Below are 144179 nucleotides of genomic sequence, written 5' to 3'. Positions count from 1 at the left end.
TCACGGCGTGTCATCTTAATGTTTGAGGAAAACCCGAAGGGATGCACGTTTACCACTTTGGTAAAACCCAGGATCTCGGGTATGGCGCTGACAAACCATGAAACATTTTCAGAGCGTTGACATCTGCACGTGTATATTAATGTATATAATCATGTTCATATACCCACGAAATTGTATATAACGAACAGTCGGTTATACCGAACGCACCATATTCCCTTGGCCCAGTTTCTCAAAGCGGCCTTAGCGCTACGAGTTCCGTAAGTGTGTGGCAGAGTACACCCTCGATTATCCAGTGTATCATACCAATGAGATGGGATAGGCTAGATAATCGAGCATGGGTCCGGGACTGACGATGGGCTTAGAGTGGTAATAGAGTTATTGTGAATATCTCACTTTGTATATAACAGAAGTGTTAAAGAGCGGATTTACGCTTATAACGAACGAATGAGATGCCATTACTATTGTTGGTCATGTGAAGAACCAACATTGGATATACCAAACTGTTTTTTTCTTCGACATATCTTTTTTTGCCTGAATGTAAATTTGCAAAAACAAAAATTACTTTTGAAAAGTTAATTCCAGGCAGACTTTTATTTATACAATTCACTCCACAAATCATAGTTCAGAGTGGGTGAGTTTGGTTTTAACGCCGCTTTTAACAGTATTCCAGTTATATCGCGGCGTGTCAGCTTAGTGTGGGAGGAAAGCCCGAAGTGATGCAGGTCTCAGACGTTTACCACTTCGGTGAAACCCACAAGCACGGGTTTGGTGCTGACAAACCTAGAAACATAATCGGGGCGAATCGGGATTCGAACCCACAGTCATAGGTTTCTGGCGTGCCCAAGGGACGCAACTCTGCACAACGAATCGCGGCGCCTTAGACGACTGGGCCACCCGTGCCTCCCATAGTTCAGAGACATACACTTTATACTTTGACAAAATACAAACAACAGTTTGAGAATAGTGCCAAATATTAATATTAAAATAACCCTAAAATGCCGGGCACAAAAAGTATACACCTGAAAACTGAAAACAGTCTCAGAAACATAAATATGATACCTGTATCAAATACATCACCATCGAATAACCATTTCCCTTTTGTTTCGTTAATAGCCACCATTTAGACTTAACTCTTGCATTGCTGAAAGGGATGTCGGAAGCTATAGTCGCTTCTTCCGACAAGCAGCCAGGATATTCACGCAAATACCCAGTAGTGTGACCTAAATATAACGTCCGTATCAAGTAAGTGTAAGTGTTTAGAGGGAGGTCTGTATTTCGTGTTGTTTGGTACACTTGTGTCAATTCTAGCTAGCTTCAAGTTCGCTTCAAGTTTGATTAAATAATATAGAATCATGTGTAGGACGAGAAGAATATTGCGATATGCAATATGTACAGCAAGATGATTATGCATTATTGGACTTTCATATCAATGTGTTTTAAGGCCTTAGATATGTATTTTGCTAGGTTAGACAAGAACAGTAGTAGTATTTAAGGAAGGATTTACGTTCGTATATTGAGTGTGGCATTTACGTAAATAACTAATCTCCAGCTGATTGTGAATCACATTAAGTACACCCTCCCTATCTTTTAGTTTCTATGGGGAGTCCACCTTCCATCTTCTCTCTGTCCAACTTACTCTTTTCCCTTCCCTCTCTCTCCATCTCCCCCCTCTCTCTCCATCTCCTCTCTCCATCTCCCCTCTCTCTCCATCTCCCCTCTCAATCTCCCCTCTCTCTCCATCTCCCCTCTGCCTCCATCTCCCCCTCTCTCCATCTCCTCTCTCCATCTCCCCTCTCTCTCCATCTCCTCTCTCTCTTCATCTCCTCTCTCCATCTCCCCCCTCTCTCCATCTCCTCTCTCTCTCCATCTCCCCTCTCGCTCTCCATCTCCCCTCTCGCTCTCCTCTCTCTCCTATTGTTCTATGGGGACTCTATGCTTACTTGTTCTATGGGGAGTCTATGATTACTTGTTCTATGGGGAGTCTATGATTACTTTCTCTATGGGGAGACTAGGATTACCTGTTCTATGGGGGTCTATGATTACTTGTTCTATGGGGAGTCTATGATTACATGCTCTATGGGGAGTCTATGATAACTTGATCTATGGGGAGTCTATGATTACTTGATCCAAAACAAGGATAGGTTTCTCGATATCGTCTAGAAGAAGTAAGCACTAGCAACTGAAGAGGTCATTAACGTGAGTTCTGAATCATCACTGATGCTATTACTGTTAATGTCACATTCATGAACCCTACACAGCAATCACGAGGACGCCAATATGTTTGATATATGGACGCAGTCAGTAAGAACATAATTAGTGTGGGGTATGATTTGCAATAAATTGTTTTAACCTAAATGTCACATATTTTTTAGATTCCGAAAATTAATACATTCGCCATTATTAATCATGACATACGCACGTACATGTCAAACGACAATACTCTGTCCGGCAATGTTCTCTGATGTGTTTATATATGACTATTTCATTCCGTATAAGCGCCGTGTTTTGAATAGAGAGATTAAATCGCTAACGGCGAGTATTTTTCCTTTCACATCTTTCGGTTTATGCTAATTCTGTCTGTCAAATTATCTTTCTTTCGCTGTGTTGATGACGCTGTGGGGATTACAATTGATCTCCATCGGGTTACAATAGATCCCCACCCACTTATTGATCGGGAGGTGACATCACTAGATTGTTTGGCCCAGACTCGATTATTTAAATACCGCCGTCATATAGCTGCAATATTGCTGAGTGTGGCGTAAAACAACAAATACGCAAAGTGTTAGAAAGGGGTGCAAAGTGAACAGCAGAAAATATTCCAGGGGTACATGAACATCTTCCTTTTTTGCATTACATGAAGAAATAAAATATATATAAAAAAACTATTCATTGTTTGGAATCAGAAGGTATTTCATTCATGTTAGGAAAATATTTGCATAACGTTTTCAAAGTTCGTGGCGAATTAATGTAAATGCACATGTGCTAAACACGTTTGTAATACATATGTGTAATGACTGGCCTTGAAATAATAAACTTTTTGACAAGAGCAATGTTTTACTGTACACATATGTGTTCTGGCACTGTCTTATCAACGCCATTCCCACACTAGACATGTCCGAGTGGTCATTATTCCTCGATTTATCCTTCGGCCGGTCACTCTCCTGGTAGGATTCTCCTGACATGTTTTGATGGGGGTAATTTAGTCCCCCTTAGCTACGGCAGCGTCTAAAACAAAACATCGTGAAGAAGGGGGGAGTTGGGAGGGGTCCCTGGCGACCACCTGTACAGGGTGATGACACTTATCCCCACCCCCCTCGTGTGAAAACATGTGTCCTTTCCCTGGCACCTATGGGATCTGCAGGGAATGATTTTCAATAAATGGTAGATAATTGTTTTCTTGTCTATGTCATTAGGGCTCGCGTCTCCCTTTTTCGCACCTTAAGAAAATCTCTCCCTTCCTGTCGAGACTTACGCGTCATGCTGTGGTTGTAGAATACTTGTCAGAACGGAATAACGGTTCTGCGGGGCATGTCAGATTATAACACATTTGTAACCATTTATTGACACAGCAAGGTAAATATTTATTTCGGACTAATCTCAAATCAACAGTTTTTTTTTTCTGTTTATCGATGAGGATTGTTGCATAATCATTAGTCATGATAATTACATGACTTCTTTCAATTCTTTGTGATAGCAAAATAATGGTTTCGAAAATAATAATATTCAATCATCGTGGTTTTATATAGGACTTACACGACGCTTATTTCCTGGCAATTTAATAAACGCAAGGATGTGTGAACACACAGCCTGATGTCCGTATTGATACATGTTAACGGTTTGATTGGCATTCTATAAGTTGGTGTAAATATGGAACTTACAGCTTTATGGATAACAGCAGCTGAAGATGAGTGAGTGAGTGAGTGAGTGTGGTTTTACGCCGCTTTTAGCAATATTCCAGCAATATCACGGCGGGGGAAACCAGAAATGGGCTTCACACATTGTACCCATGTCGGGAATCGAACCCGGGTCTTCGGCGTGACGAGCGAACGCTTCAACCACTAGGCTACCCGACCGCTCCCAGCTGAAGATGAAGATTCTTACACTGTTATCCATTCCAGCATGACAACGGTGTAAGAATGCTCAGCGAAGCGTCGCTGTATGCAGTACGCCAGACGTTGTTGTCCCTGAAGCTGTAAGTTTGTTTGTTTGTTTGTTTTTCTTAATACTTCTTCACATGATTGCTAAAAGACGTTATTCATATTGTACAATTGTAATGTACACTTATGGGCAATAAATCACATTATGTCATAAACACTTTCATGGATGACAAATATATGCTCATTTATGGGTTCAAAGCGGTGCAGTTTAACACATTAATGCTCTAATAATATGCGTTAAAGGCATGTGAGAGGACATTTTATTTCGCCTTCTTTATTTGTGTCAGTGGGAATTATGCTAGAGAAGAAGGTAAAATATCTTTTTAATGTCTGACACTATGCATTTACAGCGTGTATAATCATGAAAATAACTCAGGTAAAACTGGCAACGCCCAGCCTCAAGTCTTACGAGAAACACATGAACCTATAATATTAAATACTTCTAAAATATTGTTTATGCATTTATACACACAAGGTAATACCCTGCTGAATACTGGCGAATAAATGATTATTTGGTGACGCAATCAACATGGAAATCCTTTAATCAGTTCACGATTCAAGTGTTAAAAGTAAAATATTCGAAAAGTAGTTATATTAGTCTAAATACATTGATGTAATATTGAAATTGTAACATTGCATTCCTTTATCTCAGACACCGCTAGCTCTAGCTTATGGTTACAGCTTAATTTAACGTACTGTACATATACACGACATTCAACATGAACAGTAATCTGTTTTTCCTGGAGCGGTATTCATGTAAGCATTGTTTTGCTTGTTTACCAATCCAGATCGCATTTATGTAACATAAATATGTTTAAACCAATTAATGATAATAAATATGTTGTAAGATGGTTTGCATCTTGTTTAATAATGTCATACCTAATCGCACGAGGACCATGTTAAACATGTTTATACTAAGGAAAAAGCAAACTACAGGAAAGACCAAACAATCAGGACGTTGCTGATTTCGATCGGATTAACATATTTCCTGATAACGAAAGATCGGTTTTGCTTTTCTGTTTGTAGACGTTACCAACGTTAATCTTTCGAAAGACGGGTTTTCGGAATAACAGTATCAGGATTGACGAGGTTTCGCTGTGTGGCTTCTGTCGTTTTTGTTTTATCGTGTCACATGGACTGGCTCTGTCTTTGGAGTTTCAGAAACTTGTATTACGTTTGAAAATAATCATTTCCATATTCGTAAGAAATCTCTACTGAAGGGAGAGTTCATTTTACGATTCTGGTTGTATTATAATCATGTGTTTATGAATCACTATGAAATAGTCATGATACCATATTGTGACACCCGTCACAAACACATGCAAAGGCAAGTCAAATGTTCACCCAACGAAACACGGGAACATATGGTACGAGTAAAATAGGGAATTGCATCGGGCATCATGTTTATCCTTGATTCAAAGAATGGATTTAATGCTTTAACTATTCCTTCAATCACGCTCGGTGTTTAATTTCAAGTCGCACATGACAATTGTCAATAAATAAAATAATCAAATCATTTGTATATTGAATAAGCGGCATTGGCTCAGCACATGCGAACAAAACAATTCTTTCCTCAGCGACACACCTGTCTGCCTGTTAATATTTTCTAATTAACAAATGCAAATAATATTTTCAGCATTGATCAATGACAATTTGGATGGAGCGCTTTGATTAAGGAAAGTTAATAAATTCTATGAATGGAAACATCCCGCAATACTTTCCATCCCGCGTTATTGATTGACGTTAAGTATACCATATTAATGTTGACGGGAAGGCACTGTTCCCGCGTCCCAACCACATCCAAACTCGCTCTTGTGTTCTCTGGAAACCCGTCAACTCCTTGCAGAGAAAACTGATGGCCACAAGATGCCCATCTCTCCCTAAGGTTCAACCACTGTCAAGGAACCTTACCCCCACCCTCGGTCTTAATGATCACCTAAACGGAAGAAACAATGAAATAGGAGACTCAGTTTATTTTCCTAACTTAATCACCCGACAAAGAAACAGAAACCTTCAAACAAGAGGCTCCTGTCAACACTGGCAAAAGCGTTGTGTAGTGAACGGAATACCGCGTGGTTTTCTTGTCAGTGAGACCGACATTGTTACTTTCCTTCTTACTATCTGAGTTCACTTACCAATACAAATGTGGATGGAACGCGAGAACGTTTGCTTTCATTTTGTGTTTATTTGTTGTATATTTACTTTATCGGTGAAGGTCGTTATTGTAAATCCGCTTTTTGTTTGTTTCATGAAAATCTGATTCTAATAATGATATTCCTGATGACAACAACAACACCAATAATTTTAATAAAGATAATGATGATAATGATAATAATGATAACAATGATAATAATAATAATAATAATAATAATAATAATAATAATAATAATAATAATAATAATAATACAACAATAATTACGTTTTATGCATAAAAAATAAATCATTTGTCATGACACCCACCCCCACACCTGCTTTCATTTGTCATGCCCCAACTTCATCCCAACGCCCCCCCCCCCACACACACACACATCCATATTATAATAATTGTTTACGAAAGAAAACATTAAATATAACTAAATAACAACATTTTTTTAACGAAATTATTATAATTACGAATCGGTCAGCTAAAGATATTCCCAATAATTTTCATTTTTTTCAAAATTCATGAACCGATATTAATTTTAAAGATGAAAGACGAATACAAAATTAACACTGAAAATCAAAATTATGATTTAAATCATTTGTCATTTTGAATCACAAATGAAACATGAAGCGTGCTCGTCATGAATGATTCTGCAAATTCACCTGTGTAATTAAATCAAATTATTGAAATAAACTACAGGCATGTTAAAACATTATTTACAAAAGGTTTCTATCGGAACATAAACCCCTAAAGAAAGATCTTTATTCGTTTTTATCTTTTCATATTTTCATAAACTAAACGACCGAAACCATCGCATCCTCCGGACCTATTATTAATCCTGTAATGAAAAGAAACAAGAAATACGTTTTTTGCCAGATAATGCCCCTGCTTTTAACAAATGATTAAAAATCAGACCATTTTCCGCATTTTTTAAAAAAGAAATGCATTTGTAAGCCTGTTCCCGTTCAATCCTTTGTATTTTGGCAAAGATCACATAATGTTTTTTGAGTTCAGGTTTTGATACCACCTGGTCAAACTACAATTAGCGCTGGCCGGTATCCGAGCGAAGGTGATGTGAGTTGACAGGCTTTTTACCTGGCCGCGCATCCATTTACAGAATGCTTTTAACTTAAAACTAGCGATCTTTTGGCTCGCCGAACACGTCCGGGTCTATAGCGTCAACACGAGCAAATACTCGGGCCAGACTCCAAGTTGACTTTGACAGATTCTCTTTTAAGGGAATAATTGTAATCCCGTGGAGCCGGCGTTTTTTCCCTGGTGAAAAAATGAGAAATGTAAAAATATCCTATCACTGATGTCAAATTCCATAATTGGCATTAATGTTGCTATGGAAATATCCCAACAAATTATTTGCACTAAGGGAGTTTTTTGTGATGCGGATATGTTTCTTTATTTCTTTGTTTTCCGTATGAAATGCATTCTCATTATCTCTGTAGGAACGGAGGCTGAAAAATGTACATTCATCTTGTGACTCTGCATAACAATGGATGGAGCTGTACCCTTAGAACTAGTACACGAGTGAAGAAGTTTTCTTCGTGAAGGTATTTCTACCACAGCATATCTGTGTTGAGGCACTGATTATTTGAAATTCTTATTTAAAATTCAAATTTATGTCAACATAATTTTTCAATACAGGGATGACCAGTGATCACTTGATTTTGTGGGTAAAACTTTAGGACAAATTGTTTTTTCCCAGTTTATAATTCCGGAAGCTTTTTGGATTGTACCAGAGGTTATTCCTGTCAATGGACCATCCATGCTTCTCGCCAGCGCGGGAAGGAGGTTAAGTAAACTACGTTTATGACGAACACGCTTATAACGAACTGGGGATGTAACGAATTTTTTTTTGTCCCGGCCATTTGTTGTATATTTTATCAGATAAAATTGTATTTGTGTTTTACTACGCTTTTAGAGTGCAAACCATTGCGGACGAGGGACACGGAGAATCGACTATACACACTACACGCAATTTGGGATTCGAACTCGTCTTGTATATCACAGGCAAATCCCTGGTACTACTGGTCTAGCCATGGCTGTTGTTCCATGACATGTTTGGGAATTTGGGAATTTGGATATCTGACATATTTTCCTAGCCTAGTGGTTAAGGCGTTCACTCGTCACGCAGAAGACTCGGGGTTCGATTCCCGACATGGGTTCAATGTGTGAAGCCCATTTCTGGTGTCCCCCGCCTTGATATTGCTGGAATATTGTTAAAAGCGGCGTAAAACCACACTCACTCACTCCTAGAAATTAGGTAATGCCCCTCTTATGCCCCCCCCCCCCCCCCCCCCCCCCCCGCCGTGATTTTACAGGAATATTACTAAAAGCGGCATAAAACCCTATTCACTTCCTCACTGTAATACGAGGGCCCTGTCTCACAAAGCAAGCTGAGCACTGAGACTGTGTTAAGATAGAATATGTTCATAGGGAGATCGCTTTGCAAATCGCGGCCCCGCTCTATAATTAATTTATAACCCATTCTAATAATTCTTTACAACTGACATGCCTTTGCGTGTGTTTGTGACGGTGGGTAGGATACGCTCGCCTTTTCGCGAAAACTTGGTATCATGATTATTTGGCAGTAATTCATTATATTTTTGTGAAAAAATGTCAAAGAATTCTTCTTTGAGCAGGGATTTCTTATAAATATGGAAATGGTTTTGTCGCTTTTATATACGCACATAACAGTTAATATTTAAAATGAGTTACATACTGTTTCATTCAATGTTGTTATCAACACCTCACAATGTTACGGTAAGGTGCAGCGCATTGTCTGTAATCAAAGCAGACGAACTGATAATGGAAGGCTCTCTGCCTGTCCATCAACGGTACCATTGTCAGGGCACAGGAAACGACCCTATAATTGTCTGGGTGGAGTCAGGGCAAGGCACCATCTATATATCCACGCCATTAAGACGGTTCCACGACGAACCGGAAACGAATGTCCCGGCCGCCATCGATGCTTGAACCAAAGACGGGGACGTTAAAGGTGTCTGGGTATGAAACGCAAAACCTTGCTGCTCTGCTCGGCTCAGCCTGAGACGCCATTAGTAGTCGATTGTCTTTGACGAGAGATACATTTGTTCACGTGAAGTGTCCCCATATGAACATTTGTCAAAATGTCTTTAAAAGTCCATTAGAATAGCTCAGTATTTGACATGATCGTTAAGTGAGCTGTCTACAAATAATTAACCTAGGAACCAGGTGTTCTAATCGAACACGGCATTACACAGTATCAGACGGAACCTCGTCCTTTTGTTTTCTGTCGTAATCAAAGATCTAAGTTCTTTCTCTGCATGCAATGTCTGCGTTTGTAAAGCTTTCGCTCTGCGTATTGGCATAATGTTTTGTGATATACAACCCTCCGATATTTACCATGCGGATTTTCTTAATTGCATTAGGCATTTCCGTACAATACTACCGGTTAAAGGGAATGCTTTTAGGGGGTTGAGTGAGTGAGTCGGGTTTAACGCCGCTTTTAACATTATTCCAGTTATATCGCGGCGTGTCAGCTTAATGTGGGAGGAAAGCCCGAAGTGACGCAGGTCTCAGACGTTTACCACTTTGGTGAAACCCACAAGCACGGGTTTGGTGCTGACAAATCTAGAAACATAATCGGGGCGAACCGGGATTCGAACCCACAATCATAGGTTTCTGGCATGCCCAAGGGTGCCTATTATATATTTCATGATATATGCGCGAGTAAGCTCAACCGTGTCTCTGCAAAGAGGGGGATTAAACGATAAGACGAAATAAATTAATACATTTTCCTTTTATGCCCTTTTTAAGAAATGAGAAAGAATTAATATTTGGGGAAAGTGTTTTAAAAAAAAATATTGGCCCTGGCATAAACTACCATTCCGAAATGACCGAGCGTTCATTCAGTGGTAATATGTTTATATGGCTGTGCTGGAAGTAATTTGAAAAAATTATACATTTCGTCGGAATTTGTGCTGCACCTGTATTTCGTGCAAAATGGTATATGGCTGTGCCTTGTGTAAGATCGGAAATAATATAGTTCGCTGGAGTATGTGATGCACGTGCATTATGTTACGACGGTGCTTTAAGTAGATCTACAGACACAAATTCATTTCATCGGATCATGTATTGCACGTACAGTAAACTACGTTTATAACGAACACGCTTATAACGTACTGACGGATATAACGAACTTACTTTTTTGTCCCGACTATGCTGTATATATGCTTATAACGAACTACGGTTATAACGAACTAAAATTAGTGGTCCCTTTTAGTTCGTTATAACCGTAGTTTACTGTACATCTATTTTGTCATCATCATGATCATCATCATCATATTCATCATTATCATCCACTGTATGGGCGTCAGCACCGTTGTTTGTTGTATAAGGCACCAATTGCACGTATATTATAGCGTTAAAGAGACTGTAATGTTTTGCACAACAGTGATATGTTTTCAAGCAGCATACTCTCGTGGCTCGTCGTGACGATAATGTATTGACGTGGAGAAAGACGTCTATAAATTATGGCGTTAGTCATGTGCCGAATGCCACTTTGAAAGTTAACGATGTGTGCCGACTGAAGAAGCACTTCCCGGCGCCGTTTAGATGGAATAGTCCGCAGTTTTTGTCTAGAAGTGTTGCTATAATATCGAACCAAGCAGAAATAACGTTCAAGCCAATATCATGAAAATTCTTATTTTTGCAATAATAAAACCCCCCAACCCTTTTGCACATTAAGAAATACTTTGAATGACAGATAGTTCTTTTTTGTGTTACGTGTCCATTCCCGGATTGAAACCGTTAATTAACCCCGAAATCAGTACGTGAACGTATTTAGTGTGAAAACAACAAACAACCAACAAATGGTATACCATGAACAATTGTATTACAAAATAAACTAGGTTTACACATCAATATACATCACCGCACAACAACTACAATGGCAGTATGTGATAGTGTGGTTGTACAATATTCAGTGGCGGTTTAAAATGTGAGAGAAATGGAAATGACAATGATCACCTGGCCGCAACAGTAGTCAACAGTGTCAAGCTTCTGAGATAGGCCTTGGCCAGGAGTCGAGGGTGAAATGTGATCTTCACACAAAAGCTGGTCTTGATGTAATGTGAGATGAACTGTGAGATGAGGCAGGCACGCGCTCTCTCCACTTATAGTCCAACTAGCTTTTAGCACTTTCCACACAGTGCTAGACCAGTCTAGTGTCACTAAAACATCACAGAATATTCGACATGTTTCTATAGGACAAAGCTATTCCGGAAGTTTACAGACAATGCAAGCATCCAAATTTAATAACTCCCTCTCCACTGCTTGCATTAAATAGTACTATATTCCTGACAACTATTGAACTTCTACTGAATCTCAACAGAAACGGGATAATACCCTCACAATCATTGTTTGACAATAAATTACACCGCCATAAAAGACTTGGAATTGATTTCGACATCGTTATTGTCAGACGAATAAGGTTCGTATGTACGTTATTCGACATAAGAAAGCGAAATGAACGTGTACAACGTGGTGCCCCCCACTCCCCGCCGTGATATTGCTGGAATATTGCTAAAAGTGGCGTAAAACCATACTCACTCATTGACTCATTGACGCACTATAACAGCTGATGTAAATACTCCTTGACTGTCCTGTCGTTACTAGTGAGTGAGTGAGGCAGTACGCGTTATTGACGTACACCTCAACTTGCCATGCCTACCTATCGCGGCCTCGTCCACAATGATCTTCATCCAGATTTGTGTGTGAAGCCCATTTCTGGTGTCCCCCGCCGTGATAATGCTGGAATATTTCTAAAAGCGGCGTAAAATCAAACTCACTCACTCACTCACCAGATTTGCATCCTCATCTCAAACGATGTGCCCTCCTTCCGTCACCAGGATTTGGGCAATTTGTGAGTGTGCTGTTAAATGTACCGGTAAATATATTAAGTATTCGCATCACGTCTCCTTTACTTCTTCATACTGTTCGACCACCTCCGTGGTCCAATGGATCGAATATTTACCTTGAGAGCGGGTCGTCGATGGTTCGATCCCCGACCGCATCTTTCCAAAAGAAGTTAAAAGATGATACTTATTGTTACCCTGATATTGCTCCTAAAACGTACCTTGTCGTGATCAATATGCAACTTGAAACGAAACTGCTGCTGCTGCTACAACTACTCCTACTACTGTTGCTACTACTTCTACTACTGCTACCGCTGCTTCTACAACTACTACTACTTACTACTACTACCCGGGGTAGAATAGGTCTTCACCAACCCATGCTTGCCGTTTAAGGCGACTATGCTTGTCGTAAAAGGCGACTAACGGGATCTTGTGGTCAGGCTCGCCGACTTGGTTGATGCATGTCAGTTGCGTGGATCGATGTTCATGATCACTGGATTGTCTGGTCCAGACTCGATTATTTACAGACCGCTGGAATATTATGAATACACAATGCCATTTAGAAAGTGGTCAAATGTAATTTATTTTATATTTGGGATAACTCTTTCTTAGTAAAGTACAGATTCTAGTACTTTTTTTTTTTTGGTTGTGTCCCGTCCCGTCCAGGGTGAGGCACCTAATCGCCAGCACACACAGTCAGCGATCTAACCCACTCAGCCAGCGAGACTTCCACAAAAATGAAAGTCCGACAAGTGGTAGTCTAGATCACGTACTTTGAGTACCCCCCTGACAAGTGTAAATTGGCACGGCTCCCATGGCCGAAAGCTATGAATACACAATGCCATTTAGAAAGTGGTCAAATGTAACTAATGGGGATAATACTTTCTGGTGCGGCGTTAAACAACAAACAAAACAAAAACTACTACTGCTGCTGCTACTACTACTACTACTATTACTGCTGCTGCTACTACTTGTACTTCTACAAGACCGCATCCGTGGTCTCGTGGTAGAGCGTCTCCCCCGAGAGCGAAAGGTTATCATACCAAAAGACGTTAAAAGATGGTACTTGTTGTTACCCTGTCTGGCGCTCGGCATTAAGGGGCTAAAACAAGGACTGGTCGGCTTGGAGTCAGTATACTGTGTCTGAGTGGGGTATTCATGTTAAACTGCGGCATGATATCTCAGTGAGCTAGCACTATAAATCGGCATCAGTCCGGACTAGTACAAGCAGCCACACACACAGGCACACACTACTACTCCTTCTTCTTCTTCTTCTACTACTACTACTACTACTACTACTACTACTACTACTACAACTACACCTGCTACTACTACTTCTTCTACTACTACCACCACTACTACTACTACTTCTGCTACTATACTGCTACTGCTACTGCTACTACTACTACTATTATTATTACTACTACTACTATTACTTCTACTACTACAACCTCTGATACTACTACTTCTGCTACTACTGATGCTGCTTCTACTACTACTGCCACTACTACTTCTACTACTACTGTCACTTCTATTATTTCTACTACTGCTACTACTACTGCTGCTACAACTACTACTACTGCTACACCTGCTACTACTACTTCTTCTTCTTCGACTACCACCACTACTACTTATACTACTACTACTGCTGCTCCTGCTGCTACTACTTCTACTGCTACTACTACAACTACTACTACTACTACTACTACTACTTCTACTACTACTACTACAATCTCTGATACTACTACTTCTTCTACTACTAATGCTGCTGCTGCTGCTTCTACTACTGCCACTACTACTTCTACTACTACTGTCACTTCCATTATTTCTACTACTACTACTACTACTACTACTACTACTACTACTACTGCTGCTGCTGCTGCTGCTGCTTCTTCTTCTACTACTGTTACTACTACTTCTACTACTGCTGTCACTACTAATATTTCTACTGCTGCTACTTCTACTCCTTCTATTACTACTGCTACTATTACTAATACTACTACTACAACTGCTACTACTACTGCTACTACTTCTTCGGTTCCGACAAAACCATAGGGCATAGGTTTATGAATCGCTATCAAACAGTGATGCCACCAGGTGTTCGTGAAAGAACATGTTAATATTCGAATCTAGACCCATCAAACAAGAGGCTGATATTATGACCAATGTTCCATGGCATGGGGATGCGATACCACGCATTCAGCCACGTCACATAGCTTTAGGACTAGATTCATTTAGGCGACGACAAATAGAGCGCTGGGAATATATTTCTCCGAAATACAACGTGGCGGGCGGACGGCGAATAGAAAAATCCGCCTAAATTCCGGGGATTTGATTCCACTTTAAATGCAACGGGCTCTGTTGTGTTGTTTTGACATAGTAGCAATAGACAGATCTTGGCTTCAGAGCCGGGTTTCTTTAACCAATAGCAATGTTCTGATAATAGCAAAGTATGTTCTGCGAAAACACGTGCGATCATTTAAAAAGGATAATGTGCTCAAAACACTAACATGATTGATATCATGTTTGGGAAGCCACTCCGATGACGAAAATGAAGGAGTATTATATTGAGACAGGAGATCTTGCGTAAACTGTCTATGGTAATATGGATATGTTTCATAAGTTCACCATGCGCCTTGAGGAAGACGGTATATTTATACGCATATTAGATATAAGTGATTATACTTCCTATGTAGTGTCGGGATGGTGGTGCTTGGTGTACACAGCTGCTGTGTGGAAGATGAGGATGGAATGTGCTGATGCTGCTGCTGATGATGTTGTTTTAAATGTGCTCCAACCCCCTTGTTTCGAGCCCGAAGATATCTCTGTATAAAGTCCATTCTTAATCATATAACCTCGTCTCGAAACTCAATATATTTTTCTCTCAAGACGATCATTTCATTCGTATCTTAGTGTCTCATAAGAAAACATTAATATTCGAAAACTCCCAAACACGTCTACATTACTGTCAATATCTTCAGTTTCAAGAAAGAAGAGATTCTCTGTGCCTCTCCCTATCATACACAGCCTTGCAAAAGAAAGTATACACTTGAAAACTGATTTGAGCGAAAACTTAAGTACGTTATCGAAACGTGACTAGGCTGAAAACAGTCGCCGAAACATTGCAAACTTAGGGTCCAAAACACAACTGCAGTTTACATCAAAAGCCTCTGTATAATATTAATATTTTGGCAATTCAGAGAATATAATGTAGTCAGTGCGTATGTTCCTTCGTTTAAAAATATTAATTAGAAAAAGCCATGACTTATTTGTTTGGTTTGTTTGAAAGATGGGTCAAGGTTTGACAGACTAAGTATAATTATCGATAATAAACTGCACACAATTAACGGGTTTCCTTGCCGTAATATCCACCTCACCCCACCCTTTCTCTTTCATGTTAAAGCCATCTAGTTTCTTGCTGTGTCGAGTCATTTATAACATGTCGGAGATACGCACACTGACAGGAACCATCACATCTAAAAACATCCAACTTCAAATTACACTCAAATGAATTATTGGTCTCGCTTAAATTTAAACAGGGAGGGGGGTATGTTTTGTTACAGTGTATAACCCAGCAGGTTTGAGTGAAATTTAGCGAATTCTTCAAGCAAGGGGGCGGCTGGTGATCACAGCCTTGATGAGCACCCAAGCTATACCACTTGTCAGACACGATACGACACCCCCTAGTTGATAGACAACATGGATGTATTAGGAGTGTGTTAATCTGTCTGTAAATTAGCACGACTATTTGGAATGTAGCTGAACGTTCTGGGGGTTCCATGGTTTTCATTACAAGGGGGTGCAATGCAGGCTGATAGGGCCGCTCTGACATCCCGTGTCTGATTGAGGAGTACACATGCTGTTAAACTCTCATCCCCATCTTTAAACTACGTAGGTATCAGTTTGAACAATTCTTGTATTAACGACAATCGTAAGGCTGAAAGACTAACTCCAATATCATATTTACCTGGGTATGCCTTGTCAACTTCTTGTTCATGGATATTAAAGATTTGTGTTTGTTTTGCAGTATGTATATATTTGTAATCACTGTGAAAGTTGTATGAAAATTAGTAGTGGTCATTTTGGATGGATGTTTGCTTGAACACATGACTGTGCTGACAGTGAGTTTTTTTGTTATCAAAAGCAGCAGGTTCCACACATAGACATATGTAGTAAAGGTCCACAAATATATATATATATATATATATATGTCGTAAGGTTCCACACATACATGGAGATTTGTAATAATGCTCCACCCGTACATGGAGATTTTTTACATAATGTTCCACCCGTACATGGACATTTGTAATAGTGTTCCACCCGTACATGGACATGTGTAATAGTGTTCCACCCGTACATGGTTATTTGTAATAATGTTCCTCCCGTACTTGGACATTTGTAATAATGATCCTCCCGTACATGGACATTTGTAATAGTGTTCCACCCGTACATGGACATTTGTAATAATGCTCCACACGTACGTGGACATTTGTAATATTGTTCCACACATACATGGACATTTGTAATAATGTTCCACCCGTACATGGACATTTTTAATAAAGTTCCACACATACATGGACATTTGTAATAATGTTCCACCCGTACATGGACATTTGTAATAATGTTCCACATATACATGGACATTTGTAATAAAGTTCCACACATACATGGACATTTGTAATAGTGTTCCACCCGTACATGGACATTTGTAATAATGTTCCACACATACATTGACATTTGTAATAAAGTTCCACACATACATGGACATTTGTAATAATGTTCCACCCGTACATGGATATTTGTAACAATGTTCCACCCGTACATAGGCATTTGTAATAATGTTCCTCCCGCACATGGACAGTTGTTGTTATGTAGGCCAATAGGGAAGGCATAGTAACCATTACATTTGACTTGTAAACCAAATCTTACTTAATTCACTCGATAAACAATACTTTAAAGAGAACAAGTAAAATGTATTTAAAAAAGAAATTACACTTGAAAATAGGATTTGACCGAAACATTACAAATATTATCTAAACGTTAATTGTCTGAAAACAGTCGCCGAAACACTTCAAACTTGCAAACAACTACGATGCACGTTTCAAATAGATCACCATCGACCGTGGTGTACTCTTTCCTTTGCCCTGCAGTTCATTTGAGCACCGGTTTTCGAGAAATAAGGAAATGAGGCCGTAATGTATGTTAAATAAAACCATCTCGCCGTGGCTGCCACATTGACCAACAATGGCACTGTGTACTGAATGCATCGTCTTAAACATATGCAAGGAAGGAAAACACATTGTCGAACTTCCTGCACTCGTGGGGCTAATAATTAATTATAGAAGTTTGAAAATATGATGACAAGATTTATTGACAATAAAATGTTATGATAAGGTTACACCATGCAACAAATGATATTGTAATTAGTTTCAAATGTTCATCTGTAAAAGCTTTATACAAAAACTAAATATTTGTAAATTGTACAAATAGAGAAGAAAGTAACATACAGCCTTGGCAAACACCACTCGGGAGAAACGCAAAATTCAAATCAGGTACACCAGCAAGGTTTTGACTTGACTCACAGCTCGTACTGAAATACAGAAACAGAAAAAAGATACTATATTCAATACGACACATACAAGCATAACGATACCTTAAACGAACGCATGCAACATGCCGGATTCGTCATATTCGTCAAACATATTTGCAAATACGACATTGTATGATCTATGACTGTATGTTTGTAAATATGTTCAAAGAATCAATTGTAAATACCTTTTATCAAACATGGATGTCTAATTTAAATGCAAGTAGCAGATATTATGTGTATAGATCATTCAAATCCTTACTGGAGCCTGAACAATATCTAAGTGTTCTTTGAAATTTAAATCTTCGTTCAACATTCACGCGTTTTCGTATGGGACTGAGTGATATTAGAGTAAATACCGGAAGAAGACAAAATACGTTAAAATCTATGCGTTGTGTGCATTTAGTGATATGGGTGTTGAGGACGAAATCCATGTACTTTTCATCTGTGAGTTTTACCAAGATATCCGAAAACGTTTTATACCCGCTAAATACCTTAAACAGCAATGTACCACATCCCTTATACCACTTATGTCTAATCAATCTTCTGATGTAATCTACAGCCTGGCTCAATTTCTCCATCAAGCCCTCAATATTCGTCAAGAACTTGTAAATACAAATATCTCTTAGAAAGTACATATGTTGAAAGTATGTATACATTGTATGTGTTTATATATAGGCCGGAGGCCTTTCATACAAGAAACTTCTTGTCTTGTCTTGTCTTGACTGATTTAAAATGATGCTCTACCATAATGCAAATACGTGAACAAATGGTCCTAAAGAGCGGTGACTATTGGCGTTCTTTTTACTGTTGAAATTGTATTGCAATTGCTGAAAAGCCATTGCGATACTGTTGTAATTTGTACAACTACTGTAGTAGTATTGCGATACCTTGATTGGTACCTTAGTCTTCATTTGGCATTGTTAGACCCTAACCTTACACCTACTCATAGATTGGATAGTGGATAGAGCGCCTGTCCGGAGAGCGGAGGGTCGGTGGTTCGATTCCTGATCGCATCATACCACAAGACGTTAAAAGATGGGATTTGCTGTTGCCCTGTCTGGCGCTAGGAATGTAGGGGATGATGAAACAAGGACTGGTCGGCTCCAGTCATAGATTGAGTGGGTTTTCCGTGTTTAACTGTGGCATAGTATCATTTACGTGTTTTGCTTTGAAGCTGTCAGGGAATCGAACCATCGACCTTCTACTCTCCAGGCAGATTCTCTTCACTACACCACGGAGGCGGTCACCTAAAAATGATCCAATATCTCGCTCACGGGAAATTGTTTAATGGTGGTGGTTCCAAATATGGATTTTCATATTTACAACAAAATCATTTGAAAGTTCCATTTGAATTCGTTATATCGAACTATCGGTTATATCGAACACATGTTTAGTCACAATAAGAACTTGCAATACTGGTCAAAATGGTCTCTTCGGAGATGTACCAAACCAATATCAATACCGTTGATGCGAGTTCGTTACATCCGGAATTGTGGTGTGTTTTCCTATTCGACAAAAATTCGCTACAGCCCGTTAAACCCATAAAATGACCAATACAGAATCTGTGTGGTCGGTAAACCAGTTGTGAGCCTCCCAAGGCCTCCGAGTTTTGATGAACACATCCAGGGCGCCATACCGATTCTGTGGCAGACTCCGAAACACCCAGCATGTCGTCATCAAGTCGCGTCCCCCAAACCCCCGTAAAACCCCAGGGTGGAGAATATGATGGCGGATCTGTTGCCCCCCGGCAATATAAACACGCACCCTCCCTCCTTCAAACTCCTCCATCGTCAACGTATCCGTTGTAGGAGGGTCCAGGGTCGCGAGTTTCAGTTTGCACAACAATATTGTCTCAAATTGTTTCTTCTGACACATCCCAGAACTGGATAATACCGCGCACAAATATAAACCTGGTTAATATCTAGGTCTAATGCAGCTGAAACGTTTCAAGGGAGAACTCTTTATGGTGGAGAATAAATGAAGTTTAAAGCCGCGTCAATGACCGCTCCCCGGCGATTGGAGCTCTTTTAAAGAGGAGGAAGATTAAGAAACATATGTTATGTAGAGTACCCGCGGTGTTATCATCTGAAGCGATTATACCCACGGCCTTAATGCGCTTTTCTGGTAAGGTGAAAAGTTAAAATACGAATATATTGTGAGTTCCATCAAAGAAACAGTTTTGTTACTTAAACTACAGTATTATATAGACTGAAATGAGAAACCTGACTCGTGTTCAATTTTATATAAATACATATTTTTATATTGATATTGTAATTATTATTTTATGAAATGGAGACTTATTGCATATGTATGTAAATTGTAGTCGTAGATAATGAAAAAGAAAGATTTGAGGTTAAGTAACGTGCGGTCTACTGCCTGTGTATTTTGCCACTTTCTAAAATCGATTCTAGTTATACGCATCTTTAAGACACTGTACAAATAGCGAAATAACATGTCTCTTAACAGCAATAACATATCTACAATATAACGACCAGTGAGCCATAACCAGAAATTTGAAAGGCGTTGTATAATGTATAATAGATAAACGAATAATTTATATTCAAGGTAAATATACATTGAAGATAAAAAAAACAACCAAATGAAAAACGCATTAATGTACCACTGGATTTAGATTATCTAAGTTATTTACACACTCAACGGACACATTGTGGGTGTGTTAACACAACAATGACACTAAGAGTCTATGTATTTACACGGAAACATCTGAATGCTTGTCCGCCGAAGGTCTATCCCAAATAAACAAACATTAATAAACACACACGTGTCAGTAAAAGAGAAAAAAACAACTGATAATGATAAACATGCAGGGAATCCGGTAATTGGAAATAAGAGTAATCGAATTAAGAACTGTATTTAGATCAACGTTGATTTGCGAAGTATAGTCAGCTTCAGCAGCAAAAATGTACTTATCTCCGCATATCGCTGTTATTTCTGTTATCGGTGCGATCCAGTGCTTATCTCAAACTGACCACAGCTCTCTATCCGAGAATAGAGCTTGTATTGGAAATAAGGATTACAGTGAGTGTTTATTTTCAGTCAGGCTATCTATGATACATAATTAATTCGTGGTTTTCATTTCGATAACATCTTTTCAAACGACCATTTTAATGCTAACCCAGAGCATCGGTATTCAAGATATTTATGTTCTCGTTCGCGTTTTGTTTTCATTTTTGCGATTACGTTAATACGCCGTTAAGTCGTTGGAAATCAACAAGCAATATATATAATCTACACAAATTGACTTAATTATCTAGATATTTCCTTTAACGTTCTTCTCCTCTATGAATTAATCCAGTCATTTAAACTGCCGGAGAAAAGAGAGTATACACCCATGGTTGATGGAAGCTAAAATGAAACAAATGAGAAATGTTTATTCGGTGGTAATGTATTTGATACGGGTATCATAGTTGTGTTTTGGGCCTTAAATTTGCAGTGTTTCAGCAGCTGCTTTCAGCCTAGTTTTGATAACATTTGTAATGTTTTGGTCGAATCCAATGTTTAAGCGTATGATGTCTTTTCCCCTGCATTTTGGCTGTCCTTGTTTCTTTCGTGTTAATAATACATACATGCTGACAAATCTAAAAATTAATTTCTGGCGGAATACAAAAAATGAATGAAAGAACAAAAGGTAAAGAAACTGTATCTGTGTAATCGCGTGGACAGGATTGCACAGAAAAAATAGCTATATTGACGGATACATTTAGTCCACATCTTCATCTTCTTACATGCTCATTTGGGCGCCTTGGGGAATATTAAAATCATTCGTTTGAAATATGGACAGGCAGATACATGTTGTAAAATTTTATAAAGTTAAAAATCATTCAGTGATTAGAAGAACCAAGCGCACTTCAAAACCAGGCATAGCGGTAAGGGCACTTATTGGACCACAGGAAATATCATTTTTTTTAAATGCGGAAACTTTAAAATATTGGTTTGAAAATGGAAATGTCAAATTTTCGAAAAGCGGGAATTTGAAACTACTGTTTTAAACAATAACGGAATTTGTTTTTTCCATCTCTTGCAGGTTTTGGACATTATCAAGAACACAAGAATAGTTCAGATTTAAATAAGTGAAAAGTGTGTTTTTTTAACTTTCAAAACAGTTGAAAGCAGATAGGTGAACCATGTCTTGAGAAAATCAACTTGATTTGCTCACATACATTCTGAAATCTTCACAATCAGCCTTTTTGACATATAAAAATATAATTATAAGTCCCAAACATTTAAATGCATTGTGTGGAAATGGGGAAGGTCTAGTTGTCATCCATATGAACACATTGGATAGGATTTGTCATGGTTTGTGTGACTATTACACTGAATATCCCGTTGTCTAAAAAACCTCATACTTTGTTCTTAAGTGAATCAGCACAAAAGATACCAAAGGTGCAAACGCGTCACTGACTGCTTAACACGGGGATTTCATGTAAATCTTGAATGAAGGTAATACATTAAATGACAGACAACACTCACCTACCACATAGTTCTACGAATAAGCTATTTCATAAAATGTAATCGACATTACATGTTTATAGATACCGTTGTCTTTGATTCTATAACGGTGAGCCCACTTCAACAAAGAATACCCTCTCCACATAGGTGCGGTTTATTCTCGACATTAATTAATAGAAAATCCCTGAAGATTTCAAGAACGGATGTTTCCGACCATACCAGCATGGTGGCGAAGGGGATCTGATACATAGTTGTCGTTGCCATGGTTACCCGTGTTTGCCGGGAATAAGATTTATCTGAGAAAAAAATAATTCTATAAAGTGATGGTTTTGATGTCTCTCAGATTAGTCGTGGAGCTCGCGACATGACGAAGTGTTCGAGACAACGCTTTCATCAATGTATGGGTATGTCGCTTTTATCAACAGCGCTAGTTCTACAGATACCGTCTCGAGTTAGATTTCAGCGTTCTATATGCGAGAAAAGATGCAAGAAGTGGATAAGCATCTCCGCGCATTCATCTTGCCTATCAGCAGCTAAGGCGCGTCTTGTCTTACAGTGCTATCTTCATATGCTAGTCTTAGTTGCCTTCTCCACGGTGCTTGGCCGGCGACTTTCAAAAGGTCTTAATATCGTATGTTCATATTGGGGCAATTCTCTTAGAAATGAGATTATTTGAGGCTTTAATTAGCTTTTTGATATTTCGCGGACGGAGATATGCGCTCTGCACCTGTTTATAATTTAGACGGAGAGTTTTTCCCATGGTGCGAGTTGGAAAGAAACCAGGCTTATTTGATCCTATTTTGACATTTTGTTTGTTGATGCCTAATCCACCATCAGGGACAGTCGGTGCTGTGATGTGTTACTACATGGAGTCGATCTTCACTGTCAAACGTCGCCCATTGGGATGATGATGGTGGTGGTGGTGGTGGTGGTGATGATGATGATGATGATGATGATGATGAACATATTTATATCATTTTTAGGAAAGTATGTTGTTAATGAATTATCATGTGTATTATCAACTGTATTATTACCGTAAATTCAGTTTCTTTTTCATTGGTTATTTAATGGTTTGTAATTCTAGTATTATTATCATTATTATTGTTATTATTTCTGTAGTAAAGTCTTAGGCATGTCCATCAGTTAATGAACTACTACTGCTGCTACTCAGTTAATGAACCACTACTGCTGCTACTGTTGCTTGTACTACTACTACTACTACTACTACTACTATTGTTATTGTTACCATTGTAATAATTGGTTTATGAACCCCCGTTACTACTGCTACTACTACTACTACAACTACTACTACTACAATTACTACTACTATTGCTATTGTTACCAGTGTAATAATTGGTTTATGAACCCACGTTACTTTTTCAGAGGACACTGGCAGTGCGTTCTGAGTCAAACATCAACCATATCAGTCATTTAAAATCAAACCTGGTACTAATGTGTTTCGTTTCAATATATGTCGGTGCTAGGTTAATGTAGTTCATGAAGACATTGTTTTTTCGTGAGGGCTATAAACCAGTAAGCCACCGTCCCCCTGCCTGCAGTCACACCAGCTGCGTCGAAACAACAGTTAGTAACAAAACCATGGCATGCACGGTGTACGTATAGGACTAAGTCCAAAAAACAATTACATATACATAAATAACGAAACCCGATTACTTACAGATGTAACAGTAAAGACAGGGCACGTATATAATAACGAATTTAAAATCAACAACATATCGGGTAAACAATCGTCTAAAATATGAAAACAAACACAAGCGTGTTGGAAGAATCGTTGTAATTAACTTTTATTAATCCAATCAATTAAAATAAACACAATTGCAATCAAATGTAAACTTTCAATGAATAAACGATTAAAGGACGTACCAACCCACTGCGAATATATTTTAAGAAAACAAGCCATCATAGTGCAAATATAGATGATTCATATCAACAAAAAGCATAGAAATTATTTTAAAAGAAAAGTCTAAAATATGTAACGGTATACGCACAGTGGTAGTGATAAACTAGCTTACTATGCAATAATACTACACGACATTTACACTTGAGCAGTAGTGGAACTAAACACATCCAAGTTTTTATTTCGCGGTACTGCCACTGTTATTACGAGAACAATTGAGTTATTCATATCAAATGTCGCAATATCATAATCTACAGTATTATCTATTCAAATGAGCGTGTTGATTACGTCGAATGTATGTCAAAGCAATATCTGAAATCACACGTGCAATACATTTTGTAAATTGTACAGTTTGGACACAGCTGTTGAAATGCTAAAAATAAGCGTCCTCAGACCGCTGTGGTGTTTGAATTAATTCATGAAAAATAAGATAGCAGAAACTACAGGGAGTGTAGTACTCGTTGGACAATTTGATATGACTTAAACACGTTGATTAGTAGCCCGACCCCCACGAGATTCCTGTGCAATTAAAACACATGTTGCCTTACCCCAGCCAAGGAAATCAGAATATATTAGAGCAGTTGGCTGAGCGTGCTGTTTTGCGTTATTATATGCCATCATACGGTCACGCGCTGGAATTGATATTTGAAATTAAAAATAAATTAGATTCTGAGTTTGTCTCTTCCTTCTGCCAGCATGATTTTATCGTTCGATTTTAATTTAGAAACTCTCAAGACGAGAATTTATTATTTTTGTTAACAGTTTGATTTATTATCTGCCCTCTCGCTATACATTAGTGTCTTAATGATTCAATCGTGTTTTATTTAGAACATAGCTTTTGATTATATGTTTTAACAAAGTGCAGATGTTACATCTACAACATTTTATGACTTTATGAAGTTTCCCAAATTCGATACGGTAAATTTGATAAGTTTCACCAGCTGTTGAAGTAACCAAATGAAATTAATGCTCTACAGAATACCTGGACAGTTACAATATGTTGTCACCAAGCTGTCTCACTTTATATTAATGCTATTTGCTGACCACTGTGTTCATTTGAAAGTGCCTCCACACGAGCCTGAGAGTCACACTGGGATAAAGTCTTACGTTTTAACGAAAACAGTGTGAAGTAAATCAGTGATCGGTTGGTTGTTTTATAAGCATGCTGTTTGTTCAAGCAGAATAATATCTTCCTAAAATAATTTGTCTTATTTGAATATTATATTTGTTTATTGTTATCATGTGTTATCAACAAATATTTAAAACAAAATACAGTTTATATATTTAATGAAATTTCAAGGTTAATGTTAACCAGAGTTTTAACTGGTCGCAGTTTCATTCTTTGATCTTTTGCCGACAACAGATTTGAAGGACACCTGTTTCGTGTGGCACACATACACTTGATAACATATTTATCACATTCCAAGATGTGTGTGGTATGTCAATGGCACGAGTTTATGTTGCCAATTTGTATTATAATATTCATGTTTTATCGATATTATATGATATGTTTTCTGCTACGTCTAGACCATGTAATCACATATGACAGAAATGTTATAGTTTTAGAATACCATCACACCTGAAAGTTGTCTTGTATTTAAATACCAGAAGGATTTACAGGCAATGTTACAATCGGTTTAGAAATTAACACATCACTGGAAAGTGCATTATGAGTTTGGCGCTGACAAAGGACATTTATAATTATTTTGTGCACTAAATTATTTCCTCTATATTATAAGGCAACATACATTGATATTAGTCAATGCCATTCTGTTTCATACAGTATACAATTTATATGGTATGGAACATTGTTTTGATGCTTTGTTGTCATGGTAACTTACAGGTGATACAGTATTACTACCACCCTCAGCACCCCCCCACCCCCACCCCCTCATTTCCCAAACCTTCTTACCATTCCGTCACATTCTCTCTCTCTCTCTCGTCGATATCTATGAATATACTTATATGCTATTTTTGAGTGTAAACATATTATCTAATATATGTCAGATATGTTATTTATGTTGGGAAATATACAAGAACATATATTTCATAATTGAATAAAATCAACTGCAACTACCTCCATAGAGCTGGAATATTGCTGAGTTCGACGTTAAAAAACAAACAAACAACACATGTATTCCTACCACATTCATATCACTGCTTCTTCTAATTCATTTCTACGTATGCTTCGATCACATTAATAATATTTCATCATGTGTGAACTTGTATAATTTCATGCCTACTGACCTGAGACAATATTCAATTTCAATAGTAATAAATACTCAAAATAGAAAACGTTTTAGATAATCAGATTATTGCGATTAGGGAGCGCTAACACGTAACGATTTGTGGTCAAGTTTTATCTTTCGAATTATATACACAAAGATTTCGATCATACAACACAGGTATATTCTATTATCAGAAATTCCATATGCTGTCAACAACTAATAGCATTTCCATGGATAATCAAATCATACATAATATACGCGATATGGGACTAAATAAATATTTGAAATAATCATAAGTCAATATCCTTGACAAAGCAGTAATTTCCATGTTTTACCTGATGTTGGACATATATATGCACATACTTATATATACTTCAATCATGAGCATATATCCCAGATATATGTCAGATTTGTTGATATATTTTAAGAATATTAAATATTGCTTTACTCGGTATAATGATTTATCAGATTCACGGTAGCGGATGAAGGAACTTCTGTCAGTAACAAACCTAGATACATGTGTTTCTCGAGTAATTAATTACTCGTTCTTTTCAGATTTACGAAGTGAGGAGTTTTAGTAAAAGCCATTTGCCGATACGCAAATGAACATCTATCATGGAAAAGATAAATCTCTTTGAAGGAAAAAAATCTAAACACTGAAATCTATTAGCAAGTCCTGCCACACGCATCTCAAAGTCCTTAATGACATTTTAGTGAATAGATCCAGATCAGATACAGACAACCGCGAATTACTAAAACGACGAATTGTGAATATTCACGGGAAAAAATATGTTTATTTTGTACGTTCGCGTGTTTTATCGCTCATCAGCCGACATTATACGCCCACAAATGATACAATTTAATGAACAAAACATCGGATTTAGCAAGGGACGCTAGTGGAGCATTTAAGCGTTGGCTAATGAAGTTTGAAGTCAACAAATTGTATCTTATCAGTAAACATGTGTTCGCTAGTTTGTAATTGAAGCCTAGCCGGGGGGCCTTTGAATTTCGCCATGTGACCTCGGAACGGCAGTATAAAATTGATATTTATAACAAGGTGTTCATTGTATACATCATGATTGATGGTGCGAGAGTTTCACGGTGAAATATTGGTGTATAGAAAGTTGGAGGATAATGTTATCTTGCTTCATTATTTAAATATATTCATCTGAGATTTTGGTGAAATGTGTTAAAATGATTTCAATCAAATGATCACACATTTTAGTTTAATTTGCATGGTTGAAATAAATGTTGTTGCTTGATAATTTATTTTTTAAAAGGACGAACAATGAGTTCATGATGATTTGTACAATTGAATGAATTTACACCGTGACACAATGTTGATTAGCGACAAGGATGCGCACGTACGTGACATCAGCATGACAAATGAAAACAATGTCACACACGGAAACATTTGCATAAATCTTACCTGTAATTATCGATTAATCCTGATCACCATTAATTTCACCTGTTCGACTTAAAAGTTAATCCGTTAATTAAGGTGTTATGGATTAGTCCGCTCTACGGTTGGTGTTAATCCGTCAATATTAAGTTTGAAATAACGCAGTTATGAAATTGCATGAATGGAAATAGCCTTGTTCCACCAACGTTGTCTTAAGTTTGAATGAGGATGGAGGCATTTGCCAGACTTTTATTTGTCATTCAGGTTTGAGATTCTCTCCCGGGGTGGCGCGTTATGCCACGGCCTTGTTCCTCTCTGGGTACCATCAGAAACTATGCGCCGTCGCTTATTTCTTTAACAACTTCTCAGCAGCGTCGCCCCAGGTCTTGCGTCCATGCGGCGGAACGCTATGATGTGTCAACTCCAGACAGGGTTTGAGCGATTCTCACTGCTTGCTAAAATTACAACGGACTTGGTAATATTTGGTCGAAACCAGCTCTCTAATCATTGAGAGACAAGGTAATCTTGCCGGGCATTGAATCTCTGAGAAATAAAACGTCTTTTATCCATTTCATTGATTTTATGTTATAAGCAGACATTTTAATTACCGCAGACAATAGGAAGGGAATGGGATTCGTTTGCTCTGCCATTTTCCCGCCTTTTCTTATAATGTCGTCTGCTTCGCCAAACGGAAAGTTTTTTGCTTAGAGGAATCAAAGGACAGTTCTGGTTGTGTTGATAGGTTACGTTCTGTCAGGAATTTAGCGATAACTTTCAGAAAATAAATAAATATGGCCCTAGAATCGGGATAAGTGAATCGGAAAGAGCCCCGGGGATAGATTGCAATGCCTCGCTGGCTGAACCTGTTGTCACGTACCCTTATCACTGATAAAAAAATATTTCGTGGATCACGTGATTAGTCCACGTGACACTAACTAGCTGAATTCTTATTTTTATCAACAGAATGCTTTGTGCTTTGGGTTTCGACTGATGTTTTTAAATACTTGCAGTTAATCTTTTCAAATTGAGTTTTCTGGATTTCACCCAATTACTAAGCACTTCACAGGAAATGCATCGCCAAATGTAACGTGATTTGAATGTGTTTCAAACACAACGCAAACAGATGTCTTTTGATAGCATTCCCCGTTATGAACCAAATTGGTAGCGAAAATTGAAAGAAAAGAATTTGAACATGACTTGATTAAAATATTTTTATTCAATTAAAATTTGATATTAATGACATATTCAACATTGTATTGGATATACATACTTTTCGATGTGTTCATTGTAAATATGAACAAGGAATGTGCTGTGAGGGAGAGTACGGTGGGTGGGGGTTGTTGGGTGTGTCCGCACCCTCTTACACGCCTCCATCGTCACAAATACACGCAACGTGCTCTCTCACGTCAAACATATATCTGTGTGAAACACAAATTTCGTTGTCAGAATTCCCAATTTAAATTTAAGTTAAATTACTTATAGAGTTAACTTCCCCTGCTTTGCACTCAAATATAATTCACATATGTATTTATTTGTTTGTGGTTTGACGCCGCACTCAGCAATATTCAAGGTATATGACGCAGCCTAAGTTATCATGAAGCATTTGGACCGACGTGTAGTACAAACGTTTCAAACACTGACACACAGTGTATCTACAATGCGAAACATATTTTAATCTACAAAAGCAATTTAGTGATAAACCAGCATATTTCATTTTGATAATGGGTTCACCCTTTAACAAAAGATATGCATTCCTTGATATAGAATTTCACGGCTATCAAGGGCAATCCCCCAATGTGTACAAAGAGGTCACTGTATTTAATAGTCTAATTCCATACTATCGGCATTAACACTTTTCGTGACAGACCGACAGGTCGGTAGGCAGTACGCACACAAATAGCTGTTATTCTGTAACAAGAAATCAGACATCTAGTTCCTCGACTCTACACATATCTTCTTTCCAACGAATTCACAGATGAAATTTCGTTTCAGGCATACCTGTCACAGATTTTGGGTCAACCGGGCCGAAGACGACACCCGATTGCTCCGATTTGAATGACGTCTGCCACAAAGTGATTCATTTTCCGTTTCTTCTCAGTTCGCTCATTTATCACTCTGTCACCCGTCCTCACTGCGACTGTTACAAGCTCCTTACACCCGAGTAGTCACCCGGATCGGGTTTCTTACACCTGGCCGATATTTGCTTCGTTTCATTCACAGATCCAACTTTTAAATCTACACTTAAGCGCCATGTTGAACACCTAACCTGCCCTTCGTGAGGAAATCTTTTCATGTCTTTAAGTTGGGCTAAAGCTTTGAGGTTTAGATAGGAGACGAAATGTGATAGAAAATGGGATCTTTTAAAGGGATTTAGAGCCGAAGCCAAAAATTATACTCCGCTTTAACAGATCATGATGGCCGTTATTGAAATATTTTGTGGAAAGATTTGATACCCGCGAATGCTCGTATTGGTTTCATCTGGTCCAGCAGTGATAAGATCTCACTTTCCCAGCCACCTATGAAGCGGCAATACGCGATAAAAAGATGACAGTAAATCAACATGGAGTTACTATAATGCTGGATGTTTTTTAACCGCCGATAACTTTAAACTTTCAAATGGTACGCTAAGTCGCCGATTTCTATTAGTAACGAACAAGAGGGTAATTTAAAAGAAATGTCAATTGTTTTAGTTTTATTAGATAAGATAAGATAATATTTTATTTGCGTGTCACGTAGTATAAAAAACATACATTCAAAGTACATGACAAAATATAAAATATACCACCCGGCCAGTTGGCCTATGAGACACGAGAGATAAAAAATAACTCAGTTTTATGTAAAGAGATTATACTAGTATCGTTTAGTGAGATACAAATGCAAAATATATACGAACATGTGGTAACAGAACTATTTTATAAGTACTTATTTGAAAAGGTCCCATTGTTAATATCTTTTGTAACTGTTGAGGAATCCTTTAAGGAAGAATACCATTAAAACTGAATATATTTAGACTTTTATAAACATGTGGTTAAATCCTATAAGGAAGAATAACAATTACTCATGGATCAGAAGTGCACTATTAACAATGCAAGTTGAAATGTTCTTCTTTTATACATAGCAGTAACAACTGCGGCTAGGGGAATAGCTAGACTATCATTCTGCATAACATATATAAATTGGTCTTCTGGGGTTAAACTTCTTAGACAAGTATGTATTGGCGGAAACAAATGAGAATAGTCATATCATATTTATAGCCACCGATTTGTGATTTGGATTGAGTGCTGTGGAATATCTATGGGCACTTTTCAAAGTAAGGACACACGGAGCTAAGAGGTAACGACTTTCCTTATCTATCTGTCCACGATATTTAAAAGGAGCTGCCGTAGTGGCCATCATCCCATGATGACATGTGGTCCATGAACATCGAAATGTCTAGGACTCGCCCAAGACGTTGCAGTTTGCAATAAAGCTGTTGGAATGTGTGAGAGTGTGTATGTGTGTGCGTGGTGTGTATGTGTGTTTGTGTGTGTATATATGTATGTAATCGTGGTGCGTGTTTATGGACATGTGTATACCGAGTTGTGTTTATTGGTTTATTATGAACAGTGTTTTGTTTATTGACTGTGTGTTGTTTTGCGGCACAGACAACAACATTCCAGTTGATATATATCACGTAATTAGTCGAATATCGACTCCATTGTTGAAAAGGTATTGATGAGGTATTGATGAGTCATTCATATCCCCAGCCAACAAAACTTGGTCAACTGAACTGAACTGAAGTCACCATCTTAGATATATACTACTGTAAAGAAGTTAGAGATCAGCCGATGCTATCATATTGCTACACTTAATGTATTTTGGTGTGTCATGGTATGACAGACTAGGTATAGCAATATTAAAGAATCGGGTATTCTCCGGCAGCTTTTGAGTATATATATATATATATATATATATATATATATATATATATATATATATATATATATATATATATATATATATATATGTATATATATATATATATATATATATCCACATACACAGAAGATACATATTGCATGTAATTTTTCAAATAATATATGACATATTGTTAAAATCAGGAACAATTCCGTTACTGAATGAGGTGGAGCGTCCTTATAAACCTCTTTTGGCTGAGTGAATATGACTTTACGCCGCATCAGCAATCATGCAGCTAATCGCTGCGAGACATATCAATATATCTAACATATATACATTTGTACATCGTTTGGAGCCTCGTGACAAATCAGTAAGAACACGAGGTTTTCTTCTTAAACCTGTTAATTCAGCATTACTTGCGCAATCAGATTGAAACAGACGTTATTCCATTGTGAGGTCAGAAAAAGAGATCTTCGATGGTCGGCAGAACTCTCCCGACATATAACCTGTTAATATGAAAAAATATTCAGGCTTAATGTCGACGCGTGAGGACCCGGGGTAGAACAGGTCTTCAGCAACCCATGCTTGACGTTAAAGGCGACTATGCTTGTCGTAACAGTCGACCAACGGGATCGGGTGGTCAGGCTCGCTGACTTGGTTGATGCATGCCATCGTATCTCAATTGCGTGGATCGATGCTCATGATGTTAATCACTGGATTGTCTCGTCCAGATTCGATTCGATTATTCGACCGCCGTCATTTAGCTGGAATATTGCTGAGTGTGGCGATAAAAAACAAACAAACAAACAGGCTTAAAGTCATTGTTCAATTGGTCAAGTGAATAGCTTGCGGCGATTTATTTGGTTGTTAATATTTTTAAATAATTGTTTTTCGCAGAGACATTATTTGAGATGTCACTATAGATCCCGGATGATCTATGTATGTAACCTATGTGCACATGTGTGTATGGTAGAAGTAAAGTCATGAATGGATTTGTTTTACATATTTACATTTTGTAGGTTTATATTTACCCGAGGCTCAAATTTGAGTCGCACCTTTCATATGAGACAATACCAAGGTATTTAAACAATAATCAAAGTCATGTAGCCCTGCCGATCAAGACAATTTCAGGATCCACACCGAATGCCGAATGTACCCACCATACCGACATATTTTAACGGATTACCTTATCAACATACTAAATGGTATTTTCAGAACGCTCCCTGTAAATTGACACCATTCTGATGCGGGTGTGTTCTATCCAGTAATCTCTTCAGGACGATCAACTGCTCTCAGTCAGTCTGACTAAATTGGATATCGAGTGTTACTTCTTCGAAACAACTTGTCAAGTAGAAGCCTAATGTCTGTAAACGAACACCTTGTGTCCAGTGCCCAGCCTTAACCGGAGTAGAAAATTGTCAAGAATGGACTTCAAGTCGACGGCATTGCAGCCTAGCAGGAGGGCCCTAAGCTGGTTCTACTAGGGGACGAGCTTGTGGACGCGGTAATTCTACATAGTAAGCGAAGGCCGTTTATCTGAAGGAATCTGACCCAGTCTTCGCAATTCTAGCCGGAATAAAAGATTGCTTTGCGACTCTATTTGTTCGGGTTTAAGAGCACCCTACAGACCAACACTAGGTCTTTCAGCAGCACAATGGAACGTTTTGGGGGAGGTGATAATGACTGCTTTGTCACTGATCTGGGTTTAACACCTTTGGCAAAGTCATGGGTCAGTGCGCGCGGACCGTTTGAAAGATCCAATCAGCGGCCATTTTGGATAATATTATCCTCTGCAGTTGCCTCCCTTGGATGTTCATCTATTCTGTTTTGTTGTGTTTTGTGTCAAATATGATTGTGTTGTATCTGTAAAATAAAAAAGTTTGTGAAAGTTGCATGAATCTCAGTGAACTTTTCGCAATATACACAGGAAAATGCACAAAATGCTGAGTGTGCTTGTTTTCCGGGCAAAAAAAAGTATACACATGGAAAATGGATTTGACCCAAACATTACAAATGTTATCAAGTTACAAGGTGAAAACAGTCGCTGAAACATTGCAAAGTTAATGTCCAAAAATAACTCTGACCTCCGTAACAAAAACATCCGCATCTCATAACCTTTTCTTGTCTGTTTCATTTTAGTCACCATTAAGCATGGGTGTATTCATTTTTTGCCTGGCAGTTTACTTTTAAACAAAATATGACCGTGAATCAACAATGATTAGTGTGCCACAAAAGACATCAACATATCAAAGTCAACGTTCGACTCAATATAAACACGGATGTAACGAAATATCTTAACGTAAACCTCGTAAATTCGTTACAACGATGTTTTAATGCATCTTACATGACATTCAACTCCAGATGACCGCTTAGAAACTTTCGATATATCCATTCTTCGTTATTCACTCATACAGTGAGGTTAAACTCTTCACCTTGGACTCAAATTGAGTCGTTTAAGTCGATTATTCTCTGAAAATGAAACCACACAATTCTCAACACAAGTAGACGAGCCCGCTTCAGAACCCGCGATTGACAGTAACTACCCCCCATCCATCCACCCCCACACCCAACACACACAATATAACTTATTATACTGTACGGTTGGACCCTGACCAACATGTATATAATACCACATGATAACACATGTGCATATTTCCTTGACACATGATACTCCACACCAAAGTGAAAAAAACCCAAGTTCGTCAAACTACTTATATCTACCCTTGTGTAAGAAAAATCAAGGAAAACCATTTTACTTCATAATAGGTATATTTGGTTAAATCAAACCGTAAATATTTTGGTTAAATAACCAGGGATAAAAATACACTTCCCCCAATCAATTTGCAAAAACTTTCACATCTTCAGGGAGACAGTGAAATAGAACTATGTTCTTTTTCTTTAGAAATGATTTGAAAAACACAGCTACACAGTTGTGTCGAAAGTATATATATATGTATACTATTAATTTTTTTAAATGATTATATACATATTCATGTTTTTCGTCCATCAACACATAAACACCCGCTTTAAATTTGACGATATTAAACAGAAATTATCAGCGACCGATTCAGATGTACTTCGTCTCTTTCAGACGAATGTAATACACCTCTACCCGGTTCTGATGAAGTTAAAGCGGGTAGGGGGTACCGGGTAGATTAAAAATGTGAATACAAGCCTCAAGTACCCGACGAATCGAGCAGACTGCTCAGTATGGTGGGGGTATTGAGAACGGCGCCATGAAAAAAACTCGCTGTCATTTTCCCTGTTTGAGAGTAGTTTCGTTGTGATTTTTAAACGGAGAGCAAACGGACGGAGAACTGATACCCTTACACCCGTGCCGTCTGCCTTGGGTGATTGTTTCGGGGGGCCAAGTCACTGCCTCCCTGGGGGGATGCCGACTGCGTTATGACACTATCCCCCTTAGATATATGAGGAATACCTCTAGAAAATCGCCATCCCGCCGAGCCAAGACCTATCATATTAAACGCATTTACGGAGAGAAACATTGTTCGCGAATCATCACTTGTTTTGCGAATTTAGTAAAAGGACAACTTTTGACATGGCTTTGGAAGCATGCGGTGCGATCTATATAACCTCTTTAATAAGAATAAAAGTAACTATAATCGGTTTTACGGGTCACGGAGTTCATTCTTCAGTGTTGCCAGCGAGCCCTACTGTTTGGGGATCGCATGTCGTCATTTTCTGATGATGGTAGAGGGGGTTGCCCCATTATAAACGCTGTGTCGCCAGACCCACGGGAGACTGCCATTAAACCTACGTGACAGCCCGCAAAGTACGTACACAAATACCTAACCAGTCTCATATTTCATACCCTGTTTTTTGAAGTGTTAGACTGATGAAGTTCGCTATGAATTATGAAATCGCAATGAATAGCGTTGTTTGGAATAGGTCGCGCGGTGCGATTAAATCCATCTAACTGTGCAAGGTGATGTATTATTCATAGTATAATATTATGGCGTGATTTGTAGCGACTATTTCCACCACTAATAATATAAGATTGTGTTTAATGCCATTTCGCGGGCTTTCTAAAGGTCAAAATAATGCCTGCCATTAGTTTTCGAGTAAACGGTCACGTGTCTATGTTTATTGATAAACAGGACTATCACCACATACTTGACACAAAAATAATATAATCGTTCGTGTGTAATTGATTTTTTTTTATCAAGATTACATTTTGTTGGAAGAAGTCAATTTCAGCAGGTGTCCCTCCAAGTGAACAAATTTCCATATATTTCTAGTTAATGTTACGTACACACATCAAAAAGTTACCAAAACACGAACATTAAATCAAAATTATCTAAAACCGTACTTCTGTTTATGTTTTCATTTTAAAAGCTTGCATCCTATACTTTAATCTTTTCAAATAAACTAATTTAAAGGGTGCTAAACATCATATAAATGTGACGCACTTTCATAACTTGTTTTCAAAAACAAATTTACATTTGTACAAAAAGCTATGATGGCGGGTGTTTTTCATTGATAAATCTTATCTGAGATTAAGCACAATTGTGTAATCGGGAGTATGTGATTCGCTACCTGTTGAGTACTTGTAAAGAACTGCGTTTGCATCAAATCTCGCGCGAATTTCCGAGATACGGAAATCAAAACCCGCTGCGACCCATCCCGGGACCTGTGCGCGCACACCACGTGACTCCATGGAAACCGACGAACTCATCTACAGGGCTGCTGTATCTTTAGGGCTAATCTAAGAGCTGAGATTTACAACTCAGCAGTGCGCACGTGCGATATCTTGCACGTGACGGGGCGTCCATGATGCCGATGTCGATTTTAATACATTGTAAATATCTTTCAGAGATACAGATTTCAAAGAGCTACTTTTGGAATAGTTTCTCTGAGCACCGAAGAAGGCGTTTGAGAAATGCCATAATCGCGATTTTTTTCAGGATATATTCGCCAACTGATTACCAGTTTTATCCGATATTGATCATATTTTAATTTTATCAACCTTCAATCGGTATCCATATTGAACACAACACTACATTATTTTGTTGAACTGTAAATGTACATATTTCTTATATTTTCTGCATGGCATTTTCATGCCCCAAAACGCTGATCAGCATGGCATTCTAAAATATTAATCCATATTTCCCTTCACAAAATGTAATAATAATCTGAGACTTATATAGAGTCTAGCTGGTTGATTTAAAATGGAACAGAACAAATCCTATCTGAACAAGTGATTAGTGTCCGGGCTTTTGTATGTAATAAATGGAAATATTTCACTTTGGGTTCTGTCATTGATACGTTGTGTTAAGATCAACTTCTATCTTAAGGAGACAGGCGAACTATAGACTAAATAATTCATACATCTTACCCTGTAATAAACCCAATTATTTCTCTTCCCAATTTCTCCAGTTAACGAAATCTTGGCTATCAGTAGATCTCTGTCAAAGCCGACCGGATAATTATTTCCGTTGATTAGTACAACGCTATCGAGGCTTTTAAACAGCTGAAGATGAACGCGGAAGAAAGGAATGGTATTTGATACTTTAATGAACATATTTACTGATTTTCCTAATCCATTGGCGAACAGTTTTTTTCAAGGTACACGCATTAAACTCAAGAACTATCCCACGGTGTTTCAAAGCACAAGGTTTTTACTACAGAACCGGGCCAAGCCGTAGCGTTCTGGTTAATTACAGTTATTAGCAAAACCTGGAAGCTAATTACGGTTCGATCCGGAACGAAATAGTCCGAGAGATTGCGTTGTAAATAAAGACGGGAAAACAAAAGCGGACAAGGAATATTCGACGACGTTGGTAATTGCACTGCGGCAGCGGTCCATCTGATTGAGCCGCCTTCGGCATAGTCGGAAATGAATCTCCCTCCGCGTCAAATACTAAATCAAGACAACTCATTTCTAGTGGTCCGTTTCGTCAGTTGGACTTCAGCAGAATTATCTTGTTCTGTCCGGCTAAGGATTTAATGACAGACAACGACGTGAAATGATCGAAAAGACGAACGGAGAATTAAGCAAACGAGAGAGGAACGATTTGTTTGTGTTGATCGCACGTGCACTCATGACAAACAGAGTAATTTATTAATTACACATTTCTCCAATATGCGGGAGAAGTTGTTTTCGTTACGTCATTACACTTTTTGTCGAAAAAAGAGTCATTATCTGGTTATCATGTAATGTTATGGTTGTAAATTTAATTAGGATTTGTTTGTTAACAAAATAAAAGGCTATCCTGTTGGTTCTTATAGGGGTAATGAGATGTTGTGATACTTCCGAAGCAAGCCCGTCAACATAAATCGTCTCAAAACTTTAAACGGGAAACTAGTGAGTGAGTGAGTATTGTTTTACGCCGCTTTTAGCAATATTCCAACAATATCACGGCGGGGCACACCAGAAATGGGCATCACACATTGTACCCATGTCGGGAATCGAACCCGGGTCTTCGGCGTGACGAGCGAACGCTTTAACTACTAGGCTACCCGACCGCCCCTTAAGCGGGAAACTAGAGGGAGCTAACTATTGTATAATACAGATAGATGTTGGTCAGTCAACTATATACGTGTGTTGTGTTTTTCCACTAAATTTTTTCAAACAATCATAATGTTGTGTAATTCAAATATTCTTTGTCTTATTATTTACTAATAATAGTGTTATTCATCTAAATATAGTGTTATTCAACTTCACTTCGCGCTATTAAGAATAAATATTTAATAATTGAACTATATATTATGTTATTTAACTAAAAGAGATTTTGCAATAGTGTTACTAGACATTGTGTTATTAAACTTGATATTATGTTATTGCACTTAATATTGTTGCCAGACACTGTGCTATTGAACTTTATACACATGTATTGTGTTACTCAACTAGATATTGTGTTATTCAACTATACATTGCGTTCTTCAACTAGATGCACTAAATATTGTTCCTAGATATTATGCTATTCAACAAGATGTTCTTTTATTGTCCAAAACATTGTTACTATATATTGTGTTAATCAACTAGATGTTCTTTTATTGTCCAAAACATTCTTACTAGATATTGTGTCAGTCAACTAGATGTTCTTTTATTGTCCAAAAAATTCTTACTATATATTGTGTTATTCAACTAGATGTTCTTTTATTGTCCACAACATTCTTACTATATATTGTGTTATTCAACTAGATGTTTTTATTGTCCAAACATTGTTACTAGATATTGTTTTAATCAACTTTAAAATTCAAATGTTACAAACTTAACACAAGCAACAGTTTCTGATTTGAAATTGCTGTGTTTAAAAAGTCAAATCCAAAAAACAGTGAACAAAGAAACAGATACTATAGATAAACACTACACTGAAGTAGTAACCTGTGCTTTTTTTCTATCCTATTTCAGCATTGCAATAGTATACATGAAATAAAAAAACTTCATTGACATTTTTGTCAGTTGACGTTTAACCAAATGTGCTTGTTTTCTAAGATACTGGATATCGTTTGCTGAAATACTGGATCTCAAGATATAACTTTTACTATAGTCCTGCACCATGACCGTGGAATATATTTATTTTATGAAAAAATAATAATCTAGAAATGCATACAAAAGCAAGTCTAGCCAGCTCAAGCTAGCTCTATTCCACAGTCTCTGAAATCAGCATAGGGAATTTTTTTATTTTTAGAGTCAAGAAGGATATTGTGTAATATAAGATTTCAGAGACTAAATGTTAGTCTACTTTTACTACTGCCAGTGTTGTTGATAGCTTTATCACTGCAACATAAATGTTCAGGCAACAAACACTTTTTTATGCAAACTGTGTGAGTTGAGTTGCGAGTGCTGCTGGTAGGACAGGGCATGCTTACTCTTTCGCGAACACCTGGTGTCATCACTGATTATCAGTGATCCATTCATATAATTGTCATCGCTATTTTACCCAATGGAACCTGTTTCGGTGGATAACCGAGACTGGTTATTCTCTGGCGTTGATGTTTTATATTTTGTTCTTTGTATCAAACAAGAGAAGTATAATCAAATCTATCTGATGAAACAGTATTGCAGAGCCGTACCTGATACGCCTACAGACACCCGTTCAGGCGGAACAACAAAAGACGTGGGCACCGATTTCTTCTTCCATGGATTGGTATACAGCCGATGTATAAGTCTGTATTAAAGTGGAATTTCAGTTTGTCATTGAGGAGTTGGTCTTTTCGAAAGGCCGATGTAAAATGAGAATTCAATTTAACATTTCATGTCACATTTAAATGGCACCGGAACCAGGGGAACAATCGACTTATGAATACATCTCGAATGTCTCACGGAGTAGACTATACAAATTGCAGTTTAAGGTCAATTTTGTGAAATCAGACATGAAAGGATTTCATCTCAAAATTTATTTTATTTCTGGGCAAATTTTAAATATTCTCTAAGAAGTACATTCAACATGTACTTTTCCACAGAAGGGCGAACTTGACATATATGGATTGATTGATGAAAAATGTGAAGTTCAGTTTGATAGAAATGTCTTGATAATCCGTGAATATACTTATCTAAAGAAGTAACGGAACTGTGGTATTGGTAAGCGTGTGTCATCGCTGATTTTCAGTGATCCATTCATACAATTTTTACTTCTTATTTGCTTTTTACGCCAAATGGAATCTGTTTCGGCGGATAAGCGAGACCGGTTGATGTTTTTCTCATATTTGCAATTAAATGGTGTATACCCCAAAACAAAAAAAAACAATACAAAAACCGAAACAAACCCAGAGAATACTCGACAATGAAGTGATATAGTGCACTTATCAGTTACACATCGTAAAACGCTTTGAACCGAGTTTATTATGATTGTGCAAAGGGTTTTAGCGCATTTATTTACAGTGAATTTTTTTGTGTTGACCTAAAGCATTTCAGCTAAACACAGAGGTATACATTGTTCCGTCAGTACGCCTATGAACTCCCAGTATATGCGGGGTATCAGTTTATGCAAACAACAGGCATACAACGTTGACAGTAGCCAGTGATATAACTGACCATTTTCCTTTCCTTTCCACATATTTTTCAGATCGTATAATTAAACTCATAACTTTGAATTTGTACAAGAAAAAATACGTTCTTGTTATACATTCTTCAGTATTCAGTACGTTTTGTATTGTTGTTAGTATTGTTGTGTATGTATTCAGATAAATAATAGCTACAAAACTATTTCCATATTCGTAAGAAAGCTCTGCTAAAAGAAGAGTTGATTGTACGATTCCAACTATGTCATGAGCATGTGTTTACGAATCACATCAATAAGGATACTATGGCTTCAGTGCTTAAAACTCAAACACCTGAGCGCTGTTTGAGGAATTCGTTCACACGGTGTTAACAGGCATTCCCCTTGAACCGAGGTACATCTCAAGTGCTTCCAGCGAACGCTACGCTGTGGGAACTAGCCAGGAACACGATCAGAAAATTAAACTCGTTGACAATAATTCTGAGAAAGTCTCCATGTTTTACGATCCATCCCCGCCTTCCCCTCCCCGTCAAGCTCCTTCCATGCGGGGGCAATGCGAAGCCACTTCGAAATCTCGGCGCCGGCCAGATAAAGTCTCGGGGAACCAACTCTCGCCCCGCCGAGATGTGAAGGTACCCCCCTCGAAGCTAGGTCTCCTAGGTCTATTAATCTATGAGTTATATAGGGGTGATGCAGAAACATGATACAAACTTTAACTACTTAGGGAGCCCTTTTTACTGTCATGGAGTATTTAAGTAGGCATTTCATATTTCGTCATACTCTCGTGGAATGAGCTGAAATCTCGTGAGATATGGCGGTGGTAATACGTGCTGACACTTTCATCACTCTCGTTCTGAACATTCGTGGATTTCGTTGAGTGCACCGAAAACTTATGTTTGCTAGTTTAGTTTACGAGGGGCAGCAAATTACCCACCAACTCGATGTGTGGGAAGACAAGCCTGGGGATGATACATCTTCGCGAACCAAGGGATGGTCAAAGGAGTACATACTAATTATATTTGTTATGCTATTGTTAAACTATGATTGTTTCCTCAACAACCACCCGACTACAGACATAGATATTGCTTCCAACACATAGTTTAATGATAATCCGTTTGATCTTTAGAACAGTGTTTTGAAATGTTGATTATTTTAATAAATAAAACGACGCTCATAAGTTAAGCATGTTTTAATTTTAAAAGTGTCTTTCAAACTAAATGTACCAATGACAAACATGTTTAGACCATTTGCAAACAGAGTTCAATCGTTTCTAAAGAAAACCGTCAAAATCCTTTCCATGTTCATGAGAAATCACTGCTGCTTGTTTGTTTGTTGTTTAACGCCGCACTCAGTAATATTCCAGCTGTATGACAGCGGTCTGTAAATAATAGTCTGGACCAGACAATCGAGTGATTGACATCCAGAGTCGATTGTATGGTTCCGATTTTATCATGCATGAGTATATGTTAGTGAATCACTATGAAATCGTGGTGATGCCAAGAAATGCACCGTTTAGCGTTCGATAGATTGCTGCTTAAAGCTGATTCCCACTCAGGTGTAGGTATAGCACCACCGGTACCTAGAACTGCACACTTACTGCATATCTATATACACTTACTGTATTTCCCAATGCATTTTCTCAATATATATATTTCTCCATTGCGTTATTTCTTAATATATCTTGAAATAAATTTCAAAACTTCAATTAATCAAAAATACTCATTTTCTATTAGAAACATTGTCATTAAACATTCAATCGTAGAACTGCGAAACATTTCTCACCGCCATGTATAACATTATAGAGTGCCCATTATCAGTCAAGGCGTGTTAAAACTCAGACACCTGCTCATCGTAATAGGTTGGTACGTTATTCACTTTTAGATTGATACATATTATACTCCGTGACTTAGTGGTTAGGTGGTGGTTGAAAGTTTTGACTCACATTTGCTAGCACTGCCAATCTGGCCGAGCCAAGTTCCCTTTACAAGAGAAACCTTAAAAATATTAGTTCCTGACACCAAAGAGCAATTGTCAACCCTAAAACGACTCACAGTCGTTTTAATCACATTCGCCATATCCTTATACAACCCCGAGTATTGTCAGCGGGTGAGTTGTTCATTGGCTTATGGGTATATGGGTTCACTAAAAGAAGAATTCCTGCAATGCAAAACAATTACGGATTCATTTCAATTTGTAAATTCCGCTGTCACTTTTAACACCAAATTGAATTTGACGGTTTTAATCCTGTTTGGAAATTTTTGATTACAATTGTAAAATATGGCAGATGGGACAGGACGAAAAATAATTTTCATTGACGAAAAGAGTATTGACGCAGTATGCACGACTTCTCACATTACTAAATCCCTGGAAAGCATTTGCTACAAAGTGAGAAAGGGCAATGTCAGATTTGACTAATCGGTTTTGTATTTAAACTGTTGAAAAGTGTGATGGAAAACCTAATATAAAGCCTGCTTCTCCCAACTCACCTATTCTTCAATCAAATGAAACCAAATTGCTCTATTGTTGTTCATCCTTTTGTTAGAAGATCATGCTCACTCGATCGTCTTTCACAGCAAGAATTAGCGCCAGGTCACGTGGCCATTTGCTGCGGGGTTGTCACATGATAGCTCCACACGCGCGACGAGAAGTCTGCTAGGTAAACAAAGCAGAGATAATGAAAGGTATCACAAAACTGAAACTAAATTTAGTTTTGGGTATCATGTGTTAAGATAAACACCACCACAACAGGGACAGTTTATTCCTATTTTAATCTTCTGAAAAATAAATATGCCTTTTACTTTGATGCATTGAGACTGAGCGTTTGTGCGTATCATTTGACTGAACTGTATCTATTCGTAGAAATATAGGAAGAGGGTACAATCTTGAATTGTTTGTTTCCTTTTCTGATGAATTTTTTTTTTGTAATGAATGCTTTTCATCCAGGTTAAGGACAGGTCAGGTTGACTTTGTGAGCGTCAGGGAACTGGGGAAAATATTGTCATGAATTGTCTGCGAAAATATTTTTGATATGTTTTCTGCTGCAGGCGAAGCAAAAAGATCTTTATGATCCCCTTAAACCCCTTATGATCAACTGCTAAGAATATTTTTATTTATGATATGGGGGCAAGAATAAATTTGTATCTAGTATAACTGCAAATTTTTTTAACACGTTTGTCATATCCGAGATTTGTCAACCAACCAGAACTAGATCGGAATTTAAAGGCAACGTGATGATGATAATGATGATGCGATGGTGATGATGATGGTGATGATGATGATGATAATGATGATAATTGTGAGGTGAAGGTGGTGATGACAAGGAATATGATGATAAATGTCAGTGATTGTGATGTGTGAGCATTCAGGACCAAAAACAAGGGTGATAACGATAATGACTCCGCTGCTGTTGCTGTTCATGGCGACTGGAAAGATGATGGATGATGATGATGATGATGATGATGATGATGATGATGATGATGCGATGGTGATGGTGATGGTGATGGTGATGGTGGTGAAGATGTCAATGAAGTTTGCACATTAAACACACAATGGGGATGATGATGATGATGATGATGATGATGTGGTGGTGATGTTGGTGATGGTGGTGATGGTGATGGTGATGGTGCTGCTGCTGATGGTGATGTTAAAGACGTATGCACATTAAACACAATAGGAATGATAATGATGAAGAGGACAAGGTGGAATCTATGAACATATCGATGACGATCATCGCGAAAGACGACACGGTGATGATATAAATGATAATCATGATGGCGGGCTGGTAATAATTGGTGATGATGATGATGATGTGTGGGTGCAAATACAATAAATCACCAAGTACCGAACTGCGTCACCCAATCTTCTCAATTTATCCAAAACAACAATAACACACCCTTAAAGCATGTGATATATGACTTCCTAAACCTGACCATTCATTCATCAATTATAAACAATTAAACTGAGTTCGAAGTTTTTAAACTTCGCATTTTAAATCGAGCGTCGCGCGACTAGTCACGTGTACTAATGACTTCCCCAGATTAAGGTTCAGACGTCCTACTTTGAACAAACATCCCGAAGGCGGATATTTGTAACATGACTCGAAACCAACACGAAACAATTATCTTCAGCGTAACGAATCTTGAATAATGAATGGGTAGCATCGTTTGTATTCCTCAAATATCACTCGACATGTTCGACTCGTGGCGGGTCTCGCGTCGTTCACACTGCGCATGCGTCGTCTCGAATTTAAGAATGTGTAAAGATTGACAAACTTGTTTATGTTTGAAATAACTACTACCTTGAAGACCTCAATTAGTAATCAGATCAATGTAGCAGCAGAAAGACATTTTTATGTAATTTGCGTAAGATGGGGAGCAGACTGTGACAAGATGAAGGCCGGTTCTTTAGACGTATCCTGGATACAGAATAGGAAGAGAGTTAACAGAAACGGTTAACCGTTATCACATTGCACCCTTTCATACACACATAATGGCCAGTCTGTGTATGTCATGCGATAAAACAATGTACGCATACATCTCAACAAGAAACTGCCAAATAGCTACTTCATATTTAAAATCAAAGACTACATGCACAAATAAGCAAGAAAATAGTTTGGTAAAATTTGTTTTGGTAGAAGCACTGAAAGCAAACTGACCTTGACCTTGACCTTATATATCCTCAGTTCCATCATAGTGGAAATATCATGAAAGTCATCGCAAGATAGGATAATTTTAATATAGGGCCGTGTGAATGAAGACCTGTCGCACTGGAAGCTTATTTCCTCTAAAAGAAGAAAATAATCAGGAAAGACGTCGTAGATATTCGTCGAGTCTATACACCATTCCTGGCCATATTGATATGGGCAGATAACTCTAATAGTTCCTGCCTTATGAGAAGACCCCTGGAGTGGATGTACATAAATTTGCAGGATATCTTTACCGTGCCTCCCCATTTCTCAGTACATATGTTGCTGAGATCTTCGGTTGATAATGAAAGAGATTTAACCTTGCCAACGAGTTCAGAATTGACACAGATATTTAAACACATTCCAAAAATGAGTGGAAGGATATATGTGTTAGGCTTTGAAGTTTATTTTTCTAATTTCAATCTGATTCATTTATATTTTCATCAATGGCATTTCCATAAGGTGATGTCCACTTCGTATGGAGTGACGCATGTTTGGAAATCGACAAATGCCACATTTCTACATATTGCGACTTTTCATTTAAGCTTAGTGTCATTGACGAAAACTATCACGTTCTGAATTCGAATAAACGGACTGGAAAACAATAGTTAAATAAGTTAATTAAATTCATTTATTCAATATAAAACTCTGTGGTGGAAGAACCAAAAGATGAAGCACATCAGATAATAAAATAAACAATAAATGACATAATAATGAGATCAATTGACTTTGAATAGACACGTAAAAATCAACTGTCCGTGACTTGGGAAGTTCATCATTTTTTATAAATGATGATAATATTACGTTATTAGCACATCACATATCAACGCCACAATGGAACTATACAATAGCTGACATAATTGTTTCCAATTCAGAGATGAAGATTAACTATGAACTAGCCATCTGTCGATAATGGTCGTTTTGACTTTCAGTCCTATTTATCTCCATACTTTTCCAACATTTTCCCATCATGAACTCCGACATTTTATATCCCAGAGTAGCGTTTTCAAATACCCGATGCCAACTTTGATTGTTGCACCCTGTCGTTTCAAAGTGCAGGACCACTATCTGCCTATAAAATCAAAGCGTGCGACGTCAAAATTTTGCATACTGGCAGAATTTGGGGCCCAAATATGGGTAATAAAACCCCACAGTCCGAACCGAACAGCTCGTTAGCCGCATAAACTCACCAGGAGAGTGAACGCTTTAGCTTACAGCATGGAAGGTATGGTGGAGCTTTATTACTGTTTCGAGATCAGGGGAGCTATTGAAAGGCTCGAGCACAATGAAGTAACGGTGGAAAAATATGGAGAAAATATCACTTAAATTGGTCTTCTCTATTTTATGTGACAATCATGTGAGAATATATCATTGCATTTACAGATTGACGTCAACCATACGCTTTCTTTTGTGTGTCGAATTTATGTCTTTGTGTTTTGTTTGAAAACGTGACGGTTCAGAAATTGAAAGAATCTAAAATCCGACATTTAACATGCCTGTTATGTGTAAGACATACAGACGTCTTTTTATAGAATGTATAAACATTGTAATGATTAAAATGCATTATTTTTAATAGATTTGGGTTATGATATGAATCCCGAGTATGAACTATGACAACAAATACGTTATTCATGTTTCAAAAAAGAAATGTCGTATAATAACAATTTGTGTCAAAAGATAAAAATATATACGTAATTTATTCTCTCTCAAAAGGCGGTTGAAATATGTAAAGGTATAAAAAATTGACGTGGCAACCTAGTGAAATCGACTTGTGAAAGGTTTAAGGCATTTTTAGCTTTGCCCGAAAACCAAATTGAAAAAAAACGAAAAAAAAATTAATTGAAATAATGAACCAAAGTTCAAAATTAATAAGCAATGACCCCAATTCCCTGTAATCAGATTTACAATCATACAGTTCCCCCTCCAGCTCTTGAGATGCAGGTGCGTGTCCGAGCCAAAAAAAATTCACAGCGACTGAAGAATTTGACAAATTTCTGAGCCACCACGCCCCTTCATCTTTGCCTCGGGGGGACGGGATGGGAAATTTGAGGGTATAGCGCGGATTGTGAGCGATTAAAACTCACATAGCGGATGGTTCTAGATTGTTTTCCAAAGGACATAATGCTGTGATTGACATGTCGATTGTTGTGAATTGTTTTGAAATCCGTACCACGCGGACTGAAATAAACACCACAGTTAGCCGAGTGCCTATTAGAGGTGATTGATGTTAATGAAATTAGACAATATAATTAGCGAAAATATTTTGTTGGAAATTGCGTCGTGTACATTAAATCGTCGAGAGTAAATTTGAAGTAATCAGGTTTGGTACAGATAAAAGCAGAAAGCTATTGTCGTTTCGACATGCTACATACAAAATAATATGGTGCGTGTTTTTCTGGAATGTGTTTTGTGTTTAAAAACAGTAATTATGTTCATGCGACGGTTCGAGAAGTCATATAACCTTGTGGAATAATGTTCTGGAGGTAAATATTTACGGATCTCGTGAAGTCCAAGGTGCTTCGATTATTAGTTTAAAGCAGAGCATTTTTACTTTAGATTTGAAACCTGAAACTTTGTTCCGAAACACACGTCCTACATCATTGCCATGAAACATATGTAGTTTACCGAACAAAAAGTAAGTATATCTACCTTTTATATAAGACACACATTAAGAAGGAAGTGTATTGTGTAATAAACTATTTTATAGACTACATGTATATGTTAGTGTGCAGCAACACATGCAACAGTTGGACGATGCCTAGACGTTATTTCATGGTTAATGATGCTTTTCGTCAACAGGCAGCAACAATTTATCATTGTAAATTAGGAAGCACAGTTACTCGTGCTCACCATTTATGAAAAATAGCCAGTAAGTGTTCTTTAACAAGATCGTGGCCAAGAATAATGTTAATCATGCATCCCTGTACGTATACTTATGCACATACTTACTCACATATTTATTCACATACTTATTCATAAACTTATTCACATACTTATTCACATACTTATTCACATACTTATTCATAAACTCATTCACATACTTATTCACATACTTATTCACATACCTATTCAAATACCTATTCACATACCTATTCACAATTCTTATTTAATCACTGACATATATGCAGTCTCCAAAGGGTGTTTCGATACACGAAATATTGTATGTTAGCAGATGCACATTTGCTGCTTTGGTGAAGAACCCCTGTCGGTGGATTACATTGTCCGGCTGATGTCAACTCAACGCTTGACCACTCCGAGACTGCTGGTCAGTGACCCCACATTACCATCGATGTGAGACTTCCTCATGACACTCGTCATGTTGCAGACACTCAATACTGAATTTGTCATGCGAAATTCAAATACAATAATATCATGACGAATGACATGTGATATATCTTTTGAGTGTGTTAGGGTAGATGCAAGAAAACCCAATTTTCCATCTTTTATACCTTGTCAGGAAGAGTAATTTTATTTTCGAGGGATTATTTGTGTCCCCGAATGTACATTATATGCCTGGGACATCCCTCGATCGTCATCATAGCAAACAGATCGTCGAGGTCATCACGGAAGAAGCATCATAGCGACCTGATCATCTCCAGGCCATCGCATGAGTATCACCAGATCGTCATCAGATTATTACAAGACCACCACAAGAGTATCACCAGATCATCATCAGATCATAACAAGACCACCGCACGACTGTCACCAGAACATTGCTAGAATAATACCAGGTACAACTAGACCATCAGACCATCATTAGATCATCACTAGAACATTACCAGAGTATCACTAGAACATTACCAGATCATCAAAAGAACATTACCAGATCATCATCATCAGGTTATAATTTGGTATCCTGTTTATAACAGCCAGAAATGTTTTATTTGTCTGAAATACGTTTCATTAAAAGGACTACAATATATTACCGCCATACATATAATAGATTTCTACCATCGTGAGTTCATGACGACAGGCACATATCGACGTCAAAGGTAAATTAAAGTTACACTGAGTTTAAACGGTACAATTAATAGACACAAACATTCTCATTTGGCAGAAATAACAACTAAATGCATTGCACGTTACTGCCAGTCCTATATTAAGGAACATTTCAGAAATAGGACTAAACAACTACTTTTGCCCAAACCGATTAACAACGGTTATGCAATATGAGTCAATGTGTCTATGATTTAGTTCAACTGAATCCATGTATACTATTTATAAGCTATACATCTATAAATACTTTATTTGTCTTTTCTGCATCCCCATCTCAACCCAGGTATTGGCAAACCATTTGTGACATAACTACAAATCGGAGCAATGTATTCACGTTAGTGCATAGTCTGTTGAGGTGCTTTGGGCGACGAACATGCTTGTTTTTCTTATTTGTTTCAGACAATGATAACTGTTTATCCATCACATTAATCCTTTCAGTCGTAGCCTTTAAATCGAGTAGATGCCCAGATTAACTACATAACTTTGAATGCGACAATCGAGTCCAATAAAGCGCTATAGTGTAAGACGTTAGCCCGTATCAACAAGATCAAACGAATCGTGTTCGATAATATAAGGGTACACGATAACCGGCTGGAGAACACTCGAAAACACAAATTAAATGGTACTCTATCGTTATTTACGAAACGCAGTTCTAATGCAGGGTCACAAGGCGAACTAATCATCACAGAATTGAATCCTTTCACTACAAATTCGAGACTAACGTTTCGGCGTTTTTTTGAAGTCGGCGTTCAAACGATGATAGAGCGCACCTTGATGAACCTTGACCGGTGGTCACTGTGGTATTGTAAGCTCGTCCATCTTTGACCACTGGACCAAATGTCATATTACCCCATCGTTCGACGTCCCCTATTTTCCAAATTAGTTCTTTCATTGGATTAAACTATTAGCCGTTAACGCCAACATACCCTGAGGCTTCATGGCCAACGAACGTCATTTTCTCCTCCCCTGTTACCTGCCGTCGGATTATGTCGCCTATATTGAAAGTTTACGACTTGTAAGAAGCTGTGAGAATGGTGTGAAATTTCTACAAATAAAGACATAAAACTAAATGTTTTTGTAATTCTCAGCTGAAAATGAGGTGTAGAGTTTTGGTTTAATGTATTTACGGGTGCCCTCAAGCTTGGATGTGTATGCTTCTAGTTGGTTTCTTGGACTGGGGCGCACTAATTTTACAGTCTCCTCGCGGGGGAGGTTGTAACTTGGGTGTCGGTTTTAATGCTCATTTTTCCTTTTCATGGCATGGATTTAAATGAGGTGACACTTTAAATCCTTTACATCTATAATGTATTACCCATTTCTATGAATATTGGAAGTAATAGTGTGACATAAAAAAATATTCTTTCAGAAGAAGACATTTGAAATAATTGCATTTTTGACACGCATGTTTATTTTTTACATATTTACTTACGCCAGGCACCGTGTGTGGTCAATGGTAAGAATATATGATGGTGTGCATATTCTTCTGATGTAACGGGCTGATTGATGCTTGTAAAATCCTATTAGCAATCTTAACTGCCTATAAATCTTTCATATAGGTATATTCCACAGGACTCTTCATGGCGCAAAACACTTACCCAGGAAAATCTCCTTGGGAAAGTCTTTAAAACTGACTAAGAAAAGACTTCATAGTCTATTGTTGTTTTATGTCCGTAATTAGGATGTCATGGGCCTATAGTACACTGTATATACACTGTTGGATAAGAGCTATATGCCATATGCTACATAAACTGTCGAGCAAAATAAATTATCTTTGATGTTTGATGGTGGCTGAAAATGAACAAACATGACAAGGTTATTCGATGGTGATGTATTTGATACGGGTATCGTACTTGTGTAGTGTTTCGGCGACTGTTTTCAACCTTGTAACGCTTTGATAACGTTTGGCCTAATCCAAGTTTCCAGTATCTACTTTCGTATATATGTTGCCGGTTATAGTTATACAGTAACGTACGGTTATAACGAACTCAACGGGACTACTAGTTTTAGTTCGTTATAACCGTAGTTCGTTATAAGTACATATACAGCATGACTACAGCAAGTAGTCGGGACCAAACAGTAAGTTCGTTATATCCGTCAGTTCGTTATAAGCGTGTTCGTTATAACCGTAGTTTACTGTAGTTATAGTTATGCGTGATATACATGGCCATGTTTCTTCATATTAGTGCATCATAACTTTTCAACAAAGACTGGCAATAATATATATTTGGTTGTACACACTATTCATATGGTATATGCTTCATTTTCAACTGGGAAAAAAAAGGATACACAAGCAGAAAATGATACTCATCTTCATCACTGTTAAGGGTACAATGTGAACAAGTACTCGTCTTCATTGGCATATCAGTGTATCCTCTAACTTCACGTAACAGCTCATGTGAAAAACATCTACAGTTTCATTTCATAAAAATCAATATAATGTGTCTTTTTATATTTATAATGGTTTTTAATGCAAAATTCAGTAGAAATCGAATGCAAAGTATGCTTACTTGAGACATTCCCCACAAAAATAGTTTTCAAGTCTTGAAAACGTCTCGTCTCATCGTGACTAATAGGTATATGTTTTAATATTTTAAATTTCTTTTCCTAAAACATATTCTTCGCATCAAACATCCATTAACACAATATATCTGAAAATACATACCATGTATCTCCTATTTGATCATATCTTCTGACAACATATACAATTTCAGTCTTAATTAATGAATTTTTAAATGAAGGCTGCTTTACTCATTGACGTGATCCCTTCTCTGCATCAGGGACATGTGCTGTCTATCTCTGGCACGCCATTGAGCGTTTGCACCGAGGACAAGTACACGAGATGGCGATAAGTCACCATACAGATTAAAGCTCCGCAGGCTTCACGTTTCGACGACATCAGGAAGCATATTCAAATAATTGTTGACTTGAAAAAACTATATGTCTAATTTCCGTATCGCCCAAATGGCTATATAAACCATACGATCCGGAAATAGAATACGGGCATAAATGTCAAACCTTTTGCGCCAAGGAACATTTATCTCAGTTCTGCACAGATTAACACAGAAACACGAGCCAAAGATGCTGCATGATATCTCGAAGACATCATTGATAAATAATAAAGTACATGTGTGTGTAAACACTTGGAAGAAACTAAACCACAAACTTTCCCATATTTTCATTAATAATAAACAGCCAGCCGAAGGCAGTATACACCAAATTTGATGGTGGCTAAGAATGAAAGAAACAAGAAATGGTCATTCAATGGTGATGTATTTGAAGGGGTATCACAGTTGTGTTTAGGACCTTATATTTGCAGTGTTTCGGAGCCTGTTTTCATCCTTGTAATGTTTGATAACGTTTGTGTTTTTTGGTCGAATCCGATTTTCAAGTGTATACTTTCTTTGCACTGCAATTTTACATCGCGTTGTTGTCTGTATTTTTAGAAAAACCTATAAATTGTATGGATCTCATTTTGAGAAATGTCTACGATACCGCCAGTACCCAGAGGGTCCAGTTACATTGTATGTTTCACCAGGTGGTGTTACATGGTGCCCCCAAAAACCAGAAGAAACAATTGAAAGGGTATGTGATCAAACAACATACCATATATATCCTGCCCCACCGGTCACAGAGAAAAAACTACGAATGGTGCTGACAAACCCACAGGTATGGTGCTGACAAACCAAGGATCATAACGGGGGAATTCGAACCCAAGGTTAGTGGACGTCATGTATAAATTTGGGTCGTGCTAATGATATCATATACCCGAAGTTTGTGAAGATTTAAGAAATATAATTGAACATATATTTTTTGTTTTCAAAATAGGACATGTGAGAAATAAATAAACCTTCTAGTAAATACATTTATGAAGTATGAAAGTTTGATTTATATGTAAGCTCGTACACAGGCTCATGAATTCAAAATTGAAAGGAAAATCATAATTCCTAGAAGTTATAAAACAATATATTTACATCGGAGTTACTATAAAAGTTACCTACAAAAAACCCTGCAAAAACAGTCGATTGTACGATTCCAACTATATCACGAGCATGTGTTTATGAATCACAATCAAATGATGATGCCGGGTGTAGGCGAGAAGGTGATCATATCCTGCCCCACCGGTCATAAACACATGCTAAGGCAAGTCAATTGTAAACATAACAATAATTTCAGCCAACACCATGTAATACAGATACGTATTAAACTTGCATGAGAATTGAATAGCGTCATGCCTGTGTGACATTAATGTTGTTTCCTCTCATCTATGTGCAACGAAAAGAACGTGAAAACGCAAATAACCTTTCAATTTTTAGGGACATGTGTGTCTCTCACCATTACCTGGTGCGCTAATTATATATTTGATTTATTGGTGTAATCTTCGTTAACATACACTCTAAGTCAAGTCAGTATAACATATTCATTTCTTTACCTTTTATGTATTTAAAACTTTATAACACCTTGACACTAATTCGCATGTATACTAACACCACTCACTCACCTATTGATAACTGATAATGTAATACTAGTATATCTACCTGACCGATATACTGCTATGCGAGGATTGGGAAATTACCCAATACATTGCCAAATGATATAACGTTCCAAACTATCAATTAAAAAACAAGCTAAGTAGCGCTACTGTGTTTTGCACATTATTGCAATCAATTAAGCTGTTAACCTTTATGATATACGTACAACACAATTCCTTAATCATTTCCTGAGCGACTAATTGCTATATATGCCCACTGACCTCTAACTAATATCAATATAATTAAAATGACCACAGTATTAAACACAATTACTGCGGTATATGAAAATGTCAAGTATTTTCCTTCAAGGCAAAAATGTACAAATATATCAGTATATTCACCCCTGCATAATGACGTCTCCGAACGGCGACCATCATAAAGTGTTTAAGTAGGCGAGTGACAATGACTGCTTTATTCACGTTGTTTGTAGTGACCCCAATAACTTTCTCCTAAGTGTCAAGTGCCAGAGATCTGGACAGTGGTCACCATTGTCCACTGATCGATCTCGTTTGTGGTCTGAAAACGGGCTTTTTCGCATCTACATCATTGTGAGTAAGTGCTGAAAGGCATTTATGCATACATAATGCAATTACTGATGGGGTTTGATGTGGGCACTGCATTATACAGGAGTTGATTCCGTAGAACAATGAATTGTGCATTGTGGGGGTGATATTGATTGGCATGTCAATGTTATGTAATTACATTATTCAGTTAGTATTTACGTAACACGATACCCGTCCTTTGTGGGATCAATATTCTCTTTTTAGGTTTTTTTTTGTTTAACGCCGAATTCAGCATTATTCCAGCCACGTGACAACGGTCTGTACACAATCGAATCTGGACCAGACAATCCAGTGACTAATACCATCAGCATCGATCTATGCATTTGGGATATGATGACATGTATCAACCAAGTCAGTGAACCTCACCACCTGATCCCATTAGTCGCCTCTTATGACAAGCCTGTGTTGCTGAAGATCAATTCCCTCCCGGATCTGGACAGGGGTATACTGTAAAATAACCTGGGAGCTAGTTGCCAGTAAAAGTACCACACATGAAAACATTCATGCCGTTACTACGCTACGCCCGTATCTACGATCTGAACATTATGGGTACGTGAGATACCATGTTTTACTGTACAAAACCAGTGAAAGTGGTTTACTAATAAAAAATCTTATAAGATTCCTGAATTGAAAGACATGTTCCGTGTGTGTCTGTGGACTATGTATTGAGAAACAAGGCGTAATGATGTTGTCGGTGGTGATGATGCAGACGCCACAATGATACATTTGGTCAATGATACATGGTCAAAAAGACACAGAAGTATATCAAAAGCCTAAGAAACATCATCAAAGGATATTTGCAACCTAACAGTAAATATCACCTGGTTACTATGCAGAATCTATTAGTTCTGTGTTGCGGCACAGCAAGCTGCATCGAGCATTTTACAAAACTAAAGAAGCGGATACAGTAAACTACGGTTATAACGAACACGCTTATAACGAACTGACGGATATAACGAACTTTTTTTTTGGTCCCGACTACTTGCTGTAGTCATGCTGTATATGTACTTATAACGAACTACGGTTATAACGAACTAAAACTAGTAGTCCCTCTGAATTCGTTATAACCGTACGTTACTGTATATGTATTACGCCGGAGTCGAGAGTGACACTTTCGACAGTCTGAAAAAGAAACACTTCAGTCGATTTATCATTTGACTTTTATTTCAGGCTCCTTCTGGTGTTATGCAAAATGCGTGGGCTTTATTCATGCGCATATGAATCAGAATGTCTGCTCTGATTGGCAAAGTGAAAATAAAGGTAATTTGGCCAAGAGGTTTAACTTAAGCTTCAGGTATATCGATGATCTGTTATGGCTCAATAACCACCAAAAGGACATTCCCTTCCACTGATTTACCCACCTGAAGTAGAAATAAAGGACCGCTTCATCTCGTATTAAGATCTCTGCATACAGATTCAGAGGGACATACTACTCCTCACAAGACTGTATGACAAGAAGGATGACTTCAATTTTCCAATAGTTAACATTCCCTTTTCGTCGAGCAATATTCCCACAGTTCCCGCACATGGCGTCCACGTTTCATATTTTTAGGTATACTCGACTATGGTCCTTCAACCAAAATTTCAAAGAACGTCATCCGACTCTTGATAAGAAGTTGTTTAATTAAGGTTACACCATTCAAGGCCCCAGTAAAGCTTTCAAACAGTGTTATGGTAGACACGTGGAGGATATTCCAAATTGTACGCTAATGTGACAAAAATGATGTCCATACAATTCCCTATTTTGAATTGTATCATATGTTCCCGTATCTTTTCGCGTGAACAATTGACTTGCCGTTGTATGTGTTTGTGACGGGTACCACCGGTAGGTCAGAATATGAACACCTGTATCATCACTATTTGATAGTGATACATAGACATATGCTCATGATATGGTAGGAAACGTAATATCGACGCTGTATTTTGCAGAGATATTTGAACGTGGAAACGGTTTTACCGTTTGTATTTCACAGGTAGTCGCGAATAAATGTGTTATTAATTTATATACCATAGATTATTGGTTATTTTGCTGGATTTGATTATGTAAAGCAAAGCTGTTCTTCCTTGGGTAAAAAGAATAACCAAAACAAATTGCAATTTAATATAACATTACTTAGATATAATATATATCTTTATTTTCTTTACAAAGTACTTTGCATGACATAAGGACAATACAATCACACATGTCGACAACATGAATAGAGAAAAAGCACGAAGAAACAAATTTTGCTTTTCACTATCATCATATGTTACACTAAGTAATTGCTGATACACGTTTAGATGTTGGACAAAAGCAACTGATGCCCCCGGTCGTTGTAGCAATGAATAAAACGACTTCAACACTCCCGTGGGCGTTAAATTATATCAGGGGAGGTAATTAAGGTATACAAAGATTGTCATCAAGTTCTATTGTGTTCAGTCTTCTGTACACAGACATCGCGAACCATTGTACACAAGCCGTCAGTAATAACGTGATCAGATATAGCTTTATTGTCATAACACACCGCCTTTCATAGTTACAAAATCACGTTTATAAGATCCAAGTATATTTTGTATTATATACTGGTTCATTTTGGTATTAAGATACTAGCGTAATTGCTTATTTCGTCTTGTCAAATTGGGATTATAGTTTCCATATTTGCCAACGTGTGGCTGATAACAGGGATGGGGTTGACAGATACAATCTGGCGCCTTTGAGCAGCAAGGATGGGCAGGAAGGAATAGAAGATGAGAGTGATAAAAATAGACAAATACTTAGTCAATTCCATTAGCGTCTGTATCTGTTTAATAATAGCAGTTTTCTTTGCCAATGATTTGAGAGATTTGATGTCAGGATATGCGTAAGATGTGTTTTCTAAACGAAACGTAATCAATATTGACGAAAGCGAGTTGAGACCCAGTGATTATGATAATAATGCATCTACAACTTTAGTTATTGATTCTTGGAAATTTTAATAAATTCCACCGGATAGAAAATATCAATACTTGAAAAGATAAATCTGGATCTTGAACCTAAATTTAAAGAGTGAGTGAGTTGTGTGTAACGCCGCTTTTAACAGTATTCCAGTCATATCACGGCGTTAAATTTAAAGAAATCACCAACATAAACACGACACAATAGATTAAACTAACGTTTATATATTTTTGATTAATCACGTCCATATATGTTCTTTTAATAATTAAAGTCAAATTTATAGAATGGATTCAATATTTTGCTTTTATAAATCTACTGTATATGTTTTAGGGTTAAAACATATTCTTGTTTACAGTTATAAATACGAATTCCGTAATCGGTTGCAAAAGCGCATACCAAAGGCTTTTAATTAATTCTAATTGTTGTCTTACATGATTTAGAATTAAAGATTCAGTTCAAAGCCACAGGGAGGGACAAGACACCAAGTACATTATCGTTAGATAAATTCTACCTTGAAGTGAAGGCCTATCCTTGGGTCGTTACCTGAAGTCGCCCATTGTTATACGGTCAATATAGATCAAAGCGGCACTTCAAAGAAACAGCATGCATACCTGAACAGGTAGATAACTAGAAAATAATAATACACCACCTTTGTCCTGTCGACTGACCGCATATAAAACTAAGTATTTTATACAATTAAAATGTCGTTTTGCAAAAAACATTAGATTAACCGTAACAAGTGCTTTTCAATCTAAACATATGCTGAATTAAGTGATAGGTTTATAAATATTTTCCTTACGCCCAGTCCTAATCACCATGATTAGGGATCGTCTGAAGTAGGATTAGGTCGGATAAAGGTAGGAATTATTATCTAACACAAATTTACAAGTGTTAAAAGAAAACAGATTTTATTGATAGTTTATGTAATTAAAGCAAGACACTGTTCTGTAGTTGATGTACCGCTGATCAAAATGTTGAATAATATTATCACTTGAAACAAATATGTAACAACGATACTCTGGTTATGTAGATTATATATTAAATAGACTTCATAATGTCGTCATTCATCAACTTAAATTCTTTACTTCGTATTTCAGATTTCGATGGTCGTTATACTACGATTGCTAATATCGCCATTGATATGATTCATGCGTGTCGTGACATGTTGCAGACAACCACTTGTGTTTTTGCAAGTACATTTCCATCGATAAGCACAATCCCGATGCACTTTTTGGACACCGGGTGTTCTATTTGTCAAATGAAAGCTTCTGGTAAATATTACCTGGGTACATCCACCGGTACCTATAGTTTGATAATATTACTTCCAACGTCGTTTGTCTATGAATCTACTTTACATGATTCCTAAATGAGTGAGTGAATGAGTGAGTATGGTTTTACGCCGCTTTTAGAAATATTCCAATAAAATCACGACGGGAGACACCAGATATGGGCTGCATATGTCCATGTCGGGATTCGAACCCGGGTCTTAGGCCTGACGGGCGAACGCTTTAACCACTAAGCTACCCCACCCAACCGAAGTGTTGAACATCTGAGTCCCGCATCCTCTAGTAGATACAAGACAGTAGTAGATCGGTGGTTCCATCCCCTGCAGCGCCGTACCAAAATACATTAAAAGCTGGTACTTGTTGTTACCCTGACTGGCGATCGTCATTAAGGGAGATAAAACACGGAAGGGTAGACTCGAAGTCAGTATGCTGTTCTTGTTTGTTTTCTTTGTTTGTTGTTTAAAGCCACACTCAGCAATATTCCAGTTATATGATGGTGGTCTGTAATTGATCGAGTCTTGACCAAACAGTCCAGTGATTGGCATCATAAGCATCGATCCACGCTATTGGGATACGATGACATGCATCAACCAAGTCAGCGAGCCTGACCCCCGATCCCGTTAGTCGCCTCTTATGACAAGCATGGATTGCTGAAGACCAATTCTATCCCGCTTCTTCACAGGTCCGATATACCGAGTGGGACCGGTATTCATGTTAAAACTGCGGCATGGTATCTCAGTGGGCCAGCACTATAAAACCGACATTTGTCCGGACTATTGCAAGCAGCCGCGCACACACACACACACGTGCATGCACGTCGCTGTATAAGTGAAATAATCTTGGACGCGTCGTTAAACCCGTTTCACCTCACCCCGACTAAGACCTGCATCACTTTGAGCGTTTCTCCAGGCTGACATTACAATATATAACTGCAATCCTTCCAAGCGGCTATGACCGCCTCCGTGGTCTAATGGTAGAGCGTCCGCCCGGAGAGCGGAGGCTCCGGGGTTCGATCCCCAGCTGCGTCATACCAAAAGACGTTAAAAGATAGTACTTGTTGTTACCCCCGTCTGGCGCTCGGCATTAAGGGGCTAAAACAAGGACTGGTCGGCTCGGAGTCAGTATACTGTGTCTGAGTAGGGGTATTCATGTTAAACTGCGGCATGGTATCTCAGTGTGCTAGCACTATAAATCGGCATCAGTCCGGATTAGTACAAGCAGCCACACACACACATACACGTGCATGCACGTCGCTATATCAGTGCCATAATCTTGGACGCGACGTTAAACCCCATTTTACCTCACCTCACCTCCAAGCGGCTATAAACCTATATACTACCCACAACAACTGAACCAAAACTAATCAAGTCAAAGGAAACCTATATTATAATACTTACGGTAATTATACATAACTATGACGAACGATTGAAACAATTGTACGGTAAAACATGGATCACAGAGTTTGGCCCCCCACTCTCGCCCCCACCCCCGCAGGTCCCCCGACACAATAACACAACCCCGTGAAGAAATAACACAACGGTAGCTGGGGTTATATATCAATCAATAATCTCATAACGGTTGTAAACTTGTCAACGCTGATTACAAGATTGACAATAAAGCCCGCGTCACGCGAAGAATTCGAGAAATGTGATGCACATTAAACCAGTTTATTCGATTAAAGGTGGTACTTATATTAAGTATCCTGTTGGTAAATGTTTACACACACAATAAAACAAACACGAAGTGCGGCGTGCATGTCTTCTAATCACGCTTAGTCGTAAAAAGGTGTGACTTTCATTACGTTGATATTGATAAACTATTTTGCGTCAAATCACTTCTCATTCGTATCGATCAAGCTTGTAAACAAAATTTGAGATCTCTTTATCAAAGAGAAGAATATTTTATAACCCAAAAGCGTCAATGGGCGAAGGTGCTAAAAATGTCGTTAATCTCAAGTAAATGGCCTATTAAACAACACCTTCAGAAATACGCGGTCAAAATTAATGCTAACTGAAGGTGTATAAGATTTGGAAAATGAAAATAGAACTTAAATATGTAGTCGAAAAAAAACCTTAAAACATAAAAGTTTCACTTCTCTCATTCCCAGCCTTAGGGATACAGTAACGCGAATTTTCCTTTGTATAACGACTCTTAAACCATGTTTCATATTTGTAGTAATCTAAACATTGCTCGACATTAATCAATTAAAAATAGGCTGCAGGAAAATAGAGTTTTCATTGTATCTCTCACATGTAAATTCACAGGCCACGGTGTGTCGCGCGTCTCCTGATCTATCTGTTATGTAATAGGGTGGCCATTTACGACCGCTTCAATTGGAGTCGTGCTCTCCACAACACCGTATAGACGCCGTTTGAAATGATAACTCAGGTGAACCAATTCGCAAACTGTGTTGTGGAGCTTTGATGAATAACATTTATGATAAAAATGTCTTTCTTTAGACTCTACGCCTACCCTTACTGATAAGAGTGAGTGAGTGAGTTGTGTTTAACGCCGCTTTTAACAGTATTCCAGTTATATTGCGGCGTGTCAGCTTAATTAAGAGGAAAGCCCGAAGTGATGCAGGTCTCAGACGTTTACCACTTCGGTGACACCCACGAGCACGGGTATGATGCTGACAAACCTAGAAACATGATCGGTGCGAACCGGGATTCGAACAAACAATTATAGGTTTCTGGGGAGCCCAAGGGACGTAACTCTGCACAGCGAATTGCGGCATCTTAGACGACAGGGCCACCCGTCCCACTTTTCTGATAAGAGGGACGATGCATTTGTAAACAAAGTAATATATTTTTCAAACTTTTTTGCGAGGTATGATTATGAGCATTGTTTCGGAATATATAATGTAGGTGGACTAGGACTAGTACGGGGAGAAGATCCGGGGTAGGATAGGTCTTCAGCAATTCATGCTTGTCGTAAAAGGTGACACAGCTTGTCGTAAGAGGCGACTAACGTGATCGGGTGGTCAGGCTCGCTGACTTGGTTGATGCATGTCATCGTATCCCAAAAGTGTAAATCAATGTTCATAATGTCAGTCACTGGATTGTCTGATGCAGACTCGAATATTTACAGACCGCCGTCATATAGCTGGAATATTGCTGAGTGCGGCGTTAACCAACCAAAATTTATCAATACCACTTCAGAATATATCATAAAAATATGTCCATATATGAAAAGAAATCTACCATGAAATTACGAATGTAAGTGAGTGAGTAAGTTGGGTTTTCTAAAACTTCTAAACTAATACTACTATTATCTCTAATTCATGTACACAAGCGCCGTGATATTGCTTGAATTTTGTTGAAAGAGACATTAAACCAAACTCACTCACTCAACTGTATATCAAGAAGCGGCATGTTGATAACGAGCTGTCCTTTAATATTTTCTCCTAGGATTGAAAATTCAATATGGTATGAAAAAGACATATCCTTATATTTCGTTACGCGTTTGTCAATTACATCCGTTCAACATTTGGAGCAACGACAAAGGAATGTATCATTTAATTATTTCAGCATAGTTTTCGCTACCGTTGGAAGGAGAAACTTTTAAGCATCTCCCAACATTGTTTCCCCAGTACTGTGTAAATAAAGGCAGAAATAAGAAAACATGTATATGTTGAGGCTAGAGTTATTCGTCTCAACGGGACAAGCGGGACAAAATAACAGTATAGAAGTTTTTGGATTTTGAGAGAAATTTACTGCGTTGATATTTCCACGTAAAGGTGGTTTGGAATGTATGCCTTCTACTTGACATTCAGTGTATCGTGTGATATCTATGACAATATCTTACAAATACACCGTCTATTGTTTCCTTCTCGGTGGGGGAGAATTAAGAAAGTGTCAAGAATCAATGAAATACCGTTAGGCACAGAACCGACCCCTAGTATGTTGGCATCTTAGCTATGATAAAATACAAACGCAAATACACCTGAAAAAGTCTGTTTGTTCAATGGCTATTGAAATCTGGCAAAAGAGGGGACCCTGGCGAGCCTTGACCCAAAGGCTCGGCCCACAATCTACTCCCAGAAAATCTAATACGAGTTACCTGCCGTGAGCCCGCTAGGGGGCGCCCGGTAACGGCTCGCGCGCACTGCACGTGCCTCATTGTAGCGCGCGCTTAAGACCCGTATGTCAATACGGATAAGGACAGATCAAAGAACGATAGTCCGCGAACTGCGATCCTGCAGAGAAATAAACGAAGTCCGTACGGATAGACCCAGCGAGGGCCGAAGATGCAGAAGAGAAGAAGAATATTTGATGAACGTTGCTGTCGGTGGTACCGACGGCTGCGCACGCTGAGTCGGCGCAGCTGCTGATGTTTACAAGACTGACTTGAAACGAGTGGAGGATACATCATACCCAACAAAACGACGCGCGTTCTTCTTGTTTAGAAACACATCTAGAGTGGCCGGTTTTTATCGCCTGCCTTGTATCAGGGTGTAAGACGACAAGCATCAACGCTTAAACAGCTGTCATCGAAACTGTGAGACGCGTTTATCCATGAGCTTGATTTATTCGGTTTTTATACAAGTTAGTATCATTTGCGTGTTTTGTTCGTTAATCGGAGAACAACGCTTGTTTAGAGAGAGAGGAGCGAGGTGTTTGTCATTGATATACCGCGGTATTTTAATCGGGATAGCTTTTGTCGTTAAACTGGTGCACCGTCTCGATTGCGCTCTGAGGAAGCTCCGTATCTTTTTCAGGGTCTGAAGACATTTACCGAGTATTTGTGTTAAAGGCGTTACGGGAAAAAGAGTCAACACGCCACGGCGATAGCTATGACCTGAAACCAATTATTGTTACATTCGAACACCGTTAGACCGTCCTAGTATATCCACATTCGTCATAAGGGAAATAACCCTGAAACATGTTCGTCTCGGCGATTTTCACCGTAAACGGACCTAAAACGATAACTATCGTATGCTCTAAGATTCAAATAAAAGTTACTGATACATGTAAACTTCTGTACTCGTAGGTATCTTTGTCGGAAGAGGAGACTCAATGAACCGCGATCATGCTCACTGACTAGGTCGATTGAGCGTCATCGTAAACGACAACGTGGGATGTTTGTTATAATATCAACCACTGATTTGTCTGATCCAGACTCGAATATCTTATTACCCGCAGTCATATAGGTGGCATGTTAGTAAGAGATACGTAAAACGACAAACAATTATGATAATTCGTGACAATGCATTAACGAAGTATAACCCAAATGTGACAGAACCAGAAAAGACTGAATAAACGAGTGTATCTTTATACGCAAAAAAATCAAAATGAGTGAGTGAATGTTGTTTAATGCCACAGTCCGCAGGATTCCAACTTTTTCAGAGGTATATTTAAAAAGACAGATCGAGACAAACGTGTGACCGAAATCATGAGCAACCTTTTCGTGATGTGGGAACGATGACACGCAACTATTCACAGATCCAGAAAATGTAGACTTGGGGCCTGTTCTCCACTCACGACCCGTGAAGATCCGGGGTAGAATAAGTCTTCAGCAACCTATGCTTGCCGTAAAAGAGGACTATGCTTGTCGTAAAAGGCGTCTAAAGGGATCGGGTGGTCAGGCTAGCTGACTTATTTAATGCATGTCATCGGTCCCAATTGCGTGGATCGATGCCCATGATGTCAATCACTGGATTGTCTGGTGCAGACTCGATTATTTACAGACTGCCGTCATGTAGCTGGAATATTGCTGAGTGCGGCGTTAAACAACAAACAAACAAATCTTTACTCACAATGCCCACATAAGAAAAATAATTAAATTTATGGCTTACTTTTCAAAACATTTACATTAACACATATTTACAAGCATAAGTTTACCCACTACTGCTTGCACGCACACTGATGAGGATCTTCCCAAATGCGTCTTTGTTACAAGCAAGTGTTGATTTGGTACATCCTCTCAATATAATGAGATAGATATTCCTTTACAAAAAGCGTAATCTAACGAGTCATTCAGTTTTCGTCCCTCATGCCACACTGCTGATCTTTTTATGTGAAGCCCTCGGTTAAACTAGCCTTTTTGTAACATTTCGTTCCCATGAAGTCGTTTGATAAAACCTACATTGTCAGGTTTTATGGTTCAAATTACCACGATACGGTAATTACCCAGGAGTCCTTTATACAGAACGGATGTGGGCCTGTGCGCACCGGAAATGAATCCCCAGACGCTTCATTGGGCATGTCTATAGCCTGAAGGCACTTCCGGTTGGACCAATGGCGGCATTTTTGCTCAAAGAAAGTCAAGGCTGTGAATTTTCAGGATCGATTTCGGTTTTTAAGGAAGGTTTTCACACACAATTTATCCGTTTATCAACCAGATTCTCAGTGTAATGAGAACACGGCGCTGCTCGTCCTGCTCCATCCATGTGGAAACTTGTCGGGGGCCTTCCTGCCCAACATGGCGACTCTAACTGGAACCGATCGCACGACTAATGTGGCCCTACGGCGCCCGCGGACTTGAGTAAATGGAGTCACGAACGTCCGCTGAACGATTTCACGAAGCGGTAACTTCAGTGGGACCTGGTGAAGTAAGTGGTTCGCAGAAGCCTGCTTCAATTTCAATTGTCGCGTCTGAGAGGTAATCATGACACGATTGAGATGATTCTTGTAGACAATATTGAGATTAAGTACACTTGTGTCTTGTAGACGGCTACGAGTCTTGTGTCTGAAGACAGTCTTGAGATGCACTACGTGTATGTAAACAAGACGAGGAATTTAAAATTTGTACACAATTACTTAATTAAATCTGTCTCGTGTCTTATGGCAACCATTTGATAGGTCAAGTGTCTTTAGACAATCTTGAGATGAATCGAGTGTCTGCAGACAATCATTTGATAGTTCTAGTGTCTGTACACAGTCATTTGATAGGTCTCGGTCAAGTGTCTGTAGACAATCTTGAGATGAATCGAGTGTCTGCAGACAATCATGTGACAGGTCAGTAGACAATCTCTAGTGTCTGTGGACACTGAGAAGATCCACCTGGTGTCTATGGACACCAGTAGATGATCATCAGATATTTATGGTTTATTGGAAACGATCATTAGATAAGTCTTGTTCGTAATAAACAGTTTCTAGTGGCTGAATGTTTTTTAACACCGCTTTGACCATTACTTCCGCTATGTCACATCGTGTCAGCTTGAAGTGGGGAGACGGGTGTAAGTGATACCTAATCTGGAATTGGAACTTTGGTTCTGTAACTTCTTTAAGTGGCATTTAGAAGTATGTAATATGAACGATGAAGATAGTTCTATGGAAACAACTTCTGTATTTCTATGAATGGGAGGTTTCCATGCAGATACTATTCTCGTTATCAAGCACGTTTCCAGAGCGATACGTCGCATTCATTGACATAAAGACGCTGTACATCCACAGCACTATCTCCCTTGTGTACGATCTGTAGACCCTGACGCGGCAGATTTGCAACGCCGTGGACCACTGGGCCATCGGTGTCCGATGTCTACAAGAACATGTGTCATGATTGTCTGGGGCCATCGGTGTCCGATGTCTACCAGAACATGTTTCATGATTGTCTTGGGGCCATTGGTTACCAATGTCTACAAGAGCATCTTTCATAATTTCTTGGGGCCATCGATGTCCGATATCTACAAGAACATGCCCTAGAACATGGTTCTCCGAAGCCAACGTTTCTCTCTGCAGTCTACAAGAACAATTCCTATGTTATTATTGTCTGGAGCCGCTGGGTTCCACTGTCCACTAGACCCAGACCAGTCTCATGATTGTCTGCGGCCGCTTGGTTCGACTGTCTACTAGAGACAGTCCAGTCTAATGGTTGTCTGCGGCCACTGGGTTCCACTGTCCACTAGACCCAGTCAAGTCTCATGATTGTCTGGGGCCGCTGGGTTCCACTGTCTACAAGAGCATATATCATACTTATCGCTTGGTCTTTGTTTACCGGTGTCTACAAGAACATGTCCTGTCTAATGATTGTCAGGGGCAACCGGTTTCCACTGTCTGCTAGAACATTTACTATCTCATGAGTGTCAGGGGCATTCCTCTGACACAAAGTAACACGCTTTGGATAGAACTGTTGAAAGGAGTAATAAAACAACATACTTAATCTTGCAGGAAGTTATAAGATTGTTATGCCTAAGATTATCATGAGTTGAATACTATATCTTGTTGACAATCATAAGTTGTATGTGGTTCATTATAAATAATCACAAGTTGAGTTCTTTGTCTTGTAGACAATCATTATTTGAGAATTATTTGTTGCAGACAATCACAAGTTGAGTATTATGTTTAGTTGAGTATTGTCTCTTGAAGACACTCGTTAGTTGAGTTTAGTGTCTTGTAGACAATCATTAGTTGAGAATTGTGTCTTATATATAAACACTAGCTGAGCATTGTGTCTTGAAGACAGTATTTTATAGTTGACTATTGTGTCTGCAGACAGTCACAATTTGAGTATTATTTGTAGAAAACTATTAGTTGAGAACAGTGTCTTGTGGACATTCAAGAGTTGATTATTGTGTCTTGTAAACAATCACGAGTATAGTTCTGAGTCTTACAGACTATCACCAATTAAGTATTGTGTTTGTAGAAAACATTTTATAAAGAAACGGGTCTTGTAGAAAATTACGATTTGAGTGGTGTGTCTTGAAGGCAATAATTTAGAATTGAGTATTGTCTTTTGAAGACAATCATTAGTTGAGTTTAGTGTCTTGTAGTCGATCATTAGTTGAGAATTGTGTCTTACATATAAACACTAGCTGAGAATTGTGTCTTGAAAACAATATTTTATAGTTGAGTACTGTGTCTTGTAGACAATATTTTATAGTTGAGTACTGTGTCTGCAGACAATCGAGAGTGTTGTTCCCAGACATTAATCATTACATCAGGAGCGCATTGTGTCCAGAAGACCCAGCCGCGATATGGGTTCTGTTTCACGAAATTAAGCGCCAGATAAGTTCTGCCTCTTCCAGACAACAAAGCGGTTGGTGTGTTCCGTGTGTCCCAGACAATCATGAGATAATCTTCCTGTCACCGTGACAGCCGTGAGATGACTCTCACGAATCAACGATGATTGATGTCAGTGATAGTCCGGAGAATACTTCTAATTAGTTCAGTTCATGCGCGTGCCTTTTTTTATGTCACTCTGTTGGGCGTGGCTCAGTTAATTTTTCAATACATGTGTTTTTGTGTTATTATCTCTTCATGGCGTCTCGGAAACATGGTAAGGTGAAAGTGATAGGATCAACGGTTGACACATATCTGGGTTACATGTATCTTAAGTGGAATATGACTACGTCAGTAAGTAGGGCCGAGCGCCACCTGTGCTGGGCGAATCAGCGGATCCTGGCACGACTACGATACGTAACTCGTAGACTACGCCAGTCATAGACCTTTAGAACTTTTGAGTTATTGAAGGGGTATGGTTTTACGCCGCTTCTATAAATAAAATTTATACGAAATTTTACGAATAGCAAAACCAGGAAGAGTGAGTGAGTGTCGTTTTACGCCGCTTTTAGCAACATTCCAGCAATATCACGGCGGGGGACACCAGAAATGGGCTTCACACATTGTACCCATGTTGGGAATCGAACTCGGGTCTTCGGCGTGACGAGCGAACGCTTAAACCACTAGGCTACCCGACCGCCCCAAAACCCAGGAAGAGGCTTTGTCAAAAGCAAATATGAGCGCAAATTAGTGTGATAAAAGTTTAACGCCTTTTTAAGTAACATCCACATAAGATCACGCTTGGGGTCACCGGCTATGGGTTTCACACATTTTACCCAGGCCTTGGTGCGACAGGCGAACGCTTTAACCACTTGGCTACCCCAAAGCCCCTTCTAATTTTAGTGAATCTTAAGAGGCATGGCCACAAACGTAGTAGGGGACAGAAACGTCCATGGACGGAAGTAGCAGAATACAAAGATTAAAAAAACCTTGCTAAACTAACAGGATTATTTTACTGGCATATGGGGCGGTCGGGAAGCCTAGTGGTTATAACGTTCGCTCGTCACGCAGAAGACCCGGGTTCGATTCCCGACATGGGTACAATGTGTGAAGCCCATTTCTGGTGTACCCCGCCGTGATATTGCTGGAATTATGCTAAAAGCGGCGTAAAACGACACTCACTCACTGGTATAGTTTACTGGCATCCATTAACACGGTTGCTAATCTATATTCAATAACCGTGTTTGTAGGGTTTATGCCCATGCAGGTACGTGTTTGATTCCAAACGAAAGTAAATTCAAACCTACCCACCAACCCACCCCAACTAAACTCACTACCACGATTAACAATTGTTACCTTGTCACAACGGATTAACACTAACTCTCTGATAATTATGATGTTTGAATGTACGATCATTAGCAGCCGTGGTTAGCTCCCTTACTGAGGTCGACGAGACTATCGGTTTGGTATTTCACTAACATAAATCCAGCATTCCACACATTTAAACTAAATCAAAACAGGTATTGACAAAACAATATCAACCGATGCCACTAGATTAGCAGAAGGGCCCCCATCTGCCTTGGTTTTGCTGTAATTTAAGACACGGTGCTGTTGGAAGCCTGAATCAACAACATTGAAGACCCTGCCTGAAAACCCTACCTCCCCCAAGTCAAATGCTCACGACCCACAGGTGTCGACAAACAATAACTTCTGTATAATGACCCCTCCCTCGCCTCTTCCCCTCCTCCCTCCCATGCATGTAGAGACATAATTTAATCCCTTTAGAACAATATGCCATATGTCTCACCTTTGACCTCAGGAATGTATTTGGTGCCTTACCAAAATATCGTAATTGAAGAAAGGCAGGATAAACAGGCAAATAAATGGGCGTGGCACGACAGTTGTAATTAGGAGAACACGGGGACATTAATTGTACTCCGGGTTGTCATCTCCTGCCACGTGGCTTAGCCCTGAGGGTGGGGCCTGTCGGAATGACCCTCGCTCTGATGACCATATGTTGGTCTCGGTCAATATTTTGGTCATTATTTGATGGTTTCGTAAATTAATCCCCGCTCACCACGACAGCGAGCGTTGGTCAGTGCCCTATGATGATAAGGCGTGCGGCGGGATTTTAAATCCGAAATAATGGACATGGAAAGGGGTGTGTCCTTTGTGAAATAACAAACACTCTTCTGGTGGACAAATTATTAGTGTAGGGATTCACACGTTGTTTCGTCGCATTGTCACTGCGGTGGGGATAGCTGAAATCCTCAAAATTCAGAATTCAGTTTACAGCTCTGTAATTCAAATTAATTGTTGGAGACAAGACGTCTTAGAGTTAAACCTTAAGGGACATTGAAGGGGCTTGTTAATGACACTTCGGGTGATTTATAACGGGCATCATGCATCTCTCTAGTATTAGCCGTTTTAAACGTTTCCAAAGCGCGGACGTGGGAGAGGACAACAAAGATGGCGTCACCAAACAGCAGGCCAATATAACAAAACCACTAAAGCTGTTTGTTTACCAACTTATATTTATATTTAAAGAAGAATAAAAACAATGATCTTCAGTAAAGTGTGAACAATACTATTGGCCCTTTTATGAGTAGAAAACTTGATATGTTCTTGATTTAAATACGATTACGAAAAGTTTAAGAATTATTAAGGAATTAATGTCGAATATGTCAGTCTTTAAACTTATTTTACGATATCTCTGCGGACTCGAACCAAGCAGGATGGGCAGCAGCCCACAATTTTGAGAAAATACTATTCATAATTCAGCCCGAACTCCATAAGCAGCGGCTGATTATTGTTCAAACTTGATTTAATATTTAGGTGATTCCTGCACGATGAGAGTCATGTACTTCTTCGGTTTTGAGTGTTTAAAAATCAATAAAATAACCCAGTGGCGTGTATGCAGATACTTTCTTTTTTTTTGACAACCGCATTGCTTTTTCTGTTTGGTATTTTACATCATGTTAGATTATCTATAGCTACTTGAATATGCCACAATTAGTAAAATATTGAATGTATTGCAATTATCCATTTTTAAGACAAAATCGCAATGTAAAGTAACAATACGAGGCCCAATATACAATACACACCCTTCCAACAGGACAAAGATCAATACTTGTTTAAACTAGGCCACACGGTATTGAGTATCACATTTAAAAGAGTAATTTATCATGGGAGGAAATGCACCCGTTTCGTTTCAGTCAGCTTGTGTGATTTTACAATTACCCTGACATTACAACTAATGGCGCTGTTTAAAGCGAAGCGTGTTAAAAGGCGGACAGGAACAAAATGGCGGCCGTTTGCGGATTATGTCTAACAGCATAGCTCGTGTATACTAAAACGAACGCCGGTCCTTTTAACATGAATGTCATTATTCATATCGGTCACTTAGTTTACAAATGAGTTATTTCTTTCAAACCATTTCTTTGTGTATTAACAGTACTAGCTATCGCTTTTAATCATCTTTTAACGTTGGTGAACTCAACAATGAACAGTTATACATTCATGCATGGTTGTTGTAGAGTGGGTGGGTGGGTTTCGGGTGAGTGTATGAGTGAGCGAGTGAGAGGGTGAGTTGGGCTTAAGGCAGATTGAACGGTATCTACGGATGTATGGTTTATTTACGTACACCCTGATCAACACAGGTCCGATACATTTTCCTTTTTATTTTAGCAACGAGTATGGTCCTGATAAATGAAGGATCGATTCGTTGATACGAACCAACGAGAAGCGGATCCTTCCGCATCTATGGGGCGCAACCCTATACATTTAATTACGTCGCCTTAGAGAAGAAAAAGATCGTTTTGTCAAAGTGTCACATATTTTAGGCTCATGAAACAGTACACAGGCCTATGTGATACACAAAACGGCACATATACTTTGTTTGTTTGTTTTGTTTGTTGTTTAACGCCGCACCCAGTTATATTCCAGCTATATGACGGCGGTCTGATAATAATCGAGTCTGGACCAGATAATCCAGTGACTGACGTCATGAGCTTCGATCCAAGCAATTGGGATACGATGACATGCATGAACCAAGTCAGTGAGCCTGACCACCCGGTCCCGTTAGTCGCCTCTTACGACAAACGTGGGTTGCTGAAGACCAATTCACAATAAAAAAATTGTTCAGTTAAAAATTCTTCCAAACATGGAGGGGTAGGTTGAAAGACATTCGCTCATCACGTCGGAGTACAGGGTTCGATTCCCGCTCGTGTACTATGTTTGAAGCCAATTCTCTGGCTTATTGTTGTGACGCAGCTGGAATATTGCAAATCCATTCTCACTTACTCACTCCAGAATGGTAAAAAGGATGCTTTAGACTTGGTGAAACGTGACTATATTGAGGTAAAGTATTCACTCAAACACTATTCACAATATAACGTTATATCGAGGAAACAAGGGGTGCCGTCACAGCTTATAATACGATAGCCATTTCAGAAAGCGGGGTGCCTCGTGTGAGCACTTTGTTTGCCACAACAATTCCTGGTGTACTTGTTTCATCTAGCAATTCATTACAGCCAAGCCCAGCACGACAGAGACAAACATTACTTCCTACCGTTAAAACCAAGTAAGAAAAATTACCACAAAACGTTGCTTAATTTAACATAATGACCATCACACGCTGACGGGGTAGAGCCATGCGTTCATTATGTCGGCGTCGCAATCTTGCTTCTAAACGAAAGTAGCAACTGTTTTCAGTGTTTGGAGACAACCAATCAGAATCAATAGAGAAAATAAGCAAACAAACTGCCCACTGCTGGCAGACGTGGCGACATGCTACTCTGAGTATTTTGTGCACGGAAGCAATTGTCCATGGTTCGTCAGCTCCGTAATGGCGAGACGCCGGTGTCATTGTTGTCTGTTGTATCTGGTGAAACCATGAGAAAGGTTCCACGGTACGATTATGTACCTATTCCGTTCCATAATCTAATACAAGATGAGATGGGCCGCCTCTGTGGTCTTGTGGTAGAGCGTCCACCCGGAGACGGGAAGGTCCGGGGTTCGATTCCCGGCCGCGTCATACCAAAAGACGTTAAAAGATGGTACTTGTTGTTATCCTGTCTGGCGCTCGGCATTAAGGGGCTAAAACAGGTACTGGTCGCGGTCAGTATACTATGTCTGAGTGGGGTATTCATGTTAAACTGCGGCATGGTATCTCAGTGAGCTAGCTCAAAAATTCGGCATCAGTCCAGAGTAGTACAAGCAGCCACACAAACACACACACGTACATGCACGTCGCTATATGAGTGCAGTAATCTTGGACGCGACGTTAAACTCCATTTCACTTCACCTCACCTCACCAGATGAGATATGATAAGGACCATGTTCACTGGATCTGATACATTTGAGAAATGAGTGAGTGAGTATGTTTTTTTGCCGCTTTTAGCAATATTCCAGCAATGTCACAGCAGAAATATACTTCAAACATTGTACCCATGTGGGAACTCGAACCTGGGTCTTCAGCGTGACGAGCGAACGCTTCAGCCACTTGGCTACCCTACCGCCCCAATTTGAGAAATGAGCAAAGCTTGTAGACATTATTAGGAATATTTCTGAAGTGTTGACATGAAAGGATTTATACGTTCTTCATTTTCAAAGCTATGTTTAAAAATGCCAAATGTAACGGTAAAGCTTAAAAAGTGCTAAACATATTGATTTTAGAGGAGACAGTTCCCATTTTATAATAGCGGAAAACAAAGCAAGTCTTTGACCAAAGCTGTTTTCAGGAGACGTTGGTAAAGTTTGTTTGTTTGTTGTTGAAATCCGCATTCTGCAATATTACAGCTATATGACAGCGGCCTGTAACCAATCTTCACCAGACAATCCCCTGATTGATATAATAAGCATCGATCTACGCAATTGGTGAGGTGGGGTGAAATGGAGTTTAACGTCGCGTTCAAGATTATTGCACTTATATAGCGACGTGCATGCACGTGTGTGTGTGTGTGTGTGTGTGTGTGTGTACCATCTTTTAACGTCTTTTGGTATGACGCACCGGGGATCGAACCCCGATCCTTCCGCTCTCTGGGTGGACGCTCTAGCACTAGGCCACGGAGGCGGTCCTCCGGTCCAAATCAGCGAGCCTAACCACACGATCCCGTTGATCGCCTCAAACGACAAGCATGGTCGCCTCTTTCGACAAGCATAGGGTGCAGAAAACCATTTTTAACCCGGTCCTCTAAGGCGCCACAATTCGCCGTGTACGAGCTGCGTCCCTTTGGCGTGAAAGAAACTCTGGGTTCGAATCCCGATTCGGCCTGTATGTTTCTAGATTTGACAGCTCAATACCAGTGCATAAGACAAAACTCACTCATACTAACCAGTAAAACAGTCGACTCTGGTCAACACAAATGCATTGATACTAAATAACAGGCCTCCAACACATGTAATATGATATCTCATTTACGCATCGTTCTTGAAGCACTGTCCCTGTGTCTTCATCAGCAAGATTGGCACCTTGATTCCAGGTCTCCACGTCAAACAGTGGCATGTATAATTGAATTCCAAGAAGACGGTTTATTAATACCCATACTAGGAAAACCCTGCTTTTTCTTCCATTGTTGTGACGGTTAATAACTTGACTGCGGTGATTAAACGGATTGTTTACATCCTGATTGGCCCGCGAAACAAGGTACTATAGATACAATAACCACAGGGGAGACAAATTAGTGTAGGTGTTCTCGCCGCTAGGGGGCGCGGTTTGGGGAAATGTGTCGCAGCGCCGCTTCATTCTCGCAATCTCGCTCTGGGCAGATCTCGTTTCGCGAGAAAAGGATACGAGAAGTCATCAACGCGAGCTTTGATGAGAATTTACGATATGAAGTAACATTCGCCGGCAAAGGGTATTATATGATTACCAAGGTAGTGTGATTAGGACACCAGCAAGCATAAAATTGTCGTTTAGATGGCGATCGGGACGGTGTACAATGGCAGCCCATGGGGCTAATATGAAAAATGTCAACATCTGATTAACTCATTACACGAATGCTGTTGACGTGTAGCGTAGACGCGGCGCGAACAGGAAATGGAATCGGGGCCCTTGTCAAATAGGCGAATTAAGATGGATGCAGATCGGGATAGAGTGTTCTATAAGGTCGCGCGAGAGCAATACTGAGGTAAAGGAACACAACAGAAAGACAATAAGTCCTGTTCTAAAGAGATCAGCGTATGAGAAATTAGCACTGCGGCGAATTGACGGATCTTCGTCGCGGCGAAACTCGGTTTAATACCTGATTTCCTCCTTGATATTATCGCCCGACTTTGAACGGGGCGAATTTCCGCTTCTCAGTGTGGTATTGGCCCTTGTGGTGATGCCCCTTTCACAGTTCTCTCATTTAGTTTCCCCATCTCTGAAATTCTTCTAATTGGCGTTGTAATGTGATTTTCGCTTCATTTTGTCAAAGCTGTGCTTGATATACGAGAATTTTTCAACTTCATTTCGTTCCATTAGGTGGTGGAAATTGTGGACGTAGACCAATAAGTTAAATTTATTCAGGGTATGGATTAACAATCACATTGCATTAACGCGGTTAAATTGTTGTCAAGCTTGAGGGAAGGCCTTATTTATGAACGTCATTGACTGCGGTGCTGGTGTTGGTTATTAAACAACCTCATGATTCATTTTCGCTGACTGGGATTACAAGACGGACTGGAAGCGATTCAAATTTGCAAGTCGGTGCCAAGCCAAGACTCACCATCGATGTAAACCGACTTTAATGCCGATTTCACCTCGGGTGATGTGAGTTGAAATGGGGTTTAACGTCGCGTCCAAGATTATTGCACTTATATAGCGACGTGCATGCACGTGTATGTGTGTGTGTGTGTGTGGCTGCTTGTACTAGTCCGGGCTGATGCCGATTTATAGTGCTAGCCCACTGAGATACCATGCCGCAGTTTAACATGAATACCCCGCTCAGACACAGTATACTGACTCCGAGCCGACCAGTCCTTGTTTTAGTCCATTAATGCCGAGCGCCAGACAGGGTAACAACAAGTACCATCTTTAAACGTCTTTTGGTATGACGCGGCCGGGGATCGAACCCCGGACCTTCCGCTCTCGAGGGGGACGCTCTACCACTAGACCACGGAGGCGGTCGATTTCACCTCAACTCCTTCAATAATTTTATATATTGTTCGTGATAACCTATCTGTCATCACCGTGTTACTCCACCTGTTCTCGCTGTGTATTTCTTATCATGAGTAGCACAACCTGAGGTCTACAGTAATAAAGTTTTATTCTGTTCTGAAGTCGAGACGGTTGCTGAAGGCTGTTCATGATACGGCCGTTCTGTAGCATCAACTGAAAGCAACGTTTAGGCCATGCTCATCAGATCAGAGGAACGGTATTAGATTACAGACGTCTTGACATGGAACACGAATGTGGGCTGTTCTGTAGGCCGGAGATTCGAACCCGTAATCAAGGAGTTAAGAGTCGGTGATTTCCATATAGTACACCATGCTTGCATCCTATCGAGAACTGCTGTTTTATGAGGACACCTGCTGTGGCTGAACTGGTCTCGCAGCTTGCACGCGTGGCCGCCGTGGCGCATTTTACCCGACACTGATAACGGTTCTTGAGAATGTGTGCTGTCTCCGAGGAGGTGGCTTCTGTTTACCGTTATATAATACTACACGTGTGAACATCCACGAATTTGATATCAAGGTTGACATGCAAACAATCGTTTAATAAAGAATAACATTGAAATCATGGGAAAGTGAATACTCTTTCCCGACTTGTCGTTTATTTTATTTCCTCGTGACTGATGAGAAAAACAATGAGTTTTAGAATACGGCGTTTGAGACAGAACCATTTTTTTAACCCTAGAGAAGAGGCAAAACGTGGTACCCTTCTCAACGCTGTCAAACCCATGCGTTCAGAAACAGAGTTAAATCTTGAAACAAGCTTGAACTCTCATCAGTTAAACTGACTTTCTGACAATTTTGCCTTAAATTTCCGGAACCCTGACGCGCAAGTTCCCTCTCATCGCCCGGCACGTGCAGGTGCGAGCACTCAGTCCGTGCACAGCAGGTGTTATGTTCTGACGTAGAGCCAGGGGCGGATAACTCCTGCTACCCCCGTGGCGGGGCGCGGTATTTTAGCTGCAGGCTCAGCATGTTCTTCTGACTAAAGCGTTTGACGGCAAGGTAATCCCAGCACCGTTGCTTAGCGTGTTTGTGTTTCTTCCCTTCTCTGTGTTGTGAACGGCCTCAGCGTTCCATGGCCGTATAATAAACCACCCTTGGCTGAGATTGTGTCCCGACGGCTCATCCTATGAGATCTATTTAAATTCAGGTTTTGAAAAGACGGAGTTAGATTATTAAATTATACGATCCGCTTCCATTTGCTACCTCGCCCCCTATGCCACTTGCCGTTCACACTTTTATAGACCACCTGACTCGCGCGCAACGTAACCTTCTCGCATCTTACACTATATCCGTGTTATTTCCCTACTCGCGTTAAACCGACATATGGTTTAAAGCTCTTATCTGTTTGGGGATCCTGCGGTTTTAATACTTCTGATTAATTTTCCAATGTAAATTAGAAATGTCTTTTCTACTTGAATTTTAACCCTTTCATCCTTTAAGCTTATTTCGTTAATGCGTATAATTGAATGCATTTTGTTTAAAGTCGTTCAACATATGCTCTCATCGCGAAACCATTCTACAGTGATGTTTGGTAATGCTACTCAAAATGAATAATAGCTTTCGTTCGATTGATATTAATCGAATATTAATATAATGAAGCTCTTAAATTAGGTGAAACAAAAATCCGATCCGATATTTGCCCACCTGTCAACGTTTCCCGTAAAATAACGTAATGTATATACAATATTTATGTTACGTGTACACAATAGCATCTAAATCTCATAATATCCCATGTACTTTGCTGAAAAGATCAGACATTATAAAATGAGTATATACTTACCATATGAATACAAATGATACGTACATTTATACACATTGGTGTTTTTTTTCCACATTCCTTCCTCTCACGTTGAAATTCATCGAGTGCATTTTCCTGTCAGCGAATGACCCCGTCTTGTGATCAACCAAATGTACCATGTTTTTATTCGTTAAATAAACGCACACATTGAATGTGGGTGCTTACTTAACATCATTGACTGGTTTAATGTCTCCGAAACAACAGCGCTGATCCGAGTTTAACCTGGATGATCACCTGTTTCCCAGTAAATTAATATTTACATCCTAGCTTCCACTCATCTGGAGCGTATTTAAGAGGGTTAAATAAACACTGCGCATGATCAAATCTTGTGTTGCACGTGCTTCGGTTACAGGGTAATTCGTCAGAGGTCAAGGTGACATAACGCTGACACGATGTCCTCACAAAATAAACCCTCCTAACAAGGGGAGATAATTGACACCGGATGGGATAATGACGGTTTACTTACACCTGCCGGTACCGAAATCGTAAATCAACAAAAGCGACACCTTGTGATAAATATACAGACGCCCGCTGGGGTCACGTGCAGCTGGGGGTTATGGGATTGATGACGTAATTGATATCCGCCGAATATACCGGAACTTCCCGAACTCGACTCGATTGTGTTTTTGGTTACATGACGAAAATACAGTACCACCCATGAGTTGTGTGGTTTCCAAACATGTCACCCTCTATATCGATGTTTGTGTGGGGGGCTCGAACATGTTGGATGGATGGGGTTTGTTAGACTGGGGAAGAATGCCTTGAATGATGAGGGGGGGGGGGGGGGGGGGGGGGGGGGGGTGCTAGGAAGGGGTTCATGAGGAGGATGTAAGTAGTCTAACACCTCGTCTCTGAAATGAACTATTTTACAGAAATATACACTTGTTAATTTATAGTTCTAAAATATAATTAAAAGGATCCCAGAGACTCTCTTCATTTTCAGATACAGAAATGATCTATAATAAAAAGGATTCCAGATACTCTGTATTTACAGATACAGCAGTGATCTATAAAAAAAAGCATCCCAGAGACTCTCTATATTTTCAGATACAGCAGTTATCTAGAGTTGCCAAATATATTAGACTTGCATGGGCTGTATTGGATATGTTTGTTTCAGGTCTGTATGGCAGGGTCGGGATGTATGGGATATGGGTGTACGAATCAGCTGGGAGTGAGGGATGGCAGGTGGTAAGTGAATAAAAACCTATGATGTAATAACTGGTTTGTTTGTTAGCATGTTGTTTAACATTTCGGATTATTCCAGCTACATGACGGTTGTTGATGTGATAAATGGTTTGTTTGGTTGGTGAATTGTAGAGTGAGTTAGGGAGCTGGTGAATAAATAGACGAAAAGGTGGGTGATTGAGTGCCTCTGGATGAATGGTCGGAAAAGTGAGTGAGTAAGTGAGTAAGTGAGTGAGTGAGTGTATGAGACATTGAGGGGCTGTCAGTGTCAGTCCATTAATGGTTGAATGGGTGGATGAGTGATCGAGTGAGTGAGTGAGTGATTGGGTGAGTCCGTGGGTGAGTCCGTCAGTGTTCAAATCACTTTGTGTTCACTAATACTGCCACCAGTTGATGGGATGAGGTGAAATAGAGTTGAATGACGCGGCCGGGATCGAACCCCGTACCTTCCCCTCGCTGACAGACGCTCTACCATTTGATTCACGGAGGAGAATAGATACATCGCATGTTATGATGTCAGTGAATTTGACCATGCGAGTACTTACTGAGCTCGAATTATGTTCAGCTCGTTATGTCAATTATGTACAAACACTTGCCACTTTTCTTGATATAAATAAAATTGTTTCAGACATTGTTGACAGTATGTAAAATGCATTTTACATATCACAGAAACGAAAACACATATTCATCCATGCATCTTTATGTTTCTTTGTTTGTTCTCAAACGCCGCAATGAGAATATTTCAGCTATTGACCGAGGTTTGGACCATCCATTCCAGTGGTTGACATTATGAGCATCGATCTATGCAGTCGGGGTACGATGACGATGATGTTAGCATCTTCAATGAAATGTTAATTGCAGTAACAGTACATAGGATACACTTATGTATATCTACTGACTGCAATTGTAAGCAATAAACAATAACAAATAAATAAGATATAATGTTACCTACGCGGATTATTGTTTACGATCTCTGGTCATAAGAAGCGACAGCTAGTCCAGTAGGAAGTGCATCACCAACGCTTTCTCAAGCCGGGTTCGATTCCCCTAACGACACTGTGTAGCTGAATTGATGGTGCTCTCTACCCACTGTTTTCACTATACAACTAAAGGCTGTGCAACCACATTTACGAACACTTCCAAAAAAATTCAATGTTAGCAATTTGTGAATGTTTTCTTCTCTCAGGGGAGAATCGATTGTTGTCAAATCCACCTTAATCCCTATGTATCAGACGTGGGAGAATAGCGTCCGTCTTCCCACACCCTACCGTCATCGCAGACCACCGGTGATTATGTAAAACCATCAGGGGCGGGGACCCAGGCAAAGGTGGCAATAGCTGTTTTCTATCCGGGGGATCAAATTCACCAGAACCATTTGTCACGGGGATTATATATGGGAGGGCCCAGGTGTGAGCCGAAAGACGAGCGGGATAAAACAATCGACATAAGCCACTCTCAACGCACAGCTTTGTTAACGGACTGAAATTGTAAATGTGTCTTTTGTTAAATGTGTTTCTATGCGGGATAATTACATTGCTCCACAAAACGGTTTCGTCTGAATAATTGCAGTGTTGAGGGAGGGGTAGAACTGGACACGTCCGGGGTGCTTCAGGTTACACATCATTTCCACATTCAGTGATACAAGGATGAGGGTGAGCATAGATCACGTTTCAGATGTTTATGCGGGTTAGTTTGTTACACTCTTATTCCTCGAAGTATCGATGCGTGGTTTTGTTCTGAGCTTTGTTTGGTGTGTAAACAGAAGTTATGTACATTGGGTCTGTATATTGTACTGTGAAATAATTAAAATAGCCTTTCATGTTTGTTTGTATGTCTTGTTTATTTATTTGTTTGTTGATTGGTTAACGCCGCACTTTAATGAGTGCGCATTAAATAACAAACAAATAAAACCGGTGGTCGATGGTTTGAACGTCAATCGGCGCGTAGGGGCACAATGACGTGCGACCCGTGAAGATCCGGGGTAGAATAGGTCTTCAGCAACCCATGCTTGCCGTAAAAGACCACTGTGCTTGTCGTAAGAGGCGACAAACAGGATCGGGCGGTCAGGCTCACTGACGTGGTTGATGCGTGTCATCGTATCCCAATTGCGTGGCTCGGTGCTCATCATGTCAAATACTAGATTGTTTGGTCCAGACTCGCTTATTTACAGACCGCCGTGATAAAGCTAGAATATTACCGAGTGTGGTGTTAAACAACAAACAAACAAACAAAGGATGACATGCAGCAGCTGAAAGTGGACCATATGGACTGTTGAACATATTTCGTTGTGTCACGGAAGCACAAATCGACGCAGATCGTACATGCTTCCCCATTCGGTCCGTGGCTGGTGCTGGCAAACCCTTATCCCGAATCTAAGAATAAAACACAAGATTCCGATTGCTGACACATCTAGATCGGACCGGAATCGACCCACGATGTGTCAGCGCCAGTTGTGAGGGTTTCACCAAAATGATAAACGACCTTGACACTTGGCAGGTTGGCGCAATGATATAACCGAAACACTGTTAAAAGCTGGACTATTTCGCATGTCACTTTTACACAGGCACAGCTATTTGTTGATAGCGCCCATCCAATCGGCAACATCACAATAAAATTTCATGTTGACGCATGAAATTGAAAGTATTTTCATTTTACCGTGAATGACGTCGTTATCTTGCAAACTGTAAACTTGGACCTTCCCCCCAGTAAGAATAACATTAAAATAAAAAATAAATTCTTATAAACCAAAAAACATATTTCAAAATAATTAACACCCTTACTATAACAAAAATACAAATATTTCGGAAATGCAGTTTTCGCTTACCTAAGTTAGCAATAAACATATTAACGCCACGATAGTCTACATAATTAGACAAGGCGCACGTGCCCAAACATTCCCTCGTGACAGAGCCTTTAAAGAGTGATTTATGAATTCCATTTAGTGTATATTTGCACAATAAACGAAATTACCAGTTTTACTTTCATGACAAGGGACAAAGACGAGGCAGGTGACTAGCTTCAAATGTTAACGCCCAGTTCGTATTAAGATCATATCGTAAACCAAAAATGACGTTTCACGCCTGACATGGGACAGTGATGCCATTGGCTCGACCCCGTTTGGTAGCATACACAACGATGTCTTATTCTTCGTTTTTCTTGAACGATTTAAAGCTCTGTCCTTTTCCAAAGAACCACTACTGAGCGACAAACGAGTGCCTTTACCTCGACTTGTTCACAACGCTTGTTTTATTGAGCGCGTTCGTCGAGCGGCGCGCCGAAACGTCACGGAATAGCGTCAGTGAATACGACGTCAGACGGCGTGACGAATTTGCCTCACTGCGCCGGTGAACGCGACACTGACCCCACTGTTGGCAGGCGCCAGTCGGGGACATATCGCTGCCGCGCACCACGCTTGATGGCGCAGCCAACATGCCTTGAAATCTGTATTCTTTGTAACGTAAAAAAACCGCCAGAACCACGATATGAAATAGGGGTGGAGGGTGTGATTGCCTGGTGGTTGAATGGCATATGGATTAATGAGGGATGTTTATGGGCGGGGGCATGAAGTGGAGTACCTATCATGTTTAACACAGGTGATTTGGTGTTTGCTGTATTTCTTAGATGCATGCTGCATGTATATTGACCGCTCACTGTCTGGTTGGCATATAGTTTAATGCTTCATATGATTGCTTCATCTGCTTGTTTCGGACAAAAAGACGTTATCTTGGGATGACAGGGTTTCTAGACTGAGAGTATCACTATTAAGATGTAATTGGCATGAAGAAAATCAGTAGTAGATGTGGCAACGGTAATAGCCGAAGTAACAAAAGCAGTAGATGTGGCAACGGTAATAGCCGAAGTAACAAAAGCAGCAGATGTGGCAACGGTAATAGCCGGAGGAACAAAAGCAGAAGTAGATGTGACAACGGTAATAGCCGGGTGAGCAAAAGCAGAAGTAGATGTGACAATGGTAATAGCCGGAGGAACAAAAGCAGAAGTAGATGTGACAACGGTAATAGCCTGAGGAACAAAAGCAAAAGTAGATGTGACAACGGTAATAGCCGGAGGAACAAAAGCAGAAGTAGATGTGGCAACGGTAATAGCCGGAGGAGCAAAAGCAGAAGTAGATGTGGCAACGGTAATAGCCGGAGGGGCAAAAGCAGAAGTAGATGTGTCAATGGTAATAGCCGAAGGAACAAAAGCAGAAGTAGATGTGGCAACGGTAATAGCAGGAGGAGCAAAAGCAGAAGTAGATGTGGCAATGGTAATAGCCGAAGGAACAAAAGCAGAAGTAGATGTGGCAACGGTAATAGCCGGAGGAGCAAAAGCAGAAGTAGATGTGTCAATGGTAATAGCCGAAGGAACAAAAGCAGAAGTAGATGTGGCAATGGTAATAGCCGAAGGAACAAAAGCAGAAGTAGGGACATTTGCTGTACGTCACCTTAAACAAACTGCTTACTACATCACTGTGGTTGGTGTACCAGAATGAACCTCCGTGAAGATCCGGGTAGAATAGGTCTTCAGCAACCCATGCTTGTCGTAAGAGGCGACTAACGGGATCGGGTGGTCAGGCTCGCTGACTTGGTTGATGCATGTCATCGTACCCCAGTTGCGTGGATCGATGCTCATGATGTCAATCACTGGATCGTCCGGTCCAGACTCGATTATTTTACGGACCGCCGTCATATAGCTGGAATATTGCTGAGTGCGGCGTTAAACAACAAACCAAAACCAAAATCCGATCCATGTGAGGGGTGTAAATGCGGCACTTCGTACGACTGAGCCAATCGTCAAGATAGTGCGAGAAACATGTATTGTGTTATACCCTACTCCCGGTCTGGTTTCTCTTGTTGAAATTGATTACGCCTATCAATTTCAATTACATTATGCTGGTTTGCAACAACAGGACCTCAACAGTAATCTGATACAGCTAGTGACGTGTAGGCTGAACTTCGAACCGTGGAAATACATCTGCACGTGCACGCTCGTGCTAATCATGCTTGTTGATGCCGTCACATGACAAGGTCGTGAAGACGCGAGGCGCATAATAGGCGGGTGCTGCTCTTACTCAGTATATTTTGAGTATATTTGTTTGATTTATTCGAAATATACTACTCAAAAGAAGTTAAAGAAGTATAATCATATGAAAGAATTGGTTGTTCTGTAAGTTTTTTTTGTAATCCTCACGCTTTCATTAGTGTGCGGACAACACATTTGTTCATGGTGCCGGCCTGGACCACCCTTCGGGGGCCCCACGAACGAAACCGTAGGGATGGTATAAGAACGACTTGCACGTGCAATTCGTGTTTTCTGTTCTTAAATGTCATTGCAATCACTCCAAGAAAAGGGGCACGTGTTGATTAGACAATAGTTACGTCACGTTTTCAACATACGACGGATGCAATTTACATATTGTTTTTTTAAACCCTGACGTCAAAAAACCGGTTGAAAAGTGTAACAATAAAACTCTATTTTAGCTATTTTCAGCAGGTTGAAGAACACATAGAGCAAGACCATCTTTGTGTGACATTGTTTTCTACCGCCGACATATAGCTGTAATTTTGCTGAGTGCGACGTTAAACAACAACAAAACAAATACAAACAATATAATAATGTGCACATTTATAATGAGCCAAACCCACACCCTTAAGCATGCGCAAAGCGTTTCATTATTACCCGGTCAAAAGCGACACTCGATTTTCATTCTCAGCTCCCTGCGAAACATACGACCCAAGTCGCCTGAAAAAGGTATTCACTGGGTAAGAACGCATCCTCACTCATCCGGGTTACTATATTTCCATTCTAGCTTCATAAATACCCTGGACCCATACAGTCGCTACCACTCTGGCGTGGCAGAAACTTCTGAGTGGGTTCGAATCACTGTGTCGCTGTATGACTGAAATAATGCCGATGGGACGTTACATTTTAACTCACTCACTCAAATCAAGGTTCAACTGAATATATTTCTAGGTTTGTCAGCACAATACCCGTGCTCACCAAGGTGGTCACCAAAGTGGTCAACGCCCAAGGCCTGTAACTGAATCACTTCGGGCTTCCCTTCACATAACTGAAATATTGTTCATAGCCCAATATACCCAAAACTCACTCACTAATTCAATCAATTCCATTTGTTCCTTTTTGGCTTCTTCGAATGGCACGACACTAGAAATCGCAATCGAATCAATTTACTTTTATATAATTATGTGCTGAGTTAAATCTATGAGCAATGAAGCTGGTGCGTCACCTCTAAAACTGATAGCAATTAATTCTAGAATAACATCTATCATAATAGAATGGATATTATCACCCTGGGTACTCGAGGATGGTAAAAACAATGATTTATGATATACGCTTTTGCTGAGATCAGACCGGAAAGTTTGCCTGATTTCACTTAATAACCTCATTAAAAAAATACGAAATACAAACCACGAATAACTTCGCGATCTACCAACTCTTTGATGGAAATCTCAAAGTGCCATTTGTTGATGTCGTCCTATGTCCATAACAGAGGCTGTCACTTCATATGACGATCGCTAAATAGGAATAAAAGTGATATAAATTCAGTTATCTGTCTGAACGTCAGCCCATCCTTGTACGCTGTGGTTTGATGAAATGTCTCACTTGGGTAAGTCTGAAAAGGATAAACTGTTTATTTCTGCTTGGCTGAAACGGAAACCAATAACATATTTGATTTGTTTGCTTGAAGGGGCGTCCTCGACACAAAACAGTAAATTCTTTTTCAGAGACAGGGTTCGAGGTTGGAAATAAAATCTTTTCATATTAATAGGCACGAACCACTGACACTTGACTAATGTGAAGAAGGTGAATATAAAGTTTGGACTCAGCGCTCAGATCCAGATGATAGCATCGGGGTGGTGATACTCAATTTCATTCAAATTTTGGTAATTTTGCAATGAAAACCTCCCCCGCTGTGCGAAATAAGTTTCAGTAAAATTGTGGGGCGGCCTCGTTATAATTTGAAAGAATATTGTTCACGGTCGTGTACATTTATCAAACGTACGCTACAATCCTCCCTTGTCTCCGTTCTCCATGCTCAGCATACTGTTGGCTTCAAACACGCGAGGATGACAGCATCGCCGGTGTTCGTTTTTATTGATAATTCCACAATTTGTAATGAACTTAATCACGCTGTGTGATCTTGAAACGAAATTGCGTTTTATTGGTATTAATCTACACAAGATTTGAGAAGAAGCTGTCTGACCGTTTATTTTAACTCTTTGATAAGGCCCATCGTATCTATAAACTTGACAGAGAGAATCGGTTTATGGGCTGATCATTGCACTAAATTTCGTCATTAGGATTAGGTGGAAGTAAGGAATGGTATACAGTGTATATTTCGATGGCTTTGCACTCAGATAAAGTGAAACTTGTTATGGCATATGACGGACCGCGAAATGAAATTCCCCGATAAAAATAATAGCGTGACAAGACATTGCTTGGGTTCTGATAATCTTCAGCGTGACACTGAATCATAACAGTACACGTTAGTGCAGAGCCATATTAGAAATCATTCGTACTAATAGAATTTCCTAAATCTACGACCGCCTCCGTGGTCTAGTGGTAGAGCGTTCCCTCGTAGAGCGGAAGGGCGGGGTTCGATCAAAAATACAAAAAACAACCGCGAAAAGTACTTGTTGTTACCCTGCCTGGCACTCGGCGTTAAACAAACACAGGTCGATTCGGTGTCAGTATGCAGTGTCTGAGTGGGGTATTCATATTAAACTGCGGCATGGTATCTCAGTGGGCTAGCACTATAAATTAGTCCGGACTTGTACAAGCAGCCACACACCCACACGCTTTATAAGTGCAATACTCTTGGTCGCTACGTTAAACTTCATTCCACCTAACCTAAATCTATGATGAAGTTAAAATAAACTGATCGCCAAAAGAAACTTTACCATAGTTTTAAACCACCTTGGTTTAAGATCCACACGGGAAGTAAAATATATTGAAAAGATCAATATCTCAACGAAATCAACATTAGAATGACAGTCAAACAGCATCCGGAACGGCATGCCAGTTTCCCGAACTGAGGTGGGGTAGCAAAAACAAGCTTTAAACATAATGGACAAAGGTCACACACATCTAAAATCACACATCAATGACACGTCACATTGAAAGCCTGTATGAACACCCTCTGTCAAAAGACACGAAAAAACTCTCCGGCGCACCCCTCCACCATACAGCACGATCTCCTGAAAGCAACATGCCGCCGTTTGTTTCCCCCCTTAGGCGGTAAACACGCTGTCTTCCATTACCTCTGAACAGATACAGCCGGCTTTCATCAGTGAAGATGACCCTCTGCCATTTAAGTTGCAATCAGCGACGTACCGTCCGGGACTATCTCAATCTCTGAAGACGATGTTGGGCTGTCAATAACTGTCTTCTGTAAGGTCTCTAAGCCCCAATTTCTTGAGCCCTGAGTGGCAAGGTAACTGTCTGTCGACTAACCACATGACGTCACTGTCAGGAATCGATTTCGGAGATGCAAAGTACGCAAGTACCGGTCTTCATTGGGCGTAGTTACCCTGGGTCAGCCTGTCCCTGGTCTGACTCATGTCTGTCCGGTCTGACTGGAACGTTGCATCAGGTTAGTTACAGCAACACAGGAGCGACCAAACGTTGTAGAAATGTAGGCACGGCTGGTTCCCATCCGATTCATACGCAGGGCCCGCTCGCGTTGTTCGTTGTCAGTCATGGCATTTCTGTGGTATTTGTCTTGTCAGTGTGAGTGTCTGACATGCCATCCGTTTCATTTATATACCTTTATTGCACGTGTAGTTTCGGCTGTCTAAGCGGCAGGTGTTTTTCACTTTTTCGCATGTTCTGCCCTGAAAAAAAGTTAAAGTTGCGCCATTCATTTAGCAGACGGTGGGAAGGAAACAATATTTTATTTATAGCCAATCAGATCGCTAGTTTCTTTTCAGTGCGGGGCATGTCAAGGCCAAGGTCGTCTATGGCGGACAGGGCACGGCAAAGGGCTTTTTGTGACGAATAAAAGAACGTTAACCTATTATACCACCAGGTTTATGTGTCGCGGAAAGATTGACGATGGGAGGGCTTGCAGGTGCCACCGATTGAAGGCGTTTTGGCGCGTGGTATTTGTGTATACGGTCCAATAAACAAACAATAGGTACGTTAACAGTACAAATTCTTAGCAGGGATGATGACTTGGAATGGAAAAAAACACGGTATTTTGAGCTTCTGAAGAAGCTAGCTCCAAAGGTACGGCTATGATTTTCTTCATCTATGTGTCATTGTGTAGCAAAAAGCATTGGTGTGACATGAGTATATAGTTTTATAGGGGTATATACTGTGGACATTGTTGAATTCGTCCTCGAACGAACTGGGACAGTTGGCCTCGTTACATCCCTTTCTTTTATAAGTAGTAGTATACTGACACTGGGTGTGACCATATATTTTGTAGCTGCTATTATTTTCGTTACAAGCCCCTGTGGTCACATACACACAGACACACGTGGATTTGATTGTGTAGCAAAATGTATTATTACTCGCCCACTGAAGATAATACTGTTTAATAACAATACTGTAGTAGTACACAGTGTTTAACCAAAGCGCGTGCTCATGTACTGCAGTCACTGGCAAATAATGAAGTCTTCTAACAGCCGTCAGCTTACTCATTCACATTGCGTGTTGAGATGATAGATCACTGGAAGGGAATCATGCATATTCGATGACCCAAACACCACTGTTGTTAGGCTGACGTCACATGGCATTTTTTCTCCGGTGTACCATGAAACAATTTTTCACAAATTATGTCATGGGGTTTTGTGACGTATTTGTAAACGTTTGGCCGTTCCACAAAGTGATAGCAGATCAACGGCAATCATAAGTCCATGTTAAAGTGTGGTGTTATGATCACCTTAGCGCTGCCATAGCCTTTTGGAACGGACCACTGAATTATATACGTAGGCCGTTGGTTTTGAATTAAAGTGTTTAACGTTAGGTGTTTGTAGTATGATTCTGTTATACTCATCTGGATTATGCTGTGGGTCGCGTAGATGTCTGCCTATTTACATACGGCAGCGAAATGTTAAAAAGTTGTATACGGCATATAACAAGTACGATACTAAACCAGTTGCCGTGTAATACCATTTTGTTTTGTAGTTGTTTTACGCGGGGGCTCGTTTAGTATTTTATATTTAGGTAAATACACTTCCGTGTATAACGACTACATATGTGACGTTTCAGTCATAAAAAGGGGAATATGTCCGGTTTATTAAAAATGAAAAACATAATAATTAAATAACACCTGAAGTCTGACCCCCAAACAATATCACTGGTATCAACGATCTTACTCTATCAACACTTTGAGTCGAAATGATGGTTCCGTTTGGGATGTGTTGCTGTAGGGATGAAAAATGACGTTGGAATATATTTGTGTAATATTCCAACCTTGTCTAGTGTAGACCAACATTCACAAACGCCACTTCTAACGTCTGCTGATACATCTTTACACAAACGTGTAACCCTCTCCCAAAAGCTGGAACATTTCAGAACACTTTATTTTTCAGTTTCCCATTTCAAGTTTTCCAAGAGCTCTTCACATCGTATTAACCCGCAGGACAAAAACGTGTAAGGAGCTTAACGACGAAGTGTGATCCCGATATTTGGTTATTTGTTAAACTTTCGCTTCATCATCCACACAAGTCCCGCGGTTATGGTATTGAGTGTTGAAACAGCTAACTTCAAAAATAAATGTTTCCAGGAAATTTTGAAAAATCAAAATTTTTATCTTCAATTGACCCTCTTCAAACTCGCTTTATACAATTCGCCTTCGATCTGTTCGTCATCATATCATAACCAGACAGGACGCTTTTACTCGAGAGGGTGTCGGGAATTGTGACGGCCCATTGGTAAAATCTGGAAGTGGGAAAAGGCCGCACTTCTGATACAGGCTGCCTAAGGTCCAGATTGGTTTTTGTTCTTGAAATTAGTCCAATTTGAGGATTTCAAGGCATTGAATTAGCCTGAGAAAAAAGGGGGCGAGAGAAAATGCCTCCATGACACCGTGCCACCGAAGCCATTATTTCAGTTTGAGGGCGCAATGAAAGCAATGTCTCGCCGAGAATTGGCCCGTCGAGATTGGTCTCAATGCCAAGAACTTTTGGTAATTGAAGATTTTTTCATACCAGATGTAGTTTGGTGTGTAGTGTTTGCATTCTTGTTCTTCGCTGCTCACTATAGGGGAATTGTCCCCCTTGAATCACTCGTTACAATAAAAGGCGGTATTAGCAAAGTGCAAAAACCCTCGGTACCGTTTTTTAGTCCATTGTTTCTGGCGTTCTCTATTTGGGCCTTGCGGCCAAACGCATTCGCACGTTTGGGTTCATTTGTTAACTGAAGAGGTCCTCGTCCAATTGATTGTAAAATGACAGTCTTAAGTGCCTTATGATCATAGAATTGTAAAAAATAGAAACATTTCACCGACGCGGTTCCAAAATTATTCTTCTGTTTCAATTAGAACTATGATGGTTAGATAGTGCTAGCCATAACTAAATATTTCATAGCCTGCATTGATTAGCTTAATTTCTAATCATTGAGGAAAATCATATCTTCCGACCCTTGTCACTGTACAAATCCTTATTCTAGGTTTCATAATTGTGTCAATTAAGACCGAATTAATCGTTTTATACCTTAAATTGAAAAATTATCGGGATTTGTAAGTGCTTTGGACTGCATTTCTAAGAAATTGTAACATTTAATTGGAATGCTAATTGTGACAGTAAACCTAATCAACGCACGAGCAAGGAGGGGGACTTTTAAAGAAAGGCGCGGGAAAAGTACTCTGACGTAATCACAATAAGGTAATTATCCTGATGTGAAAATACTGGTTTTCTTTAGAAATACATTTCTCGTACTGTTAGGGCAATTGGAACCCCGAATGCGCACATTCTTCGTCCTCAAAACATTATACACAGTAAAGGTTATTGTCAAGGACGATTTACGGGGCGACAACAAAGTAAGAAAGTTTTGTAAAGTTTGAGAAAGTACTGTGAAAGAGTGAATTTATGTGGGTCTATATATTCACCCATCCATCATCTATCAGTCAATCCACCATCCATCGTTCCTCTGTCTGTTTTCCTTCCAATCTTCTATCCCGTATTCAACTTGACCATGCAACTCGTCTGTGAGATTTGTCGTATTACCAAACTACAAAACTACTAGTAAAATGAAAATCGAATGGTTCGTTGTGTGTCGTCCGTCCTGAAGATGCCGATCTTTGTGCTGGTTTTAATATCTAATGGTTATGGAAAGGGGTTTGCGCTTTTATTTTCATATATGATGACTACGGTTCAAAACAGCATTTAGGTATTCTCTATATTTATTCATTATATCAACTATCGTCTTATTTCAATCACTGTGGGTTTGAGCGCCTCCGTGGTCTAGTGGTAGACGGTTCGCCCAGGCCGCGTCATACCAAAAGACGTTAAAATATGGTACTCTTTGTTACCCTGCCTGGCTCTTAGAATTAAGGCACTAAAACACGGACTGGTCGGCTCGGAGTCAGTATACTGTGTCTGAGTGAGGTATTCATGTTAAACTGCAGTATGGTATCTCAGTGGGCATTATAAAATCTAAAATTAGTCCGGACGTGTACAAGCAGCCACACACAGTGATATCACTGATATACTGCTCAGACCGGTGTTAAACCCCAACTCACTCACTCACTCTCCTCAGCATGTACAGCGTAGATTCTCAGCCGTCGGAGCTGTGGTTTAGTCCAGTGGTTGAAGATTAACTAAACTCAGCGATGTCCCGGTTCGATTCCTAAAGAAGGAATAATACGTCATTGGGTGAGTTAACTGCCACCATTAGCATCGATCACAGTTTAATTTCTTACTGGGGGCACGGGTGACCGAGTCGTCTGAAGCGCCGCTATTCGCTGTGCGGAGTTGCGTCCCTTAGGCACGCCAGAAACCTATGATTGTGGGTTCGAATCCCGGTTCGCCCCAATTATGTTTCTAGGTTTGTCAGCACCATACCCGTGCTCGTGGGTTTCACCGAAGTGGTAAACGTCTGAGACCTGCATCACTTAGGGCTTTCCTCCAACATTAAGCTGACACGCCGTGATATGACTGGAATTCTGTTAAAAGCGGCGTTAAACCCAACTCACTCACTCACTCTCTCACTAATTTCTAACTTTCATTGGCAATATATTAATGTTTATATAAGCTACAGTCGCAATTGTCTTATAACAGATACTGATACTGGAATACATTTATCCTGATACATTTCAAAGTACCATGTATAGCACGTGCATTTCATGCAAAGTGTCATTTTATTTCGCATAAATTAACGTTGAGACGACGTGATAGTACATTTCTCATGTGTGTGTGGAGGTTTGTGTGTGGAGGTGAGTGTGTGGTGCGTGAGAGAGGGGGGGGGGGGGGGGGGGGGGGGGCGTGGTGAAAGCTACCAGATCTGTTCAAATGTGCTCTTCAACACTAAACGTAGAGTTGACTTTAATATGTTTCAAAATGGCTGATGATGGAGGTTTACATAGAGTGTTTTATTTCTTAGTTGGACATCAGCATCCTTTGGACACAAACTCAATTTTCATAAGAGTGCTATACATTTAGCTACAGTTTAAGCATTTGGCGAAAAGTTCGTCTCCAGCTTTGACTTTTACCCTCATTGAGTTACTCTTCTGTGCTTGATCTTGTAATATTTAGATCCAACATTATATTATAAGTGAGCGCAAGAAAAAAGAATCAACTTTATTCTTTGACAGTTCCAGTCAGCCCTCAGCCCGTCCTTTTTTTGTTATGTAAAGTATAAAATATTAAAAAATTGAAAAAAATTGCAATGTGGCTATTACTGTGCACTGGTATACGTGTTAAAGTGGAGTGAGTGAATGAGTATGGTTTTATGCCGCCTTTAGCAATATTCCAGCAATATCACGGCGGGGGATCCCAGAAATGGGCTTCACACATTGTGCTCATGTCGGGAATCGAACCCGGGACTGCGGTGTGACGAGCGCACGCTTGAACCACGAGGCTACCCGACCGCCCCGTTAAAGTGTGGTTCCAAAGTTGATTACCACCACTCAAAACATATTTTTATTATGTGTAATTGGTCACTGACTAAAAATGAAGTCCAACCGTTCCAGTTTGGGGAAATTAATCATGCATGCACCACCTCGGCCCTTTCTTATCGTTCTACTGAGTAAACTGACATCATATTTTTTTGTGTTCTGTCAGGTTGGTAATTCATATCAATTCAATTATTGTCTGATTTCAGTAAGGGTCCATTTATTCTTTTTATTTAAAATTTTAAATCACTAAAATGGGTTTCGCGAATTGTTTCTGTTCCCCTTTTCCTTGATGACGGGATGAAGGAAAATTCCAGTTCAGTCTTATTCCAGTAAAATACCGCACAGCCTTCTTGTTATATTGGATTGGTTGGTTGGTTTGTTGTTTAATGCCGCACTCAGCAGTATTCCAGCTATATGACGGCGGTCTGTAAATAATCGAGTCTGGACCAGACAATCCAGTGATTAATATCATGAGCATCGATCCACGCAATTGGGATCGATGACATGCATCAACCAAGTCAATGAGCCTGACCACCCGATCCCGTTAGTCGCCTCTTACGACAAGCATAGTCGCCTTTTACGGCAAGCATGGGTTGCTGAAGACCTATTCTACCCCGGATCTTCACGGGTCCGTTATATTGGAGCATGGCTGGCTCAGTCGTCTTAGGCGCTGCATTTCGCAGTAATAGTTGTGCTACTTAGGCGCGCCATAATCCTGTGACTGTGGATGGGACTCCTAGACCAGGCAAGGTTCTCACCATCTCCAAACAAAGTGGTCGTGGTATAACAGATGGTTTCTCAAAGCAACGTTAAATCAAACGTTCATACTCACTCTCGTCTTATCTTTCTGTACAGGCAGTCTACACGTCAGTGTTGTTTCATTTTGCAATTTGTTTCTTATTATTTAGAATTTCCTAAATCTATGACCGCCTCCGTGGTCTAGTGGTAGAGCGTCCGGAGTTCGATTCCCGGCAGCGTCCTAACAAAAGACGTTTAAAGATAGTACTTATTGTTACCCTGGCGCTCAGAATAAAGGGGGCTAAAATAAGTACTGGTTGGCTCGGAGTCAGTATACTGTGTCTGAGTGGGGTATTCACGTTAAACTGCGGCATGGTATCTCAGTTAGCTAGCACTATAAAATCGGCATTAGTGCGGACTGGCACAAGCAGCCACACTCCCACCCCACCCCCCCCACCCACACACACACACACACACACACGCGCGCACACACACACACACACACACACACACACACGCTCGTGCATGCACGTCGCTGTACAAACGCGACGCTAAACCCTATTTCACCTCACCTCATCAATTTGTTTAATTATTAAAAACGTCATCAGTTCATTCGTCCTTAAACACTCACGTTTTTATAAATTTGTTTTTCCGTTTGTTGTTCAACGACGCACTTTGCAATAATCCAGAAATATGACGGCGGTCTGAAAATAATCGAATCTGGACCAGACAATCCAGTGAGCATCGGTCCACGCAGTTGGTATACGATGACTGACCACTCGATCCATCAAGTCGCCTTTTACGACAAGCACTGGTTTCTAGGGACCTATATTCTTACCCGGTGGACCCCGGGCTTAAGTGGATATGGTTATCCTTTAACCTTCTCTATGACTGCACTCTGAGTGTTAACTTCAAATTTAACGAGCAAGGTCACAGCCAGGACAATGACAATGAAGGATAATATAATGTATATATTGATCTGTTTTTGTTCACATTCATATCGGTATATACAGAAACAGGAAGATACACTAATATACCATACCATTTAAGACTATGTCCTCACTGTTGGCAGAATGAGAAAATGTACACAGAAGATACATTCATGTTTTGCTTGTATGTGAGACCTCTATTAGAAAAAAAGATTATTAGTAAATACATCAGAAATGATAGTAAACATATTCATAAATATTATGAACATGCAACAGACACAAACGATAAATGATATCTGAATCTACCTATTTAATATGTGCAAACAATAAGGAATATGTTCATACCACTAAATTTACCTATTTTCAAAGGATTCTACATATGACATGTGTCTATGCGATATGTGTGTATATGTCGATGCATCTATCTATCCATCTATCTATCTATCTATCTATCTATCCTCGGGGAAATCCTCGCTAAAAACTAAGAGACATTTACGATGAGTGAGTGAGTTAAATTTAACGTCACATCGGCAATATCTCAGCCATATCGTGACGAGTATTTAAGATGAAGATATTGAACTGGTTAAATGTTGGTTGGATATCAATTCTCGATTGGGTAAATATAACAATAACTGCTTAATTTGGCAAACAGAGGCCTGGGCTGCCCAGTGGTCTTTTCACTGTACAGAGTTGCGTCCCTTAGTCGCGACACAATCCGCAGATCGTTAGTTCGAATCACATTCGAAATGACTATACTAAGACGTGACCTGCATGGAATTGGGCTTTTCGTCCACATCAAGCTGACTTTACGTGATGTAACTGACATACTTTTTAAGCGGCGTAAAACCCAACTCACTCACTCATTGACAGGTGTTTGTATTTATACACGTATAAATAAATATCTCTTTGGGACTTTTACAAGTATAAATGTCAACGCCAATTGTAATTTAATAAATAAAGAAACATATCTTCTTGCTACGATGTCTGTGTAGTAGCTTCTCTCATTCTGCAGTGCATCTACTTCATCAACATAACACGCATTTCACACATTCTCACAGGATCCTGCCACTTCTAAGGGACGTAACTCTACACGGCGAATGTCGACGGTTTAGACGACAGTCCCGCTTGTTAATTCTATCAACGTCAAACGTTCTGATTAGATCATTCAGGAAACCGAGGCATTCACTTCATTTTAACTGCCGGGATAACGAAAGTTTACACCCATGTTTGATGGTGGCTAAAATGTAACAAACAAGAAATGGTTATTCGATGATGATGTATTTGATACTGGTATCAAAGGCGATGTTACATGCATCATATCAGTGAGTATCTCGCAGCATGGTGACGTGCACTTGACGTCTTAAGGAACATGGGGTTCGCTTTATTTCACTGAACACAGTAATAAGTATGAATTTTCAAGTGTAATCTTTCGTTTGCCCGGCTGTTTATTTTTTTCCATCTAGAAATCATATACTCTGCAAAAAAATAGAAACAAAAAAGTAATTTTAGATGTATATTTTATCTATCATATAAATTAATCAACGAATGGTAATCGATTTATCAAAACTGCCAAACATCATTGGCACAGGTTCTATATGGCACACATGGAACAGTAGATTTTCAAGGTGAAGATCATCCATTCTCATTATCTTGTATGGCACCATTAGAGTTCAAAACTGACGCCATCGGCGTCCCATGGAAGCAGTCAGATCCTGAATTGCGTCCTGGGGAATGTTCACCCACTCTGCCTGCAGTGCTTGTGTCAACTGTCGGAGGTTCTGTGTTTGATGCTGACGTGCTCGCAGTCATTGATCCAGTTCATCCCATCAATGTTCGATTGGATTTAAATCTGAAGACCTGGATGGCCATGACAGGACCTGGATGTTGTGATTCCTGAACAAGGACAATCTCATTAAAATCAGATCTTAGTTCTCGCTATCGCTAAACAAAGATCTGAGGACATCCCATTACGGTTCACGTCAGAACGACCTTTCATCCGACCAATCAAAGTGTCGCTTACCAGATCATGTAAGTGACAGTCGGACTGTGTTTTCTGATCATGCAACCTCGAAAAAGTTAACACGGGGTATTCCGAACGACAGTTACGGCTCGTATGACTGAGTCCGTCAAAATTATCGTCTATCTATCGCTTCCGTGGGATAAACATTTGGACGGAGGGGGCGTTGTACAGTATGTGGGAAGAACGACCATACAATCGCAAACATATATAAGATATTCCGGAATGGTTTTTTTAGTTTTCAAAATTTAATCGAGAACTGTGTCAACATATTTTTCAAGCGTAGTCTGAAATGGAAAAAGAAAGCTGCTTTCGAATTGGCTGATGTCGACTTCTTGTTAGTTGTTTCAGTGGTCGGTCAAGGTTCGCGAAAGATCGTTCTGACGTGACCCGTAATGGGATGTCCTCAGATCTTGGCTTAGCGATAGCGAGAACTTAGATCTGATTTTGATGAGATTGGAACAAGGATGTTGTCAGTCTTGCAGACTGAAGTGTTGCATAATGGGAAGGACGTGTGACCGAAGAATCCCATTCGCGTAACGTTGTGCCGTTAAATTTCCCAGAACTTGCAGTGTAGAAGATGGCTACCCGCATCATCACGCTACCACTACCAAATCTGTCCACTTCCAAAAGACAGTTCCGTGCATAATGTTCCCCGCGACGCCTGTAAACAAGACGTCTACCATCAGCACGGCGAAGCAAAAATAAGACGCTAAATCAAACTTGTCTCCATCGCAGTTGTGGCCATACTTTGTGACCTTGACACCATTGACGTCGCAGCCGACGATACAGGTCCGGCAAAATGACACCTCGAAGTGGTCGTCTAGCGCGAATACCTTCATCGCCTAAACGGTTCCTCGCTGTCTGGTCCTGGTTTTGCCGTAGTCGTAGAGGTGTCCGTGGTGGGTCTTTCACGTAAGTGACGTAGCCGTATGAATCTGTCCTGTGCTCTAGTTGTGATACGTGGTCAACCGGATCTGGGATCACGTTTTGTCCCGTGTGTCTGATAACGGTTCCACGGTAATTAAAGAAGTGGTTTCCCATAAATTGTGTCTACTTTGTCATCCGTCAACTTCTCAGTAACGCCCATCAGACAAGTTTCCACAGTCTTGTAATGGTGCTTGGTGCTACGTGGGAAAATCTGGCTACAGCTGAAGATGATTCTCCTGTTTGCAGTCAGCCGATGGCGTTGTTGCGTTGGGCTTCCGTCAGTAATGGCCTGTTTTCGTTGTTCACTTGTTGTAAGATTGTGAAGTCATGCAAATAAAAATCTAACGTTTTCATACCCCAACAAGTCAAACTGCACGTGCATGTCATGTTGGTGTGTTTCGGCACCAGGCTCTCACGTGGCTGTGTTTTTGCGATTTTTCCATCTATTCACCAAATTTCAGCAGTACCCTATTCTTTCCACACAAATCAGTCCCAATCCTTACACAAATGACCGATTCAGTCCGAGCCGACCAGTCCTTGTTTAAGCCCCTTAATGCCGAGCGCCAGACAGGGTAACAACAAGCACAATCTTTTAACGTCTTTTGATATGAGACGGTCGGGGATCGAACCCCGGACCTTCCGCTCTCCGGGCGGACGCTCTACCACTAGACCACGGAGGCGGTCCACGTGAGACTTAGATGAGAATGTTGTTGCAGAGTTTGACAATGCCGACGGAATGTCAGCATCTCTGACGACGTTGTCCTTTGTTCATGGTATCAACCACAAACGTCACTGATCTGAATATATGCAGGCCGCCGTGTTATAGCTGGGGCATTGCTGACTGTGGCATAAAACAACAGTCACTCGTTAACCATAATGTCCCTTGGCTTGTCAGCACCTTACCATATTGATGTGTTTTACCAAACTTGCAATATCTACCGACATCGTCACGTGTAATTTTCAGCTCCCATTATAGTGAGTGAGTATGATTTTACGCCGCTTTTAGCAATCTTCCAGCAATATCACGGCGGGGGACACCAGAAGTTGGCTTCACACCTTGTACCCATGTCGGGAATCGAACCCGGGTCTTCGACGTGACGAGCGAACGCTTTAACCACTAGGCTAAGGGTATAGTGCTGACAAACCTAGAAACATAATCGGTGCGAACCGGGATTCGAACCCACAATCACAGGTTTCTGGCGTGCCCAAGGGACGCAACTCTGCACACCGAATCGCGGCGCCTTCGACGACTGGGCCACCCGTGCCCCCAGAATGCATTTGAAATTGGGTCTTTGAAATGCCAGTATACCTATCAATAAATGTTCATTATTGATATTGAATAACCGGATTCTTTGTTGAATATGAATACAATCGGCTATTGCGTTAGTGTTCGTGGATGTTTTTGCATCACAGTCAGCGTTCTATTCACAAAAATCAAGAATCAACATATGTTGATAATGGGTTTTAGACTGGTCGATGCGACCTGCATACATGCATTAATTCTTGATAACTAAGTATAACTAACATAACGACAAGTCACTTTTCGTAGGGTCTTATCTTTCACTGTTTGTATTTGTTTGAGAGTCACAAATGTTTGCGCATGGTCAATCAAAGGGGCACAACTCTTTATTGGCACAAGGGATTTGTGGCAGTACGAGTAGCGTCCCTTCTCTGTTTTCGATCGATTCAGGTGATTGTGTTGTCTTCAGACAATACAGACGTGCACAAAGTGAGCTAGTTCGTCATGCAAACCCTGAAACAAGTATATCCAATACAGCCAAGTCTATAATAGCTGGCAGGTATATATTACTGCAATTTCAGTTTCCGAAAATGACTCGAGTTCTTTTCATTATATTTTATTAAAATAATTTAGCAACTGTTTTTTTTCTGTAAACTATTTTATATTTTTGAGACTAGAAGTGAGTCTAAGGGTGAGGCCACCAGAGTGAGTGAGTGAGTGTAGATTTACGGCGCTTTTAGCAATATTCCAGCGGGGGACACCAGAATTGGGCTTCACACATTGTACCTATGTCGGGAACCGAATCCGGGTCTTTGGCGTGACGAGCGAACGCTTTAACCACAAGGCTACCCGACCGCTCCTCAGCCATCAGAAACTATATGCATACACCTAATTACAGGTAGAAGGACACACACAAGAACGATAAAATGTCAGCTGAAGACCCGGGTGCGATTCCCCTATGATGTGTGAAGCCTATTTCTGGTGTTTTAACCCGTGATATTGCTGAAATATTACAGAATGCGGCGTAAAACCACACTCACTCTCTCTAAAGTGGAAATAAATAACTTCAAACACTTCTCTCCTCTATGAAGCTGACATCAATATGTGAGACGTCGTTATGAACTCTGCTTTGTGGGGAGGTAATTAACTCTACCTGTCTTCCTCATCAAGCACTCTCTGCCCATCATGTTGTTATGATATTCTCTTTTTGTTGTTATTATTTTATCACTCATGTATGCAAATTGTTGTTGTTAATCCCCCGTCTACCATATGTTATTTTGTACCATGTTCATTATTTATCCTTGCTTGACATCAGTATCTATGCCGAATTGTCGCTATTACAGTTTAATAAAGAAGTTGTTCGTATCTGTTTTACACTGCTGCATGGTATCTAACTCTTGAAAACTGGCACTACTCCGCACCGATACAAGCACCCACGCACACGTACACACACACAAACGCGCGCGCGCGCTCACACGCACACACACAAACGCACAATAACACAAAGGTATGTCACACACACTCGCGCGCGCGCACCTATACACACAGACACATGCGCACACATATACGCGCACACACATATACGCACACACACATGTACTCGCTCACACACATAAACACACGCACACACATACAAAGACACATGCGCACACATATACGCACACATACATATACACGCACACACATATACACTCACACACACATAACACACACACACAGAAAGACACACACAGAGACACGCACACCTACACACACACACACACACACGCATACACACAAATAAGTGAGTGAGTTGGGTTTTACGCCGCTTAAAATGTATGTCAATTATATCACAGAATGTCAGCTTCATGTTGAAGAAAAGCCCAAATTCCCTGCATGTCACGTCTTAGTATAGTCATTTCGAATATGATTCGAACTAACGATCTGCGGATTGTGTCAAGCCTAAGGGACGCAACTCTGTACAGTGAAATTACGCGCCTTAGACCACTGGAAATAAGCACGGGTCTCCCTGTCATTTTCTTACACAATGTATGAATTTAGGTCGTTCGTTAAAAACAAACTGACGAACTAACAACAGACCGGCAATGTGTAAAACACATATAGCAAGCATGAAGTGACACAGACAATTGTAGACAAAATTAGGAATGCATGGATCCCACCCCAGTTACCCATAAATTTTCCATGTTCCCCAAGACTTTTAACAGACCTCGCGCAAATGGGCCACGGCGCCTTGGCGAAATCTTGCATCTGAATGAGTTCTTTCACGCTACGCATCTGTTTTATGCATGGACTGTCATTGCAGCGATAGTCTATCGTCTTTATGTTTCACGTCATCAATATGTATCAGGTAAAGTTTAACCATGTGTTGTCAACAACTGCTGCAACCGTGCACTGCAAAGAAACGGCGCAGTGTGTGCAGGGGAAATCTGGGTGAGTACTTCTGATGTTTTTTTATTGTTTTATCTGAACATCAAGCAGAAATTTATCAATATTAAAAGTTGTGAATATATGAAATGAATGACTAACCATAATGTGTCTGAAAATTCTGATATAATTACTTGGAAGAACATTGTTTATAGCGTCAACGTGGGCTTTTAACTGCTTGAATGTGTTAGTTTGCAAACGCTTTGAACAGTATTTCATGTGTCAACGTCGTGAGGGGGCACGGGTGGCCCAGTCGTCTATCTGCCTCAATTCGCTGACAGAGTTGCGTCCCATGGGAACGCCAGAAACCTATGATTGTGGGTTCGAATCCCTGTTTGTCTTGATAATGTGTCAAGGTTTGTCAGCACCATACCCGTACTTGTGGATTTAACCAAAGTGGTAATTGTCTGAGACCTGCATCACTTTAGGCTTTCCTCCCACATTAAGCTGACACGCCGTGATATAACTGGAATACAGTAAACTACGGTTATAACGAACACGCTTATAACGAACTGACGGATATAACGAACCTTCTTTTTTGGTCCCGACTATTTGCTGTAGTTATGCTGTATATATACTTATAACGAACTACGGTTATAACGAACTAAAATTAGTAGTCACCTTGAGTTCGTTATAACCGTACTTTACTGTACCGTTAAACATGGCGTTAAACCGTACTCATTTGGGAAGAATGGTCAGCGACGCCTATCGTAGATGTTTACTACTTTGGTGAATCGAATCCGGCTGACAAAGCAAAGATTCTTGAATTCGAACCTAGGAACAAATGGTCATCGGACGGTTAACAGACAAGGGCCAGTGGATGCAAAAACAACAAAACTGAACAATATATTTAATTCAAATGAGAATGAAATATATGAGGTCGGTAAGACTACGGAAATAAGATTCGCCATTCGATGCACAGTGCTTCGTTATTGAGATGGGACCGCCTCCATGGTCTTGTGGTAGAGCGTCCGCCAGAAGAGCGGAAGGTCTGGGGTTCGATCCCCGGCCGCGTCATACCAGAAGACGTTAAAATATGGTACTTGTTGTTACCCTGTCTGCCGCTCGGGGCTAAAACAAGGACTGGTCGTCTCTGAGTCAGTATACTGTGTCTGAGTGGGGTATTCATGTTAAACTGCGGCATGGTTTTGCAGTGGACTAGCACTATAAGTTCGGCATCAGTCCGGACTAATACGGCTAGTAGCTATATAAGTGCAAAATTGAACGCGACGTTAAACCGCATTTCACCTCATCCTTGCGATGAGGTTAGCCTCGTGGTTAAAGCGTTCGCTCGTCACGCCGAAGGTCCAGGTTCGAATGGTACGATTCCGGGGTAGAATAGGTCTTCAGTAACCCATACTTGCCGTAAGGCGACTATGCTTGTCGTAAAAGGCGACAAACGGGATCGGGTGGTCAGGCTCGCTGACTTGGTTGATGCATGTCATCGATCCCAATTGCGTGGATCGATGCTCATGATATCAATCACTGGATTGTCTGGTCCAGACTCGATTATTTACAGACCGCCGTCATATAGCTGGAATATTGCTGAGTGAGGCGTTAAACAACAAACCAACCAACCAATCAACGAATGGTACAACGTATGAAGCCCACTCTGGTGTCCCTTACCTTGATATCGCTGGAATATAGGTGAGAGTGACGTATAATCCCCTTATTTAGTCGGGCGGTAAGGTAGCCTGGTAGCTTAGGCTCGACACGCCGAAAATCCGGGTTCGATTCCCCACATGGGTACAATGTGTGGATTCCATTTCTGATGTGCCCCGTCGTAATATTGCTGGAAGTTTTCTAAATGCAAAGTCAAGTCAATTGTTCACCTAAAAAGACATTATCATTCCATTTTGTTTCTTAAATCCTGTTTGTGAATATCGGCGCCTTATACCTCTGTGCCACCCTCTGAAATGATGTTCCTTAGTGTAGCATGGAACCACGTGTTGAAACCTGATCAGATCGTCCTGACTGGGCGCCACCATTTTGGGTGAAGCAAACGCAAGTGATACGAGAGGTGAAATCTCATTGGTCCATATAAGAGAGGCTTAGAGGGGACATAACTGGTAATAGCCACTGGTGGCGCTACGATCGAACCTAGTAATCCCAGCCTAGTTCGGCCAGGGTGGAAACTGGACTTTAAAAAGTCAGTAAACTCTCTTGCCTCGGGAAGATGACTGCGTAATGAACCAGCCCTATATGCCCTAAATTATGATTCACGTTTCACAGATTCACGGGTCTCATGATCATGTACCCAACAATGGCAGATAACTCTAAATCCAGTACAAAAACTATTACGGCACTTTCTACCGCCGTTACATTTACCAACACACAATATGCTCTCAAAACATTATTACTTCAAGTTTTTTCCCTATTTCAGGTTATTATGCAGTCTTTGAACTTCGTGCTCTGTATGTCCGTCTTATACGCTGGTAAGTGCATGTTCATGTCCCTAACAATTAATAAATAAGTATATATAGTTTGCCTTTTGTTTGTTGTTTAACGCCGCACTCACTCAGCAATATCCCAGCTATATGACGGCGGTTTGTAATTGTTTCAGTCTGCTTCATGCTTCAACCAAGTCAGCGAACCTGACCACCCGATCCCGTAAGTCGCCTCTTACGACAAGCATAGTCGCCTTTTGCGGCATGCATGGGTTGCTGAAGACCTATTCTACCCCGGATCTTCACATATGTAGGATATATTGAATATATGTCTGCATCATTGAAACTATTCCGAGTAATTAAAACGCTCTCTCTCACTCACTCACTCACTCACTCACTCACTGAAGCATCATCCCAAACAAGGCTTTGTTGGAAATCAACTAGGACCTCAAGGAAATCTTCTCTTATCTCAAAGTCCTCAATCAGTCAGCTTCAACGTTATTCCATCTTCTTTGTGTTCCGAGCACTTTTTGTGCGATATTCAGTGTTACTGTGTCTGAGCCGTGATCTCATATTTATGTGTTTGCTGTGTTCACGGAATGCATTATGCCCATCGACGCATCGTAAAAGAGAAATTGATTCCTGCCGATCTTGTCAAAACAGCTGAAGCGGCACTTTCAACAAACTTGCAAAAATATTTTCCCATTGTGTATAAATCCTTGTATTGTGTAACCTTATATTCTACCAGTGATGATTCCATTGAGAATACAATGTTGATTGATGGGCAACGGCAGATTCACAGAAGCCCTCATGCATAAAAATGGCTTATTATACGAACACTCAAATTTCTGCTATGCTCATAAAATAATCATCCTTGGGTTTTCGTATCAGACGGAATAAGGTATTTACTGGCGATAAAGCGGTGGATATATACGTGGGCGTTTCACAGTTTGATTGATTTTGGTTTTACGCCTCGGTCAGCAATATTAAAGCAATATTAAAGCAATATTACGACGGGGGACAGCAGAAGTGGGCGTCACACATTGTACCCATGTGGGCAATCGCACCAGGGCCTTCGGCGTGACGAGGTAACTCTTTCACAACTTGGCTACCCCCGCTCCGATAAGTTCTGAGCATCAAATAGAAGGAAATGTGCTTCAGTGACATCTTTTGTTGTGGACTTGTTTGATGCATGTCATCGATCTCAAGTGCGTGGATAGATGATCATGGTATTAATCACTGGATTGTCTGGTCCAGACTCGATTATATACAGACCGCCGTCATATAGCTGGAATATTGCTGAGTGCGGCGTTAAACAACAAACCAACCAGCAACCCTGATAAAAATAGAGTCTAGCTTCCCAACGCATATCCCAAAACCCGAACAATAAGCGAGACGCAGCGTCTTTGTTCATTATTCATTGTGGTAGAGTTCATAAATATGTGATGCCTGCAATAGATCACTATATAAAGATTTGCAGAAACATGTAGGTACGCAAGCTGTTATACTGTTTGGTTTGACATTTCCCATGCGTATTTATACAAAAGGAGAAAGTTCGAAATCAATTGAGTTCCTGGTGCGTATTATACGCAAATACGTACGCAGGTTATCTAGAGTTTGGTGTCCGTACTGATCTTTCAATAAAATACCGGGGATGTTTAGCCAACGAAAACTATCGCTGTATTGGACTATGTCGGTCTGTAAATAATCGATTCTGGACCAGACAATCCAGTGATTAACATCACGAGCATCACGAGTAAACATTCATTAACGTCCCCCCCTTCAGTGAGATGTTTGAGTGAGTGAGTGAGTGGGTGAGTTGGGTTTAACGCCGCTTTGAACAGAATTCCAGTTATATCACGGCGTGTCAGCTTAATGTGGGAGGAAAACCCGAAGTGATGCAGGTTTCAGACGTTTACCTGTTTGGTGAAACCCACGAACCCGGGTATGGTGCTGACAAACCTAGAAACATAATCGGGGCAAACCGGGATTCGAACCCTCAATCATAGGTTTCTGTCGTGCCCAAGGGACGCAACTCTGCACAGTGAATCGCGGCGCCTTAGACGACTGGGCCACCCGTGCCCCCCGCTGAGATGTTTGAGGTGGCGAGGAATCGTAGTCATAAAAGCGCTCTAGCCATGGGTTCGATTCCCCACATGGGTGCAATGTGTAAAGCCCATATCTGGTGTCCCCCGCCGTGGTGTTCCTGGAATATTCTCTAAAGCGGCGTAAAACTATAGTCACACTAATGCATGGGTTCACACTGGGGAACAGGTTTGGGAAGCGGACGTAAAATATTCACATACATATTTGATAAAAAAATATCCAGTCGATTTTTTCATTTTTGGAGGCCGGTGGCCTGGCATGTCAGTTGCTCGGCAACGAGAAGGTCTGGAGTTGGTAGACCAGTTTACTTAGTCTCTCCGCTTTGATTCGTGTTTACACATGCGATAATTATCGGGGGGACATCATTCATAATTTCACACCGTTTTAGCAACATTCTAGCAATATCACGGCGGGGGACACCAGAAAGAGGCTTCGAAAATTGTACCCATGTGAGGATTCGAACCTGGGCCTTCGGCGTGACGAGCGAATGCTTTAACCACAAGACTATCCCACCGCGCTAATTAGAACGCTAGAAAGGTGTAGTGTGATACACTGAGGCACTAATTAGTGAAAAGGACAGGTGCTTATCGACAAATTCTGGATAAAACAAACGGAAAGACGAAAAAGAACCGAAACTGCGGTATAAACTAGCATATGCACTACATTCTACATATACGATAGAAGCGGGGTTAGGGTTGCAAACTGGATGGTTTCGTTTGTGTAATTTAAATTTAAATTATAGGCCACAAAGATGAATTAAAGCTTTATTTCAAATTTGTCATCATGTCCCGTCGTGTATTTCGGCCCATATTGAGGGTAGACTAGATCCCCAGCAAAATGCCTGTCTTAAGATGCGATTGAAATGAATCGGGTGGTCAGGGTCGGCGACTTAATTTGTGGGATGATGCTCATGATATCAACCACTGGTTTGTCTTGCCCACATTTGATTATTTGCAGACCGCTGCCATATTGCTGGAATTTTGCAGCGTACGACGTAACATAACACGATCAGACCAAATGTCCTTGAATGAAAACCGAACACCCCCACCCCAACTAAAATTTTAGTTATTCAGAAACAAAGGCATTTTTACCGTTATTGCATATTTTAAAATAATATTTTGTGATTTTAGTAAAAGACAAAGATATACTCTTAAAAAAAAAAGAAACGAAAAACCAGGTTTGTGTGAGGTAGGAACATACATTTATACCAGGAACCGTACAAGGTATTGAGCCAAAATGTTGTGGAAAGAACACATGGTGCTTGTAGTCATCTCGGTCACATACATAGGAAAAGTCCAAGGTGAAGGTCAGTTAGCATCCATAACGCGTATGTCCCCCGTTGGAATCGATAGCGGCCTGACATCTCCTGCCCATGGAAGAGACGAGTATGCGAATCACATCCTGGAGAACGGTAGCCCACTTGGCCTCCAACGTAAAAGCCAACTGCTACAACGTCTGGGGTTGTGCTTGACGTCGGCATGGCCGTCTATCCAATTCATCCCACAGGTGCTCTATTGGGTTTAAATCCGGGGATCTTGAGCGCCAGGGGAGAACATTAATGTTGTGGATGTGTATTAAGGCTCTTGTGATCCGTGCTGTGCGTTGTCTTGCTGGAATACACCGTTGCCGTTGGCTGCAATTGGGAGGACGTGTGGTAGGAGAATTGCGTTGATGTATCGTTGAGCCGTGAGATTGCCCTGGATATGGACCAAACCTGTCCTGCCATGTTGAGATATAGCCGGCAACATCATAACGCTACCCCCACCAAACCTGTCCACTTCCTGTACACAGTTTCCGGCGTAACATTCTACAAGGCGTCTGTAGACCCGTGCTCCTCCATCCCCCTCGACGGAGGAGAAATCTTTATTCGTCGCTGAACCAGACGTCTCTCCATCGCAGTTGAGGCCATGTCCTGTGTTGACGACACCAATGCAGTCGTTGTTGACGATGTTGTGAACTCAATATGACGCGTCGAACAGGATGTCTTGCTCGTAGACCTGCTGCTCTTAAACGGTCGGAGATTCTGCGCAGTCCGGGTATTTGGGATGCGGTTGTGGTGGCTGTAGTCGTCCTTTCACGTAGGTGGCACAGTCGTATGTAGCGATCTTGGGCGGGGGTGGTTACTCTTGGTCATCCCGACCTTGGCCGATCACGTGTTGACCCATGCTGATGAAACCGATCCCATAGCCTTGTGATGGTGCTGGGCGCTACATTGAAAACGCTACATCTGATCGAGATTCCCCTGCCTGCAAGCGGCCTATGACGTTATTTTATTGCACTTCTGTTAATCTTGGCATATTATTATTAAAAACCCTGCACTTTAATACCGTTTATAGTGCTGCTGCACGTGCAGTACGTGCAGCTCCATGTCCCTTTTGTTAATGCACTGGGTGCGTTTTTCCGAATCGTACGTGTTTCCCGACTAATGGTTTGCATGCCCTTGTTTGTCACCGACACTATAACACATTAAACCTCTTCATTTTGCACCTTTGGTCCGCTTATTTTGCTTTTATGGCCAAAAACATTCGTATTGGGTATTTCTTTTTTTGAAGAGTATATATTCACAAAAAAGAATTGTCGTCTCACAGATGAAGTATGCTGCTCTGGAACAACCAGCATCTTTGACAGATAATCCTGTCTATTTCTTTGTACAGACTACTCGTCATTAGAATGTATCCCCATCACCCATCACTAGTCGTGAGAGGCCTCTAAATTGGGAACCCTTAGGGATTCCGGGTTAGAATAGGTCCCCAGCAACCCATGCTGGTCGGTGGAGGGAACTTGATGGATCGGGCTGTCATTTCCACGTACCTGACGTAGTGGGTAGCTGTTAAAGATATTAATTACTCGATTGTCTGGTCCAGCTACCGTTATTTACTGGCCGCCGTCATATAGCTGGAATGTTGCTGATGTCGGCGTCAAACCAACACACATACTTTCCATGACATCTTTCTATACATGTCGTCAGTATTACCGTACACTTTCTTGATGACAAGTCCCATTGTCTTTTCAGAACGTGCTGTGTGTGTTACTTACGGGAAGCTCTACACACTGTACAATGACTCGCATACCTGGAATGAGGTGTACGAAGTTTGCAAACATGAACGTCAGCGGATGGTGACGTTCCAAACAGACAAAGAAATGGCTGTTTTTGAAACGTTTGTGCAGAAATGGAGACACGAAAGCGTGTTGTAAGTTGTATTCGAAAATACTTTATTAGCTAAAATCATTAAATCCTATACTTGTCGACTAAACCCGTGAAGATCCGTGTAGAGAATAGGTCTTCAGCAACCAATGCTTGTCGTAAGAGGCGACTAACGGGGCCTGGTGGTCAGGCTCGCTGACTTCGTCGTCGTATCATCGTATCCCAACTGTGTAGATTGATGCTCATGATATCAATCACTGGTATATTTACAGACTGCCCTCATATAGCTGGAATATTGTTGAGTACGGCATTAAACAACAAACAAACAATACTTGCTTACTTAGATGATCAGGAAGTCATATTAGCTGCTTGTCTGACATCGTGACGATGACCTCGAACGTGGATTACTATGTTCAATCTAGACTCGACTATTGACCGGCCACCGTGATATAGTGGAGGGTGGCGTACATGAAGTTGATGAATGCGGTGACAACGAAGTAGATTTGGAAACCGATGTCGTACAGAAGTGCAATATGTTTGGTAATCGGTCAGATTTGGTGAAGGAGGATCAAGTTTGAATGGTTCCACATATTGATGTGTCACTGAATCTGGTTGCAGTGCCCAGCCGTTATCATCTATCCCGTTCTTAGATTCTATGTTGGTGATATTGGTCTCCTTGGTATACAAAATGTAAAGGACACATCCACAAAAAATGCACCTGACCCCGTATGGTCTGACTGGGAATCGACGGGGTACGCTGTTCCGGCTAGGTTTCCAGACCTTTACCCTGTTGAACTTGTGAATAATTGTTTTGCCTTTGCATGTGTTTGTGACACATGTGACCGGTGGGGCGGGATACGCTCTTATTTTCGCGAACACCTGGTGTCATCACTATTTCATAGTGAATCATAAACGATGATATGGTCGGAATCATACAATGGATATTATTCATTCGACTGTCGAAAAGGTTTTGTCGGTTTTATTCACATGCTTATTTTCTACTGCCACAATCCCTACAACCAGCTGAATTTACAAATTTGCAAATCCCATATTCACCCAGATTGTGCCTTTTGTCAGCACCATGCCTGTGGTCGTGGTCATAGTGGTAATCGTCTAAGACCTGCATCCCTTGAGGAGTCAATGCCCACATCAATGCTGACCTGCTTTTATATACTGACGGCCAAAAGAGACTTTACCACTTTGAATACGTAATGGCAAAAATGAAAAAAAAACCGTTCAAACTTAATCAATGCATAACACATCGTCAAAACACAACAATGCTCTGTATTTCTGTAGAAAATGCGAAAAAGTGAAAAACACATGCCCTTGGACAACCGACACTACACGAGGAATAAGGGTAAAAAAAGATATGGACGGCATGTCAGACACTCACACTTATAAAAAAGACATCACAGAAATGCCACGACTGACACCCCAACAACGCGAGTGGGCCATGGGTATGATACAGATGGGAGCCACCCTTGCCTACATTGCTGGAGGTTTTGGTTGCTCCCGTGTTGCTTAAACTAACCTGGTGCAACGTTACAGACAGACTAAGTGTCCTTCATCAACATGACAACGCCAGACCCCATACAGCCCGAATCGTCCACAACTTCCTTGCAGCCAACAACGTCAACGTGTTGCCGTGGCCTGTACGCTCACAAGACATGTCGCCCATAGAACACCTCTGGGATGTCATGGATCGTCGTGTTCGACAACGACCACATCCTCCAGCCAACCGAGAGGAACTGATCCAGGCCATCCAAGAAGAACGGCGATGTATCACACGTGACGTCATCTGGCGACATACTTTTTCCGTGCGCCGGAAAGTTTTACCGTTACTTGTAGCGGGGGTGGTCATACACGCTATGTGACATGTCATTGAACTTAAACCATTTTAGATTTTAGATGTGTGTGCCCTTTACGGTGTAAGCTTGTTTGTGCTTCCTCGCCTCAATTCTGGAAACTGTCTTGCCAATATCGGATGCTTTATGACTGTCATTTTGCATGCTGATTTCTTTGAAATTTTGATCTTTTCAATACATTGTACACCCATCTTTTGTGGCTTTTAAACTTGGGTGATTTTAAAACTATGGTTAAGTTTTTTCAGGCCGTATATAACTGAATTACTTTTCAAAGCTATGTTAAACCACATTGACTCACCCACAAAATAACCTCCTTTTGAAGAGTATAGAACCTGATTAGAAATAAACTGACGTCCAAAAGAAACTTTACCAACTGAAAATATGAATTTCAGACAAAGTATAATTTTTTTTTCGATGATGTCTATCAAAAACATATAACCTAAATACAACAATAGTGTATACAGAAAATGATAATCGTCTGTTACATGTTTGCGAGATAACAGCGAAAAAGTGAAAAACACGTGCACCACGGACAACTGCAAATGCACGTGCGGGTTAGGGTATAAAACGATATGCAACGGCAAGTCAGACAAAACACAAAGGAAATGCCACGACTCACAGTCGAACAACAAGAACGAGCCTTGGGTATGGTACAGATGGGAGCCACCCACGCCCATATTGCACGAACCTTCGGTTGCTCCCGTGTTGCCGTTACCAACTTGATGCAATGTTACAGACAGACATGGCGGACCGCTGACAGGCCAAGAACAGGCAGACCCAGGGTGACCACGCCTCATGATGACCGGTACTTGCGTACCTTGCACCTCCGAAATCGCTTCCTGACAGTGACGTCATCGGCGCAAAGGGTTAGTCGGCAGACAGTGACCAGGAGACTCAGGGCTCATGGAATCAGGACTTTTAGACCATACAGAGGACAGCTATTGACAGCGCAACATCGTCGTCTGCGATTGAGATGGGCCGGGACTGTACGACGTTGGCAACGACGTGACTGGCAGAGGGTTGTCTTCACTGACGAAAGTCGATTCTGTATGTTTAGGGCTGATGGAAGACAACGTGTTTACCGCCGAAGGGGTGAACGAACGGCGGCGTGTTGCGTGCAGGAGGTCGTACCATATGGTGGAGGGAGTGTCATGGTGTGGGGATGGATCTGTGGGCAGGAGAGGACACCGCTGGTCATCGTTGGCGGAAACTTGACAGCTCAACGTTACATGGATAACATCGTCCAGTTGTCCTACCATTTCTCCAACAGTAACCACGTGGTTAGCATGACAACGCTAGAACCCATACAGCCAGAATTGTCACTAACTTCCTCGCAGCCAATAACGTCAACGATCTGACCTGCAGGCGCACGCTCACCCGACATGTCCCCCACAGAACGCCTCTGGGACTTGGTGGATCGTCGTGTTCGACAACGACCACACTCTCCAGCCAACCGGATTGAACTGATCTTGGCCCTCTAGGAAGAATGGCGTCAAATCCCACGTGACCTCATCAGACGACTGACTTTTTCTGTGCGTCGAAGAGTTTAGCGTGCATTGAGGCATTTGGTGGTCACACACGCTACTAATGACTTCTTATTGAACGTGAGCGATTGTTTATGTACTCTGCCTATTGTCCATGATTCTGAAAGCTCGAGTTTTGTACTAAATCCAACTTTGGGGGGGCTCTGACGTCATTCTCGGTCGCGGTATGATTGTCATTTTCAGTGTTGATTATGTTGATATATTGATCTTCTCAATACACTTTACTTCATGCATGTATGTTTTGTTGTTTTTGAGCAAGAGTGATTTCAAACTCTGGTAAGGTTTCTTTTGGACGTCAGTTTATAAGAGGTATCAATTTGCCATCAAATATCTTAAACTTAACTTAAACTTCACCTGCCTGTTCCACCTCCTAATGCTCTGTCCTTCTTGCAGGGCGTCTGGCGTCTGGATTGGACTCCACCGCCAAAGGACAACCGACAAGCCTGTATGGTCTGACTGTACCGATTTGGACATGGGCTTGGACATTTTGAAATCCATGGAATTAAACTTTGAAGATAGTAAAAATTGCGTTCAGTATAATCTGAGTGGGGTTTACAGTCCGATGCCGTGTGCCCAGCCGTATGCCACCATGTGTGAAGAGGAGATCCGTACGTACCTTTACTAATGAAACTTTATATGGAGATGAGCTGAAATGGGAGTTAACGTCGCTCGAAAGATCATTGCACTCATATATCGACAACCATGCGCGCGCGCGCGCGCGTGTGTGTGTGTGTGTGTGTGTGTGTGTGTGTGTGTGTGTGTGTGTGTCTGATCCCGCCTTATACCGGGTTTAGAGTGCTTTCCCACAGATATATCATGCCGCAGTTTAACATGAACACCCCACACAGACACAGCACACTGACTGCGAGCCAACTATTCCTTGTTTTATCCCCTTTACGTCTAGCGCCAGGCAGGGTAACAACAAGCATCATATCTTAATGTCATTTGGTTTTACGCGACTAGGGATCGAAGCACCGAATTCCTGCCGTCTGAGCAGAAGCCCTGTCCACTATATCACAGAGGCGGTCTGCTATATAAGGAACACAAAATGTTTCACATATAACGGATTTAAATAACTCAAATATTTGAAATAAACACCAACCTCTCTGGCTCATGATGTCAGTGGTTGTTTGCTTCTAATAGAGAAGGGGGATCGGGTGGTCCAGTCGTCTAAGGCGCCGCGATTCGCTATGCAGAAACCTATGATAGTGGGTTCGAATCCCGGTTCGCCCTGATTATTTTCTCGGTTTGTCAACACCATACCCGTGCTCGTGGGTTTCTTCGAAGTTGTAAACGTCTGAGACCTGCATCACTTCGGCCTTTCCTCACACATTAAGCTGACACGCCGTGATATAACTGTAATACTGTCAAAAGCGGCGTTAAACCCAACTCGCTCACTCATGATCACTCTTATAGAGAAACATGCATTCTTTACAGATGGGTGTTGGTTCACTGAAGAACAGAATGTTGAGATTTCGAATTTACAAGAAGATTCCAATTCCTCTCTTGATGTCGGAACGTGTAAGAAAAGCTGTCTGGACAAGCACACCGGGGATGGTCTTTGTGTTGCAGTTGGCTACAATGGCTCTAACTGCAGGATTTATATGGGAAGTGACATCTCTATCAACCATTCACTTCAGTTTCAAGGGAATAATCAATCGACCGTCTTTGTCAAACAATGCCATAATGGTAAGTCACTCTGGTGTGGCTATGTAATGAATACTTGTCTTACCAAAGGCGTGTTTTTTCTGTCTTAACGAATGTCTTGTACACATATAGGTTTGGTAACATAGACATCGTGTATGTTATATTTTAGGTACAGTCTCAAAGAAAATGGTCACTGTCGCTGAGAATAAAAAAAAATTTGGAAACGTTTCCTGTAAAATGATCGATGGACCAAGGCAAGAAAAAGATGAATTGACAACTCGGATCACAGTAAGTACTTCTACAGCGTTAGGTAGGTCTACGACGTCACCCGATGGATCGACAACAATGTCAGGTGAAACAACAGCAACAGGTCTAACTTCAACAGTGTCATATGGATCCTCTACAAAGTTACATGTAAGAGCAACATTAGATGGATCCAAAACAACATCCAGCGAATTTGCACAAACATCGGGTGAATCGGCAGCTTTGTCAGATGGAACTTCATTAACAGAAGGTGGCTCTACAATGACACCCGCAGGATTAATATCATCACCAGGTGGAGCTACAGTAGATAGATCAATAGCTACCCCAGTTGAAAGAACAACACCGTCACTTCTGTCAACAACAAACCCAGTTGAAACTACAAGTAAATTGCCAACAACGTTACATCAAACGAAAAGGTTAGGTGAATCCACAACAGCATCCGATGGATCGGCAACAACGTCAGTTGAATTGACAACACTGTCAAATGAAACGACATCACCAGCAGGTGGATATGCAAAGGCATCCGATGGATTAGTAGCAGCGACAGGTGGAACTTCAGCTACGTCAGGTGGATCGTCAACAACGTCAGTTGAATCGACAACACTGTTAGACGGAACTACATCACCAACAGGTGGATCTGCAAAGGGATCCGATGAATTAGAAGCAGCGACAGGTGGAACTTCAGCACCATCGACTCTTTTATCAACGACAGAAAGTGGCGAAACTACAACAACGCGAATTGGCTCGACAACAACGATAGTTGGAACAACGTCAGGTGGAAGTACTCCGACGTCAAATGGAACGCCTACAGATGATAAACCAACAACGTTAGTTGGATCCACAGTGACGCCAGATAAAACTACATCAATGTCAGATGGAACAACAACAGTGTCAGACCTAAGTTCGCCAGGTGAAAGTACTATAACGTCAAATGGAACGCCAACAGATGATAAACCAACAACGTTAGTTGGATCCACAGTGAAGCCAGATAAAACTACATCAATGTCAGATGGAACAACAACAGTGTCAGGTCTAAGCTCGACAACGTCAGGTGGAAGTTCTACAACGTCAAATGGAACGCCTACAAATGATAAACCAACAACGTTAGTTGGATCCACAGCGACGCCAGATGTAAGTACCACAACACCAGTTGGATCGACAACGACAGTTGAAATAACGTCAGGTGGATCTACAACCTTGCCAGGCCTAAGCTCGACAACGTCAGGTGGAAGCACTACAACGTCAAATGGAACGCCTACAGATGATAAACCAACAACGTTAGTTGGATCCACAGTGACGCCAGATAAAACTACATCAATGTCAGATGGAACAACAACAGTGTTAGACCTAAGTTCGCCAGATGGAAGTACTATAACGTCAAATGGAACGCCAACAGATGATATACCAACAACGTTAGTTGGATCCACAACGACGCCAGATAAAAATACAACAACGCCAGTTGCATCGACAACAACGACAGATAAAATAACGTCAGGTGGATCTACAACACCGTCAGGCCTAAGTTTGACAACGCCAGGTGGAAGTTCTACAACGTCAAATGGAACGCCAAAAGATGATAAACCAACAACGTTAGTTGGATCCACAGTGACGCCAGATAAAACTTCATCAATGTCAGATGGAACTACAACAGTGTCAGGTCTAAGCTCGACAACGCCAAGTGGAAGTACTGCATCCTCAAATGGAACGCCTACAGATGATAAACCAACATCGTTAGTTGGATCCACAGCGACGCCAGTTGTAAGTACCACAACGCCAGTTGGATCGACAACGAGAGTTGAAATAACGTCACGTGGATCTACAACAGTGCCAGGCCTAAGCTCGACAACGCCAGGTGGAAGTTCTACAACGCCAAATGGAACGCCTACAGATGATAAAACAACAACGTTAGTTGGATCCACAGCGACGCCAGATGTAAGTACCACAACGCCAGTTGGATCGACAAGGACAGTTGAAATAACGTCAGGTGGATCTACAACAGTGCCAGGCCTAAGCTCGACAACGCCAGGTGGAAGCACTACAACGTCAAATGGAACGCTTACAGATGATAAACCAACAACGTTAGTTGGATCCACAGTGACGCCAGATAAAACTACATCAATGTCAGATGGAACAACAACAGTGTCAGACCTAAGTTCGCCAGATGAAAGTACTATAACGTCAAATGGAACGCCTACAGATGATATACCAACAACGTTAGTTGGATCGACAACAACGCCAGATGAAAATATCACAACGCCAGGTGGATCGACAATAACGACAGTTGAAATAACGTCAGGTGGATCTACAACAGTGCCAGGCCTAAGTTTGACAACGCCAGGTGTAAGTTCTACAACGTCAAAAGGAACGCCAACAGAAGATATACCAACAACGTTAGTTGGATCCACCACGACGAAAGATGAAAATACAAAAACGCCATTTGCATCGACAACAAAAACAGATGAAATAACGTCAGGTGGATCTACAGCACCGTCAGGTCTAAGTTCGTCAACGCCAGGTGGAAGTATTACAACGTCAAATCGAACGCCAACAGATGATATACCAACAACGTTAGTTGGATCCACAACGACGCCAGATGAAAATACCACAACGCCAGTAGGATCGACAATAACGACAGTTGAAATAACGTCAGGTGGATCTACAACAGTGCCAGGCCTAAGCTCGACAACGGCAGGTGAAAGTACTATAACGTCAAATCGAACGCCAGCAGATGATAAACCAACAACGTTAGTTGGATCCACAGTGACGCCAGATAAAACTACATCAATGTCAGATGGAACAACAACAGTGTCAGACTTAAGCTCGCCAGGTGAAAGTATTATAATGTCAAATGGAACGCCAACAGAAGATAAACCAACAACGTTAGTTGGATCCACAGTGAAGCCAGATAAAACTACATCAATGTCAGATGGAACAACAACAGTGTCAGGTCTAAACTCGACAACGCCAGGTGGAAGTACTATAACGTCAAATGGAACGCCTACAAATGATAAACCAACAACGTTAGTTGGATCCACAGTGACGCCAGATGTAAGTACCACAACACCAGTTGGATCGACAACAACAGTTGAAATAACGTCAGGTGGATCTACAACAGTGCCAGGCCTAAGCTCGACAACGTCAGGTGGAAGCACTACAACGTCAAATGGAACGCCTACAGATGATAAACCAACAACGTTAGTTGGATCCACAGTGACGCCAGATAAAACTACATCAATGTCAGATGAAACAACAACAGTGTTAGACCTAAGTTCGCCAGATGGAAGTACTATAACGTCAAATGGAACGCCAACAGATGATATACCAACAACGTTAGTTGGATCCACAACGACGCCAGATGAAAATACAACAACGCCAGTTGCATCGACAACAACGACAGATGAAATAACGTCAGGTGGATCTACAACACCGTCAGGCCTAAGTTTGACAACGCCAGGTGGAAGTTCTACAACGTCAAATGGAACGCCAACAGATGATAAACCAACAACGTTAGTTGGATCCACAGTGACGCCAGATAAAACTACATCAATGTCAGATGGAACAACAACAGTGTCAGACCTAAGTTCGCCAGGTGAAAGTATTATAACGTCAAATGGAACGCCAACAGAAGATAAACCAACAATAATAGTTGGATCCACAGTGAAGCCAGATAAAACTACATCAATGTCAGATGGAACAACAACAGTGTCAGGTCTAAACTCGACAACGCCAGGTGGAAGTTCTACAACGTCAAATGGAACGCCTACAGATGATAAACCAACAACGTTAGTTGGATCCACAGTGAAGCCAGATAAAACTACATCAATGTCAGATGGAACAACAACAGTGTCAGGTCTAAACTCGACAACGCCAGGTGGAAGCACTACAACGTCAAATGGAACGCCAACAGATGATAAACCAACAACGTTAGTTGGATCCATAGTGACGCCAGATAAAACTACATCAATGTCAGATGGAACAACAACAGTGTCAGGTCTAAGCTCAACAACGCCAGGTGGAAGTACTACAACGTCAAATCGAACGCCAGCAGATGATAAACCAACAACGTTAGTTGGATCCACAGTGATGCCAGATAAAACTACATCAATGTCAGATGGAACAACAACAGTGTCAGACTTAAGTTCGCCAGGTGAAAGTATTATAATTTCAAATGGAACGCCAACAGAAGATAAACCAACAACGTTAGTTGGATCCACAGTGAAGCCAGATAAAACTACATCAATGTCAGATGGAACAACAACAGTGTCAGGTTTAAGCTCGACAACGCCAGGTGGAAGTACCACAACGTCAAATGGAACGCCTACAAATGATAAACCAACAACGTTAGTTGGATCCACAGTGACGCCAGATGTAAGTACCACAACACCAGTTGGATCGACAAGGACAGTTGAAATAACGTCAGGTGGATCTACAACAGTGCCAGGCCTAAGCTCGACAACGTCAGGTGGAAGCACTACAACGTCAAATGGAACGCCTACAGATGATAAACCAACAACGTTAGTTGGATCCACAGTGACGCCAGATAAAACTACATCAATGTCAGATGAAACAACAACAGTGTCAGGTCTAAGCTCGACAACGCCAGGTGGAAGTACTACAACGTCAAATCGAACGCCAGCAGATGATAAACCAACAACGTTAGTTGGATCCACAGTGACGCCAGATAAAACTACATCAATGTCAGATGGAACAACAACAGTGTCAGACCTAAGTTCGCCAGGTGAAAGTATTATAATTTCAAATGGAACGCCAACAGAAGATAAACCAACAACGTTAGTTGGATCCACAGTGAAGCCAGATAAAACTACATCAATGTCAGATGGAACAACAACAGTGTCAGGTTTAAGCTCGACAACGCCAGGGGGAAATACTACAACGTCAAATGGAACGCCTACAAATGATAAAACAACAACGTTAGTTGGATCCACAGTGACGCCAGATGTAAGTACCACAACACCAGTTGGATCGACAAGGACAGTTGAAATAACGTCAGGTGGATCTACAACAGTGCCAGGCCTAAGCTTGACAACGCCAGGTGGAAGCACTACAACGTCAAATGGAACGCCCACAGATGATAAACCAACAACGTTAGTTGGATACACAGTGACGCCAGATAAAACTACATCAATGTCAGATGGAACTACAACAGTGTCAGACCTAAGTTCGCCAGATGAAAGTACTATAACGTCAAATGGAACGCCAACAGATGATATACCAACAACGTTAGTTGGATCCACAACGACGCCAGATGAAAATACCACAACGCCAGTTGGATCGACAACGACAGTTGAAATAACGTCAGGTGGATCTACAACACCGTCAGGTCGAAGTTTGTCAACGCCAGGTGGAAGTTCTACAACGTCAAATGGAACGCCTACAGATGATAAAACAACAACGTTAGTTGGATCCACAACGACGCAAGATGAAAATACAACGCCAGGTGGATCGACAATAACGACAGTTGAAATAACGTCAGGTGGATCTACAACAGTGCCAGGCCTAAACTCGACAACGCCAGGTGAAAGTACTATAACGTCAAATGGAACGCCAGCAGATGATAAACCAACAACGTTAGATGGATCCACAGTGAAGCCAGATAAAACTACATCAATGTCAGATGGAACAACAACAGTGTCAGGTCTAAGCTTGACAACGCCAGGTGGAAGTTCTACAACGTCAAATGGAACGCCTACAGATGATAAAACAACAACGTTAGTTGGATCCACAGTGACGCCAGATGTAAGTACCACAACGCCAGTTGGATCGACAAGGACAGTTGAAATAACGTCAGGTGGATCTACAACAGTGCCAGGCCTAAGCTCGACAACAACGGCAGGTGGAAGCACTACAACGTCAAATGGAACGCCTACAGATGATAAACCAACAACGTTAGTTGGATCCACAACGACGCCAGATGAAAATACCACAACGACAGTTGCATCGACAACAACGACAGATGAAATAACGTCAGGTGGATCTACAACACCGTCAGGTCTAAGTTCGTCAACGCCAGGTAGAAGTATTACAACGTCAAATCGAACGCCAACAGATGATATACCAACAACGTTAGTTGGATCCACAACGACGCCAGATGAAAAAAACACAACGCCAGTAGGATCGACAATAACGACAGTTGAAATAACGTCACGTGGATCTACAACAGTGCCAGGCCTAAGCTCGACAACGGCAGGTGGAAGTTCTACAACGTCAAATGGAACGCCAACAGATTATATACCAACAACGTTAATTGGATCCACAGTGACGCCAGATAAAACTACATCAATGTCAGATGGAACTACAACAGTGTCAGGCCTAAGTTCGACAACGCCAGGTGGAAGTCCTACAACGTCAAATGGAACGCCAACAGATGATAAACCAACAACGTTAGTTGGATCCACAGTGACGCCAGATAAAACTACATCAATGTCAGATGGAACTACAACAGTGTCAGGCCTAATTTCGACAACGCCAGGTGGAAGGACTACAACGTCAAATGGAACGCCTACAGATGATAGAACAACAATGTTAGTTGGATCCACAGCGACGCCAGATGAAAGTACCACTACGCCACTGGAATCGACAACAACGACATATGAAATAACGTCAGGTGGATCTACAACAGTGTCAGGTCTAAGCTCGACAACGCCAAGTAGAAGTACTATAACGTCAAATGGAACGCCAACAGATGATAAACCAACAACGTTAGTTGGATCCACAGTGACGCCAGATAAAACTACATCAATGTCAGATGGAACTACAACAGTGTCAGGCCTAATTTCGAAAACGCCAGGTGGAAGTACTACAATGTCAAATGGAACGCCTACAGATGATAGAACAACAATGTTAGTTGGATCCACAGCGACGCCAGATGAAAGTATCACAACGCCACTGGGATCGACAACAACGACATATGAAATAACGTCAGGTGGATCTACAACAGTGTCAGGTCTAAGCTCGACAACGCCAAGTAGAAGTACTATAACGTCAAATGGAACGCCAACAGTTGATATACGAACGACTTTAGTTGGATCGAAAGCGACAACGTCACGTGTCTCACCAGGAACAGGTGTAATTACAACGTTACCCGATGGATCGGCAACAGCACCAGGAGAAACAACAGCAACAGGTCTAACTTTAGTTACGTCAAATGGATCACCGACGTCAAATGTAACATCAACTTTAGATAGATCTGCATCGACGTCAGTTGGAACAACATCACCGGCATATAGACCAGCAGTTTCCACAACGTCAGGTGGAACTACAACAACGTCAGGTGTCTCAACAAAAACAACGTTAGTTAAAAGTGTAACTGTATTAGATGCAACTACATCGACGTCAGATACAGGTATAACATCGTTAGGTGGAGCGACAACAACGCCAGATGGAACGACAACGACGTCAGGTCTAAGTTCGGCAATGCCAGATGGAAATACTACAACATCAGTTGGAACTACAGCTCTCACGTTCGAAGTTTTCAACACATCTGCCACAGCAGGTAAGTAGAGCAATGTTTGTAAAACATAAAGCATTCAGTCTCACTGGATTCGGGAAGTATTTCATTCATACCTTTACAGCTCCAGTTTCAGAGCTCCATGAGAGCATGTGTGACAGGCCAACAAGACGTGTCGCGTATTGCGATGTCCAGCGTCACAAAGTATGGAGCCTCAGTGCTGCCATTCGCATGAAGGGCTACTGGGCAGTCGGCTTAGCCTCCAGACGGAACTGGGTTTATTTTAATGTAGTTTGATTACAGGACAGTTCCCACTGTATTCCGCGATTTTTACAGAAATGCCCAGTCAGTGCATAAATATACGTATATGTAGAAATCACATGTTTTGCAAAACTCGTGCAGATTATGATATTTATCTGCCTAAGAATTCGTGAAAAATACACTGCAGAATCTTAACATGCGAGTCGAAAACTGGTTTACTAATATTTATTTCGCTTTGAACTGAAGCTTTGTATTATTGCGTACCGAATGCATGTGTGTATGTTAACACTTGTGATCTTCAGATTGACTTCAATAAGCTATTCTAGCAGTGATACGTTTACCTTAAACATACCTGCCACAAGAGAAACAGGTGCAAAACAAAAACTTTACTAAAATTAAGGTTGTAGAATTGTGTGCAGAATTATCAAAATTTGGTTGCAGATTTTTTTTAAATTGACGGCAGAATATCCATTTTCTGCCGCGGAATACAGCGGGAACCGATAGGACAACTGACGCATCAGGATCCTCTATGCTACTGCTGCCAATAGTCGCATTTTTGCCGTGGGTACGGGTGGCCTAGCCGTCTGTCGTGCCGCAACTCACTGTGAGGAGCTGCGCTCTTAGGCTGGGATGAAACGTGGCAGATCTGAATTACTTAAAACTCTGCAGGGAGATCAAACCCCTTGTGGTTTATTCTCCCTGCAGTGTTTTACTGTACGACACACAACTCCCACTCGTCGTTTATTTCTTAAATAACCCATGGCCTGGCAACACCCGTGATGTTTACGTTCACCAAGTGGCAGTCATCTACGATCAAAACCATTTCAGTCATTTCCCTCACATTCAGATGACATGTGTATATCTCTTAAAAAATATTGCATTTCGTTTTTCCCTCCAGATGCGACCAAAATAGCTACCAACACATGTGCGTGTATCTGTGCTGCATTCCGACCTAGCGTAACGTCTGTGGCTGAAATTGAAAGGATGGTCAAAGAACTACTTATTGATCGCATGACGCTCTCGCTCTACAAGCGCGCGAAAATATCTGCAAAAGATGACCGCCAGTCTGCAAACTCAATCGGAAAGGCGGGGGTCATATTTATTGTTTTCTTACTGGTCGTAGTTGTCCTTTCAGATTGTGTCAATGTCATTGATAGACACTGTCGAGGACGAAGTAGAAAACGCTGGTCATTTAACTATGCTTGACTGTAGGAGCATTACTGTATTCAAGAAGGATGTCCTCACGAGAAGCACAGAGACACTCTCATGGTCGCTTGAACATTAAGTAGAGGGGAATGTCCGAGTAACTTCTCCATTCCTTAAAAATAATGGAGCAGAGGCCCCGCAGGGACCGACGCCCATTATTTTTAAGGAATGGAGAGTTACGGGGATATTCCCCTACTTAAAACTCATCCCTACTTTTACACTTTGACAAAATATTATGTAGGTGAAAATATTTGAAAAATTCAAATACTGCTTCAACATAATGTACAGTTGACAAGTAACTCTCCATTCCTGAAAAATAATGGAGCGTTCAAACAATAGAATGACGTCACAGATGTGTTTTAACAACCAGATATAACCTTATAACCTTACGGTCTTTACGTGTTGCTTTTTAACAATTGTGGCAATGGAGTTTTAAAGATCATATTGAACCTCTCCTTTTCTTTGAAAGTTTGATATATTGGTGTCATATAGGGCTGAATGTGGACCCGAGTTATTTTGGAAGTTATTAACTTGTTTGCAATTAGAATGTAACCATATTCAAAATCTCAGATTCACATGCAACTAAGCATGTGTTTGGTCTCTCTATTCAAGTGACATGTCGGCTATTTCCTTTCCCTATTAGAGAATGGTTCGCAGTAGTTCAAAATGGAAGTGAAATGTGATAAGTGTTTCCGTCTACGTTCAAACTTCTAAGTTTGTCCTTGATTTGTGGACGTAATAACCTAGCCACAGCAAGTTCTTTTTTCCAATATGTATATATATATATATATATATATATATATATATATATATAGATCATGCACGGACTGCAGTAGCAACCCGTCCAGTGATTTCCTCGTGTCTGGTGAACAGTTTCAGCTCTCTGTGTCAGTATATTTACTGTAACTATGTTCGGGCGATGTTGAACTGAACCCTGGACCAATCAGACAATAACATCTTGATAAAACTTAGGCTGACATCATTGAGGAACTTAGAAACATGTAAACAGATATAAAGCAGGACATCACTCGATTAAAAGATGACCTTAAACACGTCCAAGGAAAAATAAAGAAAGCAACTGACAATAGTGTTGAACTAAAAAATTCTATTTCACGAATGAAAGAACAACAACGTAATACACAACTGGATGTGGACTATGTACACGAGCAACTACACCAACAGGGTTTAACACATAGAGAAGAAATAAGTGCAATCGAGAACAGGGTTGAGAGACTAGACATTTGTAGTCAGCGGGATAATGTCATCTTGCATAGTGTGCCCGAGGATGGCGATGAATCATTCGGATCATGTGGAAACAAAGAACTGAAAGTTTTAAACTCTGTATGTGAGAAAGGCGAGAGCGCAATTCAACCGAACGATATTCTCCGATCGCATGGACTTGGAGGAGCTACAGCAATGGAACCGATACCTATCATATGTGCGTTCTGGGAAACTAAGGTAAAGATTTGGGCCTTAAAGAAGAGAGAACAATTAAAAGCTAAGCAAATTGGAATATCAAACGACCCTACTACACCACAGCGGAATAAACTGAAATCTCTAGCTGGAGATGGGAAGAGGGGTTAGTACAAAAATGGGAACCTTATAGTTGTGGATATGCCCCCTAACCAAGACTCCGCGTTTGCCAATAACGGACACAACTCTTCAGAACGACAAGACAGGGATCTGCTCATCCATAGGGATACGGCCGGGCCCGACTTACATCACCGTTGGTGGACATTAAACCTGTAAACATTGACATGAAATGTTTCAGGTCTGCACAATAAGATGAAAGATGAAAAAGATAATACTGATTTTTCCCTTCCAGGATATAAATGTTTTCACGTACCCGGTATTAAGCTATCACAGTTATGACGCGCCTCGGTAGGTATAATATGGTTTATAAGAGATAACATTTCAAAATATATCAAATGTGTCCGGTAGTTTGAAAATGTTATTTTCACACTGTTTGACAATAATTTGTTCTCATGTGAAAAACATGTATTGTGTATCTTTACATATGTTCAGCCAAAAGGATCAAGATGGTATGACGATAAGCGTTCGAAAAATGGAATTGACCTCGTCTTAGATTCTTATATTGATTTTACAGCTAACTTGCCATCTGTTGAAACTATACTTTGTGACGATTTAAATGCTAGAACTGGACGACTTGATGATTATACTGATGATAATTTCAGACATTTAACAGATAATGATGATTTAATAACGGAACTAGTATCAGATGGTTTCGACAGACCTAGGTTCTCCTCTGACAAGCAAACTAACAAATTTGGAAAATCTGTAATTGGTGTGTGTCGATTATTGAATTTGCGTCCTCCAGTCTAGACTAGGTAAATTCTCATATCTGCCACCAGATGTCTGTTTCAAAATTTTTGATGTAAAATTGTTACCAATTTTGACATATGCATCGGAAGTTTGGGGATTCCATGCATCACCTGACATTGAAAATGTGCACAGTAAATTCTGTAAATTGACTTTGGGTTTGAGTAGAAACACACCAAATAGCTTTGTAAAATCTGTCTTGATGAGAAACTCCGTCAAAGTGTCACATTATTTAAAAATTATAAAATTTTGGCTTCGACTATTGATACAAGATAATAATTTGATTTTGAAAAAAACATATAGTTTTCAATATAAAAGGGCAGAGAATGGCAACGCTTGCTGGGCACTCAAGGTTAAATCATTGCTGTTTTCTTACGGATTTGCAGAGGTATGGCTGCAACAGGGTGTTGGTAGATCTGACTTATTCTTACATCAGTTTAGGTAAAGGAGCGTAGACATTGAAAATCAAGTGTTGCACAATAATTGTGAATCGTGTTCTAAGCTTGAATTGTTCTCTGCAGTAAGGGATAATTTTCATATAATAACTGGATTCGATTAATTGATGTAACACTATTTCGAATTAATATCTTGAATTTTCTCGGATCCAATCATCGTCTTATGGTTGAAGCAGGCAGATATCATAATATACCAAGACATGAACGTTTCTGTCCCCTCTGTGTTGTAAGTGCTATCGAAGATGAGTTCCACTTTTGTAGTGTGTGTCCGTTCTATCTTGATCTGCGGCCTAATCTCATACCCAATTATTATCACATGTTTCCAAGTCGTGAGAAAATGTTCTTATTATTCAGCTCTACTAATCAAAGTATTTGCAACAATTTAGCAAAATATGTATTTCTTGCTGGTAAGAAACGTAATTCCATTTTCAAGGGAATACCTGTGTCATATAATTAACTCCAATATTAACAGTTTGAACACTGCATTGTAGATCTTACAATTCAGCGCTCCGTCACATTTGTATGCCATCATGCTCTGCACGTGTATAATGGGCCGGTGGCCTCATTACCTGAATAAAAGCATCAATCAATTATTGAATTTGCACATTCTAAATGGTCGATGTGACACTGACAAAGAAAAAGGCGATGACATTTGTTGGACATAATGCATGCAGTGTAAATGATTATGTCACTGGATCATGCTGGTTATTTGAGAAAGTTCTGTACTAAAATTATGTCAAGAAGTGAATCAGAACATCCACCTATAGCATTTAATCTGTCTTCGAATATTGATTTATCAGAGATTACAAAAAAGGTCCGTCAGTTGACCAAAGGACTAGTAGTACTAAGTATTCATGGAATGAGGATAAGAGGTATATATTCATTGAAATGTTAGCAACGCTCAATGAAGAATTGGAGGATGCAGTACACATAGCATTAACAGACATTGATCACGGGATTAAGCTAATCAGTTATCTCATTGCGATCAGTTGATTGTATGAAGCGTTGTGTAAGACCATTTTCAGGTTTAAAGATTGGTTTGATGTTTAATGTGAATGTTTTGAAAAACAGAGATATCATCATCTCAATGTATTTCGTATATATAAAGACAATATGTCTCTTCAGCACTATCATGCTGCAAGAAATAAGTATAAAGTTGTATGTAGGAATGCTACAAGTTCTTTCGAGATTAAACGTCAATCTGAATTGATAGATTCAATAAGGGATTCCAAAACATTTTGGCACACAGTTCAAGCTGTATAAGGTACTACAAAGGATAAAAACAACATAAATGCAGAGACTTGGTACGAGTATTTTAAAGACCTGTTCAGTATTGCAGAGCCAGACATTTCTACTTTTTGTGAGGAGATGCACACACCTTGAAAACTGAAAGTGTACTATCAGATGAATATACTGGTACTAATTGGGTTAAGTCTGTCACTGATGATTTATTTAATGCCCCTATCACCAGTGAGGAAATACAAGAGAATATTCGTACGTTGAAGTGTAATAAAGCAGCTGCACAGATTATGTAATTAGTGAAATGTTTCAATGTTCAAATAATAACCATATTATAACTTGTATTGTTCAATTCTCTATATGATAAAGGTATTTTTTCCTTCGGAATAGTCAAAAGCAATCGTTGTTCCATTGCATAAAAAGGGTGATAAGGATAATGTTGATGACTATCGGGGAATATCTGTACTGAGTTGTTTTGGGAAATTATATGCCATGATTCTTAATGGCAGATTAACGTTTTTGTCAGATGCAATGAGAAACATCTATGAAGAACAGGATTTAGAGCTGGATATTCCACAATGGACGATGTTTTTTTTTTACAGGCTTTAATTACAAAACATCTCAATAAGGGGAGGTAGATTATACGCTTTCGATAAGGCATTTGATTTCGTTCAAAGAAAACAACTCTGGCACTTATTTTGTAAACATGGGTGGGCATCAAAGATGGGAAAATCATTTGAAGCCATTTACGAATAAGTTAAAGCTTGTGTTCAAACAAATGGCAATAATCTTACAAGTATGTTTGATTGCCCTTTGGGAGTGCGTCAGGGTTGTGTACTAAGCCCATTCTTGTTTTTCGTCATAAATGAACTTGTTCTTGAAATTAACTCAAAATCTAAAAATGTCATACAATTATATCCCGATCTAATATAAATATTCCTTTTTGCTTTTTGCTGACGATTCGGTAATTGGTCTTCAATGTCAAATCAATATTTTGGAAAATTATTGTGACAAGTGTTCACTGTCCGTTAATCTAAATAAAACTAAAGTTCTTATCTTTAAAAGCGGTGGGAAATGATCAAAATTAGAGAAATGGATATACAAAGATCCATATATAGAGGTAGTTTCATCTTATACTTACCTTGGAATATTGTTTACTTGGACTTTGAGTTGGAATAAATATCTAAAATCTACATCTGTTAAAGCTAAGAAAGTGTTGATGTCAATCCTACAAAGTTTGCCCTGTAGTGTATACTTTCAACATTTTTATACAAAGATAATGCCAATTTTACTTTGGATAAGAAATATGGGGTTATGGAAAATATGAGTCTACAGAAAAAGTCCTCTTTATACATGTAAACGAGTAATTGGGGTTGGATCTCAACCGAAATTGTTTCGATTTGGTAAAAAACATAACTTAAATCTTATTCAATGTCGCAGGAACTTTTGTTGTTCAGTATATTTTTGCTTAAGAGCTGTATAAAGTATTTGTTAAACCTAACGACTTTTCCATCCACGCAATACCCAGTAAAAGCCAATAATATGCGATACAATCTCACTCACGCAATAACAATAATTGGGCAATACATATCAAAATCACCCTTTTCGGTTAAGGCCTTGGATTCGCATGGATGGAGATGTTGGATATGTCAAGATGTTCATGTCATTATTCATTATTTAAAGATCTATATAGGTATATTTCAAAGGTCTAACAATATATGTTCACCTTGTAACCTTAATGTTGTTCAAATTGAGTATTTTATTCTTGTGTGTAAACTCTATCTTCAATTAACAAGTATATTCCAAAGAAGTTTACATCTTATCCAAATATCAATTTGTTTTGCATACTCATGTCAACCAAAAATATTACATTATAACAAAAAAATGCATTGTACACACAACATGCATTGTTAGTTACAAGAAACACTCATACCTTGTAAATACGTTGCTCTATGGGCCTATGGCCTCTCGCTTTGCCATGAATAAACAATTTGAATAGAGATGAGTTCCGAAGTCACCACCTGCTCCTGGGAATACATCTCAAGTTGAGTTGACCAGCAATTCATTAAAGACTTGAGTAAAACAAGTAGTCGCTCGGGGAGTGATTTCAAAATCCATTCGTGTGGATAAGTGTGTCATAAGTTTTTTTCTGTCATCTATCTAAAATATTGAGAGGATCATTTTCTGAACTGGCAATTGGGCCTTACAACCCCAAAATCACGTGGATCGATTTTGCAAGTAAAGGGACAATTTACATTTTCACAATCATAAAAAAGGCCACATACCACTTCACTCAGTAACACATGTGTTAAATCATGTAATTCGACACACCCCGCAGTCCAAACTGCTCATTGGTTGAATGGCAGACCGTTTCATTTAGTTAATGTGTGTTACATTTAGTAATTCGACGCACAATACAGTCCATGTTGATCATTAGCAATTGTGCCCAATGTTATACAAAACGCCCTCTTTACCGTAACGTCAACACGTTAGTTTGTTTGTTTGTTGCTTAACGGCGGTCTGTACACAATCGAGTCTGGACCAGAAAATCCAGTAACTGATCACATTATAAACATCGATCCACGCAATTGGGATACGATGACATGCATCAACCAAGTCAGCGAGCCTGACCATCCGATCCCGTTAGTCGCCTCTTACGACAAGCATAGTCTCCTTTTACGGCATGCATGGGTTGCTGAAGACCTATTCTAACCCGAATCTTCACGGGTGTCAACACGTTAGTACTGTGGTTGAGTCATGATATCTTATAATTAATCCCATGTGGGTGCCTGTGTTAGTGGCAGTTGGGAACACCATCTGCAGAACAGATTATCTCAAAAAGAAGTCACTGTTATTGAAGCTTGGCTTCGGTGAGTAGATTCATCTCAGTAAGTTCATTATAGTGAATAACTAAATTGTCATTATTTTTTTCTGGAGTGTTCTATCAAATTTATATTTTTTATAAAAGATACTTATCGAACGAAACTGAATAAAATGTACAAACATCATCACATGTGTATATGTTTTCATACGTACATTTTGTATATCAGTTGCTTCTTCACACAGACCAATCATACAAGTGCTCTTGATGTTTGTTTGGTTGTAATTTGACGCCATGTTCAGCAATATTCCAGCTATATGACAGCGGCCTGTAAATAATCGAATCTGGACTAGATAATCCAGTGATTGACATGACGAACAACGATCCACGTCGTCGGGGTAGGATGACATGCAAATCAACCGAGGCACCGAAACTGCCCATCCAATCCATCATATAGCGTCTCGCGACCAGCATGGGTTGCAGGGGATCACTGAGAGATCAACCGAGGCACCGAAACTGCCCATCCAATCCATCATATAGCGTCTCGCGACCAGCATGGGTTGCAGGGGATCACTGAGAGATCAACCGAGAGGCCGCAATCCCCCACAAAGCCATTCACGAACTTGATATATGCGATAACTTATCAGTACCACAGTTCAGTTCCAGGTAGCAATTGAGAGATACACGTTATGTGTTTTAAGATTTGCGAGTGATGGATAATTTTGAATCGATTTGTAATGTGTAAGTTGCAGCACATTAATTGAGGCGCTCGTCTTTGACCTTGTGGTTGCGTGTAGTCCAAACTCCATCCCAGCCCTTGACATATTTGTTAACCTCTCGGTAGAGAGGGCTCGGTTGTGGCATGGTATGCAGGCTTATCTACAGTTATCTTAGGGGCTGACTACGATGTTTTAGACGCTTCGGTGTAGCAGTTTCTAGAAGGGTGTATGTAGATGTATAAGTGCGAGACTTGCGTCTTATCAACACTCCTCAACAAAAGTTGTGGTCACTCGAAAATAACTTAAAATTTCCAAAATTGTAAGGCGTATTGGTTTCTCATAATATTTGTATGATAAAACTGAATTACTTGGGACCGGTTGTGGACATTACAACCGGTAGGGAAGTATGACAGTAGATGTTACGCCTGCCAATGATCATGAAGGACGATTGGGTTAAGATGGGGAATTTCAAAGTTGACGTTTTTGGATCAGTTGTGCGTAATACCGCCACGATTTGTCAAACATTCACTCGACGAGGCACACTGCGTATGAGTTTCTCAATGGTGATTTCAGGGAGTCTGTTCCACTCCTCTTGCAGTGCATTGCCAAGTTCAGCCAACATGGTCCGTGGCCTATGACGTTCTAGCACACGTCTCCTTATCGTCGCCAGACACGATCACGCACGCCTATCAGGAACGTGAATCGGGATTCATCTGAAAACATGACATGTGACCAGCGACGATGACCCCAGTTTCAACATTGTGTGCAATATTGACGTCTGTTGGCGATATGATGAGTGTACGGGCAGCGCAACACGTGACCGTTGAGCATGGAGATGAGCTGCATGTAGACGATGAAAGTTTGCAGCTATTTGATTCGCCGTTTGAGCTCGATTCGTAGAGCCTAGTTTCGGATCAATCTGTCCTGTACTCTTGTCGTTGACCTTAGACACCCTTAACGGGGTCAATTGCCAACTTTTTGTTAGTACCTATTCCATAGTCTGCTAATCACAGACTGTAAAACATTGAACGTATTGGCCACTCCACGCATACTTCTACCAGTACCCTGCATACAATAGCCCGAAGATGCCCCGCACGTGCTGAAGCCGTATCACTTGTCCCTACACAAACAATTATTGAAATAAAGTAAATTACAACTGTATGATTAGCAGAATCAATGAGATGGACAGAAATATTAGTCCACAGAGATAAATCGACTTTCCTTGAAAATCAAAATCAGCTGCTACAAAGCATGTTTTGGTGTTCAGGTTTACTGAGATTAGTTCTTGCTCTGCTCTGAGGATCCAGATAGTCCGACAAGTGTTCAGTAGCGGTAAAGTCTGTTCAGCGAGCTGGCCATGGACGATCGGGACGATCCTTACAGTGTGCGACTTAGCGTTGCCGTGAATTTTCTCTGTTCCCTGTCGAATGAATTCTAACACCACGGGTTGAAGTACGTCATCCCCGTAGATCTGGCCTTTGAGGTTGCCACGGATGATGACCAGTCCCGTCAATTGATTACTACACATTTCTCCTCAAACCATCACCAAACCCGACCATATGGATCCACTTCCTGTATGCATTCCTCCTGCCACGAAAAACCCGGTGACGACCATCATTATAAAGTAAGCAGAATGTGCCTTCGTCAGTTAAAAAACACACTCTGACAGTCACGGTTCTGCCAGGGCTGTACTCTCCTTGCCCAGGGGCGGTAGGCTCAAAGACACCGTAGAACCGTTCGTCGAACCGTTCTACGTCAGTTAATTGTTTGATTTTCATCACAGTCATATGCCTTTGGTGAGTAGAATTATTCAGTTAAGTAGTTCTTGTTTTGTGATCATGTTGAAATTATAATAATTAAATTCTTTGATAATATAAATGTTTCATACAAACAAATCCTGGATTTTTGAACTATATTACAACGTATCTCAGTAACCAATTTAATTGGAAGCCAAATATTTTCAGAACAATATTTTTACTCCCATAACGACGTATTAATCTAACACAAACATGCACTATTGACATACTACTCACTAAACCATAGATTCGAAAATATAAAAAATGTTTTTCTATATGTTTGTGTGTTGTGTTGAGGTCGTGATACGGGTGAGAATTGTCCTGTAGCTTCTGTGAGTCCGGTGAGTTATATTTCATTTGTTTACAAACTTTGTGATGAAGTAGTTTGGTTTGTTTGTTGTTTAACGCCGCACTCAGCAATATTCCAGGTATATGACGGCGGTCTGTAAATAATCGAGTCTGGACAAGACAATCCAGTGATTGACAACATGAGCATCGATCCACGCAATTGGGATCGATGGCATGCATCAACCAAGTCAGCGAGCCTGACCACCCGATCCTGTTAGTCGACTCTTACGACAAGCATGGTCGCCTTTTACGACAAGCATGGGTTGCTGAAGACCCGTGATAAAGACACGGATGAGCATGACAAGGTGACGTAAAGATGTTAACATGTATTTCAAGGAAGTTAATAAAGTGTGGGTTAGCATGCATCAATATCACATGGGCATTGAAAAAATACCTATTGACTTTTACAAAGGAGTTACATGGCATTCAGTGTGGCCCCTCAACAAACACAGAGATGTAACCATGACGAATGGTGGAAACATCTGACATATGTATGGAACTGCAATTTATCCCTCATAGGAATAAAGCACGATATCTTTTATTTATTCATGAATCTGTTATATAAACCTTTCCGTGCGGAGATCCTGTAATATCGATGACAATTGTCGATACAATATATTTTGATTGATTATCTGTTACACTGCATCACATCTTGTCGAAATCAATACATAATCATTCATGTGACATTTTCACTATTAAAATACCCAAGTGAACGTATTCAGCCTCGCAATCACATGTTCCCAGACATATCTGATGTTATGATTATTCTACGATGAAAATTATTAGAATCTGATTCGTCATTCAAAGCCATCAAATCACAATTACCACCTCTGATTGAACCCGTGAAGATCCGGGTGAGAACTTGGCTTCAGCAACCCATGCTTATCGTTAGAGATGGCATGCGGGCTCGGGTGACTTGGTTGATGTCATCGATTGCTATTGACGTAGATCGATGCTCGTGATGACTGTGGATTGTCTGGTCCAGACACCATTATTTTCCGATCGCCGTCATACAGCTAGAAGTGTACTCAATGCGGCGTAATACAACAAACAAAACCAAAACAAAATCTGGTTGACAGACGATTTATCATGGGAAAAGCAGTTCTTTCTCAGTAATTTTCGGTATCTTTTCATAATTATTAGTACAATTTAGGTTACAAAATGCAGAGTTGCCGATACTACAATATTCAAGTGTGGCAAAATATTTTGGGGCAGAATCACAGTAGAAATCGACCATGGGAGTGTATTTCAAGTATCAAATAGCTTGAAAGTTAGCGCTTTTCTATAGCAGGCTGTGACGTCACATGTACTGCGTCATCATGAACGGTGTGACGTCATAATAGTGACGTGCGTTGTGGAAATAAATATTTCGAGGCTTGTTTAATTATCATTAGGGCCGGGGTGCCTTACGCTACGCTGTGCTCAACATTTTTTTTTTCAAACGCTGGGCTGTTTGTTTGATGATGTACAACATTATACTTTTTTCAATGGATATTATCGGTGTTTCCTTAATTAAATCGAAAACCCACTGAAACGCCCCCTTCATATCGCGTTTAATTCTCTCGTGGTAGAATGGAGATGAACATACTGTAACATTTCAATATAGAGGTTTATCGTTCCCATTGATATATTTTCCAATTCTTGTGTGTTATTTAAGAATAGGCTTTCACTTTGTATGAGTTCGTTGGAGTATGAAATGTGTGAATGTCGAAGGATGTAGATCTATACACAATTATGTTTAGTACGTGTGACTTCTTGTTTACACTGACAGCCATACACCAACCAGCTGTAACGCGCAATGAAGTAGCTCCTAAAAAGGAGGGGTGGCATTGGCGTGTGTATACTCACAGTGACATCTTTTGTTTGTTTGTTTATTTGTTTGTTGTTTAACGCCGCACTCAGCAATATTCCAGCTATATGACGGCGGTCTGTAAATAATCGAGTCTGGACCAGACAATCCAGTGACTGACATCATGAGCATCGATCCACGCAATTGGGATCGATGACATGCAGTTGGGATACGATGACATGCATCAATCAAATCAGCGAGTCTGACCTCCCGATGCCGTTAGTCGCCTCTTACGACAAGAATGGGTTGCTAAAGACCAATTTGTTTTGTTGAACTCCGCACCCAGCAATTGTCCAGCTATATGACAGCGGTCTGTAAGTAGTCGAGTCCGAACCAGACAATCATGTGATTGACATCATGAGCATCGATCTACGCAACTGGTATACGATTACATGTATCGACCAAGTCAGCGAGCCTGACCACGTGCACCCGATACCGTTTGTCGCCTCTGACAACTAACAGGGGTTGCTAAAGACCAGTTCTAACCCGGATAAATGGGATGATCATGCAGTCTTATTGTCAATATATAATTCTCAAATGGAAAGACCCATCCATATGAATACGAGCTGAGCAGCCCCAGATTCGCCCAGGTTCCAATCCTTGGCCCGCCTCCATTGGTTTCACTTCAGGTATTCCCCACATTAAGTGATAACTGAAGTGTTGCTCCAAGAGATCCTAAACTGATGTCGTCCATATCACTGTTTATAAGTGGGGTGGTGGTCTGTCCTGCAACGCCTTAACACAACTTTGACACACACACACACACACACTCATGCACGCACGCACGCACGCACGCACGCACGCACGCACGCACGCACGCACCCACGCACGCACGCGGCGGTCAGGTAGTCTGGTGGTTTAAGCGTACGCTGGTCACGCCAATGACCCGGGTTCAACTCCCCGCGTGCGTACAACGTGTGAAGCCCATTCCCGGTGTCCCCCGACGTGACATTGCTGGAGTATTGCTAAAAGAGGCGTAAAACCACACTGACGCACACAGTCACTCACTCACGAATAACACGCACAAACACCCCCCCCCCCCCCCCCCCCTCCACAAACACACACACACACACACACACGCACGCACGCACGCACGCACATACACAGACACACACACGCACATACACACACGCACATACACAGACACACACACGCACATAAACACACACACGCACATACACACACACACACACACACACACACACACACACACACACACACACACACACACACACACACACACACACACACACACACACACACATCCAGCTGACGCCTTGCACACGTAAACATTGATCAACGCGACGTTAAACAGAGCTCAATCTCTCCACGGGCAAGCGCGAATTTGGCTTATTACGCAATGGTAAAAAATCAGTCGGTTTCATTAAATAATACATAAGCAGCGTAATCGGAGAGCAACTCGCAAATGGTAGTTTTGACACGGCTGGTATTGGTGAAACAGACACACATCAACATCAGTTTCGTTGACAGGGGAACTATTTGAACATAACATTTATTCATCTGAGTGACGCTTCGTTAAACACAGTCTGGAACCTTCCTTGTGATCATGGTGTCAATGGTGAATGTGTTTTCCATGAAAACAATAACGAACCATGCACCGATCATTGTATTGATGTATTAGTGTTTGCATACAACTTTGATGCTGTACAAGTAACACACTATGGCGAGAACGTCATGGGATATGATGCTATTTTATAAAAAAAAAACAACAACAACAAAAACAACTTTAATGTATATTGATTCTTGATGAAAAGGCATCACGTTATCAACGGAAATAATTCAGCAGACAAGAACATGCAATTTCCTCGACATGGAAACTAAGATTGTTGATACAATGTACTGAACAAACATGATCGTGTTATTCTTTAAGAGATTAATTATATCATTTGTAGTCTTTGTCGATGTTCTGTTGCATCCTACTCATGTTCAATGCTATGTTTACAACAGGAAGACAATCGCTTCTCTGAGTTTACCACGTGTTAATTTTAATAATTCGCAGCAAAATGCAGGCCACAATGACCATTAGCTATAGTGTTTAATATTATTCATAACGTCCTGTATATTGTGACGTCAGCGCGTGTGTTCCATGGTTGCAGAATAATATCTAGATTCTTATAATTAATCCCATTTGAGTGCCTGTCTTTGTGGCATTTGGGAATACCATCTGCAGAACAGATTGTGTCAAAACGAAGTCACTGTTATTGAAGCTTGGCTTTGGTGAGTAGCTTCTTCTCAGTAAGTTCTTCACAACTTATGGGGGCGGTCGGGGAGCCTAGTGGTTAAAGCGTTCGCTCGTCACGCCAAAGACCCGGGTTCGATTCCCGACATGGGTACAATGTGTGAGGCCCATTTCTTGTGTCCCCCGTCGTGATATTGCTGGAATATTGCTAAAAGCAGCGTAAAACCATACTCACTCACTCTTCACAACTTATAATTACATGTATAACAGCTTCATTATTTCTGGAATGTTCGACCAAATATATTGTTCAAAACAATTACTTATGGAACGAAACTGACTACAATATAGAAACCTGATCGCATGTATATGTTTTTCATACACACATGTTGTGCAGTAGTCGCTTCATGCCTGTGAAGATCCGGGGTAGAATAGGTCTTCAGCAACCCATGCTTGCCGTAATAGGTGACTATACGTGGGCGGAACAAAGATTGGAGCCTGGGCGAATCTGGGGCTTCTCAGCTCATATGGATGGGTCCTACCATTTGAGTACATTGACAATAAAACTGTATGAGCATCCAATTTAGAATTGGTCTTCAGCAACCCCTGCGAGTACTCAGAGGCGACTTAAGGGATCGTGTGGTCGGGCTGGATGACTTGGTTGATGCATATCATCGTATCCTAATTACGTAGATCGATGCTAATGATGTCAACCACTGGATTGTCTGGTCCAGACTCGATTATTTACAGACCGCCATCATATAATTGGAATATTGCTGAGTGCGGCGTTAAACGACAAACAAACAAACAAAAATCGCTTCCCACAGACGAATCATACAAGTATTGTTGTGTTGTTTTTTGTTTTGTTTTGGTTTTTGACGCCGCACTTAGCAATGTTCCAGTTGTATGACGGCGGCCTATAAATATTAGTGTCTGGAAAAATAAACTAGTGATTGGTATTGTGAGCAACGATTCACGCCGTTCGGGTACAATCAGTATGACAATCAATTCACCACGTCCCCGAGCCTGACCACCCTATCCCTTATGTCGCCCCTTAAGACAACAATACATGTATGTTGATGGGGGTCACTTCTAACCCAGGATCTCCCTCGAGGCCATGCAAGTTCTCAATATATGCGATAACTTAGTTGTTCCACAGTTCATTTCAACAAGCCAGATTGGGTATTAGGAGATGCTCTTTGTGCCGATAATGTTCAATCGGAGATTCCAAATGAAATTGAGTACCCATATTGACATTATAAATACACAAGGTTATAAGTTTATTAACAGTAATTCTGTTTCTACGTGAACAGGGCACAGTTATGAGACATTGAAGAACATAGCGTTTTCATTGGCCAATGCCGTCTTAAAAAACCTATACAAGTCAGCTTGACGGTCATCACGCTATAATTCTTGTAGAAAGGAAATAAATTAGGCATCCCTTGGACACCAATTGGGCTTACATCTTTGCTGATCTGTTTCTAAATGCATATGAATGGTTATTTTTGGGAGTGTCTCAGAAAATTTACCTCAAGCTTCAGGAATAACTTTGATGTGATATTGTTCAATAAACGCCTGTAGTCAATTCCCTTCCGCTGATTTACCTACCTAAACTAGAAATAAAGGGACCACTCACACCGCCTCATCTTTTTCATATTAAAATTGATGCATACAGAACCAAAGAGACAATATTTCCACACAAGACAAGAGGGATGACGTGTTTCTTTGTTTGTTGTTTAACGACGCACTCAGCAATATTCCAGTTATTAACTTTCCTTTCAGATCGGGCAACATTCCAATATACGTGTATTGTAGAAGCTATACTATGTTTGTCTGATGCCGATATGAAACGACAAACCTGAAATTTAAAATCAGATGTTAATGTTTATAAATGGTTTGACGCTGAGTGTGAGAGACTGAAAAGAGAAAGATGCACATTCCTAAATAGATTAAAAAAACCCGATAGTTCTCTTGATGAATAGAATTGCATTAGAAAAAATACATTGCTACCCGTAGACAAAAGAGAAATGTATTTTATTAAAAAAACAGTGTTTGGAAAGTAGTCCATATGATTCTAAAATATTCTAGTCTGTTATCAAAAGTTTAAATGGAAAGCATGTATCGAGAAATAATATTACCACCACTGATTGGTATCAACACTTTAGAAATCTTTCCTCATCGCCCGACGTACATCCGCTCAACGTGATACAGAACCCAATGTTCCGATGACATTTCAGGTTGCATATATCATCTTAAATGTAACCAGGCAGCTGGTATAGATGGTACTATTCCTGAAAAAATCTTCAGATTTATCAGTTACATATTTAGAAGTAATAAATAATTTCATTTAAGAAAATGGGCATTTTCCAAATTCATGGTCGATTGGTATTATCGCCCCAATCCATAAAGATGATGATATAAATAATATGTACAACTACACGACAGATGACGGCGATCTGGGGAACAAAGTATGATTTAACAAGACTTCACATAAAGAGCAACAGCATCATACCCTAATTTCACAGCCTAGCAAATAGTTCTACCCTTCGGAGAATGGGATACCAACCATTATTCAGTGCTTTCTAGTGATGTTAGTTGGAGGCTCAACCATCTCTGGCACAAACTTCAAATGATTAAATCCATAGACTGAGATACAATCATATTCCAGAACAGTTCATCACATTTTGGAAATTTATGACTGGTATATGTGATACAGTAAAAACCGCCGTCATATAGCTGGAATATTGCGGCGTTAAACAACAAATAAAAAACCAACAAACACACAGTTATATATATAATATAATGTAATATAATATATTTATACATCCTTACAACCATTATATGATTGAAAATGAAATGAATGGGTTTGTGAGGGACTGCATACTATTTTAATCCCCCTCCCCAACGAAGTTGGCGGAGGTATATTGAAATGGGTTTCGTCCGTGCGTGCGTGCGTGCGTGCGTGCGTGCCGAAATCGTTTCCGGAGCATATCTTAGAAACCGTTAAATATTTCTCTACTAAACGTTGCATGTCTGTCAGACTCATGCTGAACTGGTGCCTTTTGCTATTTAGGACTTTTAGAAAATTTTGTTTTTATGTTTCCATGGCAACACGTTGGACTTAGAAAACAATACGGGTAGGGTTCGATTCCGGATGAAATGTTCCACATCTATCAGACATATGCGGAATTGTTGCCTTTTGCTATTAATGAATTTTAGAAATTTATATTACTGGGCATTATTTCCAGAAATATTTCCTTGCCAAACATTGCATGTCTATATATAAAGCACATGAATAGTAGTTCATCCCATCCGCCTACTATGAACTCATCAAGCAATAATCACTTATCCTGTTTATTGGCCTCATGTCCCTATTGGCTTCCACCTATGACAGACAGACATAGTATTAAACAATATTAAAGAAGTTGTTATCCATAAAATTGTGTCTAGGAAGATACATGTCAAGTCTGACTTCTTCAGAGAACCATTAGTTTTGAAGACAAGGCTTTGGATTGGGACATGGAATATATACCATGGAAAATGCAGGAGGCCCAAGCGCTGTCTTACATAAAATAATCTAGATCTAACGAGGTAAAAAGACACGTTTAGAAAGTGAAACCTCATCTCGAAAAAACAATACCAGGCAAAAGAATTGACATCGAGATCATCTGGAAGCATAGATCAGGTTTGGTCCAATTTCAAAACGACAACTCTAGAGAGAACCCTATGTCAAATATCTGCCGGAATAGTTCCATAGGGCGTTATAGGTACAACAGTGAGGGGTAGTCTATGAATGGGTAACAGAAATTCAATGATGGCAGCAGGTCTTAGCGAAAATGATAACCATGTAGTGTTTTAGCGGTAGCACCCTCCACACATACAATCATTGGTTTTAAGTGATGAATTCATAAAGTTTTCATCACTATCATGTCTATATGTTCACTATGGAATCTGTTTAGGCAGGCATTCCAGATCGATTATCCTACCGACGTTGGCATTTTGAATATCAGCTATCCCACTATTTACTGAAGGAAGAAGGTATACGTCTACAATGTGGTTATGGGTTGTTGTGAGTCTGCAGAACGCAGCCATTACTACTGCCCTTAAACACAGTGTACCATTGTATCCTATTCTAAATGTATTTTTAACAGTTCTTTACTGCAGAGAAGATATGGAGATCCCGGAAGGATTCAAATCCATAACCCTGTTCAGGGCACTAGCCACTGCACCATCCCACCCTTTGTTTGATGAAAGATGCCTGGGCTGGCATAAGGTTTTTGTTGTAAATTCTTTACTAATATACTTTCTAATGTGTGTGCAAATGCGGCTTGAAAATTAATATATCTTAAATGTTTTGGTACACGGTATGACCCCATTCCAAATATCAATCTGAATGTTTATACTTTTCAATAAAAGCGCAAATAACATACAAAAAACATGGCCCAAACCCAAATTTTATTCTCCGTCATCTTGTTTTTTATCAACATTATGCAAATTTTGTATTATTTTAATATTTTAAAGGTAAATAAACCCAATATGGTTGTTATGTAAATGTCTTTTTATGTCATAATATAGTTAGTGAGTTGAGTTTAACTGTATTCCTGTTATATCACGGCGTGTCAGCTTAATGTGGGAGTAGGGGGCACGGTGGCCCAGTTGTCTAAGGCGCCGCGATTCGCTGTGCAGAGTTGCGTCCCTTGGGCACGCCAGAAACCTATGATTGTGGGGTCGAATCCCGGTTCGCCCTGGTTATGTTTCTAGGTTTGTCAGCACCATACCCGTGCTCGTGGGTTTCACCGAAGTGGTAAACGTCTGATCACTTCGGGTTTTCTTCCCACATTAAGCTGACACGCCGTAATATAACGGGAATACTGTTTAAAGCGGCGCTAAACCCAACTCACTCACCAACATTAACAAGGACTGGTCGTCCCTGAGTCAGTATACTGTGTTTGAGTGGGGTATTCATGTTAAACTGCGGCTTGGTATCTCAGTGTGCTAGCACTATAAATCGTCATCAGTCCGGACTAGTACAAGCAGCCACACACACGTACATGCACGCCGCTATATAAGTGCAGTAATCTTGGACGCGACGTTAAACAAAATTTCACCTCACCTCACACATGAAATTGAGGCGATTTTTAAAGAATTGTGGCAATTGGGTTGAGGTCCCAGAATATGTATCAGCAGTTCACAGCAGAATTAGAGTGAGTGAGTATGGTGGCTATTTTCCCTTTTTAGTTCACCTAATCGACTGACCATGTAGTTTATGTGCGTAAATCATCTGATCAATTATACCCGTTATCTAACAACATATCATAATGAAATACAGCCTGTCTGTGTATATTAAGGAGGCGGTCGGGTAGCCTAGGGGTTAAAGCGTACAATGTGTGAAGCCCATTTCTGGTGTCCCCCGCCGTGATATTGCCGGAATATTGTTAAAAGCGGCGTAAAACCAAACTCCCTCACTAACTCACTGTGCATATTAACATATAATAGTTCCCAGGGTAATAGTTTCGCGGGACGCTCGATGGAATTTTACATGATTTCTTTATTATATTCTTCTTCTCTCTCCGAAACAATATGACACACTGGCCATTGAATATATCTGAAATGGATGACACGTTTGTAATGGTGAAATACTCTAGAAATTCTAACTTGACGAACATTCATGAATAGTTGGTTCTATGAATCATTCGGATGCAATTAGTATCACGTGTGCATCTGCATGTTGATACTGTAAAAGGCAATTGTGCTTGTCGTAAGAGGCGACTAACGGAATCGGGTGGTCAGGCTCGCTGACTTGGTTGCTGCACGTCATCGATTCCATTAAAATAGGTCTTCATCAACCCAGGCTTGCCGTAAAAGGCGACTATACTTGTCGTAAAAGGGGAATAACGGGATCGGGTGGTCAGGCACGCTGACTTGGTTGATGCATGTCATCGATTCCAATTGCGTGGATCGATGCTCATGATATTATCACTGGATTGCCTGGTCCAGACCGCTGTAATATAGCTGGAATATTGCTGAGTGCGGCGTTAAGCAACAATCAACAACATCCTACATTTCAATTCTGTTTGAAAAGGCGTTAAACCAAATCCACTTACTCCTATACTTCGCGGGTAACAACTACGCTGTGTTCCACAAGATATGTGTATTCCAAAGTTTAATTCATTGCCCTATTCACTTCTTTTCTTACCTGCCACAGAATATGACGCACTGGCCATTAATTATAACTGAAATGGATCAAACGTTTGTAATTGTGAAATACTCTGGGAATTCTCAACTGACTAACATTCATGAATAGTTGATTCTATGAGCTTTCTATTAATGAGATGTATTAATCAGTATTTTGATACAAGAAGTCACAATGCTTTATTTTCTGCCGACGCATATTCGCTACCATGGAGAGTCACAAACAGTTAATCATAACAAACTTAATGAAACATCTGCTAAACGCTTGGACGGTCGGTGACATTATATCAAAGCTTCATTGGACATACATACACGTAAGGTAACGAAGCATTGTATCCGCCATACCGCAACTTATATCTTAAGGAGCAATTCGTGAATTATGTAGAAACTATCACAAAAGACGTGAGAAAACTGACTGACTGACTGAATACAGTTATATATCACATCGTATCCAGAGTAAGGTGACACCTCGTCAATAAAATATTAGATTGTCACCAAAACAACATTTCTTCAATCTCACCCTACACCCTACAGTTTAAATTTGACATTATTGTACTACTTGGATCAAGTTAATTTAGATTTTGTATAACAATGAGTAAGGTGACACCTCGTCAATAAAATATTAGATTGTCACCAAAACAACATTTCTTCAATCTCACCCTACACCCTACAGTTTAAATTTGACATTATTGTACTACTTGGATCAAGTTAATTTAGATTTTGTAAAACAATGACATGTTATTAAAATGATCTTGTCTGTGCAGTAATTCATATTACCAAACGTTATAGTGACATGCTATGTGTATCGGTGAATTTGAGCTACACAGTTTCCACACCGATAACCCCAATTAGGATTCCGGATAGAACTGCCCCGAGCACTCTATGCCGGTCTAGAGGCGGCTAGATGGATCGTGTCCAGGCTCGCTGTCCTGGTTGCAGACAAATTGTCAACGAAGGTGGTTAGCTGGGAAGAATTTAGATTCAACCCCCGACTAAATGTATTGTAGATACTGCTGTTCTTTATATTGTTGTTGTTGGTTTGTGGTTTAACGCCGCACTCAGCAATATTCCAGCTATATGACGGCGGTCTCTAAATAATCGAACCTGGACCAGACAATCCAGTGATTAATATCATGAGCATCCATCCACGCCATTGGGATCGATGACATGCATCAACCAAGTCAGTGAGCCTGACCACCCGATCCCGTTAGTCACCTTTTACGGCAAGCATGGGT

At 40.3% G+C, this 144179-nt stretch overlaps 2 protein-coding genes across 2 annotated transcripts in view; one reads left to right on the top strand and one right to left on the bottom strand.

Annotated features, from left to right (window-relative positions):
- The window catches only part of LOC139448652 (octapeptide-repeat protein T2-like), a 3478-nt gene extending 1645 nt beyond the window's left edge, over positions 1-1833 (bottom strand). The window contains exon 1 of the mRNA XM_071230212.1: positions 1637-1833. Coding sequence (XP_071086313.1) covers positions 1637-1833 — 197 coding nt within the window. The remainder of the gene's footprint in view (positions 1-1636) is intronic.
- A 42238-nt stretch (positions 1834-44071) lies between these two features.
- LOC139448651 (mucin-2-like) lies at positions 44072-121756 on the top strand. Its single transcript, XM_071230211.1, has 4 exons — positions 44072-44208; positions 112536-112750; positions 114559-121566; positions 121683-121756. Exons 1-4 carry the CDS (start codon positions 44072-44074, stop codon positions 121754-121756), a joined length of 7434 nt encoding a protein of 2477 aa, XP_071086312.1.
- The last annotated feature ends 22423 nt before the right edge of the window (positions 121757-144179 follow it).

Source organism: Haliotis cracherodii, unplaced genomic scaffold (genome assembly GCF_022045235.1).
Source record: "Haliotis cracherodii isolate W230 unplaced genomic scaffold, xgHalCrac1.p SCAF_7, whole genome shotgun sequence".
NCBI lineage: Eukaryota > Metazoa > Mollusca > Gastropoda > Lepetellida > Haliotidae > Haliotis > Haliotis cracherodii.
This window is presented reverse-complemented; position numbering and strand designations above follow the sequence as displayed.

What these genes read in the sequence shown, in the direction of transcription:
- LOC139448651 (XM_071230211.1), top strand. Translation starts at nt 44,072, where the DNA reads ATGACTCCGCTGCTGTTGCTGTTCATGGCGACTGGAAAGATGATGGAT. An exon ending in CATGTGTGAAGAGGAGATCC is followed by an intron (nt 112,751 to 114,558) that starts GTACGTACCTTT and finishes CATCACCAGCAG; the next exon opens with GTGGATATGCAAAGGCATCC. An exon ending in CAACACATCTGCCACAGCAG is followed by an intron (nt 121,567 to 121,682) that starts GTAAGTAGAGCA and finishes CATGTGTGACAG; the next exon opens with GCCAACAAGACGTGTCGCGT.